Raw genomic sequence first — 128,800 nt, forward strand, 5'->3', positions numbered from 1 at the left:
GCATAAGAGCAGGCGACACGGTAATGACCACTTCAAATCTTCTTCGGCATTCTCACAGCGACCGCTGCGCCAGAATTGGAATGTATTTTCCTGGCTAAAGCAGAACCGATTCCCGCTCCTCGTACGGAAACCTAAAGTACCTACAGGGTGTAATATCTACCCACGTATATACGAGTAAATTGGAACCGGAGAGAGGGTGTAAGTACATACGTGTTGCACACGTGAACATGGCGATACCAAGCAAAGAACATCCGGTATTTCTTATTGTTAGTGATTGCCGAGAGGAGAACTCGGGCCATGCCTGGGAGGCACAAAGAATCTAGTAATATCCGCATTCGCGTATTAAATTCTTCGCAGTATCGGAATAATAATGGCAACATGACACAGGTCTAGAGTTACACCGCTAACTCTTGAACGAACCGGCTGTCATGCGTGAATATTCGAGCAGTGCTCAAAGTACAAATGAAACACTAGTAGAATTATAAATCTGGTCAAAGAGCGAACTCACCCACACGGAAGGTATCCCAGATCGATCACTTCGATTTGAATTCGTTAGCTTCCTGGTCTTCCTGGTGGTAATCACAATAAAGTTTTATGTGCACAGGTACGTTTTGTATTGTATATGCCTCGTGTATCGGCTGTAGAGGTGTACAAGGATACAAGTTCCGCGGCCCGCTCGAGCGGAATATTGCACAAGTTATTCAACTTGCCGAAATATTAGCATCCGACATCGCAGCCATAGACGTAAAATAGCGCGAGTTGTGACTGCAGCAGCCATTCGGCGGCTATGAGGGAGCTTGCGAAATTATGGAGTGTCGCGATAAAATCTCACGGCGTGCTAAATTGCCCAAGACAATATTCTCCGAGTGGTTGTCAGCCAGACGGCGTAAACAACAACAGCGGCCGGGAATGAAGACGGGGCGGTTTGCAACCCCGCAACCGGAAACGGAACCGGAAACTGAACTCGAGGGAGGAAGGTTCGAATCAAAGGTGCGGAGAGAAAAGAAAGCGCAACTTGACGCCGGCTGTTAGCCCCGACGCACTCTCGCCGATTGTGAGTGACTCCATTCCTTATTATTATTGTTGACCGAACTCAACATTGGGCAAGCAAAACTTCAAATTTTAGCGAAGAATTCCGCTAATGGTATTTAAACGATAATATAGCGGCAAGTTTCGAGACAATATCGAATTTATGATCGCGCTTGCGTGTACACTGAGAAAATTTCATGTAATTAATACGGAATGTATTAAAAATTGAGATCACGTCGAACCCAATATGAAGTGTACATTTTTTTTTATTACTCGGTCATTTTGTATTGCCAATTGTAAAAGAATTGATAAATAATGTTCTTGAAAATGAATATTTTTCGTACTTCTTCTATTTTCTTATGGACTGTCTCGTGTCGAACCCCAAACGTAATCTCCCATCATGCTCTTATTGTACTGTCCGTGTTAACGTTAATAACAATAAACTCCATCACATCTTGGTGAAAACGTTTTCCTTACTCTTCTGAATATGCACCCATATCAACTATCGACCAAAAACTTTGAATCTTATTTATCGACGTAAAAAAAAAACCAAAAAGAAACTTTATAAATAATAAATAAGCGTTTTGATTATTATTCGACACAGAAAGTCTAAATTTATTTAACTCAATGAAAATTTAAAAAAAAAAAATGTTCTTTTGTCGACTCGTGCAATAAAAGAATACAAGAGTTTGTTGTAAAAAGGCGAATTACAAGTTCAAGGATAAGAACTTGGGAAGGAAATAGTTGAGCTGTGCCCAACCGTACCCATTAGAATGATCTACGCCTTACGGTGACTCGACGGTTGTTTTTCTTCGCGAAAGACTGCGGGATGAACGGGTAACCGGAGGGTGAAAGTCGAGGAGGATTTACCCTCGGTGGGTTTAGATAGATATACCAGAGGGACAGAGTGTTCCCAACTTTCAATAGCGGTAGTCCCGTAGCCAAGGATCCGTTGTACGAGTTAATTATCAGAGTTGGGGGGGGGGGGAGGGGGGGGGGCAGAAAAGGAGATCCGAGCCTCTGCGCAAGGGTTTGGAACCCGAAATTCCGGAAGGGGAACGGCAAAGGAAAAAAAGTAAGACGCTCGTTCCTGGCTTTTTCTCCACACAGGATGACAACTTCACTATCCTACCGTGAAGGACGTAAGCGTGTAGAAATATTTTTTACCGCACGTTAGCAATACGATTTTTGTTGTATTTATATTCAGCGGAGGGAAAATAACAAACGGCGAAACCTTCCCCTATTATCCCCTGTTTCTCTGCGTGCCAGCGAACAACGATATGTTGCAGCTATTTGTCGCACGGGATGTCAAGCGGAAGATAAAGTACAGCTTTTCTACAATGATCGATAAGCGGATCAGGCTCAACGTCCCTTCCTCGGAATTATATCGAATATATCAACGTGAAGGTGCGGACTAAAATTGAATTCACTCGTACTCGCGTTTGCTGCACAGGCGGGAAGGAAAATACACGCGATTCGTTTATTGTAATAAAATCCGACCCAACAATTGCGACGATAATTGAAGCCGTGATGGATTTTGATTCATTTTTTTCCCGTCAGATATCTAACAACGTCACGAATATATTCAATTCTATCAACGAGTATTCATATTCACGTGTTCATCTAATACGTGGCTCTTTTTTTTTTTTTTTTTTTTTAACAAATAGAATACGCTTCATCTTCGCAGAGCCAATACAAAGCAGCTAATTTGCTGAAAAATTTTACACGAAGTTCCAAACTACCGCCAATAATAATATTGTATTTTATGTCCACTGAAATACTGCGGCAACTCGCGGCAGTCGACCTCAAAATTGCCAGTGCCCACGTAACATCGATATGCCTGCGTAATTGCGGATGCTCGAATATTTTTAAAATCATTTATCAATGTTGCCGTACGCGAACATGTTTGAACTGTACATTCGTATCAAAGTTTCTCTGATTCAACTAAAATTCCATTCCATGGACGAAATATTAGTGCATATTTACGATCAGCGAAATTCCTCGCTGGTTTACTCAGATTTAACAGGGAGTTAAAGGTTATCGAATATCTGGTAAAAATGAATTTCACCTTTTCAAAAATGTCTTTTATTTCCGAAATATCGTAGGAACAGTATTATCGATTTCAGCGAAAGAATCCGTGCAGGTACAGTAGTTGCGTAATTCGCATTATAGTTAGGGCCCGGAAAAATATGTATTTAAAATTACAAAATGTGTACGTATAATATAGAGTTAAAAAACTCAAATATGGAAAATATAAACTGCGTTTTCTAGCTCCAGACATCATACTGTATGTATAGAAAATGATTTGAACAAAAAATATGCATTTACATACTAATCCGGGCCGTAATTGTAAACCATGAAGTTGAAGTTGATTACTTTGTTTTGATCTGAACCAGACGTAGCTAAAGATACTAAGACCGTTTCTTATTAGGTCGTATTTGTAATAATTCTGGAGGAACTTGAACCTTCTTGCAAAAATGCAAACGTCAGTATCGAGATTAGGATCAAGAGAGAGGATGCTCCGAAGGGCGAAGGGGATTTCTCGAGTTCCTGCAGGTGATGGGGCTGCGGTCGCAGCCCCAGGGCACGAGTTCCCCTTACAGAGAACCACGCCGCCAACCCCCAGTGCAGGATTTCATCGTCCGTCCCTTGGCGATCCCTCTGGGACCGTATAATGGTCAACGACGCTGGTACCACGCCTAGATGTACCCGGAGCAACGTGCCCTGAACCCGTCCCCGGGGCACGAGGAACATTCCTCGCTCCACCGACCTTCGAGAGTGGTTCCCGAATCGAATTCCGCCGCAGCAACTTGGCTTACATCTGTGATCCGGTTTAGATATATGCGGGTATTCCCAAGGAGAAGGACACCCACGATTAGTTTCAACAAATAATGCTGGGTTTCTTGAATCACAAGGATGCGCGGTACGCGCAATCAGGTTAAAATGTGATTACGACGAAAGTTTGATAACACAGATCTATGAAAAAAAAAAATTTTCAGCCACATGGAATATTTTTGGTAAACATGAAGATTTCAAATGCGACGAATCCAAAAATGAATTCCATTACCCCCATTACGTACAGTATTTTTGCAAACTACAAGGTGTTTGCATAAAAGAAAGCATAACAGTAATAAAAACAACACCCTTTTATTACAATTAATTGAACAATATTTCTTATAAAATTAAACAAACAATTTCTGTACGAAATGTATTTAACATTCCGTGTTCATTCTTTTCGCCTATGAAACCTTTTCTTCTTCTCTTTGATACTTCTCCGAACACGCTTCTGCTTTCCATTTTTTGTTTCGCTGTTAGCATTGATTCTAGAGTTTCACTGTAATGCGTATTAAATGGAAGTAAGAAATCATTTTTCCATAGGATTTTCAGAATCAAGAATTGGATACCAGATTTCGAATCAAACGGGAGTTTCACTCTAACAATAAGTGAAACTACAAACACGAGTAAATGAAAAACCTGACGTGATGGAACTTCTTGAGTATTTTTCCGGTCTCGGTGAGTAAAAATCTATAAGGCACAACTTAAAAAACCTGTGCAGTTTTTTGTTTGCAGACTTGTCTAATTAGTATCACTGAAGCTATCAGATACTTACTTCTAACTCAAGAATGCCCCCATGACATAGAAAAAAGTTTTAAAAAACTGAATATCTAACCGAACCGAACACCTAATTATATCAACACTATTTTATCGGTTTTTTCACTGAAAATTTCAGTGCATGAAACGACGATTTTCTGAATATATTCTATACAGATCACGAGTACTTCTTCAATTTCACTGAGCTTGACTAGCTTCGGTTAAACTTATAAGACCTTGTTTAGACAGGTTTTCGTTTCGACAAATTTTTGCCCCAACCGTACGTCTTACAAATCCTTCCATAAAAATTTGACATACTCACGGATGAAGAATAGCATATACATGGCGATAAAATATGGCGAACGACCAATTACGATGCAAATAAAGTCACCCGCACTATTTCAATGCGTTATACGAAAAACGTACGACAGGGATTCCCAACCGATCAGGGCTTATGTCACTTTACTGCGCCTACGTTCCACGGTATAATTAATTACAATTCTGTATAATACACGCGGCAACTCGAAGCTAATTAATTTAAGAGCGTGAGGTGATTACCTGCTAACTACGCGCAACCCGGCGCTATTATTCAGGTCGTTAATCAAGCAACAATGCGCCTGCCCCAGGCGTGCTCTATTGGAGGCGGTGTTTCCTTTTTTTATAACATCATACAATATATATATGCATTATGATAAGTTGCTCGAAAGCAAAGTGCTTCGTGGGCTTCCACCCCGCGATGCCCGGAGCCGTTCAGACTAAACGATTGATCGGAACAAACCTCATCCCCGGTGGAAGAAGCCCGAGGGTCCTCTGATGGGACCGACGTGACACGCGCAAACCGAGGTCAAATTGCTGAAATCTCAAGTTCCCTTTAACAACGGTAGTATCATCTTTCCTGAGCCACTTGAAGTGCCAAGGAACTGGACAACGGTTATATGTGATTAACTAATATGTTTTCTTTTGTAGCGAAGTCTGGAGTTCGGGTTATTTCTGGCTTTTATTGCTAATTGAAAGAAGATGAGCATTCGACGGCATCGACGTTCTATTGAGCTAACCGCTCGTTTAGGGAAATGGGGGCTGAAACAGATCGACGAGAAATGGAAGTCACGCGATTGCGAAAAAATCCGCTTTCCCATCTAGCGTCTGTCTGTAACGACGAGAAAAGCATTGCAAAGTGGCGCTCGTTTTAGGAGGATTTTGACGGTCCTTCCGAGAAAGACCGACCATATACTATCTTCAGGTTGATCCATCCCGTCCCACGCGTTAGGGTCTCAACGAAGAATGATTATCTGGTACTTTCGTTATTACGCTCTGCCTAGCTATACAAATGTCCGAATAATCACGGCGCAACTATTGGGCTCCAAACCTAGTTTGACCCTTCGAATCGTAGTGGTAAGTAAAAGCATAGAACGCTATGTTGTTATAAAGGTTGACGCGGCACAATAATGTGTGACTCTAGGGGTTGAGCAAAATTACACCGAAGAATAATACCTAATCACCTCATAGATTTCGGTAAGTTACACGAATATCAGTCCTCTTGGCCTTGCCTTCGGTTCCAAAAATTTTAAAAGATTCTGTGGGAAGTCTTTTTACAGAGTCAATACAGGATCTTCCCTGATGGCGAGTTTTTGCCACTTGACACAGACTAATGCAAGACTTATTTCGCAAAATGCAGATTCTGATGTCAGACCCGCAGTCAAATGTAGAACTAGACACTTCGTGTCTTCAGTGGCATGCAGCCTGTAGGCAGACTCACCTCAGAACGCTACTAGGGAGGGTGCAGAGAACTTTCTGCAAACTGTTGGACTATTAATTTTTTTGGACCTTGGTCGGGTAGAATGGAAATTTACCGAGCAACGCGTAAAATCTTGGACTTTTGCGCCATTTCGTTTAGTGGAAAGTTGGAACTCGGTTTCGTCAGCGTCGCATTTGTCACTCGGTGAACCATGCGGGAATTTACGTGCCGATTTCTACCACCCTCATTCAGGGTAGTCCAGGGTCCTCGTAACGCTGCAGCGTATGCGGAATTCGAGGGTAGAAATTCGTTAATTTCCTGAAACTGCAGGAACGTAATTATCTCCGTGGTCCACCGCGCTAATTATAACAACGCGAGTCGAGACACATCGTTATGCGGCTGAAACGGATTCGTCCGCATAGCTGCCCTTCTGCAGGATCATCCTACCAAGCTAAACGCTAAAAAACACTCGTCCTCCCTGAGGATGAATTTCTGCTGAGAGGTTTTGAGTGAGTTTCGTCCAAACATCAGTTGTAGGAACTTTGTGAATGAGTAGAATCACAACAATGTTAGTTTGTGGGGCATTGCAAAAGCTGAGGATAAGTTCGCTAATGGATGGTGAAATGAAGAAATAGAAAAAAAAATTTTGCAGGGTAACCAAGTAAATTTCACCGTTGTCATCATAAGAAAACATAACCCGGGGGATGAAAACTTTCAAGCATAACAATATTCTTCCTAACTACTAAGAAGCGTGGCGATAAAAGAAACTAGTGAAGTAAGTATTAAGGATCCGTAACGCGAGTGCCTTTAGTGACTCAAACCAGATGTATCTGACCATGAAGTTCTTGTCTAGCCAGTTACCTTCGTGTTCTCGAATGAAGAGTTCGTCTGCGTTCAACTGTGAACCGACAGCGAGGCCGATAGAAATGAGCCCGGTTAAGGTAAGTGTACCAGTTATTGACCCTGTCCCAATTATTGACCTTTTTTGGTTGTGTCGGTTTGATCCTTAGTTCTAAAATTGCCAAAAAATAAATTTGTAGAATTTAACCCTCCAGCAATTGGTTTTAGTCATCGAGAACTTCACAATTTGTGACGTCAATTTATAATTTGGGAAGTAAAAGAGTCAATAAGTGGGCCTAAATGTCAATAACTGGTACACTTACCTTATATCAATTTATTAACTATTCACGCTAATTATTAATCTTTCGGTTAATGTGAATTATTAACTCATCATGTTACTCAACAGCCAATAAACTCTGTGCTTTATTAATTTTAACAAAACGACTAACGTTAATCGCAGTTATTTACAAAGTACAATATAGATGAATATATGTATGCCGGCGCATTAAAAATCGTCCTTGCTTCCTTAAAATCTCGATATAAACGGAAACGCGCAAATACCATATATACTGTAACGTGGCGTTTCAGAGTCGCCCGTCACAAGGGCACACAACCGTTATTATTTCTAGTTTACGCAGTAAAGTTCTCTCGTTTCTAATTGACAGAATAATAATTTTCGTAGCGTCATTTGCAACTTGGGTAAGATCACGTCGCCCAGTGACGTGTAGTTTAAGTAAATTCTTGTATTATATCGCTTCTCCCGACCTACGTTCATTTTTCTCTGTTAACTACCGTCTCTCGTTTCAAAGCTACCGTTTAATTTTAATCTACCGAGATCTTTGTGAACAACGATTGCTTATTTTATTAACTACCGCTGTCGATACCATTTCATTTGCCTGTCTCAACCATGTAACTTTCCCGACAATATGATCGATTGACCTGTTCATTTTTCCTGACTTGAGTTTATTCTTTATTTCAGTATTTTCTTTAATTCTGTAATTATTGTTAGCTGCCTTGAATACCGCCACTCTACCAGTTCGTGTGAGTACCTGAGCCTAGCCAGCCATACAACGGGTTCTCTATTTATTTTTCGTACGGTTTCGTGTTATTTTTATTGATTCGTATTATTGTTTGAAAATCGACGCTAACGCGTCTGGCGCCCAACATAATTGATTTTGTTATAGTTTAATATTCTGAATAAGTGGAGAATCGCGCCAAAGTGTCAACGGTAAGTCCTCCCCCGCGGGTAACAGAATTTAGCGTTACAGTACATTTACAAAATTGTCCCGCGGTAAGGCTAATTTCATTTAGATTATCACCAATTATCAGTAACCGAATTGCCACCATAGAAAGAAGGCGAGTAGGTTGCAGTTCACGACCAGGATTTAGACAGATTCTTGGACCTTTCGGTACTCGTAAACGCTTCCACGTTCGACAAACTTTTCCGTCGCAGTCTTCTTGGCGCCATTTAAAAACTCGTTGGAACTTGGCGCGCCGTAGCCTCCGCCGCCTGGTGTTTCCAGGGTGAAGATATCCTTTAAAATGAGAAAAAACATTGTAACAAACAATTGCAGATGGGATATGTCAGAGTGACTCACCCCAGGGCAAACGGGAACTGCCGTCTTCGGCCCGAGGTTAATGCCGCGACCGTCAGCCTTCTTCAAAGTGTTCTTTCCACGGGCACCGGGTAGTCCACCCTCAAGACCCGGTGGATTGTGAACCCGCCGCTCCGTCAGTACTGACAACGTCATCGGAGCCCTAAAGAGAATCTCTCGAATTACTCCGTCACCACCCCTGTGAGCTCCGGACCCCCCCGTGCCCTCGCGCAAAGTGAATTTCTTCAGGATAAGCGGGTACCGCTGCTCCAAAATCTCCGGGTCTGTGATTCGCGTGTTCGTCATGTGCGAGTGAACTCCGCCTCGGCCATCCCAAGTCGGCCCCTTTGATAAGGAGAAAAACGAAGAAGACAAATCAGAACAAATGTGAGGAAAACAGTCGAGGTTCACATACCGGCAAATTGACTGTAACCGATAGGCTGAAATGTGGCAATACATTTTTATAAAGAATTGCGAAGGCGGAAAAAACAACCGCAACGAATGATTACACCCACCGCTCCACTGCCGCCAGCTACGGTTTCGTAATAGCCCCATTTCTTGGTCCCAAGTGTGACGTTGTTCATGCAACCCTGAGAGGCAGCGCAGGCCTTAAAGGCGGCGAGTACAACGTCGACAACGCGTTGGGATGTCAGGACGTTCCCACCAACTACCGCCGCGTCCTCGGAAGGATCGAGCAAGGACCCCTTGGGGATGATAACTCGTACCGGTTTCAGACAGCCCTGAAATCAACCGACAACCACCGACAACGTCGTCGCTTATTCTGAATAACGCAAGTTTCCATGGCTGACGTCACCGTTGCTCTTATCGTGCTTAGAGTCTAACTTACCTGATTCAGCGGCATGTCTCGTCCAACGATACTCCGCAAACAGTATATCAACGCTGAGAGAGTGATAGCTCGTGGAGCGTTGCAGTTTCCCCATACTTCGTAACCCGTTCCACTATCAACAAAGGCGTGCCGGGTTCATGGATAGTCTTGATTCGTGGTGAGAAAGATATACATATTGTGAGGGTAAAAAACAAAACTCACGTGAAATCGAAGAGCGCCTCGCCACGCTCCACATCTATATCAACGTGGAGTCGTATCTCGCTACCGTCGTCGAGATAGTCATGGGCGAAGAGCGTCGTGGCTCCTGTTTGCTGTAGTGTCCTCAGTCCGACCTCCTTCAACATTTCCCGAACCGCGACTTCGGCGTAGTTCTGAATGTGCCCCATGTACGCCTGGACCACGTCTAGCCCATAAATGTCAATGAGTTCGTTTACGAGAAGCGTACCCTGAGAAATAGAGCAAAAAGAAAAACTCGGATCAAACAGTGACACGTACTGTTAGTAGCTGTTTGGACATTATACTGGGGATAGATAACAAACCTTGTGATTGGCTGCAATCTGTGCCCTCAGATCACTGAGATTGTCAGCCAAGTTCCGAGTTCCTGAACTGCCTGGAATCTTTCCAGGCTCCATCAGTTTCTCAGTCAACTCCTTTTCTCTGAAGATCCCCTTGTGAACTAGCAAGAAACTTTTAAAGGTCGCACCTTCCTGCGGAGAGGCACGAAGGAACGTGAGATGAAGAGTCGGGCAAAGCGAGAATTAGAGATGCGGAAGAACCGCCGGAAGGAAATAGAGCTTACCTGAAGAAGAGTAGTAGAATTTGGTGGCATCGAACCGGGCGTTATTCCTCCGATGTCAGCGTGATGACCCCGACTTGCTACAAAAAATACTGGATTCTCTGAGCCGCTAAAAAAGGATATGTAGCTGAAATTCTTTAGTTTGCATAGTAATTTGCACGTTATTAATCGAGAATAAATTTACTCACGCGTGAAAGACAGGCGTGATGACTGTGAGATCTGGAAGATGAGAACCACCGGCGGATGGATGATTGGCCAGGATCACGTCACCGGGAGTGAAGCGACCCTCGAACGCCTTTATCTGAAAACAGGAACAGCTTGAATGTAGCTTCTTTTATGAAGAAGATAACTTGAAGATCAAGCATTTACCTGATATTGAACAGTCTCTTGCATAGCACCAAGATGCACTGGAATGTGAGGAGCGTTGGAGACGAGACCACCATCCGGACCGAATACCGCACAAGAAAAATCGAGACGTTCCTTGATGTTCGTCGATATCGCAGTTCTCTGAAGTATCCTGAAACGAAACATAGCGTATCTCACCGATAGCTAAAACCTTTATTAGCCCGGTTCAACTCGGCTATACATATAATCAGTTCTGGATGAAAATACTAACCTTCCCATTTGCTCAGCGATGCTCATAAAACGGTGGGAGAAAATACTCAACTGAATCGCATCTAGCTCTGGTGTAACTTCGCTGCGACGAGCAGCTCCAATCTTGATCATCGTGTCTCCGCGCGACGTAATGACCGCCGAGCAATTCGGTTCGATCAGTAGAGTACCAAGGCCATCCATGATAATGGCGGGACCAAAAAGAGTGTGTCCGGGTGCCAGAGCGTGCAGCTGATAGACGTTGGTGTCTTGATACCCACCCTCGAAGTACACTCGGGTAGTCTATTTAAGTAATCAGACAACATGAAAGCAAGATAGTCGTATAATTATCATACGAAAATCTTTCCTTTTCACCGTTTCGTATTTACCTTTTCCGGCGTAGGAATTCCAGACGAATCCGGTAGGGCTGACTCTTCGGAAACAACTGTTTTGCCCACTCCACGGACTCTAATATCATCGACGAACACCTTTCGACCAGGCATCGTAAAACCGAACTCTGTCTGATACCTCAAAAAATATATTTACATAAAATTTAAGTGTTATTGAGTTTGTTTTCAAAAAGCCGCATCGGCCAAACGATGTACTAAAAATGAATCAGCTGTGGACTGACCTCTCAAGAAATGTAGCTAGAAAATCACCCTGAGCTGTTCCCGATTTCCCAGTCTTCGGGGTGCACATGAGGGCACAATCTGTGCCTTCGTACCGTAGGTGTAGGAAGGGCTCGGTGAAAATGGAAGTCTCCGGGAATCCTTGGTCTCTTAGTCGTGCTCGTACCTTCTTCGTCATAGCTTCGAATCGCTCGTCCAATCGATTGAAGGCCTCCCCTGAAACAATTTAATAATTCTTAGAACTTTGCTATTTCTAGGAATGTTCTGCTGCATTCACATTGCACCCAAATGTACACGACCTTCCTCATACGCCTCAACGCTGGGTTCTTGGACCTCCTCGACCACATCAGCCAGCGCCATTCCGTAGGCGGATAAAATCCCAGCGTACTTGTGAACAAAAACGGTTCCCATACCGAGGGAACGTGCTATGGCACAAGCATGCTGTCCTCCAGCACCTCCGAAACAGGCAAGAACGTGCCGCGATGTATCGTAGCCTTTGGCCTGGGTGAGGGCCCGAATGGGACGACACATCGCTTCGTTTGCCACCCTCACAAACCCCATCGCCACCTCCTCAACACTCATAACCTCAGTTTTGGTCCCGGAACAGGCTTGCCTTGCCAGGAATGTGTTGATCTGCGGAATTTGTGAGATTTCAGTGATGGAAAAACGGTTATTTACACAAGCTTCGAAGGTAGAATAACTTACGTCGTCAGTGAGGGCTTTGAATGCCTTCACCGTGACAGCCTCGTCAAGAGGCTCGTTCTCTTTAGGCCCGAAGATCTTTGGGAAATACTCCGGCAGCAGGCGTCCCAGCGCCAAATTGGCATCGGTAACCGTGAGCGGACCGCCTTTCTTGTAGCAGGCAGGCCCGGGGTGAGCGCCAGCACTTTGTGGCCCGACTTCAAAGAGTCCCGATCTGAAAAACAACATCGAACCACCTCCAGCTGCCACTGTATTCACGTCTAGCTGCAGCATGGACGCGTCGACGGTAGTCCGGTTTGTTAGGCAATTATTACTTACTCGTCATTTTGATATACACAGATGTGACTGTTACCTGCGCTGCCTGGATCGTCACTCCCGCAGTGGTGCTCTCGTAGACGTGTTCGAAGGCCCCAGCGTATCGACTGACGTCGGTCGACGTCCCTCCCATGTCGAACCCGATCACTGGAAGGTCACTTATTTTTTGGTACGTCGTCATTGCGTATCCAACAACCCCGCCAGCTGGACCGGAAAGAATTGCTCGAGACCCGTTAAAGCTGCGAGAGAAAAGTCAAGAAAAACCTTTCGTTTAGAATCGGGAGCAAAGAAAAAAATCAGAATAAGTTTTGTGGGGTGATCACTGGAACCATCCACCTTGGCCTAATGAAAAATAATGATATGTAGGTAAAGGAAAGATCCAAAAGCTGAAAGCCGCTCATCTTGAGGATTCAGAACGAACACCAACCATATTTAAAATGAATCATGTGCATCGTGCCAAGCGCCAGAACCAAACAGAGAATAATTGGTAAGGATTGTACTTTGAATCCAAATACTCACGACGTCATCGGTGTCAGTCCACCGTCACTCTGCATAAAAAGGACGTTCACTCCTTCCAAATTATTTTTGAAGCCAGAAGCGAAACCCTAACAAATATGAATCAAAAGTTGCATTGTAATTTTAGAATCTATATGTTACGAGCAGCGTTTCGTTATGCATTGTACCTGCAAGTAAGTCTTTATGTGAGGAGTGAGGTAAGCATCGGCTGCGGCAGTGAATCCGCGGGGAACAATTCTGGCCATAGGCATCACAACGTGTGAAAGAGATATTTCAGTGAAACCTATTTCACTGGCAAGCTCACCGACGCGAATCTCATGCTCAGCGTATCTGTAAAATGAAATATTAATCCATAATTACTAACGAAATGCTTCATCTAAAAACCAGACAACAAATTTAAACTTACGAATAACTGTGCGCCAAGACCACAGCCAGACTTTCGATTCCCTTTTTTTTCAAACCTTCGAGGTCCTTCTTGAGCTTCTGCTCGTTAAGTTCTTTCGTTACCAGAAATTCTTCGCCTGTGGTACCCTTGACGCGTTTCCAACCTCTGGTCATGTCCCCCAATTGGCATTTTCCTGGCAGAGCCGGAACCACCCTACAACCCACCTCAACCACCTCGGAATAGAGAACCTCCGGCGTCACGACCTCCTACAATTCCACCCCTAATTCACGTTGATTCTGCAAGTAGCGGGGCATGTAGTAGTGCTGTATATATACCAGATCAAAAATGTTTGGCCGGGCCTGATTTCCGATGAAAAGTAGCTCCTTGAAGCCTTCGTTAACCAGAAGCGCCATCCTCGCGCCCTTTCTCTCCAATAGGGCGTTTGTGGCTACTGTCGTCCCCATCCGGATCCACGCGATCTTCGATGTGTCAACAGCGCCGTCCATCGGGACACCCGTTTCCTGCATATTGTACATACATTTAAATACTTGATTCGTGAAGGGTGTACCTTATCATTTCACAACTCCATAACTTTAGATGATATCAAACAACTTCTCACCAACGGTAGACCTGACAAGTCCCCTGAAACTTTTGCGGCATTTTTCGTTGCAAACGTCTAGACAATCGATTACTGTTCGTAATGTGCTACTATGATGTATTAAACGTATCATGATAACCATATGAAACAATCTCACGAACAGACTCGTGAAAGATATTACACATATCCTTGACATTTGTCTCCGTGACTTGTATTCAACTTTCACAATACTCTTAAATTATTGTGTGGATTCGAATTACAAGTAACACACTACATAGGTCCACATTTTATCCGCACTTGATGGGTACTTCATAAAAATCACAGAGAGTGTAAGCATGAATATTATTTTTCTGTAGAATCCACGCTCATTCCTATTCTCTCATACTAAATTTACATGAACTGGAAACTTTGCTGTTCGATTGCATAAGTAAGCATTTTGATGGAATAACTTCCCGAGCCATAGTATGCGTACATGCCAGTATACGAGTATTGTAACCTATCTTGTACTCTGGCACATTTTTACCAAAATAGTACAAGATCTCTACAAATACGTAAAAATCTGCCAGAGGATTGATCTATTAATAATGTAAAAGTGACATGTAAGTTGGATTTTTTAGCGATGAACCAACAATGGCATCGAATCGTTTTTGATTCCTTCTAATCTTATTTTGGTCGTTTACTGAATTTTGGTACTTTGGATATTGAAGGAAGGAAGTTAACGTTTCACTGGAATTTCTGTCGAACAGGAAAAAGAAAATATATGATCAAGACACATAGCCTAACAGATCAAACCATCAGGCACTTGTGCATAAACGAAAGAACTCCTGTTCAGGGTAAATTAACTTCTAGTTGAAGTTAGGCTTGGTTAAAACTTAACAAAATGGTAAATCAATGGAAGTGGATAATTATTGGAAATAAAAATCTGATCAAAAATTGATATTTTCCAAGTCCGGTTCGAAATACGAATAATCGTGCATAGTGTTCTCATATCCACATTCACACGCAATACGTAAATGAAGCCACAGTGTCCTTGACACCCGTTGGTCTGCCTAACCCCTACAGTCGGGATGGGACGTCATATCGATTTCCTCCGGGAGGTTTGTCGAAGGTACAGAGGTAAAGGGGAGGCATAAGGGAGCGTGGAGGAAGAGAAGCAGAATCAGGCAGTCGAGACGAAGACCTCGAAAGAGAGAGAATCCTATCGGCGTGTGAATGTGAAAGTATCGCTTGTTCGCCTGGGCAACGAACATGCAGCCTAATGCAGTAGCTGGGCTGAAACTTTCTGTAAAATTGGTCAGTTCAAAAGATCGAAAGATAAGAAGTTGAGCGGAAGGACATTGGTATTGCACAGCAAAAGTAGAGGTGTAGTGCATTGTGGTGTCGTAGTCAACAGTCTGGTTGTCAATAAATGCAAGCAAGGCCAAACACGAAAAAATCAAGCTTTACTAACTTTGTTCGTGCATTTACGGAACTCGGCAGTACTTAGAAATATGTCTGTGTTGATTCGTTTTCTATACTTGAGGCAATAACGCCACGTTTGATTTTTCTCTTTTCTATTCTCTGGAAGTAGAAGGATTATGACAGATTCTTAGAAGTTTCTTAAAACAGTGATATTCGTTTGAGACGACAAATACACTCAGTTTGTCTCGGTGCAATAACCACGGAAAAAAGAGAAAAAATATGAAATGAAATATCTGATAAATTAAAGAATTGGCACCTTTCTATTGAGATTGTGTAAAATATCTTGGTAGATTCTCAGATTTTCATGCAAGTTTCTCAATGTTATGTACGAAGAATAGTATCTTTTCGAATTTACTAATTAGGTCTCAAAGCGTTCCAAAAGGGGTATCATTATACTTTTGAAACAATACATATGAATCGTCAAAGAAACGTTGTGATCAAGGAAAAATTTCGAAACTTTAATTTTCAACGGGAAACAAAGAAACATGAAATTAAAAATAAATAGTAAAACAGAGAAGAAATTGAAAATGGTCATTTGCCAAATGGCTGCTCTACTGATTGATCATAGTATTGTACATTCTAAGATGATGTTGCGACATCAAAAATGATTAAAAACACTCTCAGAGAATCTTAAAGCCACCCAAAAGCCTAGCTTAGACTAGATTTACTCAGGTATTTACATGAGATTTCACTCCTTCTATTAGGTACGTTATGTAACAGACTCAGATATTTAATTAACACATCTTCGTAGGTAAAATTGAACTCGTCTTTTGTAGAAGTAGATGTAGAAGAATTGCAGATCATTACAAGAATTATAAGTATTTGCATTGGTGCTGAGAGGGGAAGAAAAAAATTAGGAACATAATTTCCAGCAAACGTTCCTAAGCATCAAAACTGACGAGACTGATTGTAAGAATCGCGGAGCTTCTAAAATTAGGAAATCATTACCAAATGACATTACGACGTAATCTGGGAAAAACCAAAACATTATCTCTATCACTCCGATCAGCGTACACTTATTGCCCCATTAAATCGTTACAACATGTGTAATTAAGCCTCCCATGCGTTCGTTCAATTCAATCATCCAATATCCCGATGACACCTGTACCAAGCATGGCGCTCAATGAATTCAAGTGCTACAAAAATAAATTCCCACAAAATGCGATCTGGCACCACTAACGAACGATAATAACTTGACAAAGTGTAAATTATTAATAGACTTGTAATAGCTGTACATGAATCGGCATCCTCTGCATCACAAGTTTGGGATTCAATCTCAACAGAATTGGTCACAGCCGTGAGACCAATGGATCCTGACCTGCTCGAGGATTCTGCGGATTCCCTCGCGGGGTGCGTCCTCATAGTTGCTGGGATCAACCGAGAGGAGCTTCATCACGCGAACCTTCCCGCCCGGACATTCCGCGTAGACGTCGGTGAAGGTACCGCCACGATCAATGGCGAACCCGAATTTATCCTCGACGACCATGATCCTGGTTCGACTGCTTTTCCTCCTCAATGCTCCCTGAGCTCCACAATAAGTATCTTGCAATACTGCACGACTACTCAACCTCAAGCCGCTATGTGGGGTAATAAATTAGGTAATATTAACGATCGTCAATGTTATTCATATTGCTAAATGGTACCGTTGAAAAAGCAATATGTTGTTTCGTTAGTTCAACAGTGTCGGCCAATAAAAGAGTTTCGGTAAAAACTTATGAAACGAATTGGCTCATGAATAACCATATTTACTCATACATATACGGATTTTCCTTTTTTCGGCTAAATAACATTCATCAAAACTATGACTAGAAATGTGTACTAAAAAATTATTCAAATTTGCAACTTGAAGACAAACCGTCGAAAAAAAATTAGATGATTAAAAAATCATAACTAGTAATTTATTCGCCGTTACATAATTCAATTGGAAAAAGTAGTGAACCAGCCAATCTGAATTGCATTATTGCATAGAAATTTTGTGCGGTAACAGAGGTCCCCCCCCCCCCCCCCACACCCTGATATTAGAATAGCATTGAATCAATTCTTGTATTGCAGTTGCATCAGCTGTGCATTGAAATCGATAAATTTTTACCAATCATCGCAAGGCTAATGCGTCAGATGCAAGTCATCGATTTCACTGAGTTACAACACTATAAAAGACTAGGTATTAGCTCAGCTGTATTGTGAATGACCGTGCATTTATCAGATAGTTGACAGACGTATGAAAACAATGTTACGTAACTATTATATTTACGCTTTATTCATTTATTTTGATTTACAACTGATATTGAAGACAATTCAACATTTCCTCCCGCGTTATCTATCGCAAATTGTTAAATATTTGAATAGCAGCACAGACTTGTGTCCTTGCAACTCTTCACGGGCTGGATAATGAGATGTACGGCACCACGAATAGTTGAAAATCGAATTCAGTTGAAATTTACAAAAAATTGATCTATATCGCAACTCGAAATTGATGCAGTCGATATATGACAAGTAACGAAAATATGAAAATGTAAAATAAAATATTGCTATGATACGGATACAAAATAATATAACTATATGTACCCAAAACATATATATGACATAATGATCTACGTGATGGGACGACCCATTTGTGATTGTGCCACTTGATTCTACAAGCTTAATATAGTAAATACGACTTCTTGACAGCAATTCCTTGAATCGTACAATGAGACGACTGATAGTGACACAAGATTAAAAAATTGATCAAGAGAGTGGACAACTGAGCGGTGAACCAAGGATGGTTCCTACATCCACGTGGGTGATGACATTCGTGTCTAGGCTCTACAGCACTATCAGAAATAGTCCTACAGCAAACGATAAAGCTCAACAGTGACGTAGATGTTACATTGAATTATATAATAATAATATATATCACATAAGACTGTATTGTTAAGTGACGCCTGTGCGTGAAACTAAAATCTTGACCTCACACCGAAGGTATAAGATAACGGATATAAATAAACCACACGTTTTTGATGTAAGTTGTTAATGATAAGCAAAAACTTACATCTGATCACACTACACAAAAGCGGCTCCTACGATGCGTGATATCAGCAAAATACTTGACGGTAAATAAATAAAGTTGGCAAGAGTTGGAAGTGTTGTGGACGACGCCTGAGTAGGTGCAGGGTGTTATCACTCAATCAGCCCTTTGTACCGTCCGAGTAAACATCTCTGTGTGGAAGACGGTAAACAGAGGACAGAGCGAACGACGGCCGTTTACCAGAAGAAGCGACTTGTGCGCAACGCCTTCATGTGGGTCACACGCGCTCGCTGGCTCGCTTGCTCGGTTACAACTGATACTGATTTCTTGCCGCGGTAGCATTCGTCTATCTATAATACGGTACCATGCGCGATTCGCGGCACCTCGATTCACCGAACTCGCCTATATTCGTGTTGGAAACTTGGAATGCGAGTCGGTTGGTACGCATGTTGTATCTTGTAACACGCAACCGACGAGAGCGAGAACAATCACTTTGCTGCGATAACCGTCGAGCTTTCACTCTAACGTGCCTTGATCTCTTACCTGGTCATGTGATGTCGACGTCGCACGACAACGTCGGTAAAATTAACTAATTATTAACCGGGTTCGTTCGATGTCAGTTACAGTAGAGTTAGAGTACAGTTGGAGTACAGTCTCGTTGGCGCTGCTGGTACGTGGTATCATCCTGTGTACAAACCATGTTTGACGTGACGTAGCTTCCCGCTGAAAAAAAAAAGAATTGGTTGTTCGCATGTCATCTTGTAACCTTCGATATAATTGTGTTATTCATTTCTTATCAAACATCGGTTGTTGTGAATATCCAAGAGAATGATCAGTACAGTGCAAATTGCGTCCAGCTACTTAACGTTAACAAATGTGTTAAATTAATCCTACAGTAACTTGCATTGAGCATCCCTAGAACATGTACATCAAATTGGTTGTCTTGTGGAACAATTTGTAAACAATTGATACTGACTGATGTGACGAATATCCAAAATATCTAATTTGGGTAGGACACGTGTTGTTCTATCCACACAACCCACGTTTTATGCACATTGAATTAGTCGTCATTCGATGGTACTTGTGAAACATTCGGATTAGTCAATTCTGCCACCAAGTTGCAATGTAACGGAAAAATAGCTGCATGTAATGGTTGATATTTGTACGTGTATAGTTTGTCAGTATAAATATCCAGTGTTTTTAAATGATTTATAATCGAGCCATGATAATTATTGAAGCATGAAGTAGCTGGTTGGCATGAACAGAAGAACATGTACCAATTCTAGGCGTACAAGTGGATTGGCAGTTGTGCCGTACGTACGATGGACACACACGCGTACCGCGTTTCTCTTCTGCGGTTTTTTCATATCATTGTGGTATATTACGCAAACCACACTTGGAGGCCGACACCAATGGTGCGTCCCGAAATGAGGACGCGTCAGAACTTATATAAGATGCACCTCCAAAGGAAAAATGCTCAAATCTAATAAGAATAACAAATAAACCAAATGGTCTCTAAAATACCAATACGCCGCGATATCATTCGTTCGCGGAACTCATTCTTATAATTATGCTAAAACATGATAAGCTTTCATGATTATATACCTAAAACTGATTTCCGACGGTTATTACAATGAATAACGGTGGAATGAATTATACGTATATTGAGACAAATGACCATTTTGCTTTCCATAATAAAAGGGTATTTCGTCAGACCCAACGCGAATTTGGCGGATTCAAATTCGCGATGCTCTGACCTCTAATAAAAAAGGGAACCCAATCTAACAATTTTGGCGGTCCTCCAGCTGAGGAATGTCCGCTTCCCGGTGCAAATTAAACCGTTGCTTTAATTTAATGTACTTACTTCCTCACGGGTGTATTAGCGAAAGTTTTTAACTAAAGTACAAGCTCGGCCAATTGAATATTCCTTCTTTACTCACAATCTCTTGTTCTGGCGGGCAACGTAAGGTCGATGACAATTTTCAGTTAGACTATTGAACAGCACACTTAATTTTATTAAACAGAATGTGTTACACTATCAGCTACTTTGAGGAATTTGTGCAATTAAAATTAATGAATAATACAATAACGAATTAATAATTTTAGAATAATACAAAGTGCTTATATGGCGAGTTAATCGCAGGCTTAGTGATAATGATAATGATCCCTCGTACCGACGCTTCATCATATATATATCCCGATCCCGTGTTGTCCAACGGGAGGTTCTAATCGTCGGTGACCGGCGATACCCGAGAGGTCATAAAGCATGGTTCCGCTGACCTATCGATTCTTATGGAGACTTGACCGATAGGTGAGTTGGGGGTCATTACGGCTGTTGATCATATGGGTTTTTTTTTGGGTAGTAGTTCGGAGGCTGGAAACGACTGGACAATTTGTATTGTCTCAATATGTTAAAGCATATTTGTTTACATTGTAATATGCGGATAGTGGTTACACCGCAGGATTTACGAATGACGATCTTTTGAAATTTCAAAACATTTTATTCACTACAAACAGAATGCAACATGAGATTTTAAACAATTATAGGAATAACTTAAATCTTTGCTTGTACAGATATACAACAGATGTATGTATACTATCATAATCTATATTACAATATAATTACATAGGTATATGGTACGGTATATAATCCAACAACGTGCGACAAGAATCAGACATATTGTTCTTTATTTTATACGTGTTTGTATAAAATTATTTCCAAGCAAGCTGACCAGGAGAAGTTATCAAAATGCGTGAATTAACAGTTCCTCCAGACTGGATAATGTTTCAGCCTGAATACTCTAACTACCTACGAATGATAGCTTTACTATAATAATTATGTTAGAGTAGAAGTCTACATACAAGATGATCTAAAAAGGAGCCCGCTACTCCCGAGAAAACTTGGCACCATCTTTACTGTAATGAAATAATCTGCGCTACCAGACAGAACGAAAGTCTAGCAGGAGAACGACAGAGCCAGTCAACAATCCGCAAGCTTGACAAAGACACAAGACGGCTAACACAACCGCCGAAGACGGAATGTGACCGAAGTTGAGTCTGTCCAAAGCCAACCTAACTTAGCATTACTTGACCTATCTAACCTACAAGAACGACAACGTAACGTGCGAGGTTTTATATTGAACACGTCAAATATATACATATAAAATAGAAAATACAAATGGAACGTGTAGCGTGACGTGAACGCCACAATGGTACTAATGTATTGTATACGCATACTGAGTAGTATGCAAAGTACGGACTAAATGATATGAAACAGTGTTGACGTAGGAAAATGGCTCGTGTACATTCTCAAGCTTCGTGCCAAATGCCACTCTTGGCTGAAGACATGAATTTGTTCGGTAAGGCCTTGAATCAAAAGAAATTCAATTTAATCCACTAGTACTCGATTCAAGAATTCCCTACTGAACACTATTTGGTTGCCACCAGGGGCAGGCGAGTGACACTATAATACCAGTACATAACAAAAACTCGAGAAAGTATAACTGGTAAGTTTTTACTTGTATTCATGCAGCGAAAAATGGCCGTTGACTGATATGTCCTTGATTGAAAGAGTCGAAGATATCCTACCTATAAAAACACCTTATATGTACAAGAAAGAATACCATCAAACTCTCAATTTTTGTTGCACCACTTCTTAGCGAATCAATCCAATCGGTATATCATTCAAATATCAAAGTTCTACTGTCTATAACATAATCGCAAGCATGAAATGAAGAAAACACGTCTCTAATTTGAAAAAAAAATGTATGACAGTCATTATTTTTTATTTCTCAGATCAAAGCACAGAAATTTTATACACACAGGTATTCGTTATATCGCTTGAAAACCTTGCATGGCTTACCTATAATCGAACTCTTTGCTCCACGATGTCGGTGTAAAGCTGCTCTGTGAGTCTAACGTAGAATCCAGTTTTGTCCAAAAAGTATACAGGATCGTTGATCTGTTGACCGACATACAGACATTGAAAATAATAAAGATCATTGACGTGATCGACGGGCAGCTAAAAGCAAGAAAAGAATTAATTAATTACCTTTTTAACATCGAAAGCCTCGAGCTGCAAGTCCCGCTTCTTTATCTTGAAAGTCCCTGCGGAGAGAGAGCGAGAGAGAGAGAGAACAGAAAAAGACGTTAATGACATTTAGTACAGGGGTTGGAGTACCGATGATAATGTTTCTTAATGTTCTAGTACGAACACGACACTTCTAGAAAAGAATAGCAAGAAAAGAAAACAAAATAACGATGAAGGAAAAGCAATAATTCACCCGAGCAAGTGGTAATAAATTATATAATTTAGAAGCTTTTCCAGCCTCTCTGTTACCCGTTATTGAAAACTCGGTTAGAATGCGGATGAAGAGGGGTCGTGCATAGGCTGGCAAGGCGTGTTTCACAGCTTCCGCAAACTTGTTAAGGTTCAGCGAGCGCTCGGGGTCATAGATAGCGGCCATTCCAGCTTTACCCTCGGTCCCAGGTACCTTAACAATATCCCGTTCATTTTAAATTCTATACATACGTACATTGACTGTTAACTAAAAAAATAGTATCATAGTTGGACAAATATTTACCTCGACTCCGTAGACGGCGGCGTCCCTAAGACCAACTACGTTACTGATGACGGCCTCGACCTCCGAAGTCGCGACGTTTTCTCCGCGCCATCTAAAAGTATCTCCAGTTCTGTCTTTGAAGTAGAAATACCCAAAGTCATCCATCACCAAAATATCACCTGAGGAAAAAACGGAATAAAGTTTCGTCTCTGTGAAAGAAGCAGGTTTGTTTTACTCCCGACGTTAGAGTTTAGACTCGCACAGAAAACCAACCAGAATTGAATACTCGATCACCCTTCTTAAATACATCAAGAATGATCTTCTTCTCGGAAGCTTTCTTGTCAACGTAACCACTGAAGTCATTCACCGCCTTCTTCGGGTTTATCTTACCGACGAAGACCCCAGCCTCGCCTATAATAGGAAGGAGACATGAAGACGTTAAAATCTCTCTTTCAAACTCCGTCGTGTTCCATTTTGTCTGTGGCAAACAGTAATGTTCTTTGTATAAACACACTTTTACTGCACTGGCTATGAGTCTGTATACGAGCGTATAAGGGGATGATATCAGACCATCTTCCGGCTTTATACGCCTTAAGTGAGTACAGAACGACGTGATTTACCTGGCTGACAGGGGATGCAGAAGCCGTCGGGACCGCGCAGAGGTTCGCCAGTTTCCTCATCCACTCGAAGCAACGCAACGGGATAAAGTGCTCCAGCGTACCTGGGCACGAAACCCACGGAACCGACGCGGCTGTCAATATTGACTGTGAAATAACGAAGCCTCGTCAATACGTATTTTACCCTAATCGTTTAACATTCATTTTAACATTAGGCGGCCAGAAAAAGAAAGTGCAGGTGTATTTCGACCTACCAAGATTCGAGTTTCCTTCTGTGGCGCCGTAAAACTCTCCTATCTGTTTGACGCGAAATCTCTCTACAAAGGGCCCCCATATTTGGGCCTTAAGTCCGTTGCCAAACATGAGCCGTACCGAATGGGAAGTATCCGTAGAACTCGGAGGAATGGCCAGAAGATAGCGGCATATTTCTCCTATATACTGTGCCACCTGTAGCGATAAAACCGCAACAAACATGAGCCAATCTCTTCGAGAACGCCGTGAAAAATCGTTAGTATTTTTATATCGAAGCTCAACCTAAGCGAAGAATGTTATAAAAATTTTACATTGAAATACATCAATAAATTAATTTCACTATGAATTTCGAGCCACTGTTAATCAATATCCTTAAAGCTCGTTGGAGAATAAAGACGACAATGATGAAGAGCAAAGTTGCATGGGAATTAAGTATCCGATATTCTGTTCTTCATATCGCCAAAATACCCTGACAAGATGTCTTACCGTGCACTCGTAGTGCACACAGTCAGGCCAGAATTTGGAAGCGCTGAAACGACGGCGAAGAACGACAGTGATTCCACGCAAAAGCGCCTGACCCGCACCGACAATACCACCAGCGGTATGGTAAAGTGGAAGCGCGTCGTAAATGCGATCAGTCGTCCGAAGTCCAAGCATCGAATGGACGCCACAGGACATCAACATGTACCTACGACAATAGCAGCGAAAGTGTAAGTCGAAGAGAATATTTATTCGACATCGGAATATGCTTTGCAGTTGAATGTAACGAGCGCGTCGAATAGATTTCATAATGTGTGATTAGTAATTTGTGTAACTTGAAACGAATTCTACTGGATACCTGAGGTTCGTGATAACAGCGGCTTTTGGCATTCCAGTTGTTCCCGAGGTGTAAATATATATCAGCTTGTCCCGGGGACTACATTTCACCTGCGTACCATCAGCGGAGAGCTTGTCGCCTGATATTTTAGAAAATTCGATACTAAGATCGATCGACGCCGGCAATGACGTCCGCACCGAAGTAGGAACATCAGGCCACCGATAAAGCGTCAGCCCGGAAATCCCATCCTTGACCTCATTGACGGCTGTAACGACGAGACCCAAATTGATCACCGTAATTTTCACCCCTCAGAGAAACTGGGCAAGCACATTGTGCTGAGCTCATTGGTGCATCTCACGAAGCATTGCCTCACCGTCCGCAAGCTCCGAGCCAAAGATCACTGCCTTACAGTCAGCTGCCCGGATGCTGTGGATAAGGACCTCGTGACGCAGATTCGTGTTGACGAGGGCAGCAACGAGGCCCACTTTGCTCAGTCCAAGCCAGAAACCTACGTACTCGGGTCGGCTGTCCATTATCAAAGCGATGCTATCACCACGGGCCAGTCCCTGTCTGGAACGGAAAAACCGCGCCACCCGGTTGCTGAACTCCTCGAGCTGAAACGTGGCAAAGGGATCCATCAAAGCAAAGGAAAGTCTGGTACTGTCCCTCAACGTGTAAGTTTCACTCGTACATAATGTAGAGAACTGCAGTGATTCACAGGATGCTAGGAAACCATAGTACCAATTTATTGTTCATGTAGGCTGTCAAAAATCAGCATGAAGCAGCGACGAGCTTGACACAAATCAATTATCAGAGTACGGTGAATGTCGTGAATGAATTCCCCGATGTTACCGTATACCTATCTTCTATACTCGTGTAAATCGTTTAACAGTTCATTACCTGTTGGTAAGTCCATTCCTTGTCTTCGAAAACGAATGCGGCGTGGTCAGGATGCGCGGCAGCGAGCCGCGCGAAAACCTCGGCGACGGTGAACCCCCGAGATTCCCACCACCAGAGCAGAATGTTAACCCGCAAAAACCTGAACGAACCTCTGAAACGGAATCTCAACATTGTCATCTATTTCGCAAGTACCACAAGGTTGTGTTATATGTTCTGGCACCCGTATACTTCTATTACTTTATCCAGGGTACTGAAAATTTATTTCGAATGTAGATAGCTTAATGCAATGTTTCGTAACCGCATATCCAAACCGAATGCTAAGCGCACAGAAAGTTGAATTGAATCATTGAATGTATCACGCTGATCAGTCCTCATTGTTTCCTCGTCAACTTGTTTCATTACATTGGACATGTTGAAACATTCCCGTCATCGAGACCTGCTTCCCTTTGATTTAATTTTCCCGTATGAGCTTGCAGCTAGAGTTCCGGAACTACTTCTCCGGTGTAGATCATTTGAATGGACTTTAAATTCCAACGCCCATTCAAATTACGATTGGGTAGATGCGTGGTAACTCTTACGAGAAAAATACTTTATGCGGGGGATAAGGTAGTGGATGCGGGCACACACGTATGTCGCGGATAAAACACATACAGCCGCGTCACACTTATCAATTATGTGCATACTAATATCACTGCGCGAGGCGTCCGTAACGACCCTTCTAACCGTGCCATATGTTGTACTGGATAATTCGCTATATAAAGACACGCTGCACACGTATGTGGGTAGGTATATATCCAAGTACCGTGTACATACGCTAGGTACTTCGTTTCGCTTCTCATTCATCGCTGTCGCCATCGCCGAAAGCCGCTGCAGCTCCTCAACTCTGCATTTATCATTAGAATTATCCAAGCGCGAATGAAGTATGAAACTATGTCAAGTCAAATGATGTTCCAGGCGAATAATGTGCCGGTACTAAATTTATTCGGCGAAAAGGAAACGCTGTGACTGACGCTTTTTATCTTCCCGCTGCTGAACACGTGTTACATTGTGGAACCCAAGTCGGGATCAAATTGTATTTTCTTCCTCTTCGCGGGACGAATGAGTCGCTATTAGGTAACTCGGCTTCATCCTCATGCAAGCCCCATTCTGGAGAGCAGCAGCAGCGCAGTCATTTGTGTCTAATTCAAGATGAAATATACTGGCGAACGGAAAAGCATAAGTTAATGCTACTCTGTTTGCTTGTCTTCTAAACGGATAGATTCGAATTGTCTGATTGTACTCCGAAGCACATCCTTATATTCATACTCTTCCAGCTTCTCCATCAATGCTTTTATTTTCTCTGATGTTTAAGCAATTTTCTACAATGGTCTAATGATAAAAATATAACTAGGCCGGTGCAAGATACGCGTGGGCTGCTTTACGGTTTCAAATTTTTTCAATTTCGGAACGTACGAACAGCTATTCGTTAGTTAAAGTAGACTGTAATAATTTACTATCGGTAACTGATATTCACCCAAGTTAGTACACTCACGTACCTATAATACCAAGGTTGCAACTCCGAGGCCCGTACACATTAAGAAAGCATAAAATTTCTGCATTGGAGTGTAATATAACATTATGCCCCACGGCTGCCACATGAAATTCCAGCGTCGCGGATGCGTCGAGGCGGGCGCATATAATAATACTACATATATATGTAGTATTATATATATATATATATATGGTATAGAGTACGCAAGAAGACTCGAGTGTCAAGAGGTTTGTGTTAACATTCATAAACTCACAGAATATCCCTTGGTAGAGTTTTGTAGAGTATATAAAGCATTCTTCGTCGATTTCCGGTGAATAGGAAACCTCCGAGTAGCACGGCCCCGACGGATAACAGAAGCTTATTAAGCTCCGTCATTGTGAAGGAGGTTCCGGTCGGCCCGGTCCCAGGGAAAAAACTCAAGATCGCACCTGCGTGGAGCGCAATTAATATTGAGAAAAAAATCGCGAGGTGGCGCGCGGGCCAAAATCACTCCCGCGGACGAAACAGAGGGAGACGAGTACTTTTCAAGGGAATAACGACGCGTCGGAAAGAACGGCACAATTGCGACTAAACGACGAATCACTACGCGAGCAGTCCTTTTGTCATTGAGCTACTCCGCTCCGCGACGACAACACGACGATAACTGATCGTAAGCTCCCTGCCTGCACGTATAGCCCCTCATTCAACCAGGAATTCGTGTGCACGTGACCACATACGTACACAAGCTGCCTGCACCAACGCTAAGAGCGAACGAACGAACGAACGCCAATTGCCGTTCATATGACAATTTTCTGCTGTCAAACGGAGCCGGGGTAACACGTACACCTCTCTTCATCCTTACACTCTGACGCGCTGCATGCACGCGGCACAAACACAGGGACTACTTTGTAAGTATGTGGGTACGTATAACTATGTATTACTTACTCCGCGGCCAATAACAAGCTGACATCGGATGTACAACCAGCGGATAATTTTACGCTGCCGAATTTGCAATCTTTCACGTTCATCCGAGGGTGGAAAAAAAATTCTTTTTAATTACAAATTCTTCTGCCTAATACCTAAGCGTTCTTCGGTTCTTTTCCTCGGTGTATATATAGTTATCCTCGTTTCGTTATCTGTTTATTCTATATTATATTCAGACAAATCGCGTAATTCTCAGGTCTTTTCAGGCTGAATCACTATCACGTATTTTAAATTTGAATCTTGATGATACGACAAAAACACCTCAACTATACCTCTTACGTTATATGTGTTATCGTAGCAAATTGGAAAAATAACTTTATTTTCCGAAATATTGTAATCAGGTTGTCGCAAATTTTCCAGTAATCAGTCGTCTAATAGCTCAATATTATTAGGTGCGGTTTCCATTGACATGAATTTCCCTCACTGAAATGCGACACGCCCATAAGCTCATTTGATTCTCCGTTGTATCATTGCATTCATTTGCTTTTTTCAAACTAGAGAGGCGTTCAGATTGCTAACTCTACTAGCACCATTGAACGTAAATTGAGTGAAATCATGGCGAGTGGAAAAGAAGTACAGATGATGAGGATACATGTCAACGTAGCCCATGACCGTCTAGACAAAGTATTTTTACAAAGGGAGTTTCTGACAATCGATGAAAAAAGTGGTCGATGAAATACTTGTGTATAATTTGAATTCCTGCAATAAAACTGCGTCAAAATAAACACACATAGTGGCCGCAACGGTTATAATGACGCACTGTATATGCCTCGCGATTTCTCTAACAGTATTGTGATTCAGCGATAATCACTATGCAGTGTTGGACAATAAATTCAGCGATACGAAAAAAAGGGATAACCCATTAAGACGCTCGAACGCGGCGGTAAAATGGTCTGTAACTTTGTCACCAGTTTGGCGCCACATTCTGGAATAATCGTCTAAAAGTTACAAAGTTACGATCTTACGGACAAATAATATGCTGGTCATGAATTGACAATCTTGCGTATATTCAATCAGTTTTTAGGTCAGAGAACGACCTACTCACTTCTTGCGTAGAATTATACCGTTGAATAATTGAGGGATTGTCAAAGCCTCTTGTAATTTTCAGAAGTAATTCACCCAAACGTCTTAAGCACTTAGGAATCAGTGATTAAGTTCGTAACCAGCGTTCGTAGATCCGTCAATTTCATATAGGTACGAAATCGGGGCTTAGCAGTGGTTTGAAGCTATTGATATATTATTAACATTGTAAGTAATTTAGGTGACAGTAAAGGCCTGTGGCCTTATTTGCGTGGTAGTCACATGTCCAGCGAGTTGAAGACGAAACGAATGGAACCAACACTTCCAATGCATGTAAATGAACGGTACAAAGCATACATGTGCCTTCGGCTAATTGACATATTCCTGGATCTACTCGTTCTACTTTCACTCGGAATTTCAATCATTTTTAAACATTATATTCCAAGTACGCGTACGATGCAAATTAATCCTGGAAAAAACGTTCTCATACATATTATACATGTACGCACGATTATGATAATCTGATCAAGGCAAAGTGGAAATTATACTCTACCAAATAAGCAAGAAACTGGACTTGTTAAACAGAAAATTTTTAATTCACGTTAGATTTTTCCAATGCGCCCGTTTGTCTGCTAATCAACTTTTGAACTTATATGAAAGACAGATTTATAGTCAAGTGTCGTGAATTATCGTATTCAGCGATTTTTAACAGATTCCTCGTTTTAAATAAAACAAGCAAATCGCCAATCAGAATTCATAATTACAGAAACTCATTTGGAGGAAATCGTTGAAGACAAAGTGTTTTGCAAATTTCACTGCCAGAGTGCATCATTTTTCGCGGTGCAATTTTAAATTCTATTCGCAAACATATCTTTACTTTAGCCCCCATGAAATTTGCTTGAAGGTAAAACGAAGAAACTTCGCAGAGAGTTTTGAAACAGGCTAAACTTTGAACGGACAAAATGAATTATTAAACAGCCCCATATAGTTGCTATTGGGTAGAAGAAGTATCAGACAAATAGGTAGGTAGGTTGGTAGCTCATGGAATTTCGAACATGATTATACGTATGTAGAGATACGTCGTTTATTTATACATAGTTACAAGAATAACATTTATTTTGGCTACATGCTAATTCACGGAGTAAAGTTCGTTATCACAAAATATATTACAATTATTTAAACTGAAATTATGATACGTATTGGAAGGCAGTCGCATGACGTCAGGAATACCATCTGATCAAAGTACCTGGAACACGAAAAATGATATCCTTTTTTTCGTCGTAAAGCGGTGGAGCGGTGTCTGGAATTTGAATTTTTTAAATTTATTCAATGAAATGAAAGCTCAATCAACGCACCTAGAAATATATTTTGTACCGAAGTGTACGGATAAATCCGGTACAAATTCAGTCTGCCAGCGTAAAGAAGAAAGGCGCATATAGGGTATAATTTGCTTCGCATTCATTATCACAAAATTTGATAACATGATCGAAATTTATTTTTTCTAAATGGTCGTAGTTACGTTAGAAATTTATATCCTTATGAATCGTATTTCAAGTAGAATGGCCAATCCCATCCTAGAATTATTACTTGCGTAATTCTTCTAAAAACTTGTAAAAACGCAGCGTGTTTAAATGATAATTTATGACCGCTAGACCTTCTCAACAATTTTTTGGCGACCATAAAATGTTGTAGTCTCTACCTCAATCAGATCAGTGGCTTTCCGTCTATAGCAATAATTGATATGTTGGACAACAAAATATCTACAGAAACAGGCACGAATGGTTTCAATGCCGCGTTGCGTGATTACGCTCCGTGGTATTGCAAGTGCAGTCGAGGTTTTTAACTCACGGAAATTGGATCTGGTAGCGTGATCTATATACAGTAGTGCAGGTATTATAATTACGTAATTTCACACCACTGGCGATAAGCGATAGAAATATTCAATATCTCAGATCTCAATACCTTGGTTCCTACACAGGCTGTTTCACCAGTCCAATTAACTATCTGATGACTAGGTAAAGCACCAAGATGTCCAGAACTGAAAATTATACAGGCCGAACCATCAGCGCGGCATTAGAGGCTAGTTCTCGTTAAATCAATGAAAAAAAGAAACGAAGAAAAAAACTCAAGCGCCTATATACGTATAAATCTTCGGTGAAAGATTTTGTCATCAGAAGTAGACCTGTGACAAGCTTTTCAATTAAGAATCAGTTACAATCGCATTGTAATTATCATAAATTAATTAACCATCGGTCAATATACATAAATGCGGAAGTTATAAACAGAATGAAAGTATATAGATATAGATTATCGATGGGTATCGTTAAAACGAAGTGGTAACGAGATATTTCTTTTAGAACAGTTTGAAATGCGAGGTCAAAGGAGATGTAGAAAACAGATTGAGGAACTGATGTGTGCTGACCGAGAGATTTTTTTTATAGATTAACTTTTCACCAGGAATATTGGTAATGCATGGAAATTTCATTAAATTTCATAAACGTGTACGCAATGCGTACAAGAAAGTAACGGACAAACAGCTAAAAGTATGAACATAATTGTCGATATCTTTTTCATAGAAGCCTTAGGTTTCCTTTCATACCATGTACAGAATCAATAAAGGTAAGAAATGCATCTTATCAGTTATTAAAATATTGTGACAGTGATTCCTGGAAAGATGAATATGTAAAAGTGGTGAAATATAAAATGTAAGAGAATGACAGTAATGGTGACTAAAAAAATTCTCAAATTATTAAATGCATAAATTTTGAAAACTTAGAATTGGAACATCTCTGCTGTTCAAATTGAAAAGTTAGACATCATTTGGCAGGAAAGTTGCTTACACGAAAAAATAATTCAATAAGCCACACCTGCTGAAGCTTGCAGCAAAAGCTGGTGACGCCGTGTTACCAAGGGTGAGTCAAAGCGAGTCGAGGTTTACTCACCAATAATACTCATAACTATTGTCAGAATAATGGTGCCGACAATGATTCTCATCTTCATGTTCTGCATCCAAGCCCTGCGGTGTGCCTTCTTTGCCGAGTCGTGAAACTCGTGTCCAGCCATAGTCAGCCGTTCGCTGGCCACTTCTAAGTCTTCCATTTTTTCTCCTCGTTCCATCACTTTTTGCACATTTTCACGCATCACGTCTGTTACTTCCTTTATCTGCATACGAACACTAAAATAAACAAATTATTAAAATTCATTGAATACAATTATACGCAGTAACTCTAATCTGGATTTCGGTATTATTCTGGATTATCGGAGAGCATATTTGCAATAGGCCAGAAACAAATCTAACTCTTCGATAACTAATTCTATCTCATTTTATTCCACGATTATTGTAATTTTAAAACAGTTCATTTGAAAAATCTGAGGTACAGAAAAATCATGATTGAATGAACACTACCTGTCCATTTTACGATCTCTGTATGGCTGACTGGTCGAAGTACTCGGGCGGCTGGAACGATAAACAAAAAAATTTCTCAGATGAATTGAAATTGAGTCTCATATTATGAACAGCGATAAAAAAGTAAGTTCACAATATGGATCATATGTCTATGGTATGGATAATTGATCGTTCAAGCATACTTGAAAAGCATCTCTTCATCTGGATCGCTGTCATGATCAAGGAGGGTCTCCTAAGGAAATAAACAAAAGAAGGATTAGATTCTGACATCATCTAATAATAATTCTGAGCTTTTTGACTGTCTTGAACCGTGTAAACATTAGACGGTTGCTGATGACTCACGGCTTAAGATTAATCATACAAAAAACAAACACACCTTCTCCACGTCGTCGGCTTTGGCAACGTCGTCACGCGGCACATTACGCTTGAACTTCGGAGGCATGTTTGATGGTATGTCACAGGATACTATTAAACTTGTCCCGGACGGCAAGTACTCCAGTCGTTCCTTAAACTGGATGTGGAGATACGGTTAAAAGAATAAAACTCAAGGAATTCCAAATACAACGTCCATCTTTATCTGTCATACCGTTGAAATCGCTCATGCAGCAGACGACAGACGGAGCGACAACAATAACAAACGGCGCTGAACAATTCATTAACAGCTGGTCATACGGAGCATTGAACGCCCCCATTTATTTACTTCAAAATGAACTGATCCATACCAGTTGCATTATTTCGTTTCTTGCAACAATAAGTAAAAATCATTAGAGACCCTCTGGTGAAAGACTTGGATGAAGGGTAACATTTTTAATGGTAGCGGCCATGTCGGCATATTTGATCACAATCACGGTCTTATAGACAGGTCTGGGCACTCCAAGCCCCTTCCTATATAACGCAGCGTGACCGTCTTGAAGCCTGTGCTTCTCAATTTGTGCACCAAAGACCGGAGCGCTGCAATCTCCGAGGCCAGTGTATGCGTACTGTAGGCCTCTCCCTCACTAGCGTTAACGGCGAAAATTCACAACATCGGCTTCATTTTCGAGCACGGTTTTACAGCTGGAGTGCCCAGACCTGTCTATAAGACCGTGATCACAATCAAAGAGGCAAAAATGTATCAAGCAATACTTCATTCGTGGTAAATCCAATTGTTGTACACAGTTGGTCACTTTGCATTTTGCAATGCCAATACGTTTAACTGACATAACCACGTAAATATCTTGTCTTCTTCCATTTCATGTGTTTAAAAAGAATAGAGAACCTTTCGACCAAATCCCAGGCGGCATGCTCGTAACCGTGCTCGTAAATTATTAGACTTACCGACTCACACTTTACCCACCTTACCCTCCGAGCGGACATGACATATCATTGAAGGCCTGCGCAGTATGCTTCTTTCTACAGAACGATTACCCAATGCTTCCGCTTTCGATTTACATGTTCGAAACTTCGACTAGAGGTAATAGTGAGAAGCGGGTCACAAACGGTTTATTTATTATTCATGTCTAACAGTAAGTTTAGATTTATTTCGATAACAATGGAAAAAACATACGTCACAGTGAGATATTAAGAATATACTGATCTAAGTAACTCGTACGGCAATTCTTCACGACTAGAAAAGTAATTGTGAGTGTAAATATTCACTAATTCATAGTATACGCTGGTCAAATGAGAGTGTCACAATTATGCACTCGTACGGATTGAACAGCAAGAGGTAGAAAATTTTGTTCGTCATCGCGTGTTACAAAAATATTGTGAGACACAGATGTTGAGGCTGGGCTGATTGTCACAATGCAGCATGAGTAAGTTGCATAACTTTTGAAAATACTGTTTATACCTTCCTTTCACTGCATCCGTTGTCTGAATACGTTTCCATGATCTAAAGCCATCGCAAATTTTGAAACATGGGAGACAGAAGCAGATGAATTTTCTCAAATAATTTATTCGAACTTCTCAGTGTACACAATATCTTGCTAGCTTTTGCAACTATTTAACAATAATGGCACATTATAAACTTATAATTCATAAATTTAATTGATGTCTTTAGAAATAAAATACACACAGAACTGGGAATTGTTTGATATGAACTAATGTTCTTGAACACATGTGTATCTTTCATTGTTGCCTTCTTAAAATGACTAATTTATGATATATTTCAACAGATATTTTACAACTATTAACAACAACAACAATAATAGTAATAATAATAATAATAATAATTTAAAAAAATTATATAGAACCCAGAAATTGGTAGAATTCGCTATTGCACCTACAATACAAGGCAATCTCGTACAGCAAACTTAGTCACTTAGGTCATGAAACAATGTTCAAGCTTTATGGTATATCAGAGTTAATTCTGTTCAAGTTGAAGGTATAGGATACAATTTACCAATATCGAGAAAAAAAAACGTCATCGTTCTACTCTGAATGTCGAATCTTTTCTCCTCAATCCTCCCAATTTACAAGTACACAGTATCATTACTGAGGTGCTCAAAATTTTATCGGTAAAGTCAGCTGGGTTTGAGTTTTGATTTATCATCTTCTAAAATTACACATTACAATGTGCGTATCGATTTAATCGTAATTAGATAAACTATTAAGCTCACTGTCTAGTCTTTGGTAATTTTAAGCTATATTTTAGTACGATATACCCAACTTATACACTTTTCTATGCCCTATTAATTATAAATAAATTCTAAATCCATACCAGTTCACTGGCACATAGATATATGTAACTGATGTAAAATCATCCAATCCAATTTTCGATTTCACCTAATATGGAAGGTTCACCGTCTAGGTGGAATTATTAATCTATAGATTTAATTTGTTCATTTAGATTTTATAGAACAGGCGTCTGGGCAAAATGGGGACGACACATTCTTATATCCATCCGGGTTTTTCTGCTGCCATCTCCATGTGTCCTTGCCTGTAATCAATGACATTTTTTATCAAAAGACACTCAGTAAAGTGTTTTAATTTAGAAAAGTCTAGTCTAACTTACACATGTCATCAATATTCCGTGTTGCGTGCCAGTCCAGTTCTGCATTAGCACGGCTTGCATCGGCATAACTTGTCGCAATATCGCCTGGTCTACGATCTACAATATCATAGGGTATGTCTTTGCCAGAAGCATCTTTGAACGCTCTGATTACTTCCAGAACAGAATACCCTCTTCCAGTGCCGAGATTATAAACCTGGAAGCCGGAGGGATGCTGGTGGGAAATCGCCTGCAAGTGGCCAACTGCCAGATCAATTACATGAATGTAATCGCGAACCCCTGTAAATGAAAAATTTTGCAGATCTCACACTTGTAGAAAGATAAAGCCTGGTAATATTCAAGCGACTATAGAATTTTTCACACAACAGAAGAGAACAAGAAGAAATTCCCCGTTGAAGAAAAGTAGAAAAAATCGAACGACATTATCTGGCTCGGACTTCATTATTACCAGTTCCGTCAGGGGTATTGTAATCACTTCCATAGACTGAGAGCTTTTCTCTTTTTCCAACAGCGACTTGGGCGATGTAGGGCATCAAGTTGTTCGGTATGCCGTTTGGATCCTCTCCAATATTTCCAGATGGATGAGCTCCCACAGGGTTAAAATATCTGAGGGATGTGATGGACCAAACCTAGATGAAGTCAGTGTGTGTTCAATGATTAGTTCTAGAATATTTTTCCAGGTGAATATGAAGTGATTACTAAAAGATTCTCGAATATTTCTTCTACCAAGCATAAAAGTATACCTTGTCCGAAACGCATAGGTCCTTCAGTATTTCCTCCACCATAAACTTAGACTTTCCATACGGATTGGTGCAATCCCCAGTTTTCATGTCTTCGGTTAATGGTAGTTTATCAGGAAGACCATAAACAGTGGCGCTGCTTGAATAAATCATTCGATAGACTCCGTGTTCTCGCATTACCTCGAGTAATACTATAGTACCGCTAACATTGACTCTATAATACTCAAGCGGCTTGGCAACAGACTCGCCAACGGCCTTCAAAGCGGCAAAATGTATCACATTGTCAAATTTATACTAGAAAATAAAATAACTTCATAGTTTGTTATAAACATCGTGGTAAATAATATGGCTAATAACTCGATACTCACCTGTTGAAATATGCTAGTCAATTCCTTTCTGTTTGTTATGTCTACAGAATGAAATGCTACGTGCTTCTGTGTCAGTTCCTCCACCCTCAGAAGACATTCTGGTTTCTTTTTATCCGAAGCTGCAGAATGAAGTGAAAAAATATATTAATATAGCGGTGTGCTAAATGAGCCATCTACAAACTCTTCAGCTGCTCAAACATATTGCGTAAGGCTATATACAAGTTCAGGCACTTGCAAAGGCAAAGATAAATAGGGTAGATTGTATCATATGTTATCGATAGGAACTGGATGATAAAATTTGTCAGCTGAGTGAAGCGATAATTGAGAAATTAAACTCATGATAAAACGATAAGGCTACTTTGAGGAGGATGCGTTGAGAGTATTCTTTCCGTAATGCTTGGAAATAACTTTCAGATATTGATTAATTCCCATCTTACCTTGGTAAGCATTAGTAAGATTGTCAATAACCACCACCTCGAAGTCGGCATTAAGTAGTTCCAAAACCGTGAATGCGCCAATGTACCCAGCACCACCCGTCACCAGTATAGTCTGCCCTTTCCTCGACATATCTTCCGTTTCTTCGTGTTGATTCTTACTTCCTAATTTTACCCCTCTAATTGTGCTAGTAAAGTGTTAGTACTAGTATATAATAAATTAAACCTTAAAACTACGGGTTAGATTTTGAAATACCGTCTTGTACATAGATGAAATTATATTGTAATATTATCGCACACAAAAGTGAAAGAAAACTTACTTATTGAATTTTAGATTATTTTCTTATATCTGACAGTTTAGCAGATATGACTGAAGTATCAATGAAACATTGGATATTCGTCTTACAAACAGAAAATTGAATCACATTTTTCCCTTTCTTATCTGCACTATAAGTTGAGATGTTAACAAACTCTATGTGAGAGACCATTTTGTCACTTTTAACAACGTTAAACTGTAAAAAAGAGAATGTTTCATAGTTTCTGACTTACGAATGAATGTAATTCAAAATACTACTTATTTGCCTAATTGGGAAATTAAACAAATTATCTCGGACAACACAGTACTTCAAAAATACCCTCTTTCAATATCCCATAATACCAAATATTATTAGAAACTTCAATATAGATATACAATTATGCAGAATAGCCTGACACTGCAAAAAACATGCTCAATATAACCAATACGTGACTGGAAAATGTAATGAATACGAAACGATAAAGATAACAAGAACTCAGTGCCGCAGGTATTTCAAGTACAACGTTACATAACTATTGTTATAAAGGAAGACTTGAGGTAGGCAGCGGATCTTAAATACACAACCAGCGCTATATACTCTCTTCAATAAATAACTGCGATTAGAGATATAACAAAGAAACAATTGAAAAACCGTAAGAGAAAACTGGATTGAGTAAATTCATGTTAATTGACAACAAATTGTGAAGACATTGTACTTTGACAAACTTTTTGTCATTTGACGTGTCAAAACACGTTTCGAAAGATAGATTCAAAAGGAGTTGAGAACATAGAAAATGTACACATTGTTGAGATTCCGCTCCGGGAATGATGTACGCAAGTATCGATTACGGTGACAGAGAAGACCGGAAACATACCTGATGCGGTGCGTGTGCCAAGACAACTAGTTCCACGACGAGAGAACCGTCAAGCGAAAAGCGCGATGTGACCTCGTGGCAAGACGGCTGGACGACCACGCGAAACTGCGCTACGTGCGCTCAAAGAGCGACGGAGTGAAAAAGAGTCGCGTTATCAGCGCGGAGGCGAAATGGAGAGTGTTACAATTTAGGCCCATGGTTACGGTTGCGGAAAAGTCGCTTCCAGTAGCGTCGATTGACCCATTGCATCGGCATCCGCGATGCGTCGGATGGGTTATGTCCTAGAATGATTTTCCTTACCGAACAACGTGTCTTTTGTCATTGTCTACCTTTGGCGGCTGATGAAGATTCAAAACATCGCGCGACTCCGCTCCACAATTTCAAGTTGAATAATCAACGTAACCCCCGGCAGGGACTCGTCGCAACGTCGCCTTTATGTAAACGATGTAAACACAGCTTTTTCTGTACCATGTTGGAACTGGTCAGAATTTGTCTTGTACGTAAGTTTCGATTCACGAAACTCGATACCTCGTTCGTCGCGACATATCGAAGGTATTTCGCCATTCAAACTCTACGGGAGAGTGGGTAACGAAATTGTTTTCTTAGAAATTAAACAACTTTGTATGTTTTAAAGTATTTTTTTCGATTATTCAAATTCAAGATGTATTGTAACCGATCAGACAACGGTGGCAGACCTTCGATCGTAGATGGTTTCCTTGAGTTGGAAACGATTAATAACCGTAAATCTTATCATCATTTTCGTATAAGTATAATCATGCACGTATTTTGCTATACTTAATTCACCCTAGAAATAATGAACTGCTTTCAAACTGCGCTCTTTAGCTAAGCATTGGCATTATCGCCTGCGGACCGTGACCATAATTCAGTTTCACTACAAACACTTCTTTTTGTCACGTTCTTATTGACTATTTTCGTATTTCCGTATTCCGCATTTTTTCCATTTTCGTATCCCGAAATGGATATATTCTTTCAACGGGAAGAAGGGATAGTAATGTTTTCCAACTAGTCTAATGTATCCTCTTCAAAATCGCGCTTGAAATTTGAAAATCGGTTTATTACATAGAAAGATACGAGATTTTGTTTAAAAATGTCGTTATTGCTGGTGTTTAGCACTTTTTGGTAGTTTGTTGAATTTTTCACTAACCAAATTTCAACGAAATTAGATTTGAACTTCAACATTCGTTTCCTTATTAAATAACGAAATGACTCATGAACGCGCGGGGTCGTTAATGACCCCACTCCTGCGTTAGAAGGTAGAATAAAAGATACATTTGTTCTAAGATTAACATATGTGTGCCAGAAATATGAGAGCGGATAAGATTGCAGGTCCAGGGCCACGAAACAATCACAATTTGATAACCTCCTATCCAGTGACATGGTGTACATCCGTTTCTGATAAATTCACGTAAAATAAATTGCGTCGCTGTCTGTTTAAATTATATAATAATTTACGAACGTCAATTATAAATATTCATTCGACTGTAGTTTACGTAGGAGTGTAATAATGCGAACAAATTACGCGATTGACAAAGCTGAACGTACAAACACGTGTTATACAAGAAAAAAAACTGCTTTATTTGTCTGTATAAAATGATTTCATTCGATATATGATTCAGGATAAATACCGCACATATTCGGAATTTCGTTAAAGCTGTGTAGAATGTATCTAGACCTATAATGGTGATATATTCAAGCAATCTTGGAGGTATATCGAGTATATAAAATTAAAAGTATATTGAATAAATAAATAAATAACCAGCTGTGAAGAGGAACTGAGAAGTCCTTTCGTCCATTACATGCGGTTTCCAGTCTTTTAATCGATCGAATATTTATTATATTTTTCTCATTATCGATGTTTTTCTTTTTTATTTTCAAACCAGACATCTCGGATGGGTTCTCGCAACGCTTGTACTTTGCAGACGCACGAATTGACCGTCGGTAATTCTTTCAATCACGGCTGTCGACTGCAGTATATGCATATTGTACTGCGGTCATCATCGATTCGGTGGTAGTTGGAGAATTTCTACGTGGAAATTGCAAAAACAACTCCTTCGGGAATAGAGCGCATAAGCAAAACGTAAAGACCTGTAACATAATCTGAAAAACAAATTCAAATATTTATAGAGTTATGCATATTAATGTATCACGCATAATCGACTAGAATTTTTCCTGCTGCAGTTGACAGTGAATTCAAGCTTCACTTACAATTAGACCCGTTTAAACTCTTTCTCGACACCTTAAATTATACCGTCATAGAAATAATTGGGTATCTGTATTTCGTATCAGAATTACTTAAGATGTCACAGACGAGCCAGTATTGGATAGGAATGAAAGAGTACGAAAAATTGCTCGCGGAGCTCGGACAACACTTCCCGCAATTTGAAGAACTCTGCTGCTCCAGCCTCTTTCCTGCGATTGGCGAGCCAGCCGCTCCCTCAAATCACTCAACTCTGACCTGAAATTTGTATACAATGGTTTATCACGACTGGGTAAATATACCAAGACTCAGCTGGATACAACCGTGGATTATAACTGTTGTATTGAACGACCCATCAACCTTTTTCAGGTATAGAATTCTGAATAGAAAGTCGGAGTGGCGAGGGCTCGCACACCTGCTCGACGTTCGTCTGCTTCCGGCTTTATATTCTTGGAAATATTTAGAATTAACTGTAACTTTGTGAACATATTCTTAGATAGTTTATCTATCGATTTAAGCAATAAAAAAAATACAACATTTTTTTGACAGTTTAATTCAGGACACCCCCTTGATATTCGTTCGATTCTCTGCGGCTGAACAATATCCGCGACAACGGGATAATGTATGATGAACACTTACAACTGAGAACTGTACGCGGACTCGAGACGCCGTAAAACGTCGTCGCGATTAGAGAGCTCATTCTCAAGATTAGTTGCTCGCAAGCTCAGCCTTTTTCCAGCCTCTCGGCTCTCCTGCAACTGCTTTTGCATTGTTACCATCTCGCTCGTCTTCACCTTGACTTCTCTGAAACGATTTCGTAATTATAATACAAACTTAACCCTATATAATTCTTTTTTTTCAGCTACTTTGCAGCCTTCCGATGCTGCTCGTGAGCGGAAGCAAGCATTGCCATTTGCCCATTTAACCGTCCCCGCAAATCTTCCGCTGCTGCCTCGGCAGTTTCAGCTCTTGCAAGGCGTTCCGTAGCCAGAGCTTCGCTGTTTGCTACCTGATGATTAATCCCGTTTTTTATTTCTACAATGTATTCTAATTAATAGAAGAGGACATCTGACGCCAAACATCATTTTTCTATTACTAATTGTCAATTGGAAAATAATTCCAGTTACACGATAAAGTACCTTATCAAGCAAAATTTTTTTATCCTCTCGGAGCTTGAGCAGCTTTTCGCGATCTCGAGATATCTGTCCATCAAGAGCTATCACCTGTGCCTGTACCGTGAACAATTCGTTCCGTAGGTTTTCCGTGGCCACGGACTTTTCTTCGGCAGCATTCCGCAACTTTTGAGCCTCTTCTAACGCTCTTTCCTTCTCCTGTATAATCGTCGTTCCGACGCACGGTATATAATTAACCGTAATCGTTTCTAAATCATTAAACAATTATTACATCCATACATACCGCTTTGAGAGAATCTCTGTCGCGAGCAATGTCATCAAACTGGACTCGAACACGCTGCATCTCAGCCATAAATCTTCCGACACGACCATTTTCGGCATCCAAAAGTCGTCGCAGCACGACGATCTGGATGTGAAGATGGTCGACCTGCTGGCTAAGCTGGCGAATCGTTTCATGCAGTTGCAAATTCTCCTCACGTCTACGACGCCAGGCGTTTACAACCAAAGCGCGACAGACGAGACCCGCTGCCTTGTTCGTATCCGGTGGAGCCGAGAGTCCGTTGACATCCAAATCTCCCGGCCATGATCCCATCCCTCTTTCACTCCCAGTTTCAGCCCCATCAACGCATGGTACCTCAGAGCTTGTCGAATCAGTTTCAGCTACTTTCCGTTGCAGACGTGACTGCAAAGAAGTGGCACTCCCAGACCTGACCAAAGTAAAAAATCACAATAAATTTATAGCGCCGTTTGAATGTTCAAATTTAGAAAATAATGAACATCGCGCAGAAATAATTTTTTTCAATACAGGCATTGTGGATTTCGATTTAAAGATTATTGCCCGAGTCAAACTTTCAACGTGATCACTTGAACTTCCAAATCTTGTGACGATTATTTCATAAACATTTTGACCAGGTCATTCTTTACCTTAGGTCAAGAACGTCCGGATTGATGGATGTGGGTGACAGATCGACCATAGAAAAGCTCTTCTCACAAGAAGACTTTGGGGTATTCGGTATGATGCATGCTGTCTTTGAGTTGTTTGAGCTAAAGACGGCAGTCTTCTTGGTAATGTTGCCTTGTAATGACACCGGGATGTTGCGGTAGGAATTAATGGGGTTTCTAATCGGTCTGGAAACGGGTCCCCGTCGGGGGCCTCTTACGTATGAGGGAGGCGGGGGATAATGAATGTTTCTTTGGCCTCTCAACGAGTACCCACCATACCTTTGGCGATTATTCGCCCATGACGATTGACTCAGCATCTTACCAAATTTCAAAGACAGTTACAATTATATTTGCTAAAACTGTTGCTGATTGTTTATTATTTATTATTTTGCCAAGGGGATGGATAAAAACAACTCACTACTTAACAAATGAAAGATACGTCCGAAAATATTTTCACACTCTTACTGGTTTCGGTATGATTCCCGCTTTCATATCTCGAACCTACACGTTTCCTTACCTCGCTACTATTTCCGGAATGTGAAATTTTTCGAGCCTGCCATCATTTGCAAACTCTTTAGCCGTTCGCTGGAGTATATAATTAGCTACGATCGCAGAGCGAACTAGATTCGGGATCGTGAAAAAATGTTAGTCTACTTTAAACGTGTGATTGTGGTATATTTTTCCATTTAGATAACAGTTTTCAAGATCATTTTTAAGAATAAACATAAAAAAAATTCAGGAAACTGAGTAGCAAACTTGACGGGCAAATACTTTGATACGTATGACACGAAAGATGTATTATTTCATACAAAATAAACGAAAATTGCGTCGAACAGAAATTCGAACGTTTGAATGAAACGGCGCGAGTCGGCCATGCTTGTCACGAGGCGCGCAGTATATCGAAGCATAAGCTGCGCGAGGTTAGTATGGTCACGTGACACGTTTCAGCCAATGGTGAGAAGTTCGATTCGCTTCCCCGAAAAATGTTGTCATCTTTGCCAAAAATAATTTTCCTTCGCTATTTGTGACGAAGGGGGTTGGTGTCGAGTGCTCGAGCGTGAAAGTTTACCTCCGGATAAACTCGGTACGGTGTTAGTACCCTGAAATAAGGTGGCAATGTGATATCTGAGCAGCGTGCTCTGTCAAGTGGTAATATTTTACACATAAAACCAGTTGTTCCCGGGTAAGGCCTTGACAGGAGTCAGTACGGAACAACTTTCCTCGTCGCGCACCATCTCCGTCGATCTCAGTACCATAACATGGGCCTCGAACAGGCGAGTATCACATTGTCCTACGATAGTTTAATTATAGCTGGGGAGACCTAGGCTCTCCAAAAATAATGATTCGATCAGCGTTGCGCCTCCCAAACTCCCGGAATCGCCCGGAATACAGTAACCAAGTCAGAACCACCTCGACAATCTTTTCACTATTCCAGAACTCCGTTTCTCATCCGTAAAAAATTTATAAACCAAAACTGTTTCTCTTTTTTTTTTTTTAACTTGAAGATTATTTTCGAACAGCTGTTCAATTACTAATTTCTCCCCATTGCAGTGTCATCCTTTACCTCGTTCCATTCCATCTCCAAGTCCTGCGACAACCTCCGCCACGCATTGTCTTAATCTCTCTACCTCGCTCTGTTTTTCCTTCTTGGTTTATCTCTGATGTGTGATAAACCATTCCTCTAGTTCACCTCAAGCTGCCGTACTCTTTCCTCATAGCCACGCTGCCAAGTTAGACACTCTTTCTAGATTTAGGCTAGTAGCATAGATTGGCTCGACTTGATATAAATCATAAAAACTCACTAGTGTAAAATTTTCATTGAAGTAGGACAAAGTAGCGCCATTTCATTCAGTTTTATTTCTCGTAGTAATATTACGTACAACATAGGCATTAGAATTTCTTTCACATACAATTTGACCGACACAAAAATATAGATTACTAGAAACGGTGCTGTTATTACCAGCATGAAGCGTGGCCTCGGTTCAAACCGGAATCGGTTCAATGAACCGAGAAATAAATATTTCCATTATAAATTTCGTAACTCTTATTATATATTTAGACTTCTTTGGTGGTTGGAGGATAAGATCCTCGATTCTGTTTATTATACTTAAACAATAATGGTAATAATCGATTTCCTTGTAAATCAAACTCGATCTGTTCCATCGCTCTTACAGCGTTATTTCCAGAGTTCAGGAAAGCAAACTATGATTACACACCTACATGAGATGTATTTTCTCTCGTTCTCATTCTTGCTTCTTCAATGAAACAACGATGGTGATCGGCATTTAAAATCATTTCGATCTCACAAAAATATAAAAAATACAGAAAAATGGTAATTTCTGCATCAACAGCTGCTAAATTTTGAAACAGTATCTCACATTGCGTTCACGCTTTAACAGTTCAATACTTTCTCCACACATCGCCCATTTATAATTCAACGTCTTTTTGGCATAAGCGCCTAGACGTCTGGGACATTCAGCACGAGACATATCCGTCACCTCTCGGATATCTTTGTAGAAAGTTTTGATAAATATTTCATTACTGTATCTTTATAAAGGCCAAGTCCGTGAAGAATTGTTCTCTCTCTTAACACAGGTGACAAAAGAATTGCAGTGTAAGAAAATAAAAATAGATCGTATGGAAACACTGAATTTTTAAAGTGTTCAGTTAAGAAGAATTAATTCTTCGGCATTTTTTAAAACATTGCCTGGGTAGTAAATAAAAATTCGAAAAAAGACTGACATATTTTGCGGAGTGTCTTGTCGAGGTGCCACTACTCTACCTTGAGTTTAAACGATACCACTTTGTACACACCATAAACTTAAAGATTTTTTTGTAAAGACGTGGCAAAACATTCAAATCGTTTCACATGCAGCACTACACTTGTAGTATATGCGTACAATTATATGTAATAAGAGTATATAAGAGCGGTAAATAAGGAGTGAGGTTCGACCCCGGCGCTCAGTATTAGCAGCAAGAATAAAGCCTTTGAACTCTAAATATGTTTCTAGTTGTTCTTCCCTCGATACATCACACATTAGGGACTATACATAATTTTCTTTTCAAAATTTTGACCATTCGAAGCAATTTTTGAAGAACCTTTGAGAAATTATTGGTAACAAAAGATTAAAAACAATTTGTCCAATATTTTATATTTTTTTAACACATCTGTATCTATTGCGACATCTATTGAATGAAAAAATTTTCATCTACCACAATCGATGATAGAGTAATGAATTTATCAATGAAATTATAGAAATATTTGATAGCAAATTACTCGACGATCCTTACATAATTACCTGTGAAACGTGTTTAGTACAAAAATGTAATTTTCTAAGGAATATCGACATACAAAGTTAAAGGAACATCCGTAAAGTGACTGATCTGTCTTGCATGGAATGAACGACACGCATGAAAAATTTTACCTCCTACTTTTATTCCATGAATTTGCTTCCTCCAATCTGTAACCAAACATTTTTTGTTGCTAATGAAGACGCAATTTATTCTTGTTTCAGATGCCAATAAAACTGACTATCAACTAGCTAAAGGTATGGAACAGACCCATGGAGTTTCGGATGGAAATATAAACATAAGTGATGTCAGTGAGTATAGATATGCTGTTTTCTTTGAAGTTAAACCATATAAGAGTAAAAAAATCTGCTTAGCATTGAGAATATAAATTTCAAAGACAGTTGAAAAGTAATAATGAGATTTACATGCCAGGGAATACAATATAGGTTTATTAGGCAAACCGGACTATTCCTTACTACATAGTTTTGATATTACAGTGATATTACTACAACTCAGTCTAGATCTACTCTCAGCTCCGTTGATGCTACACTGGCAAAGTTCAGTCTAAAAGCGAAGCATAATCAACTAGCTATATATTGATTATTTTTCAATAAAGAATAGGCAGCATGAAATACAGCTAGTGATCACAGAGTTGAATTTTACCGAAACATGTCCGAGGTCCATGTCCGCATTAAAATGACTATAACTGCTCGCTACAATTTTTATTGATAAAAGTTGTTATTTTACCAGAGAAATTCGTCTTTCAGCACAAATATACTTGTTCTAAATCCATATATCCCATAGAACAACCTACGTAAACCATATTTATACCATTCTACTTCTCCGTGCACTCAGTTGAAGTCATTCAAACGGATCCTGGGTTTGTGGACTGTCAAGGAGAAGAACAGAGCACATTTATGATGTACTCTGGAGGTGGTGTGGAGAATGTGGGGATGGGCTCAGCCGGTTCAGGAGGCAACCGTAGGCAGCCCTACGTAAATATCATTGAACAACCAGCGAGCAAAGCGCTTCGTTTTCGATATGAATGCGAAGGCAGATCCGCTGGTAGTATACCAGGGGTGAATAGCACACCTGAAAACAAGACCTTTCCTAAAATTCAAGTAAGATTTCAACTGCCATTAAATCATTGAAACAGCAATCTATCTATCGCCACTAATGTACATCTCTAACATGACTTTTACATTAATGTAGGTAGAAGGTCATACGGGTCGTGCAATCGTCGTAGTATCCTGTGTTACTAAAGACCCGCCATACAGGCCACATCCGCATAATTTGGTTGGTAAAGAATCATGCGACAAAGGTATTTGTACTCTGGAAATTCCTCCTGAAAGTATGACGGTGACATTTTCTAATCTTGGCATTCAATGTGTCAAAAAGAAGGACATTGAGGAGGCGTTGAAAGTGAGGGAAGAGATTCGTGTAGACCCCTTTCGGAGTAAGTCATACTATTTAAAGTAAATATTCCTAGTAAATCAAACATGATACACTTCAAAGAAATTTCCCACACCAGGCGACAGACATGTTTTTCGCTATATCAGATAGTTTTTATCTGAAGATACTAATCAAATAATGTTATGAATTTTATTATTGCAGCGGGGTTTGCGCACAGAACTCAGCCTACTGGCATTGATTTGAATGCAGTCAGGCTTTGTTTTCAAGTATTTTTGGAAAGTACGAAAAAGGGAAAATTTTCTGTCGCTCTACAGCCTGTCGTTTCAGATCCCATATATGACAAAAGTAAGAATTTTTTGTTATACTCACATGAAATTTTATGCATTATTAACTAAGATAATGAGAAGCGACATTTAAATTACATTTGCAAATATTAAATTGTTACAGAGGCAATGTCAGATTTGGTGATCTGTAAATTGAGTGACTGCTGTTGCACAGTAGCAGGTGGCAAAGAAATTATTCTATTATGTGAAAAGGTTGCCAAAGAAGATATTAAAGTTAGGTTTTTCGAAGAGCGTGATGGACAAGTACTTTGGGAAGGTTTTGCTGACTTCCAACCTATGAACGTTCACAAACAGGTATCGTTAATCACCATGTTCCATATTTTTGCTTATTTTAGAAATCGGGTTTCAAATCTATTCAAGTGAATGAAATGAATTCTTTGCATGTTAGAATTACATGGTGAGTCTTCATTTTATTGAAACAGGTAGCGATAACATTCAGAACTCCGCGATATCGAACTCTCGAAGTGGATCATCCTGTGAAAGTCTTCATCCAACTGCTCAGGCCTACAGACGGTGCGACGAGTGAACCACTTGCATTTGAATTCCTCCCTCTGGATTCAGGTAGGCCTGCATTCTGGTTATTGCGCAAGGCCTTTGCGAAGAAGAAGGCCGATTACAATACTTTTGACAAAATTTTAGCCACCGAGGCTGCACTGCTTTCAAACGCTAGCCCTAAAATATCACGAACAATCGATGAGTTCAACAACAATAATCTTGAGTTTGAAAAATCGCACGATAAACTTGCCGCTCTGAGAGCTCTAAACGATCTTTACAAAGTCAAAAGTAATCAGGAGTCGCGTAATAAAGCCGACTCACTTAATTACGATGAAAAATCAGGTTGCCACTCCGTGACCAACTGTATTACCGATAGTAATAATGTAACTGAAACAAAATTTGCTACAGATACTGTACACAATAATAATTGTAGTAACTCTGTGCTGAATGGTGAGCGTGTAGTTAAAAATAACGAGCTAGATTTTGGCCAACTGACCAGATGTGACGAAATAGGGTTCGAAGCTTTGCAAAAAAACTCCGTAACTGGCAAAAATGCTGAAGTATCGGATGTAGCTAGTCTCTCCAAAGATGGCAAGTCCGACTGGTTTGATTACACAGAGGTTGGTAAATGGGTGGACAAAACTCGAGAAGAAAAATTGAATGAGAATGTTAACGATAATGTAGGGAATGGAGAGGAAGGTAGTGAGTCCTTAAACGAGCTGCTTCTCTCTGCAGTGGCCGAAAGTGATCAAATCTATGCTGACAATCAGGTGAAGTTGTTGAACGATGCCCTTGAACAAAACCTTGGGGATCAGCCAATGGATGTAGATGTTTACGATAATCAAACCTATACCAGTCTTCAAATGGCAATGAAAAATCCGATTCAGTTACTAAATCCCCCGAGCGTTACCGTGGATCGAAAATATGAAGATGTTGCTTTACCTGCGCAAAGCCCTATCATATCTATATCCCCGCCACCTCTCGCCCCAAAGAGAGATGTGTCAAGAGACATGGACGAGAGACTTCCTCCGCTCCCACCCAAAAGAATTCGTAAAACTCCATCGATGCCTGTTTTACCTGTTGTCCCTACCTTGCCACGTCCCTCGTCAACCCATACTCTCAACGAATCCAGCTCCAGCCCTAAAGCACCTCATAAAAATTTACCCTCACCGCCTAGCACTCTGACAAAACAGTCCAAGCCTGGATTGTTTTCAAAACTTTTTGCCAAAAAGGCTAAAAAAGATAAGTCTGAAACCGTGACTACGGAAGCTACACCTGAAGCAGGCAGTCAATCAAATTTGATCATAGGCAGCAGCGCTTCCACTTTATACAAAGACAGCCTCAACAATTTATCTTCATCCAGTCTTCCACGACCAAGCATGACTAGCGTAACTAGTGTCAAATCACTTAGACTGGATGGTGACGAGTCCCCGCCTTACGGGATCGAGCTTACAGAAGCCGAACACTACGCTCTGTACACAACTATGGCTCCTCATGCCACTGCTTCTGAATTTGATGAAATGTCGTTTTATTACAGCCCTGTGGAGGGGGGAAAAATACTGTCAGACAAAATTGATTCCTAAAACATCATTTAGTACATTGTCGTAATTCGTTGAGCGATTGAGTTAGTTATGCATGGTCAAGAAGCAATTACACTACCCAATGTGTTTCCTGATTGTTGAGCATCTAAGAAATATTTAATAACTTCGATATACACGCTCTTACAAAGTCAGATTCGACGTCCATTTTTAGAGCCCATGGTGAGAAACAAAGCCAATAATCCTTCAAGAATTGACAAACATCATTCAATGTTTGGTGGATCCTAACAATGATTAATGGTTGCGTGGCTAATTTTACTCAAAAAGTGTGTGAATGCAGTGTATTATTTATTGTCACAGTCCAATATGCACTGCAATTGCATAATGTGCAATCTATTCTTATTCCCAAGTCATTTTCAGATATTACTATTACAGAGCAGATTAAACTGACTTTATGTATGAACGTTAATATAAGATACGTCATGTCAAATAAGTTTTTCAATTGCATTTTTCGTAGAAACTTTGATGATTCTTTCCATACTAAACATACCTTTAATGGTTCATTGGTCGTAAATCAAATGTTTGTCAACAATTGTTATTGTTGCTAGGTGTTTTTACAAAAAATCCCTTAAATTAAATTGTGCAAACTTTAAAATATGCAAAAATCAAGCAATAATTAGATTTTTGTCAGTAGTCAAATCCTAACTTATATGGGCCGATTTATCCATTTTTACATCGGAATTTGAGAGAAATTTGAGTACCGGAAAAATTTGGTGCTTCGCAAGTCGCTGCAAAATGTGATTATTTTAATAATATCTCGATTAGTATTAGAAATAATATATGCATTCATTGACTTTGCCCCATAAATGAGATTTCAGCTGGATTAGAAAACGATTAGAGTCTGATCAACCGAAATCGATAACTATCGACCGTTTTTAAATAAACAGTTCTGTTAGTTTACGCTTTTTTTTTTTTTAGTTCTTTGCCAGTAGAATTCATTTTCTATTCTGCAATGATCTAGTCAATATATGGTACTATTAATTATTAGTCAACTGTCGTTGTGTTGGTAGAAATATAATGGTTCATCAGCACTTTCCTTTTATAATGCAAACGAATTGTAAAAATTCATTCTCTGTTTTTACTGTTCAAAATTGATTATTGAAACATTTTAAGGATTTTATGCGAATTATGTATAAGTATACATACTGACTTCATTTAATATCTAGTACATACAGGAAATAGCGATTTATTACTGTTGATAAACAGTATGCAGCAACTGCAATGTTTAAGTTTAGGTTTAGATTTTTCAAACGAATTGAATATTGCTCCGCCTTCGGTTTCCTTGGTGCTATTTTTGCGTAAAATAATAAATAAATTTATAATATTCTGACAAAGCAGGTCTACAAAAATGTTTGGATTTATTCTGTCGGTATAAAGCAGATCGTTATTTGTACAACAAGAAAGTAAGCAAAATATTTGGACTGGGTGAGGATATTTTGAGATAAATTCCTTTGTTACCATGAGAAATATTTAACTGTCAAATATATATTGTTTTCTATTAATTCGCAGAGCGGAGAAACGTTATATTTGGTTGCTATCAGCAAATAAAATTTAAGTGATAGTTTATCTAAAATTATTTGTGCTAGCGCTGCAAACAATTTTAAACCACATTATGGTTGTTTCATATTAACATCCTAATCTTGTTCTCTATTCAAATGACTAATAGCACAGAATGAGAAGCAGTATTATTGATAAAAAGAGAAAGAGAAAAAAACAAGATGGAAAAACGTTTCAAAGTAAAAATTATTTTAGACATCTTCGATGCCCTACATCAGGCGAAAAGCGATATTTTTAAAAGTCTATTTGGAACAGAACAGGGTGCAAGGTGCTAGGTACTGAGTATTGTTGTAGGCCCCCAAAAACTGGAAATAAGCAACGTTACCTTTAAACTTTGAACTGTGTGGCCTTCTTTTATACCGAATATTATTATTAATATATCATGTGGCGTGCAATATTAAGTAATACATGACACTTCTGCGAGGCGGTAACAGCTTTCATATTGAAGAATAATATTGATTTGTTGGGCGATTTTTGATGCTTTTAATGCGAATCAAAGTGTCTTTTACACCTCAGAATAGTGTTTTCTAACGTGTGAATCATTTGTAGATACCACATTGAAACGAAAAAGAAAATATACTAACGAATCCAACGTCAATCTGTTGAGGCATTTTCAGGCAGAAGCCGAAAGACGTGAGTATAAGCAAATAATTAATCACTTTTTGCTATTGCCTGGGTGCCTTGAGCTAAATGGTGCTGGTATCATTCTAAGTGAAAGCCAATTATACATACCACAGTAAAAGAGTCACAGGATTCTGTATCTTTTGGCCTAAAACGTATATTTTTTCATTCAAAAGCAGTCAATTTTACCTTATCGCCAGAATACTTCAAATTTAATTCTGCGATATATTGTATCTTGTAAAGAGCTGTCTATTTTTTCAGCTAATTGTTCAATCACACAGATCCTTTGCCTCTTATTAATGATTTCCTACTCCACTAAAGTTATTCTTTATCAATATTTTGTATACATTTAAAGTACGAGAGTGCCGGTGATATATCTCACAGTTTGTCAGTGAATATCACCGATTCAGAAGCGGTCTTGTGATGTGGTCATTTTTCACATTGACTTGATAGAAAGTCACAACTTTGAGGCCTGTATTCAACCTATGAACCATTTCTATTGCTAGGCCGCTTGTGAATATATCAATGAATTTCGTTGAGCAGAATGGATATCGAGCGATAGAAATCAGTGTCTGTTCAAGCTATACCGATTGCCATGAATTAATCTGTGTACGTGTAAATCTCCTTGATATAATATATGTAATATCAAATTGCTTGAAAGGTTTGAAAGAAGTGCTTTCGAAGTGAAAAAATATTACTCGTATCCAGTCTGCTTTCAAAGCTCAATAATTGCACTCTGTTTCTTGATTAAGAACTGTAATATAAATCCTACTTGTTTCTTTCTATATAGCGTACTATTGGGCAGCTTTGTATATGATACTATGAATAATGGTTTTTCAGACTATCTTTGGGAGTAAAAAATATTTCTAAATCACTAATAGTTTCAGACAATTTTTCTTCTACCATTTTCGTATATTATCATATACGTATATGTATAACAAATAACTAAATCGTCGAACAAATCCTACCCATTTTGCACTCTAAAAGTTTACGTGAACACATAAATGCTCTTCAGAATTGGTTACAAGAATCTCCCTTATTTTCATTCTACAGTTTCGATCTTTTCATTCAATGAAAACAATTTACTATTTCTTCTTCCACTACTACCTGTGCATAGGTATAAGAACTTCAACAATTCTGGTGAAACATTAATTTCTTTGGACTAATACTTCTGCTCTCTTCTATATCGTTATGAGAAATCTTCAATAACTTTAATCTGTTCAAGTAAGCTTTAATAGTCGGAAGAGGGGGACATATTAACAAATAAGATGTATTCATGTAGTCAATATAAAAATGTCACACATATTTTCTCATGGTGATCCTGTATTTTGTACTTTTTTAAGAATGCATTTTATATGAATATATTAATAGGTATTTGTATCTTTTCAACTTGAGAGCAACCGGCATCTACTTACTAAAGATTTCACAATAATTGCAGTTAGTGTGCACGTCTATCCACACCGAAATAAAAATTTGAATATGAAAATTAAATTTTTTGCAGTTCTTAACAATCCGAAAGATCGATAATACTTTTTCGTGGTTCATTGATAATCGTCGTGGTAGGTGACCGGTGTCTCGATATTTGAAAAGTTTTTAAATAACAATGTGCTTTTAAACTATATTAAATACGTTATGAATGAAATAATGTTGTGCAATATTTGTACGAAAAATTTTTACAAACGAAAGCTTTCTGACAAAACGAAAAGAAAAGCACAGAAAAATTGAAAAAAAAAAGTATATATTTATTATCTGTATCGAATAATTATAGAATATATTATTATTTGCTGAGCCAACGAAATCACTGTTTTGCGCCTACACCCAGGTCACACATTTCAGATCAAACACACTGCTCCTGTTAAATTAAAAACAATCAGGTACGACCTCAACATGATAAATATATTTCTAGCATTTGGTTTTTACGTCGTAACAAAATAGTTCCTTGTATTTTAATTTTTGTTTTTGGAGTTTGTGTGATTCGTCAAAACAAATATTTAGCATGTATCCCTGATTAGCAGTGACGAATTTAGTTACTCTCATTTTCTTTGCCGATTATTTATTGAAATGTTATTTGTCAGTGTTTTTATATCTGATAATGCTCTGAGTGTTTGTGTGTGGTACTTTAGCATGCAAATATTATAACGCTTCACCTAACTATCACCCTAGCCTTCCAAACTATTCCGTTGTAATATTAGTACTAACAAATTCTGTTTTCGATTATACTTATATATCCATATTTTTCATTCCACATCGCATTACCCATCTCTTTTTAACGAAATGTAACTCATTGATCGCAGTTTTGATTAAATTTTGGATAAAATTTAATGAATAAGTTTTGCCACATTTTCAGTGCTTACAAAACGATGGCTTACGTAAGGCTTGCTCTTAATGCTGTTGTTCTAGGATTTCTATACTAATTCTGATAGTACTGCGGAATATTTACAGATGGTGCCGTACAGTACCAGGCTGTAGGCTGTGGTTTGAATAAAATAAAAATTGAACCAGCCGATCATGGTCTTTCACCATTTCCAGTAGAATCTGGGACTTCCAAACACCCATATCCCAAGGACGACAGAACACCTTTGCTACAACCTTCTACTTCAATGCTGACCTACAGGTGATCATTCCTTCACGATTTTTACCAAATTTACTAGCATCGATTTGAGCTTGCATTCGTTGCTCGCTTGCTGAATGACTAGAAATTGTTTTGAGTTCTTGAGTGAGGTTCTGACATAAATATCCGAAATTACCCTATTTAATGCTTTAAGTATTCCACAGGCAACCCATATCACCAGGCCGCACTCCATCGCCGATGATTTACCCACAGACAACTGGAGCCACTGGCTACAACATTCAACTTCCGCATATTCACCAGCAGCTGCAACAACAGCCATATGGCGAACCACCTATGTTCCAGCAGTTGTACATGCATCACCCGCAGGATAAGGTAGACCAAATGAATACGGAACACCCTGGATCAAATTTTCCCCAGCCTGGTATTTCTGGTGAGCACGCAAATTCAATCTTATGAATAATATCCTTGAGACGTTGTCTCGTAATACAGTGACGATAATAGTAGACAATAGTCTTCTTAAATCCTGTATGAATTATAAAGCGAATAATCGGTTTTTACGATATTAACCTGGGCTCGTACGAATAGGGAAAACCTGGAAAACGAGACAAAGTCAAAAAATGTCGTACAAACATGGAAACGTCACGAAATTTCGTAAATGAGACTGGAATTTCATCAATTTAAAAGAAATGAGCAGGATTTTATAGCTCGGCATGCACAGAGCTGTAATTATTATGTTAATTCTAAAAAAATATAATATTAATTCTTACCAACACTTTCTTTTTTATTTTATGAAAATTACAGCCTGTCGTTATTAAATAGATTTAAACAAATCATTTGTTGGACAATATTAGGAGTACAGTAATTTTTTTTAAATATATCGTTATTAAGCGATCATCAGGAGAAAACTCGTATGTTTCAGCTACAATGCCTGTAAAAGTCAGTAAAATTTCAGGTTCTAAAAAGCATACCAATCCTTTTTATATACTGTATCAATACAGCAATTTTATAGTCTTAGTTTTGGATAATTCATGAAAATACTTAATCAAAGACTTAAACCGACAGGAATTCAAAATCCAGTGGAGAATATCAGAGAAGGAATGGAGGCGAGCAATATATCAAACATGGATAGCCAACAGTCTGCCCCTCCTGTATGGAGCGAGCTTTCTGACCTGGACAACCTTTTCTCTGTCAATTTAGCACAAAATCTATCAAGTAACCTTCCGCTACCTCATAACTGGGACTCTCAGGTAATTATTTACAAGGATTTTACTCAGCAATGTATTACGTGTATCTTGTGTTCGGCATATTCTAAATCAGAACTTGATGAGAATTCACTTTCTTTTTTATCTCCTATATCTATTATACTTCTTTAAAGGCGCGTTCATTAATACTAGAAGTTTTTATAAAAGGAATGCTTTTAATTAAAATAGTAATTGCTCATATTAAGATGCAAAATACATTTTTTAGTTATTGCATGCTATTAATTGGCACCCAGAAGCCGGGTGTATACTTTGAACTCGTAGCTTCTTCGCAAAGGAAGAGTGTAATGTCATGCGCATTTAATTGAAGCCCACTATCCGTGTACAGAATTTGAATAAAACGTACTAAACTCCGCAGTTATCCAAAATCCAGCCATAAAATCACTATCCCAAATAAGAGATTGGGAAATAATAAATTATTTCATAGTAATGATAACCAGTGACAATGTATCTAATTACAAAGGTCGCGAATGAACGGATGGTAGAAACTGAGACAGCCACCTACAACGATGGAAACGAAAACAGTGTGATGAACAGCTTTGAAAGGTTGACTACAGCTACGACAATGCAAGGCATCCGCCAGCTCAATGAAATATTCAATCCTACCAGAGATAATAACGGATAACCATGCAGGCATGTGAAATGCTAGTCAAACGCATAAATATACAATGTGTAACAGACTACATCACTCTGTGGAATTTCCAGGGTAGCTTTGCACCCTTCTCAAAACAAAGTGTATTTTTCGAAAGTGCGCGTGCTGTTACCATCTGATGCAGCATGATGAACATTTACATAAAAATGAATTATGTAAGATTAATTTTCATCGGATTCATGATTTAAACACATGGGTTGTACTAATCGGGTACTAAGTATTGTTGTTAACTCGATGATTTTTTGATATATTTCTTCAATCTTTTTTGAAGATTTATGAGACCTTTGCACAAAAGTGGAGCATAGGTGAAAATATGAAAATCCAATAATATAATAACTAGATACCATATAATTATTGTAGTACTAGGAGTGCCTGGAATCTTATCAATTTTCATGATTCTTGTCAGTCGATACGCCGAAAAAACCCGAAAAATTGACAACAACTTATAGGCACGTGCAATAAAATGAGCGTCTCTAACGCCATCTTCACCTTATAAAGACTCAATTTTCGTGTACATATATGAATCAACAAGATGAATGTTGATCTGAGAGTCAGTTGTCAAGTTTTATCGTCGTGCATGAACAGAGCTGATCACTGTATTTCTAATTGACGTCTTTGCAACGAGTGAATTAGTTTCTACCGACATTTGTTTTTTTTTTTTATCGTTACAATTTTTTTTCATACACCATTCGTTGCATATGAATACATTTTTGTGATATTAATACTCTAATACGGAAAATGAACAAAAAAATATTAGCATAGACTTACATCCGACATGTTTATAAGATCAGATCGATAAATAGTGCCACAAACTCTCCGGAAAAAAGTATTTTGTCGAATATATTGTGTTTCATTATTTTCATTTTTGAACAGTCCAACAAATTTCGCACAATTTTTATACAATATATGTATTGTATGTTGCTTTTAACAAAATCGCTGTTCAAGACTTGTTGAAACTTTTTAAAACTTTATTTTGTAGTAGCATGTACCTTAATCATATGTATATGCATTGTACATACGTATGCATAGGTATACGTACTAAGTCCCTCAAAAGACTACGACCCTAATTTAGTAGGCGATAGTAAAACTGACATTCAATTTTAATTTTACTGATAAATTTTAATTATACGAACAGACTACCCGTCAATTTCAAATTTACATTTTTTTCGCGATTTCAACGATGTATTTGGAAAGTACGCACGTGTGGTGTTGCGTATGTGTAAATGTTTGAATGAGATGAGACTCACTTATTGTTAGAGTGGGTGAGAAAGGATGAATTTATGTAAATAAATTTTTTTTCACTGTTAAAATTATACATAAATATATAAATTTATATTAAAACGTACACTATTATTATTACTATTATTATTATTATTGTTGTTGTTGTTGTTGTCATTGTAAAACAAACTTAAACCCCATACTTTCCCGACGATTCATAGAGAAAAATTTATGTTATCTACCTATTGCAGGTTCCTTAGATCTTATTCTCCTGCTCAATAAACTGTATATTACCATGTCACTAGCAGCAAATATGCACTATCAATAAAATATTTACAAAATACAAAATCCGTTGGTCCTTTTGTTCCAGAGTCAGTACATTTGAGCCTCCAACTTACTGGAAATCTCATTTAAATTTAGGTGGGTAATTGTCGTTCCTATAAGTGCAGGAGGTTTTAGAGATGAAGCTGATCACTAAAATGGGGTAGAAAAATTCATTTCGTTTATTGAATACCAATAGTTTCTAATGCAATATTGATGTGCGGAAAGTTTGCAAATGACGCGTCTTCGTACGCTCAACTGCCCTAAGTCAGTTCAGAATTAAAGCGCCGCTGACCTGGCTTGTAAATATCCATTTCATTACGTCATAAACAACACTTGACGTTCAACAACGTTGAGCCAAGGCCGCTGATTTCATTAGCCAGTTCCGTTAGATCCGACGAATGAAATCACAAGTCGAGACATACTTCTTGTGGATCATGAGCGAGCTCCTGTCACCTGAATATTTCCTTGTTGAATCGTGACATGTTTACAAAAAGATTAATGATGGCATGGATTCTCTCAGGCTATGTGTGTGCTTTTATACGTCTGTATCTCCCTTTCGGAAGTGAAAGCAATTCTGAAATCGTAAAAGCGGTGAATATTCGACAAGTCGGTAATTCTAATCGGCCATGTTTGATGTGACGTCATTTTATTTATTTCATCAATTTTCATAATAAATATTATTAGCGATCTACGTTAGAAATGACTGAGATACGGACCTACACTTTTTATAAAGACGGATACCCCCGGGTAAATTTTTATGACCAGTTTTCGGCGGGCAAGTGGGCCCAGGTGGGCCTGGGAGCGTAAAAGGGGTTTGCTCAGTCGACTTTACCTAACGGGCTCGCACCGACATTCGTAGCAGCCACAGTAGTGTCGGTATGAAAGCTTGAGATTGAGTCGGTACAAAATGAGTACGTAAGACTACTTGTCGACTGCGACTTAGATATGTCGATCAGCTCGATCATCCCCGTGGGAAGACGCTTAACCGCGGCCAACCGCCTCCGACGACCATCGTCCTCCTCGACCACCTTGTCACCGTCCTTCTCCTCCTCCTCCACGCCATTCGTCGTCCTCGTCTTTCTCGACCGCCGCCGATCGCTTCCCAACCACCGCCAAACACTTCCTACCCGCTCCAACCACCGCCAAACGCCTCCTACCACCCCCTGCTGCCTCCTGCCACCTCCTACCAGCACCTACCACCTCTTACCATTTCCGAACAGCTCCAACCACCTCCGACCACCTCCGACCACCGCCGACCACCTTCATCCTTTTCGTCTCCCTGCTCCCCTATGTATTCTATAACATTAATTGAATTTTCGTAGGCATAGAATCGAAACGCTGTTTTAGCTAGTTGCAAGTGAAGTATCTACGTTGGGTAGAGAAGCAGAATTGTTTTTCGAGAAGTGTTCGTACGGAAATAAATTCAGAGTAACTAATACATCACACATGCGCTAATTTTGGTCGAGATGAAATGGATGCTTCGTATATGAGACAGTATTTAACACTGCGTAGTAATTTAAAGACCTAGAAAGGTGATAGGGAGAGAAAGAACGACGCTTCTCAACACTTCGAGTGTATTTTAACACACATTTGAAAGATACGAGCGAAATTTTTCATCATCCAACTGTCGCAGAACGGCAGCGTTATTAGCCGACCCGTTCACTGAAGAATACATCTTCAGTCAACGGCTGACCATCGAAGGGCCTGGCCGCTTGAGTCTGGAATCGGCAGGAGAGATAAAGTGTGTATTTCTTGTATGAAATGTGAAACCTAAACTCATTATACATCATATCGTATCATCATACATCATACATCATACATCATACATCATCGTACATAGTATTAAAGGTCGAAACCAAAGTTTGGATGTCGGATGTTCAGAAAGTGACGTCACCAATTCAAAATCAGCCAGCCGAATTGCTCAGTCGGGAAACAACCGCGCAGTAGAGCGGACGGATGAGAGTCGCGCTCCGCAAATTTCGAGTACCGGGTTCTCAACCTCCCGGATCCCGCGCTTCGGGTCCGCTACGTATTTTGAGTACGGGGTTCTCAACCTCCCGGATCCTCCGCTTCGGGTCCGCTACGCGGTGAAACTCGACTTCCAGGGTAAGCGCTCCGTGGTTCCTCGTTCATGTTTACAATAAATTATTTCAATTCGTTTTTCGCGCAAGCCCAAATTCAGTAGCTGTCAGTCCGCTGATAAAATTTCTCGACTTCCAGGATAAGCGCTCCGTGGTTCCCGGTTCATGTTTACAATCAATTATTTCAATTCGTTTTTCGCGCAATCCCAAATTCGGTAGCTGTCAGTCCGCTGATAAAATTTCTCGACTTCCAGGATAAGCGCTCCGTGGTTCCCGGTTCATGTTTACAATAAATTATTTCAATTCGTTTTTGCCGCAATCCCAAATTCGGTAGCTGTCAGTCCGCTGATAAAATTTCTCGACTTCCAGGATAAGCGCTCCGTGGTTCCCGGTTCATGTTTACAATAAATTATTTCAATTCGTTTTTCGCGCAATCCCAAATTCGGTAGCTGTCAGTCCGCTGATAAAATTTCTCGACTTCCAGGATAAGCGCTCCGTGGTTCCTCATTCATGTTTACAATAAATTATTTCAATTCGTTTTTCGCGCAATCCCAAATTCGGTAGCTGTCAGTCCGCTGATAAAATTTCTCGACTTCCAGGATAAGCGCTCCGTGGTTCCCGGTTCATGTTTACAATAAATTATTTCAATTCGTTTTTCGCGCAAGTCTAAATTCAGTAGCTGTCAGTGCGCTAATAAAATTTCTATAACTTTACAATCTTCTCATAATCTTCTTGGTAAAATATGTCGATAAAAAAATTATATCAAACCTTACACATTATTTTTGATTTGTTCTCACGCTGAAAATATTTATTAGTATTCGAGGTATAACTCGAGGTGGTTGGCGGTTTTCGTTGGAGGTAGTTAGGGGTGGTTGCGGGTAATCTCGGTGATTCAGGAGGAGTGGGACGAGGATTTGTGCTCGGTGAGTAAAACACTTTTATAATATTTCATGGCAATTGTAATTATATTTTATCTGAAGTATTTCAAACTTGTCATGTTTACATTAAATTATTTCAATTCATTTTTCGCGCAAGCACAAATTCAGTAGCTATGAATAAGCTTAGACAACTTATTATATTATTAATTAATTAATTAATATTCTTATAATATTTGATGGCAATTGTAATTATATTTCATCTGATATATTACAAACTTGTCACATTTACAATAAATTATTCTAATTCATTTCTCGTGCAATCACAAATTCAGTAGCTACGAATAAGCTTATACAATTTATTACATTATTAATTAATTATTTAATCAATGACTCAATTATATTAATCCTTACACAATATTTTCGATGTGTTCTTATACTGAAAATATTTATTACTATTCAAGGTATAACCTGAGGTGGTTGAAGGTGGTCGGAGGTGGACGAGGAGGAGGACGAGGAGGACGAGGATTTGTGCTGGGTGAGTAAAACACTTTTATAATATTTGATGGCAATTGTAATTATATTTCATCTGAAATATTACAAACTTGTCACGTTTACAATAAATTATTTCAATTCATTTTTTACAATAAATTATTTCAATTCATTTTTCGTGCAAGCACATATTCAGTAGCTATGGATAATCTCATACAATTTATTACATTATTAATCAATTGATTAATTACATTAATCCTTACACAATATTTTTGATGTGTTCCTATACTAAAAATATTCATTACTATTCCAGGTATTACCCGAGGTGGTCGGAGGTGGACGAGGAGGAGGACGAGCTGGACGGGGAGGAGGCGGGGTGGGTCGTGGGAGAGGACCTCTCCTCTCCTCAGAGGAGGGGAGAGGGAGGGGCAGGGAAGGGGGAGAGGTGGGCGGGGAGGGGGAAGGGATGGGAAGGATAGGGGCGGGGAGGGGAGGGTGGCGGGGTGGGGTGGGGTGGGCGGGGGTAGGGGGGAAGGCGGGCGGGTGAGAGGGAGGGAGGGCGCGGGAGGGGGGGGGGGGTGTACTGCTCTATTAACTCTAACGGGCTCGCATCGACATCCGTCCTCCACTCTCTCCATCCCTCCCGCCCGCCCTCCCTCCATCCCACCCTCCCTCCCTCCCTCCCTCCCTCCCTCCCGCCCGCTCACCCGCCCGCCCCCTCACCGCCCACCCCACCCCACCACCCGCCCCTCCCCGCCCCTTCCCTTCCCATCCCTCCCCCCTCCCCGCCCACCTCTCCCCCTTCCCTGCCCCTCCCCCTCCCCTCCTCTGAGGAGAGGAGAGGTCCTCTCCCACGACCCACCCCGCCTCCTCCCCGTCCAGCTCGTCCTCCTCCTCGTCCACCTCCGACCACCTCGGGTAATACCTGGAATAGTAATGAATATTTTTAGTATAGGAACACATCAAAAATATTGTGTAAGGATTAATGTAATTAATCAATTGATTAATAATGTAATAAATTGTATGAGATTATCCATAGCTACTGAATATGTGCTTGCACGAAAAATGAATTGAAATAATTTATTGTAAAAAATGAATTGAAATAATTTATTGTAAACGTGACAAGTTTGTAATATTTCAGATGAAATATAATTACAATTGCCATCAAATATTATAAAAGTGTTTTACTCACCCAGCACAAATCCTCGTCCTCCTCGTCCTCCTCCTCGTCCACCTCCGACCACCTTCAACCACCTCAGGTTATACCTTGAATAGTAATAAATATTTTCAGTATAAGAACACATCGAAAATATTGTGTAAGGATTAATATAATTGAGTCATTGATTAAATAATTAATTAATAATGTAATAAATTGTATAAGCTTATTCGTAGCTACTGAATTTGTGATTGCACGAGAAATGAATTAGAATAATTTATTGTAAATGTGACAAGTTTGTAATATATCAGATGAAATATAATTACAATTGCCATCAAATATTATAAGAATATTAATTAATTAATTAATAATATAATAAGTTGTCTAAGCTTATTCATAGCTACTGAATTTGTGCTTGCGCGAAAAATGAATTGAAATAATTTAATGTAAACATGACAAGTTTGAAATACTTCAGATAAAATATAATTACAATTGCCATGAAATATTATAAAAGTGTTTTACTCACCGAGCACAAATCCTCGTCCCACTCCTCCTGAATCACCGAGATTACCCGCAACCACCCCTAACTACCTCCAACGAAAACCGCCAACCACCTCGAGTTATACCTCGAATACTAATAAATATTTTCAGCGTGAGAACAAATCAAAAATAATGTGTAAGGTTTGATATAATTTTTTTATCGACATATTTTACCAAGAAGATTATGAGAAGATTGTAAAGTTATAGAAATTTTATTAGCGCACTGACAGCTACTGAATTTAGACTTGCGCGAAAAACGAATTGAAATAATTTATTGTAAACATGAACCGGGAACCACGGAGCGCTTATCCTGGAAGTCGAGAAATTTTATCAGCGGACTGACAGCTACCGAATTTGGGATTGCGCGAAAAACGAATTGAAATAATTTATTGTAAACATGAATGAGGAACCACGGAGCGCTTATCCTGGAAGTCGAGAAATTTTATCAGCGGACTGACAGCTACCGAATTTGGGATTGCGGCAAAAACGAATTGAAATAATTTATTGTAAACATGAATGAGGAACCACGGAGCGCTTATCCTGGAAGTCGAGAAATTTTATCAGCGGACTGACAGCTACCGAATTTGGGATTGCGCGAAAAACGAATTGAAATAATTGATTGTAAACATGAACCGGGAACCACGGAGCGCTTATCCTGGAAGTCGAGAAATTTTATCAGCGGACTGACAGCTACTGAATTTGGGCTTGCGCGAAAAACGAATTGAAATAATTTATTGTAAACATGAACCGGGAACCACGGAGCGCTTATCCTGGAAGTCGAGTTTCACCGCGTAGCGGACCCGAAGCGGAGGATCCGGGAGGTTGAGAACCCCGTACTCGAAATACGTAGCGGACCCGAAGCGCGGGATCCGGGAGGTTGAGAACCCGGTACTCGAAATTTGCGGAGCGCGACTCTCATCCGTCCGCTCTACTGCGCGGTTGTTTCCCGACTGAGCAATTCGGCTGGCTGATTTTGAATTGGTGACGTCACTTTCTGAACATCCGACATCCAAACTTTGGTTTCGACCTTTAATACTATGTACGATGATGTATGATGTATGATGTATGATGTATGATGTATGATGTATGATGATACGATATGATGTATAATGAGTTTAGGTTTCACATTTCATACAAGAAATACACACTTTATCTCTCCTGCCGATTCCAGACTCAAGCGGCCAGGCCCTTCGATGGTCAGCCGTTGACTGAAGATGTATTCTTCAGTGAACGGGTCGGCTAATAACGCTGCCGTTCTGCGACAGTTGGATGATGAAAAATTTCGCTCGTATCTTTCAAATGTGTGTTAAAATACACTCGAAGTGTTGAGAAGCGTCGTTCTTTCTCTCCCTATCACCTTTCTAGGTCTTTAAATTACTACGCAGTGTTAAATACTGTCTCATATACGAAGCATCCATTTCATCTCGTTCAGAATTAGCGCATCCGTTATGTGTTGCAGTTACTCTGAATTTTTTTCCATCCGAATACTTTTAGAAAAACAATTCCGCTCCTCCACCCAACGCAGATGCTTCACTTGCGACCAGCTAAAACAGCGTTTCGATTCTATGCCTATGAATATTCAAGATCGAGAGAGCAAATGAAAAGTTGTTGGAATAATTATGAATACTGATGTTATGGAATACATCGAGCGCGCGTCGAATAGAATCCCATTTCGAAATGAATAATTCTTCTATTTTCATATTATAGCCGATTATTGTAGAAAATCTAGTTTGTCTTCTGGAAAATTATAAAATTTAGAGTATGCATCACGCATCAATCGCAAATGGATCACATATATTAATATTGTACATGGACCGCAAATACGTTCATACTGTTTGGTCTCTGCATCATTATCTCATCTGATCTGTTATTATTCATGATCTATGCATACATTCTTCTCTCGGGTACCTATACTTTAATTAAATCACCGTTTTGCTATGAATTTTGGAAGAAATTGATTCTGATTATTAATTTCTTGTATCGCCGACAAGTCGGTAAGTACACGCAGGCTAAGTACTGGCTTGGGCTTACCGTTGCGAAGACTGTGTTAGTCGGAAGGTGAATGCAGCCAGCATCATGTCGAAATCGGTTACTCTCTGATGTTCTGCAATAAGTTCTCAACTCTACCGTTGGAACATCTCAGGGGGCGCAAGCGCACGACGACTTTCAGTTCTCAAACCAAAGCCCATTAGGGCAACTGTCTCTGTATTCTTCAGGCAACGTCACACGATACCACAAGGAAATTTCGCCACTTCTGACGTCACGGGGCCTTGGGAAATAGTGATTTTCGATACTAGTGCGCGAAGGTGGCAATGCCTATCTCGCGTGAATGCGCCATACTCGCCCTTCAACTCGTCTACGGTTCGTCTCCGGGCTCGTGCTGCGCCTTCACGCTTGTGCGGGCATTGCCACCTTCGCGCACTAGTATCGAAAAACACTGTTCCATCCACAGAATATTCATGTATTCTTTCTATATCATTGACAGCTTGCTTCCGCAATTGTGGCATACAAATTGCTTGTTCAAAGTAGAAAGAAAGAAGATATACATATGAATGTTATTACTTGAAACTAATAAAAAAAAACAAAAAAAATACAATTTGTGATTATTTCAAAAAATCACAAAGTAACGTCAAGATAAATAGCCTGGTTGTGAGACAAAACTTATATCTTTAACGAGCCGACACCGTGTCAATAGGAATCGGAAAGCAGATCTTGTCAGTCAGATTCGGAGATTCCCAGTATTTTGCGTAACGCATGCCGGAAAGCCCATGTACGCCACATCCGATATTTTATAAATCATTTTTTCTGGCCAACAGTGTTACAATTTAATACCTCTTCATTTGGCAGTAGCGATATTGCGACCAACTATCTGTAATCATGAAACTGGACCAAAATTCGAACACGAGTATTAAGAGTTTAGATGATGCGTGTGAGTATGAGTATATATTGTTTTATTTTGACTAACCTCGCTATCAGTGAAAACATCGGATTTTCCTGAGGAATATTCAACTGTAAAATAGATCACAATAGAATAGGCTTAAATGGGCTTGTAGATTAGTTTAGTTTATTTATTTCATCTATGGTTCACATTTCTTCGAGATTTTGCGTTTTGTGTGCATGTTGTGTGCGTGATGAGTCTTCTGATTCTGTTTTTCTGTTTTGCTGTCATCTCGGCCGTCAGTAAATTACGTCATACATTTTTCTGTAGTATATATTCATAATTATAATTACTTTGTTCATGAATGAACAGGTACTTAATTTCCATGATAAAACTGTAGTAGCTGAACACTGGGCATATTTTTTAAAGTAGTCAACAACCACGGACATTCACCTTATAAGTTTGATAGTTTAAAAGACCATACTATTTCTCAGTATCTAGTTTTGATATCACAATTAGTAAAATTTTACATTTCAGTATTTAATTATTTATTAGATATTAACGGCTTATACCGTTGTACATAGAAAAAGATGTAATATTATATATATAAATTATAATGCATTAAGTGACACAGTGGTATAGTATAATTGAGAGTATAATCTACAAAAGAAATAACTATTCATAATTTAATAAGGCTCTAGAAATGTTTTTTATAGTATTAAAATAAAAACTAGTGTTTTAAGGATCCATAATGATGAAAGATGGTCAATTATAGAGTAAGATTTGCTGTTCAGGTTTATGTAGAAATAGTAATTGTCGTGTCGTAAAGTCGTGTTTGGAAAAAAAACACAAAAAGTAGTTAGTAATTCGGGACAGTCTACCACATTGTTAAGAATTTTATAAGCAGAAATTATATCAATTCTGTACATTGCTGAACAAACTGAGGGTATTAGAGGAATTGAAGAAATATTGCAATAATCATGATCAGTAAAATTCATTGGATTACCAGTCTTAACAGCTACAAAACGAAAATATAAGTGATTGAATTTTTTGAGTTTGTATATGTATGAGGATTGCAAATAATGGAACACTAAGTTAAAATAGCATAAATAAATGGATAATAAAGTGTTCTAAAACTTTGTACATTACTAAGTCCTTTCAAAAAACGTTTAATATAGTTGATTTTTGTTATATCTTTTATATCGATATAATTAATATGTTTGTTAAAATTGAAATTACAATCAAAATAGACAACGAAACCTTTTGCCTCAGAAACTTGTTTAAGGAAAGATTACCTTATTTGTATGAACTAAACTCAGATTGTAGAACATGATTACCAAAAGTAATACACAAATATTTGTTTATATTGCATATTGAACCATCTTCAATAAACCAACTATAATAGCATCTAAATCTTTTTGGAATAGTATTTTACCATCAACAGAAAATATAAGAAACGACTAAATTTAATTACCAACTGAATGTCATTAAAAAAACTAGTAAGAAATAGTGGACCAAGGTGAGTACCTTGAGCAATGCGAGAAGTAACATGAATAGGTTTCGATATGGATTGGTTGATTTTAATAAATTGAACATGTCGTCTTAAGTGATGAATGACGATATCCACTGGGGCAGTTTACCATTCATGCCCTAAGCAGCTGCTGTACATAGAAATAAATCAAAATTAACAACATCAAAGGCGGTAGTCGAATCCGTACATGCAGAGTCAACAACAATGCCTTTGTTTAAATACTCCATTGAATACTTCAAATAAACACACAAATTCGATACAGTGGACCGGCCCCACAAAACTCCAAGGTTTAAGTGATTTGCAAATTAAATAGTCTAATAATTTAGCAAAAATGTTACACGTAGTGATAGGGTAGTGATTACTTACGTCAGCAACATCACCTCTTTTTAATAGTGATGTAATAAAACAATGTTTCCAAGAATTTGGAAAAATACCAATTGATAAAAATAACTTAAACAAATTTCTCAAAAGAGGTATAAAAAAAGATGAACATCGCTTAATGAGCAATGAATGGATGTTGTCAGGATTCAGTGATCAATAATTGCATAAATTAGAGATGGCTCTATCAATTTCGGTTTCACTGAATGATATGCTAGCAAAACTGTCTTTAATTAATATTTATGGACAGAGTATTAGTACTGTACAGAGTTAATTTAAAATCAAAGCATCCTTGATGTTTCGAGTCCAAATTATTTTTTGAGATCAAATAGGTGGTACGAACTATATAACCAATTATAGCGATGAACTTTTCCAAAGTGTATTTTAGATATACATGAAGCATAATAAATCGAGCATCATCTCTTTCATCAATTCTAGTTCCTGCCAATATAAATTATTATTTCACCAGAATTATCGCTCCTTCTGCAAAACTTTACATCGATTACATTCCTAAGTATTTATAACATATTCATACTATAATGTTTTGATTTTCTGTGGATTTAGTGGAAACCATTGATACAGTGGAGCATTGCAAAGAGGAAAATGACACAGGTACCATGCACCTGGGAAGTGATCGAGACACTTTGGGTACAGCCTCGGTTGAGTCAGAAAACATCCAAACAGCACCTAATATAAAAATCATCGAACAACCAGCAAGTAAAGCTGTTCAATTTCGGTATAGAAATGAAGACAGAGGCATTTCCATTATTCCTGGGGTGAATAGTACACGTGCAAAGAAAACTTACCCTAGTATACAAGTGAGATGCCACCTTCAATTCTAATCTTAAAATGACAATATACTGTCTAGAGTGTCCATTTTTAACACAATCGTTGCATTGATGCAGATAGAAGGCTACGAAGGTTCAGTAGCTGTCGTAGTATCTTGTGTTACTAAAGATTCACCATATAAACCGCATCCACATCAGTTAGTAGGTAATGACTTCTGTAAATACGGATGCTACAGAGTAAAAATTCCCCCCGAAAGTAGAAAGGTGATATTTGGTCATCTTGGAATTCAGCGTGTCAAGAGAAGCGAAATTGAAGAAGCCTTAGAAATGAAGGAAAAAAAGGGCGTTGACCCCTACAAGAGTAATTACTATTAGTTCAAACCGTGATGCAAACTGTGTTTTCTTCTAGTAACATGTCTTGCAATGTTCCAAGTTAGGTGTGACTGAAGATACAACTGAATAATGGAAATGAACATGCTACGTACTGCTTACCAGATTTTATTCTTTTAGCTGGGTTTTCGCACAAAGTTACACCGATTGATATCGATATGAATGTAGTTAGGCTCTGTTTCGAAGTCTATCGGGAAGGTACTACCAAAGGATTATTTGATGTCCCATTTCAACCTGTAGTTTCAGATCCCATTTATAATAAAAGTGAGATTTATTCCTGATATGTTTACTAGCATTAAAAAAGTATATGATCTACATGTTGAAATGAAAACAACTCTTCAAAGCAAGATGATTGCACTTGTAAATACTGCCTCACAATGTTCAAACGACAACAAGTACTACACAGCTGCAAACGGCGGCGATGCAGGGCAAACTTTTATCTTGTGAATGCTTTTTTATGCAGCTAGATGCACTTTATTGGTGCGATCGGCAGCGCACCGCGGTTAATTGGTATTATTTCCGGTAATAGCTACTGTTCGCAGCGCTGTGGTATGCATTGACCCTCATATAATAGAATCATAGTAATAATATTCTATTCTTACAGAGGCATTATCAAAATTAATTATCGTTGATCTCAGCTCCAACTATTGCAATGTAGAAGGCGGTAAGCAGATAATTCTGTTGTGTGATAAAGTTCCCAAAGAAGATGTTCAAGTTCGCTTTTTCGAGAAGCAAACTGGTTGGAAGTGTCAGGCAACCATCAAAAACATTCATCGTCAGGTTCGCATACAAGCATATTTCACCTCTCAGCCAATTCATACTTCAATTATTTGATGAAACCATGTTCTCACAACAGGTGGCGATATCATTTACAGCTCCACCGTATCACAATTTTGAAGTGAACGATTCTGTACCTGTCTTTGTGGAATTATTTAGGCCTTCAAACGGTGATATAAGCAATGCGTTTCCATTTGTATTTCACCCTAAAAAATCAGGTGGGCTTGCGTTTTGGTCATAATAATAAACGTTTAGATTGAAAAAGTGCAACAGTAACTCTCTTACCTATTATTGATTATGGGATTGTCGTTACAGGAACCAAGTTACGCAGAGAAAAAAAATATACTTACGACATCAGAGACAACAAAACTTATAAGGAAATTCAGACGGCATCAATTGAGTATGGTGAGCACATATCTAACAATAAATCCTAATAATTCAGATTCAAATTGAGTTGTCAGATAAGTTCGTTAAATTTTTACTTTGGTCTGCCTTATGCAGCTTAGCACCAAACTATTGTTTGCAAACTACTTGTTGCTTTCTATTTTTTGATATTGAAATCTCTACTTTGGTGATAGGAGTTTTACAAGAAAGTATCCAATGTCATGGCTTTGAATTAACGCCCATGGAAGTTAACCCAGAAGATCGAAGTCGTTCACTAAACAGAATAGTATCTACGAGTTACAAACAGTCTAGCGATACCCCAATCCCTTTACCAGAACCTTCCACAGTACCTCAAACTTTCAGGTAATTGCTTATCAATATTTTCTTTAAACAGATTGAATAATCTATTCATAGTATAGTTATATCTATATAGTTATAGTATAAGTATATTTATTCGTAGACAACCACCGCTGGTAGATAGTACTCATTTGCTGATAAATTACATACTTCGAAATTACGAAACTCACTTCAATGTTTCGCCTTTACATCTTAATTAGGTATATCCAGCCCCAAGAGCAACAGCAAAGAGGTCGAAAACAGCAATACAACCTTGTTTCACCTCTCCGGTCACAGCAGCCACCAGAGAGATGCCAAGAAGAACAATACAACATTCTTACACCACTCCAGCCACAGGAAAGATGTCAAGAAGAGCAATACAAAATCCTTCGGCCAGATCAGCAACAACGAAGGTGTCAACAAGAGCAATACGACGTTCGTAAACCTCTCCAACCACAGCAAAGATGGCAAGAATTGCAATACGACGTTCTTATACCTCTCCAGCCAGAGGAGCTACAACAAACATGTCAACAAGAACAATACGACGTTGTTATACCTCTTCAACCACAGCAAAGATGGCAAGAAGAGCAATACAACATTCCTACAGTTCTTCAACCACAGCAAAGATGTCAAGAAGAGCAAAGCAATGATTTTATGCCTCTATGCCAGTCTCTTGAACAACACGTGAATGAGTAGCAACTACAAATTGTGTTAGATACAGTGAATGCAGAGTAACCTAGGTCCGCGTTTCCTTTACTCATATGGAAACTCAGGTGAGTTCCACAATGCGATACCATGAATAATTGCAGTAAGGCAGTTGAATAATGGATCATTTAGGCGACGCCAGACATCATCATTGATCTTGAATATGTTGGATTAATCAAGGAGTGTTGCTTACATAGGTATGTATGCACAATGCGTGTGAGTACCTGTAGAAATTATGAGAAATTTATGTATGTAATAATGTGTTAGATTGCAAAGTCAACGAGTGCATGCACGTGAGTAAAATCTGGCTAATAGAAACACATTGATAAGTTGACGGAAAAGCTGAATTTTTTACACGTAGTGTCATGACTACTTAGACAAGCAGAAAGTTATTCTGTTCTCACATAGTGAATGACTATTTTAAATCACATATCGTCTCACATTAATGAAGAGACAAAAAATATATAGCCTAAGATTTTGTTGATTTTTAATTTTTTGTTTTTGATAATTTAATGGGGTGTCTTTTTTAAGTTGTGCAACATTCAATAGGCTATAATTTGGAAGTTGATGTCATTTTGAGGTTCCAAATTTTACTGCCATGTCTGGTGCAATTCACAGCTGTTTTTGCCAAAGTTCCAAGCTAATAACAGAAAGTTTATTATCACACAGATCAGAAACAAAAATTTCCAGTCATAGACTTGACTAAATTTACCTTCTGGAACAACGGTTGAAAGAATAATGTGGAAATTGGATGAAATTTTCGAATTTTATTATTTAGTAGTTTATGGAAAAATGTCTTGGGCATATATATTTTATTGTTTTTTTCATTTCAAGTATAGTTGAAGCAAATTCGATAGGTTGAAGACAGTTACTGTGTGACATTAATCAGGTTAAAGTATATCTATACGTATCGAAAACAGCGAAATTCAATTGCTTATAACTTTGAAAATGGAATAGAAATGAAAATATATAACCTGATTATTTTTATGTACTTTACGTTGTGCACTTTTGAAAAGTGGATTTTTTTCCAATGATACTTCCTTATTCCTCGTTGATGTTCATCATACCCGCGAATCGTAAATCTATACTATTACTCCGAGTAATGAAATATCAAATGAAAAAATATGTGTCCAGATAAATACATGTACACTCTGGTCATTTATTGACATTGTGAAATGAACACTTTATTGAATTAATTAAGTATGTACCTCAAATAAAAAATGCTCGATTATATTTTCAAAATGTATTTCCTTAATAATACAATGAAAGACTTTTTTTTCTCTTTTGTTGTCAAATCTGATGGAATGAGCAGAAATATAATATCTGTAGCATTGTTGGTTGAAAATGATGAAATGTTGATCCTATATAAACTCGCCTGGACAAGATACATACAAACACAAAAACCAAACTCTTACAATTAGCATAAGATCTTGTTATGTTAGGTAGCAACGTGCATAACTGTGAGCGGCAGGTCACGATTCTATAATATACCTATATCCATCGCCTACGTGCCCAACAAGTACATATATATCTACAATGTCATATGCACTTGTTTTTAAACGCATGCCCGCAATTCCGAGCCCTTTTAACGTAACCGCGATCCTTTCTTACCCTAACATGGGTCTATTTTCTAGTTTTTATTTTCTTCTGACAGAGGTGCTAGAGGTCGACATATTTAAATAAAATTCTGCTTCTATCTTTCGAGGAATTGCAAATACGGCGTTGTTAGCGATATACTTCCTACTTGCTCTGTGGTATTAATGGGGTCGTATTTGCAGAAGCACCATGGCATAGTGGAAATACGCTCATGTCAAGGAACATGTTGGCAAAGTTTACTATCATTCATAGACTGACGCTAGCGGTGTTTTCTGGCTTACCGAACATAATTTTCCACATCGTACGAGAGGTACAACGTACGACGTACTATAAATAAACAGTATAATACAGCACATCTGTACCTATACAACAATTTAATTTGATACCACTGATTTTTCCACCTAAGTAAGTGCTCGCGCTGCAGCACCTTCTCTGTGAAACCTCGTCAGTATCAATATTTTTAAACGTTTGTAATCTTTCTTTAACCGTCTACAGAATGGACGCTGTTGTATTATTAGTAAATATGGATATTGAAAATAGATCCATACTGTCACATACTACGTACGTACGACGAAAACCGCGTTAATCTTCTTCTTTTCCATCTTCGATCTGTGATTTATTTAACTACTTCCTCGAAAATATTTGTACATTAAAACGTGGGACATTGTCTCGCATTCAAATTATTATCATTATTTATTATTATTAATATTATGCAGCTATGGTACAATGGTATCGTAACCGCAATGTCTCATCACCTCATTTGCCTACCAGTCTCCCAGAATAAGTTATGACATTGAAAGATAGAACATCTTATTACTTGTATCTCAATCTTAGGGGTCATAATTTTCTTGTTAAATTATACCAATCAGGTGTTTACTCAATTCGATGGTGATGGTTATATTATTTAATAAAAATTTAAGGAAACCTAATACGTGAATCTATGTATCGCCAAATCAGTCATCCGTGTTGCCTCATACTACGATGTTTTTCGTATGACAATTTTTTAATTTTCTATTTTCTTTACTTTGTTCGGTGGCTGTTACAACAGCCTACAGTCGAAGTAATCGACCCGACTATTCGTTGGCATTATAGTAAAAAATGTGTATACATGGCCTGCGTGTGCATATCTTGAGGATCTCTCAAAGCGGCCTCCCCGCACACACAGCAGGGACAAACTGAGAGACGTTACCGGATATAAATTTGTCCGCTGCAAGAGATTCCCACTGCATACAAAACGATAATAATTTATTAGATGTGGAGCACATCCGAAATCATGAAACCTAACCACGGTGCGGTAATCTCAAATATTAAAAGAATTTTTGCCGTTCCACGCCGTGTAAGGCGCGTATATTCATGAATCCTTTCTGCAAGGGGAAAAAAAAACAAAAAAAAAAGGCGACCACACGTTCCTGCGTCTGCGTGTAGCATCAGCGCTATATTGCATATATACAGAAATTGGCGATATATTAAAATACAATGTACTATGCGTAAAACGATGATCAGGAGAAATGAATAAAAAAAAAAAAAATTGTCTTCAAATTAATTATACATGAATTTCGTACATGTAAATGTGAAAATGATGTCAACATAAGAACGCACTTGAACGGAAAGAGTATTTTCAAATAAATAAACAAGTTGTTGTAGTAATACTATTACTATTATCAAAATTACATTTGTTGTTATTTTACAAAGAGCGAGCACAGAAACGAAACCGCAACTTTATCGTTAAAAAAATGGGAAAGGGGGGAGTCTCAAAATTGCTTGGGTAGCTAATTATTTAAGCAGAGAGAAGAAACTGAATTTTTCTTCCTTGCTCGTAACTTATCTACATTAGACGCAATAGAGTTTCTTCAAAATTATATTGGAGCAAATATTGGAAAAGGGTTAACAATTTGTTCGTACATGACAATACTCTCTCTACTCAGAGCTCGTTGTATGCCGTGACGATCCCCCTACCCCCCCACGTGACGCTTTCATGTATAACGTTACGTAATATCATAATCGTCAGTATTAATAATAAAATGTTCCTTAGTTTATGACTTTATACATGCTATGTATGATAATTATAACGCAAAGTTAAAGACACACAATTACTCATCCACACTGCTTTTTCGGCGCATGCATAATTCGATACTTCCATGTCCCATATCGACTTTGAGGCAAAAGTGTGAAATTCTGTAAACATGATCGGCGCTGGAACTGTACTGTTCAACTGACGATTGCTATTTTACGGTGAATTATCGGATTTTCCCATGCATTTAAAAAAAAAAACAAGGCGTAAGTATGGACAATTATAATTCATATCTTTCGAAGCAATGCAACTTCTCAAATTCATCGATTATTCACGAATTTCACACTCGTGCTATTACAAACTCCCTATTATACGTTCGTTCGTCTATATGCATCAATAAGATACTCTTGTCACACGCGCTAGGTGAGAGACATTCGTAGAACTACGAACGTAAATTTCATTTCAAATGTAAAAAAAAATCATCACCCCATAAATGTCCATTTTACACTATTTAAATACAATAGAGCTTTTTTCTATCTTTACTTTTTTTTGTTTTGTTGGTTTTTTTTTCGTTTTCTCTTATATATATATATATCTTAAATAAGTTTTCATTATAAAACTGTCCCTTGAAAAAAGCCAGTTATCGGACAAATACAATTATTAGGTTGTTCAAACGAACTGCATATTACAGGTTAAACATTTTACGTGGAAGTATAGTTTTGAAAACAGTTTTGTTTTACAAGATCGTTTTGGATTTCAAGATTGAATTTTTCTAAATATAAAAAAATCACATCGTTATTGTTATTATTACTATCGGTTTTATGTGAAATTAATTTAGTTTAATCATGCTGAACAATCTAATAGCATTTGATGTTGGCTAACTGGGGGCCAGGATTGCGAAGGACCAAGACATTAGGGCTGCGGCGTCCGAGTGTCAGCCGGTCGCAACTCTGGCAAGGTGGCAGCCTTTTTAAATTGTATATCGCGGGAGCACCCCCTAAGAATTGGGCAGACACGCGCCAACACTTTAAATCAACTCCTCAATATGAGAGTGAATCTCCCGCTGTCTCGAACGATGATGGCGCCGTCCACCCGTTTTCCGTCTCCCGCCGCCTCCCGTTGTCTTTCTTGCGTACTTTTCTTACTTTCTTCATTATACGTCGTCGTCGTCGTCATCGCCGTCACCCTCTACTTCTCCTTCCGCATCGTCGTCTTCCTCATCTGAAAATGAAAATCATCCAGAGGATTTAGCGATTAGCAGACGCTGGAGCGAAAAGACGATCATTTCATTTCGCAAGAAACTTTGCGTTTGTGATGCAAATTTATTCAATGTAGAGAACAAAAAGTTTTGCACTAAAACGCACCTTCATCTTCTGCAAGATCATCCTCGCCTTCGGGGAGATCATCTTCGTCGTCATCGTCATCTCCATCCCCATCAACTTCCTCCTCATCAGCGTCAACTTCGTCATCAACGTCCTCCTCCTCAACATCGCCATCTCCGTTTTCTTCCTTTTTCTGTTTCTTCACTTCTTCGCTCTTATCCTGGAAAACAAAATAACCACCTCATCTTTATATCGTCTGATATCTCCTTCTCAAGATTTTTAATTAGTAATCGGGTTCCTACGAGCATCTGTTTATTAATAACGCGCGCGATTTCGTATATTTACTATGCTATGAGGCTCGGTTTACAACAGACGCATACGTTCCCATTCCCATAGAATAGAAGGCACTAGAAGCGTGCGACCAATGAAAATCTGAAGCCCTTACCCATTGAGTATTGGATGGGGGAGCGGCTGAACGTTTGTAAAAATCACAATATCACATATTCTACGACGAATCTGCTATGTACGTGTTCATCTGTAGACCTTAATATAGGTTTCGTACATTAAACTCTTTACGGAAGCGGGAACATATGCGTCTGGTGGAAACGGAGGTTAGATGACATCACTCAAGAGGCGCAGGTGCACACAATTCACCGGTAGCTGTTGCTTTGCGACATTGCCGCTCTCAACTCGTGTTACGTATGTATATGTACTCCTTTAAAAGTTCAAATGCAAAGAAGCGGAAATCACTAGCAGAGGAGTATAAGAAACGTGGAATGGGAGAAAGTTGAGCATAGGGCGTGTATACACGAGAATTGGTCAACGTCGGGACGACTGTTGCATAGAGGGGGCAGTTAATGGCGGAAGCGTAAAAGACGCAGAACAAAGAGACACAAGAGTGGGAAGGGCTGAAAGAGTCAAATAATTCGGAAGAGAAGAGATGATCGTAGATACACAACTCGGAGTTAGCTCTGTTAAATACGATGACAACAAATCTAGTGTTCTCTGGTAGAATTCGGTAAACTGACTCGCCGCTCTTTAATCTAATCTCGTTCAGCGATCTTAGAGATATGGTGTAGGACTAAAATTTATGATTCATTTCAATATTACTTAATCCAACGAGCTATGATTCTTGTCGTATTTCCGCGTGATTTTAACCGTTTTATATAATTCCATCATCTACGATTTACTAGCGCCATCTAGAAAGAGAAAACTAATTCGAACGGCGAGACCGGCAAGACTAACAGGACTGAGGGGAGGTGGTAGGTATATCTATAATCTCTGGACTGCCGCGAGTGCCGCCATTTCTGCACCCACCTATGTACAATGTTCTACACAACAGGACGCCTACACCAACAACCGCGCTGTTCGAAACTTGCGCGAAGGGGGTGGTGGCTGTTGGTGGTGGTAGTGAATCGAGGGGGGAACAAAAGCAAAGGGAAACTTTGCGCTACATCGTGACTGTAAGCTATCGGAGACTGGCTGTCGTAGCTCGGTTCGGTTCTGTTCGACTCGACTCGGCATGGCGTCCGAAGCGCTTCCACGCTATGCGGAATCCTTACGCCGATGGTGTCCCCCTCCCTTCCCGCCCCTTACCGGCTCACTCCGTTCATCGCAGCCCCTCTACTCGTCGCAACAACTCGGCCGTTATACAATACTGTCGAACTGTATGATCGAAGATGTAAAAATCATATAATAGGAAGAAAAATATGGAAAGTAGGTGTACGGACAAAACCGACCGACAAGGAGCTCAGAGACGAGTCGAGATTTTTATATACCGATTCGCTTTGTAATCTTGCGGTTTGTTTTATCGCGAAAAGTGTTGAAAATACTAATTATGGAAACATATTCGCAAAGTTATTAATACCGAGCTTCAAAAGTTGTTAAATATATTTAATAAGAGCTTAGGAGAGTTCACGACCTCAAAGTTGATTCGGTGACATAATTTCAGTGTCGTCGACGGTCGATTGCGAGCTTCTCTGTTCCCCCCACGCTTTTTTGCTTTAGTGCGAGATGGAGCAAAGGTTTACACAGCCCCGTTCCATAGGTATGGCTAGGCGGGAAAAGAATTTATGCTTTCATACTCTACTTCTTTATCGCAGGTTGCATGGATGAACTTCATTTGACGAGAGTTTTCCTCAATCATCATCGTCGAGTGTAAGGCGACACGTGGTTTTCTCGGTTGTATGCAAGTTCACATGTATTTTGTCGCGCGCCGGCGAGAGCGCCGCGATCTACGATGGTACAGATTACCTATGACCCCGCCTTCGTGTGTGTATGTCGTCGCGGTCTCTGCCGATAATCAGGGAAGAAGATGGAAGAAAGAGAAGACTCGTTTGATTCATACGGATTATTTCGCTTGCCTTCTTTTAGTTATAATTTAAATAAAATATTATCTGTTACAAAAAAAAATGTAGCACGATCAAAAAGGATTCCGACAGTTTCGTGTTGCCATTTCGTCTGACCTAATTCAACTTATGGAATATCTGATGAATCGATTAGTGTATGCATTGAGTGCTTTGCCAATAGTCCATAACTTTATCAGTGCAAAACAAAAATCATTCTGCTTACACATGAAGTGGTGAGAAACCAAAGGTCAGGATATTTTCGGCCCGAAATGTACGGAAATAAAAATTATTATCCCTTATTCATGTCTTAATATTTGTTATAATCTATATCTGGAAGCACTCGGCGACGTATGCATGTATAAACGTAATTCCGCCCTCACACGTACACCTATGCGCGATGTACTATACTTGGGATATCTAATTATTTATCCAAATAGCTCATTCACCGGTTACGTTACGTCGCCTTGACGAGATTATGATACGTTACATATGTAATGTAAGAGTATTAGGACGTCCAAATTCAGATAACAAGTTGCAATGATACGTAACTGTGCAAATAACGAACAAAGTTTATCGCTTGAGTGTAGCAGTGGCATAGGGGCAGCACATGCAAGAGGAACGATGCCACGCCACTCGGTTGGTAAGGAAGAATCCCCAACTTACCTGCCGCGTCGCTCCCGCCAACAATATCCTTTAGTGATTCTGGAATCGGAAGCCCACAACGTACGCAGACTTGCGTCCAACCCTATTGCCACACGTATCAAATGATGCATGCACCAAAATAAGAAAAAAAAAAAAACAAAAAAAAAAGAGAGAATATAAAAAAAAAGAAAGGCACATTCTACCAAATTATTTAAGAACTTTGAATAGAAAACCAAGTACGATAATCCAATCCATAGGTACACAGTAAATACCCAGCGTCATACCGCTCTAAATATACGGTATATGTTACGATTTATACGTGGATTCCTTCGTCAATTATTAGAGGGGGAATATTACGATATGTCTTCAGCATTGGTAGTAGTCCTTGCATATTGCTCAGTGTATTGAGGCAAGATCATGTTTCATGAACTTCGTTCTAACTCATTGCAAGCGTGGATAATGGATACCAAGGCACTGTACAAACGGAGCGCCGGTTTGATAATCACAGGTAGAGGATATTATATCTATGTATGCTGGCCGCCTCTCGACGTCGCCGTAACATATCCCCCTTGCCACGCCGCTAACCCTATCATCTACTTTCCAGCTTCTCGCAATGTAACGTAATTTACACTTTTCACTTTTCAACATCCAAGAGTTACGATATTAACATATCTACATCATTATAACCAAATATACACGAAGGAAATTCTTGTACTACACATCTCACATCTACCTACCCAAGTTAAATGGAGAAATGGTTTTGTAATGCAACGATATCGCGAATTATAAATTAGCTCTCAATGGAGTGGACGGACGGGGAGTAGAATTAATATGCAAAATAAAAAATGGAATTTACAATTTCAATAACCACGAATAGTCGGCAGTTCGGGAAGGATGAATTATTATAACAGGAAGTCAGGATGTCAGGAAGCTGTGATCAGCTTCTTTCCGTGGCAAAATGTTGTAATCAGTTGTTCACATAAGAGTGTACACAGTAATTGCTTACTACTATTGGGCGCCATAGCGTGGTTGAAGCATCAAGCGACACAAACGCGGCAAGCGCAGTAGCGGCGGCATCGGGTCGTGAGAAAAATGCGCGGGAGTCCCCAGTTTTCCAATAAAATGGTGATAATAATAATGATAGTAACGACAATACCGATGATGTTGATAGCAACAATAAAAATAAGTTTTCTTTAGCATCGACTGGCTGCCACGATCAACAACAGAAGCAATAATAACAGTAATACTCGAAACAGTAATGATAGTAATAATAATCATACGTATTAATGGCGTCATCGGAAGGCCGGAAAATTAACGAGCTATGTCTTGGGCCGGGTTAAGGCGAGAGCTCTATACGCTTTTATAATGCACAAATGTGAGAATTAATGTCTCGGTCAAGGGGGCGACAGCGTAGGTAAGGAAAAATAAAGATCGTTGCAACAGGAAGAGAGAAGCGAAGCGGACAGAGGAGGGAAAGAAGTCGAGTATGTGACGAGACGCGCCGGCCGGCATCTCTCACATGGCTATCGTCGTCATCAGCGCGTTGTAAACTACAATTTTACACAACTATTACTACTAATAGAAGCGTTATGTAGCTGGGTGAAATTTTTCATTACACACCAACAATGTGTGTGTAGCATCACGGGGTGACACGTATGTACACGCCGCTACGCGCATAGAGAGAGACGCTTAATACACACACGAGCGAGCGATACGCATATCGCACACAACGACGCGCGCGCGAAAGGTTCACCTACTTTTCGGAGCGAAATAGGTAGCTGCGTGTGTGCGCGCGTGCGTACGTATATGTGTGTTGTAGTGTACAAATGTCCTCGGTTTGGCGACATATTTGATCCACGCGCGTGTTCAATTGCATGCATCACGGCGGAGCTATAGTCACGCCGCGCAGGGAGATATGGAAAATATATGGAAAAATTACGGGATTGGCACGCGGTTGTGGCGGGGATAGCGGCAAACCCCGAGCCGAGATGAAGAATTGAGGGAAAAATTTTGCAATTACGGAGCGTCCGCGTCGAGAGCGTAGATTAATTGTTGTTATGATGCTTTCGAAGCTTCGCCGATCCACCGTACTAGCTCACATACATACATCTATATACTTATACGTTTAATACACAAACAGAGGGGCAGCACACAACTTACCTCGGCCGGCCTTTTCGTTCCCTTGATTTCGCATTTCGCGTCATCTGAGGTTTTTTCGTTATCAATCGCCTTCTCGACGGCAACGTCGTTATTCTCCTTGGTACTCATGACGACGGTGGTTTTTTTTTCTAATTTGGTAATTGTTGAAACGTAAGAAACTTGTGTGTCTTCGATGCCTCGATTTCGGCGTGGGACACGACACAACGACGGCGGCGTCGGTTTCCGGCGAGTGCACGAAACGCTTACGAAAGCGGAGGACTAGCGGACCTCGGAGCGGACTGAAGCGGACTACTTCACTCACTCGGCGTACCGTCCAACCTGGCTTTGTTCAAAAATGAAGATGGCGCGGGTTTGAAGCTCGATAAATCCCTGATTGGTCGATCTCTCTTCAGGCCTCGCCGCACCTGAAATGCACCGATTAATAAAGTGAATAAATTTTAACATTTCATGAGTAATTATTCAACCCTTATACCTTGCAATCAATATCTATATTGAATAAATAAAATTATTCACTTCCGCGGACGAGGGGTTTGAGAGTACGAAGCGTACTTTGGAGCCCTGGTTCGAGGCTTTGTCGCTTGATTCAAACTGGCTTTAGCGCTGCAATTCGCCGATCAAATTGTTACTCAAATTACGTCCAAAAAAGTTTTTTAACGGTATCTAAAATTCTATTTCGTAAAATAACTAAGCGGAAATAATTCAATCCTGTTAAACTTCCTGACGAGAAAAAGCCGGCTTACCTACCAAATATACGTGGGTATCGCAGCGGCACGTGATACTCTTACTCGACAGTGAATAACGTAGAAAAAAAGATTCCTATTTTATTCGTCATCGGTTCCTTGCTCGAGATATTGATCGAAAGAAGTATCGGAGGTTGAAGAGATCAGAAAACGGTGGAATATATTGGTATTAAACTCATGCGGACAAGTCTACGCAAGCGTACCGCGCAGCTAACAGGCATTTCCGGCCTGCCTCCGCTTCCTTTTTCTTCTAAACAACCAAGATGGTAGGTGAATCGTGTGTTTTATTTTGTGGAGTTTCATCCATCAGCATCGACTTGCAAAACGAATAGATTGATTTTCTTAATGGAATCATATCATAATCAAATCACCCGAGCACTATATTTCAATTGATATTTCTCTTCAATCGCCAGTTCGCGATCTCGTTCAAAGGGACGACATGACAGACGGTCAACATAACCTCGAAATCCCGTACTGATACTAATGAATCTTAATACGTTGTTAAAAAATCAGTTACCGACGAGGGGACTAGATAAGACGGACAATTCCAAAAATTTCATGTATTGCGCGAGGTTTTTATTGTACGTGAACATCTCATGGGGCTCTTCTGCCTGCATTTCACACAGATACCTGCATCCTGAGCTTAACAACTTTCGTTACAGGTGAACGTACCCAAACAGAGGCGCACGTTCTGCAAGAAGTGCAAGGTCCACAAGCCGCACAAAGTCACCCAATATAAGAAAAGCAAGGAAAGGCATGCGTCTCAGGGTCGAAGACGTTATGATCGTAAGCAACAAGGTTTCGGAGGTCAAACGAAGCCCATTTTCAGAAAGAAGGTACGTATTCTTATTCCATATTACTCGCTAACTTTAATAGCTCATTTGATATTTTACCACAGTTTTTTTTTTTTTCAAATTTAAGGTAGGTTAAAAATTCTAAAACTTTTCTAAAAAATTCTAATAAAAAAAGTGAGTAATTTTTTTTTTTTTTTAACTGATGGGAACATTGGTTTTTCATTCATTTCTGGAGTTGTCATGCTTGAAGCTTCTACAGAACTGGACTAACTGATCAGTATGTCATAACTCAGAGAGCATTTTATTGATTGACGTTATTTTCCTTGCAGGCTAAGACAACCAAGAAAATTGTGCTGAGGATGGAATGCACTGAGTGCAAGTACAGAAAGCAAATCCCACTTAAACGTTGCAAACATTTCGAGCTGGGAGGTGATAAGAAGAGGAAGGTGGGTTTTTCAAAACCTAGTGCATCTAGATCGTTTTATATTCGGTGCTGAAATGTGTGGAAATTGATTCGAAACAGTTCAAACTTGTTTAAGTCTTTGTGCCATTTAAATAATCTGAAACAAGTCTCGAAATTCCATATGGTGATATTTCAAAAGCGATTGAAACATTTATCGATATTAGTCTGATGAGAGTTTGAGATATTTGTCCCTAGGAATTTTACCCACAACTAACGCACTTAAACCGAATGGAAGTAACGCGCATAAAAATTAATTTAAACCAGTAACCAATTGCAGAATATTTTGTTTTCTGTTTACAGGGCCAGATGATCCAGTTCTAAACCTTGCGTTTAAGATTGTAACTATACAAACAAAAAAATAAAATAAATCGTTCAAGATTTGAAATGTGTTTATTTACTAAATGGTTATATCAAACAACAATGCATATATTACGTTTTCTTTTCTTTTCTATCAACTGGGTCTGTCAAAATTTTTCCAACATGACAAAAATTTTACTTCGTGAGCGCTGTAAATACTCTTTGTACCTTACTGTTTCATATGCATACTTCCTTTACTCTTCAGTTTATTATCAAGCATCATCCTCATCAGTAGTTGTATTTGTTTCAACTATTTCCGTTATTGGAACCAACTGATCAGGATTGCTGTTTGAACATCAAAGTGTGTTAAATTCTTTGTCACATATTCTGTGAATGTAGTCTTATATTCAGTATATCTTGAAACAAGACACATTTTCGAAATTGTATTCGCATCCGTAATACCTAATAAAACTATTCAAACAGGTAATTTGAAGTAATTTTGGAACGACTATGCCGATTCCAAAATATCTGCATTTATATTCTTGAAGAAGCATAAGAGATTACATGAAAGATCTTGAATAAATATTATATACTGACACAAACTGAAAAGAAGGCTACAGCGGGTCTATGAAGATTGTTTGACATTTTTGTAACAGCATTTCACCCTATCCCAGTACATAGCCCCTTTCAAATTTTATAACAAATTCATGTATAAATAGTGTAAATATTAAATGTTAGAAGAGTTATTTTCTGGAAATACTCACTCTAGCAAAAGTGGATCTAGACCCTCTTGTTTCATTTTCAGTTTGACAGCCTGCGCAGGTACGCCAAACTGAAGCATTTTAAAGAATTTTGCATATCGTGGATCTTTACTGATGGGTTGCGTGTTACTAATTTCACTTCTTTCATCAATCAACTCAGCTTTCACCGCTTCAATCTCATTTGTCTGGTCTTGTTCCACCGTTTTCTGTTTTTGATCACTTGATTCAGTGATTGGTGAAGACTCTGTCTTTGTTGGAAAGTCAATCTCTGGTATCGACGCGAGCTGATAAAAAAGCACAGCGTCTCATTTTAATTATTCACATACATATTAAATGAAGAAAAAGTGCAAAGTCGACTTAACACTTGCGAATAGTCCCTCTGCTGTAATGTGTGATGCTGAATAAGCATGTTAAGATAATTAGTAGTTTTGCTTACCCTAGATTCAAGGATTCCTAGCGACGCTTCAACTTTTTGCAATTTATTCTCAAACTCAAACAGTTTTTCCTCGCAGGATAGAGCGAACTTGTTCAAAAATGTTACCGTATGTACAATAAAATGATTAACGAACGTTATAGTTCTTTTTTGATGAATCGGCGGGACCTAAAAATAAATGTTATTCTATACGTTAGAGACTCAAAATCCAACTACACAAATTTTCGATTTCTGTTAATCTGTACAGGATGGACGCATTAAATGTTAATAATCTATTTACGTCAGCTAAAGCTTTTAGACCTTACAGGTCATATGAACTTTGTTTCTGATATTTACACCATATGTACCCAGATCAGTCCAGATCCAAGTAACTGGCAGACCCAAAATTTAGTTTCGTTGCGCTCATGACTACACAAAGAAAACTAATTCTAATTGGCTGCCGAGTAATTAATAGAAGTCGGACGAGCATAGAAAATGTTGGTAGGTATAGAATCAGAAACGCGATTATCGTAGATGATTTTACGATTAATATGTAAACTAATAAAAATTTTAACTGTAAATACGAAAATTGGTGACATGGGAACCGAGGGACGAACGATATCGTGTTGTACCTTGTACGAAGGACTAATTAGGATAAAATTAACTAACCTTAGTAAAGTCAACGGTAGGTTCGATCATCGGAATCCCATAATCGTTCATGATGCACAGTTTGCTAAGAAGAGAGTGAAATATTGTACAATGTAACCTAGAGTATCCTAAAGTGACGACTTCTGATGGTCAACTGATTTCTGACATTTCTCCATTTGACGTACGATTTGACGTTTCGTTCCGAGGGACCCTCTAGCAGACACTGACAGAGTCACCCACGCTTGATGACAAATTTACGCGCTGAATTTGAATAGAGTACATAACCAAGATTCACTCTTTGCGCGCTAACCGGCTAATAATGCAAGTTGACTGAAGAATATTCTTCAAAGTAATACATCAACCAACACATTGAATTCGTTTTTAACACACAACGGATGGAATTCGAAACGGCGGATTTTGTTATCATAACCACTTCCGCGGTGTCAGTCGAAAGAATACACCGCACAATTCCCACCGCACAAAACAAATACCCAAATACATCAACATATCTATGTACGACTATTTTTGCACATTTCCTAATTGACTATGACAAAGTTATAGTGTTTGAAGGTGCAGAAAGTGCAGTTCAACTTTTCTCTTCAATCGGCTCGACTCATTGTACCTTTATTGTTAAAAACGCTTCTGTACCACAAAATCTAATTGACAATTATCATCGATATTAATGCATTATACGTATAATATAGTTGTGTGTATAACTTATAAAACTACAATAGCTGGTTCTTAATCCCTATAAACTTCCGCATAAACTAAATTTGCATGCTTGAAATATCACAGACATATTATGATACACGTGCAGTGTTCTTTGATGCTCTTCTAACCGGATTTAATTATGCTCGTCAAATAATGTACACATAATTATACCTTCTACCCATAATTATGCATACGTTAATTGTGTTATTTTATTTTTCCGAATTCAAATTTCCCCTATCAATAATTGGTTCTCCCAATTAAAGAATAAAATATGACAACCTCACAGTTTATCACGTTAAGCATGCAATGGACCTGTCTGTGGTCGCACAAATTGTTATTTCACATATCTATACGTGCAATGTTTGAAATTCTTCATTTTCTCATAGACGATTGTTGAGGTACAGCGGCTTGGTAAGTCGTCCGATACACCCGTTTTCGCTGAGCATCCTTCCGTAGATGAACCAAATTGGAATCAACTTTAGCTTGAACGTGACTAAAGTCTGGCAAACGAGAAGACAGGCGACGGCGCTCAGAGTTCACGAGCTTCTTTTCAACGACCCCGGCGGACTCTATCGACGAATTTCTCGCAGTTTTCCTATACCACTTATACGCGATTAACGGGATTATATGTACATACACAAAGTCAGATGTCAATCAGGTCACCAATATACATACGATACAGTTTGACCGACGGCGTCCTTACGGACGTCGGAGGTGGTGGTGGGACCGGAGTCTTGGACCGTCTGTCCAGCGGATATTTCGGTTTCCGAAACTCTTCCCAAGTTGGAGTTGGCAGCCGTCGATGGTTTCGCGGATTCCCAAAATTTGTACTTGCTGTAGAGCGAGTCCTTCGCAGATTTCTCACTGCTAAGAGTTATTCTCGAGGACTTTCGCCCCGCAGCTACGCGAGTAAGCTCATCCTGCACTCCGGCAGCAATCAACCCCACAGAATTGTCCGCTCGCGAAATCTGTTCTGTATTGTTTGAATTTTCCCGATCTGGCGTTTCCTGTAAACAATTCTTAATTGCGGTGCAAGTTTCTGCTGCGATGAAATTTGGTGTTGGATGAAAAGATTTAATTTCATCTAGTCAGGATTATTTTTTATAAAGTATAGTATATGCAGGTCATCTCAAGAAATTACCTTACCATCATTTCCGTCCTCCACATTCTCATCATGTCAAGGACGTTCGAAGAGTGAGCTTCGAGTATCGAGTGAGTACCCTGCAGGACAAGTGAAGGAAATTTTTTTCAGGAAGAATTATATCACGATTGACTCGTAACGTTAAATTAAACGTTTGCGTATCGGTTGGTTGATGCTTACGGCTATCCAAGGGTGATTTTCAACCTCAGCTGCGGTCATGCGAAACGCCGGATTTTTCTGAAGCATTTTGCTTAACAAATGCTTTGCTCCTTCTGAGCAAGATAAACCTTCAGCCGAAAATTAATGGAAATATAAATTTCAGTGTAATTTATTATTATTTTTTTATACTTTAGTGTTATATTGTTCGACCTAAATATAACACGAGAGTCTTTAATTCGTTTGAAAGGTACCGTACACGGTACGTGAATTATATCTACGCACCGGAAAGATCAAGCTCTTGTGTTTTAACGAGCATATGGAGGTGCTGATCGTTCGTAGAATAAAATGGAAACTTCCCAACGAGCAGGACGTACATTATAATTCCCATGGACCAAACGTCACACTGCTGGCTATAAGATTTAGTGGAGATCATTTCTGGCGCTGTGCGAAGAAGACGTTGGTGATAAAAATCCGGTTTTAAACTAAATTAAATAAATTTAAACACCTATATTGTATTCAAATATCTTATATTGGAACCGATTGTAATTATAAGTGAATGAGTAATATTATATAATATTATATAAGACTTATATCTAAGTCTAATAATATTTTCGGTAGAATTTATTTACCCATGTAAGTAAGCGTGCCGCAACAATCATGCAGCATGGTTTCGTATCCCGTACCGCCCCGCACCGCACTAAGCCCAAAGTCCGTTACTTTTATATGTAAATCGTCGTCCGGATTTTGCGGGTTCGCAGCGATCAGAATATTTTCCAACTTCAGATCACGGTGAACGATGTCTGTACAGATATGTTTTCAAAATATAAGAGTACGATAAAAAATGTAATCGATCCTCAACGAATTAATGTATCATTTACCTATGACTACAGGCATGTTTCTCTGTGGTGATCAATTGCCATATTTGAATACTTAGTTAATTAGTTTCGAATCGACTCTAGCGTTGAAATGGAAGCATTCAAGAATTGGAACTGAAAGCTATTTGAGTGTTCCAGGAATTTATAGGAATAATGGTTTAAATTCACGTTGACAGCACGGTTTACAATTATAAGTGCTTTAAAGGATAATACTGTTATAAAGGGTGAAATATCGATGAGCCTATCTTGCAGTAATTTCACTGACCGTTTTTGTGTAGGTAGGAAAGGGCACCAGCCAAGCTACGAATAACAGTCAATGTTTCCTTTTCTTCGAAGCGTTTCTTCACTTTGAAAGTTTTTGCTAACGACCCCGTGCAAAGCTCAAATATTAAATAAATTGTCTATAAACAAAAAAACACATTCATTACTATATAATATCTAGTGAAAATGTTAGTAAAACTGTGTAAATATCACTGAACCGATTGTAACGTAAATTATAAAATTATTCTCACCTTCGGCGATTCAAAAACGCGGTCGAGGAGGATTATGTTCGGATGATCGACCAACTTGAGAATATGGATTTCCCGTTCGACGAGCATTATTCTGGAGGCACCAGCCTAATGAAAATAACTTAGTGCTCTGCATGAAACTTGACGCAACGATGATCCGTATTATGTAATAAATATTTAAACGTACTTGAGACTTATTGATAATTTTAACTGCCCAATTGAGCCCCGACCCTTTGTGACTCGCTTTAACGACAGTACCGAAGCTTCCTTTCCCTAAAATCTCACCAAACTCGTAGATTCTCTGCAATTCAGCGAGGTCCGTAATTCTTTTATGGATCAAATCTCGCTCTTTCAATTTAGTCGAGTGCGTCGATGAATGTTTTTGAAACATAAGTTTGATCTTTTTACCCCGTAACCTGTGCCTGTCATGTCAAAACTGAAAATGTGACAGCCTTCGCTAAATTAATAAATAAAAAATTACTGCCCTCATCCGATGATTAAACGTTTCGGTCGGCTCAACACGTCAATATGCGTGATCATTTCTAAGCATTTATATGAACCTTGTATCGTTATTAATAAGGAGTTATGCTGTGGATAATTTGACAACAGTGATTATAGTGTTCAATCTTTCTACCATACTTGGCGTAAGATGAATTTAAATTTACCGCGCGCTTGGTCGGTGAGAGAGAAATTTTTCCAACCGACTGGTAATTAGCCCCATCTGTAAATTGAAATAGAAAAGTTCACTGGCTCTGAAGGTTGTTGCGTGGTGCAGCATGTACCGGCACCGTTGCAGCAGACTCTTCGAAAAACAAGAAGTGAAGTCAGGACAGGCCGCGGATCATGACCGATATCGTCGTCCAACAACGCCTGTGAATTTGTTGTGACAGAGATTTTCTTATGTATGGAGATTATTTAAGGGAGAACTATTTTTTAAAGTATGGATTCATCGCCTTCCTTGGAAACTGTCTATCAGGCTGTGTATTCCCTTTACAACAACCCAAACTCAGCCGAGAAGGAAAAGGCCTCGGTATGGCTGGGGGAGCTACAGAGTTCCGTGAGTATTAACCTCAGTTTATTGAAAATCTTATACCTAACGAGCATTTTTTCGTTCCGGAAGGACTCCTCGGCCCTCATATTATATCTAATCTCACTACAGTCCCAATTTTCGATTCGGAACGTCAGAAAGTCGCGTGCACCATCACACGTCATAACCTGTAATTTTCTCGGACGTCGACCACTTTTTTGATCCTGGCACATGCCCTCCTTACAAAAACAAAGAGACAAAATTAATACTTGATTTGGAAGAAGCTGATAATTATGTTAAAGTTTAAATTGTATGTCAAACTTCGTCATACTAACAAAATGCCTAGATCTTGGTCTGATGTTTGGAAAACGAGAGGAAATTTATATGCAATTTCTTTATTAACCGATAAGTGGATTTAAAGTTATTTTTTTTTTTTAATTTCTGTCAAAATATGCAGTTTATTGCGACAAAAAATTAAATTTGAAAATTTGAGAGTGTTGGGAATTAGGGCTTTGAAAAAAAATTATATCCTTCCATTTCATATCTGTAGCTAAGAAGCATGTGGGAAAACTTGATATCTTGTTTCTACAGGTGTTCGCATGGAAAGTAGCAGACGAAATGTTACAGCAAAAACGAGATGTAGAATCTTGTTACTTTGCTGCGCAGACCATGCGTACAAAGATACAATTGTCATTTCACGAACTGCCTGCAGAGGCTCACAATTCATTGAGAGACTCTTTGATGGATCACATATCCCAAATAAACGAGCACACCAGCAACGTCATCGTTACACAGGTGCGCATCAGTTATACAATTGACACAGGAACATGAAATTTTAAATATTTTGCCTTAAATAATATCCAATTATTTTTAATTGGAAATTTGAATTTTTTTCCTTGGCTGTCTCGGTATTTTAAAACTTTCTTTACTTCTAGCTGTGCTTAGCACTTGCAGATCTCACTCTGCAAATGTGCTCATGGCAAAAGCCAGTCGTTGATCTAATCAACAGGTTTGGCGGAGCCACAGCTAGCTTATGGCCACTCTTAGAAGTCATGACAGTTTTACCAGAAGAAGTCAACTCCAGATCTCTCAAGTGAGTTGCTAATATTTAATACAATAAATTACATTGTATGTATTTTCCAAACTACCTTGAAAAGTGGGTGTTGAGATAACCCTAAGTAATTGAATACATTGTTTCAAACTTTAGATTAGGCGCTAACCGGCGTCAGCATATCATCATGGACCTTAATGCTAGTGCCGATACGGTTACAGAGTTCTTGGTGAGTATTTTCTTATTCTTTGTTATTTTACGGTTGTTTATTTATAGATCCAACATTTGGTAGTCAAGCAATGCCCAACTTTGGCTAGCACAACTTCAAAAAATTGCGCTTGAGATTGTGAATTTGAGATCTGTTTCTTGTATTTCGAAACAATTCATTGTAATTATGAAACTAAAGTCACTTCTGGTAGTGGGACATTTAATGAATTGATATTTTTCTTGGCAGAAAGTTTGCTTAGAAAACGGTGGTGACAATGCACAAATTCAGGTCAGGATCCTTCGATGCTTTACCAGCTGGGTAGCAGTTCATGCGATATCCCTTCAAGCTGTCGGAAGCAGCGATGTTGTGGCATACGCTTTCCAGGTAAGCTAAACTGTGTGGTCACTGAAAGGTGTGCAAAGTTCATTTTTATATTAACAACATATCAAATTACACTTGGAATGCTTATATTATTTCTCATTTGGTGACACAAACAGAAGGTAGAATAAAAAGTTTAGTTGAATTTTAAAGCTTTTCGTTTGTTGTAAATTTTGCTTGATCATTCGTGCAGGTACTCGGTAACCACATGACAGGATCACAGCTACATGAAGTAGCCACAGATTGCGTCTGTGTTTTACTGCAGTCATTGAAAGACGCAGGTTGCTTGAATCATAGCCAAAGTAACGGTGAAATAGAAATGCAACTGCAGCAGCTTCAACTGTGTGTCTTCACTAGCGTGATGAATCTTGAGCAGCCTTATCACTTATCCGTTGCCCATGAAGATATGGAGAAGTACTTCGAATTCTATTGTCTATTTCTTTTTTAAGAGATACCTATACGTACCATTTCTCCTTCAATTTATCGACCATAATGAACTGGTCATTTACTGATAGTTTTATGCATACTCTATTTTCAACAGATCCATGAATTACTGTCGTATCTTCACGGAACTTGCTGAGTCTTTTCTAGACACAATGGTTAGCGGTTGCCTAGGAGGCAAGCAACATTATTCAGTGAAGATACTCGATCTTGTGCTCACCTGTGTGGGGCATCACGACTACGAGGTAACATAATAAAAGGGTCGACTACGGACATTTCTAAGTTTCTTACCTGTTTCTACCACTTAATGAAATGTCTCAAAGCATATGCCGGATGAATAACGTTTCAGCTAAACGCTCATCTCTTCTAGGTCGCAGAGATCACTTTCAACTTGTGGTACAGACTGTCAGAAGATCTTTATCAACGAAATAGTGATGATCTTAACACCACTTTTAGACCCCACTTTGAACGACTTGTTGGAGCATTATGCAGGCATTGCCAAATGGAACCGGACCACGTGAGTAACGCTTTTTGTGCATGAACCGCAAAATTTCTTCGTGACTGTTGTGAATAACGAAAAAATTTCATCAGTTGGGCCTTGTCGAGGAAGGCGGTGGCGGTGAGGACTTTGCCGATTTCCGAGGCCGTGTGTCTGAACTGATCAAGGATGTAGTATTTGTTGTGGGCAGCTGTCACTGTTTTCGTCAAATGTTCACGGCTTTAACAGGTGCTGTCGGGCCGCAGGGCCAACAGCAAACTCCAACTTGGGACTCGAGTGAGGCAGCACTTTTTGTAATGCAAGCTGTTGCCAAGAATATTATACCGTAAGTCCCTTGAGTCAATATTATATAAATGGGAGAAATAAGAACGCGCGTGATACTGAAATCTTGGTGTGGATTGGCATCATAATATTGTGTACTACATCTACAACTGAGCATGATTACGTTTAATGCTGTAAGTTTTGATTCATGGAAAATAATTATTTCTATCATTATTTTCACAGAGAAGAAAATGACGTTGTGCCAAAAGTGGTTGAGGCAATTTTGAATCTACCTGAAAATACGCACATAGCTGTACGACACACTAGTATTTTGTTATTAGGAGAACTTTGTGAGTGGATAGAGAGGCACCCCCAGTCCTTGGGTAATAATAACCATCTCGTTGCTGTATCTCAACACCTCGTGCTCGTGAACAGTGAAATCCGATTGAACCCTCGTACCATTTTCGTACAGTTGTCCGAAATTTCTCCCGTTTAGTTGAAGTTGCGAATGTATCGCCTTTCTATATAATTGCGCTTACCGATTTCACTGTTGATGGCTTTCGGAGTAAGAAGAACGAGGAGAGACCAGCTATTCATAAAAATATCCCCTTTTTTGTTCAAAATGAAAAAAATTTATTCTGAATACTTGTTGATATTAGAGCCGGTGTTGAACTTCCTTTTGGCATGCCTTAGCCAAAGAGGTTTGGGAGGTGCTGCCTCTGGGGCATTGCAAAGCATTTGTGCCGCTTGTCCTAAGCACATGGCTGGACATTTTCCAGGGCTTCTACAGATTGCACGATCTCTAGACAGTTTTGCGATCACTAACGATGCTGCAATTGGGTTGCTAAAAGGTATGATATTTTGCTTTGGACAAATTTTTTCACTTATTAATCAGTAGTCTAATATTTTTCGAAGAACATTTTGGTACTGTAGTGTTCTTGTAAATCTGTGAAATGAAAAAAGTCAAGAAATTGTAACTGGAGAACAACAAATAGAAGTTACACGATCTGACTTCATTGCCGACAGGTGTTTCTATGATCCTGGCAACATTACCACGCGATGAAATTGGCCCGGCAATGAAAGAGCTGTGTTGGATTCAGGCTCGACCATTGTGTCATCTCATAGAATCGCGGGGAATTCCTATTGAGAGAGGAACAAAAGCAGACCCAGTTGTATGGTTGGATAGATTAGCAGCTATCTTTAGGCATACGAATCCTCGCATCGATAACCCAGCCGAACCTCATCCCTGTCAAAGTGTCATCACCGAGGTATTGAATCTTTACTTACAAGTTAATTTACGAGTACCGTATACATCAGTCAGGAAACAAGAAAGAAAACTGAATATCCTTGGCAAAATACAACACCTTGATTGCAGCTAAGAATGGCATTAGGTACAAATTGTTATTCATTTTACACTTCATAGATGTGGCCTGTACTATCAAACGCCTGTCATACGTATCAGCAAGATGCCAGACTGATGGAAAGGTGCTGCCGTTGCCTCAGATTTGCTGTAAGATGTGTTGGCAGGCATTCGTCTCACCTTCTAGAGCCTCTTGTCAAACAGGTATGTTATTGCAAGGAAGATGAAAACTTTATCTTGACTTCAGAATAATGTCACATTTCAGAAGAGCTCAAGACTGTTGACGTTGCATATACCTATATTGCCTAACAAGTAAGAAAAATATTTTTCCAGATCGTAGAACTGTACAGTAGTCATCAGCATAGTTGTTTCCTCTACCTTGGTTCAATTCTTGTTGACGAGTATGCGACTGATGCGGATTGTGTATCTGGGCTACTGCGTATGCTTGAAGCTTTTGTTGGTCCTGCCTTTGCAATCCTCCAGCGACCTGATGGATTGAAAAATCATCCAGACACTGTGGACGACTTGTTTCGCCTGTGTGCTAGGTAACACACGGATAATAACTCCAGATATTTGATTATCATCGAAATAAAATAGCGAATACTAAGAATAATAACAGCAAATTTCCAACGCTCTCATTGAATTTTTTCCAACAGGTTTCTGCAGAGAGCTCCGGTAGCTTTTCTACACCTTGCAGCTCTCGGAAATGTAGTTGAATGTGCTCTGTTAGCCTGCAGTCTCGATCATAGGGACGCCAACGCTTCTGTGATGAAGTTTTTCTACGACTTACTATATAGCGGTAGGAATCACGAGGTAAGTAATAAAAACAGAGCCTCCAGTTTACTTATATGCGAGAGAAAATGATAAATCGTTTGATAGATATTATGATTAATATATTACATAGTAACTAATTCTACAATATAATCCTCAGAACCGACCTGATTTTGAGATACGGAAACAACTGGTGCGAGGAATAGTTAATGAAAAGGGACAGACTTTGGTAGCTCGACTTATCCATGCTTCTGTCTTTTCTCTACACTCGTACATGCTGTCCGACGTTGCCGAGGTCATCATTGAGCTTGCCCTTGTTGACAGAGAGGTTTGTCCATGGTTTTTTTATTAATAGCACCGATAAGTGCCAATAGAGCATTGGGAATAACTTTCCTAGTAATGAGTAATTCATCAAGACTGTCTTGAGATTGGTTCAAATATATCTTCACAAGTTGCGACCATCTGTTGACCGCAATTTCCTTCGTTTAGTTGGTTTCAAGGTGGCTGGAGGAAGCAATAAAGGCAATGCCAACTCAAAATGCTGGTGGAAGTCCAACAACAACACCTGCTCAGCTTTTGGAATTTCACAACGCAGTAATGAGGTATTGCTACGAAATACATGCGTGTGTGTGTGACTAGCTGGGTTATAATTCATCGGGAAAATTCGTTTTCTCGGGTGTTGTTGAGAGGAATGTAAATGTTATTATGTTCAGGATCTTGCATGTGAAGCGATGACCTGCCAAATCAACAAAAATTAATTCTGAATGGAGTTTATTTGTGTTACAGGGCAGACACTCCAAAAGCGGTTGCACATGCTCTACGAAACTTTGCCCGGCTATTTCGTTGATATGGAGAGATGGAGAAAGAACGTTAATTCCACAATACAGTGGATAATGCAAGTCTGGTAAAACACTCTCCGTCTTGTTAAATGTCCGGGATTAACTGATTTGATACTGACATTGACAATTAATACACCAGAGAAACAACAAGACAGCGTTATATCTAGCTAATAAAAATCTTTTAGTGTCAGATGCCAATTTACCACGCGCCAATTGAAAAAGAGAGTATTTGTATAGGTACAGAAATACATTATAAGCAAACACATTAGTTTTTTTTTGTGGTTCTAGAAAGGTTAAACTTCAAGTTACTGGATACTGCCATCATTTGTTTGGAAAACCTTATGTCACAACTGAATTTCACGGCTTTGGAAGTATTTCAGTGGGTACTTTTATTTTACAGTCAAAATCGGATGTTGAAGAAAATTACCATGGCTATACATACACTGTCGATAATTGATTCATCAACAAGTATTGGCCGTAGTTAGATATTGATAAATAAGGTATAACATAGTAATGTACTATAATATGCTTATCAGTGTGTAACTGCTGGTGGTATGAGTTAGACTTAAAAACCTCAAAGTCTGAGGATTTTTTACGCTACCTATTACAGTTTAGGTATAATGCGTCTAGTCAAAAACAAGAAGTAAGGATTCGTGTCTACATGTGTGAATTGAATAATCCATACAAATGCATTTTTAAATTGATGCGTGGCAAATTTTAAGGGGTATATCCGAAATAAGTGTCACTCTGAGAGACAGCCGCCAATTTTCGATCAACGTTTTTCTAAACGGCTAGAATTAAATATACGTACAATACCTACATCAATTTTGTTTATCGGCATTGAGACAGCTGTGACTACATTTCTAGCGGAATTATCTCCTCACAAACACGTGGCACATTTTCTTAATCACGTTTGAAAATTGACGTTCTGAAATCTGATCGGTAATACACATTATATGTTTTCTAACATGAGTTCTGGAAGATATTTATCTGCCGCATCCGCTTTTCTGGCATTACTTCATTGAAATCAGTAATAGTTGTAAAACTATAAAATACGCTGATAACATAAAAATGTGCATTAAGCTCGCAAAGGGAATCGAAAATTTATAAATATATTAGTAAAGGGCCTGGAATTGATGAGATGATTTTTATCTCTCCCTTTTCGTTTTATTGATGAATGGCGCCAAATTGTGTATGTCCAGGTCATCTTCCATTGAAATGAATATAGATTTATGTACGTGAGAAAATATTGTGTACAAATGTAAGAGTATCTAGAAATAATTCTATTACGCGAGCTCAGGTTTGTTGAATCTATGTAAATAACACGTTTTACCATTTTATCAAGCCTATAACCAAGCATATACGACCAAGATATGGCTTTTCATTTTCGCATTCTGATTTTAATTTCATCAAATATTACTTTGCATGTTTTTAAAAGCATCCAATAACCCGCTTTCGCGCACACTTCAATGTTAATGATATATTCAATTTTGTCTGTTTCTGATAGCAGTTCTTGCTCGTTTTTCGTCATGTTGAACCAACGCAAAGGATTTTTTTTCTTTTGTTTCTCATCATTTTATTTTCTTGCATTTTGATGTAGCAATATTTTTGTTGATGCTAGTGGTACGGAGTAACATCTCACGCACAGAATGCGGACTTTCCATACAAGAAATTTTGTCGAACTGTGTACATGATTTCAAAATTTTTGTTTTTACGCAGTACACAGGGCAAATTACACCTTGAAATTTATCATATTTAACATATCTATAACGAAAGTATTTTTCGTCTCCTGCAACTTACTACATCTATCTATGTAGTAATGATGTGATTCGACGTACAAACCTATATGATTATACATATAAACATGTTTATGTACCGACATTGCCATCTCTGACCTGAAGGAAATTCATAGTTATTATGGCAAAAATCACCGTGATATAATTGATAGTAATTAATGAATATCTTCCAGAAACTATAGACATTTGGTTTTGCAATTCTATCTATACGATATACAAACTCCACTGTGTTTGTGGTAATGTGGCATCAATACTGCGTATACATATGTGTAATTTATGATAAATTAGACGAAGGTGCGCGTGAGGTTTTTTTTCTATGCGCAAATGTGATGTAGAAATCGAAAGAATAGAGAGTATGTGTGTTTGTGAATGTTTGGATGCGAATATTAGAGATGCGATTATGAAACATGACTCGTGTCACAGACGTATATTACATTTAAGGTATACTATTAGATAGTTTTAAGAAATCTATTCTAGTAACTAATATTGTTGACAAAATTGTGTAAAATTTTGAGCCCGTTTTTAACATTCATAAAATCATTTGATAATTGACTATGTGATCAATTTTACAAAATTTAACGAAACGTCTATCGTTATACGACTATATAGTCACACATTGTCATTTTTCGTTTACCTTTTTTTTTTTCTCCATGTTTTCATATAATTATTATTATTTTTTCGCAACTCGTAACTCTGTCCCGCGACGAAGAGTGCTTGACACCAAAGATTATCTAACTTCCACAATCCTACCTATCGTCGCACCTACTTTCACAATGGCATACAATTACAATTCTCAGTTTCGGCCATTCAATCATTTCGTGGATTTTATCATAACTATGAAAGCCCATGCAATCTTTCTTCCCACCTACTTATGACATTTGTTTTTTGCTTTGGTCTGCCGAGGAAGTGAAAAGACGTTTGATGAGCTTTTATATTTTTCTTTGTAATATCTGAATGGCTTACTTGAAGGAGTTGAGCGTACGCAAAAAATGATACTGTTCATAGTTCTTACTGTTAAAGCAATTAAACCACAGAAATTTGGAAAGTACAGGTAGGACCATGTTTGTAATTATCCACAAATTGATGAAACTAATGTCACTCGTCGTTGCACATATAATTGCTTCCAAACCTCTGAGCGTCTCTACACGAAATTTGACCTCTGAACAAAAATATAAGCACTTGAAACTCGTGGGTATAATAACGGCTTGGAAAGAAAAATTTGTTGCAATTGTAAGATTATTGTCATTAAATTAATTTACGCTGAAAGCATTGGTCTCGACGGATCACGCCTTGGCAGCCATGCTGCGAGCTGCTGCTAATAGTATTTTGTCATTTTGTTTTGTAACAACAAAAAAAAGAAGGAAAGAAAGAAAAAGAGATTATCAACAAAGTTCAAATAAAGTGATATTTTTTAACTAACATCTTGAATTTCACCTAATAATAAAGAAGAAAAAGGAACAAAAAGAAAATCAAATAATTCTTGCTCATCATTTGTGTTATTTTCATCTCGGCATGATCGCATACGTACACCTACATCAGTATGTATAATATATACATATGAATGAGATGAAATTCATGCACTTACGCGTGCGCAAAGCTTTCAATTTGTTCTCTGAATGCTATTTACATGAATTTTTGATAATCGCGCCAGACGGTGGAGAATGGTCGAGAATTCGAGGAATATGGGTAGGGATTGCGTGATTTTTTTTTTTTTTTTTTTTTTTTCCACTCAATTTTATAATTGAGTAACGGGCCTTGGCAACATTTTTCATTTAACAAATTGAATTATATTCCAGTTATAAACGAGACTCATATATACGCTAGTTGCGTATAACTGTCACGAGCAGTTAAACAGACTTGTGTCATTGTAACCAACCTCGTTCAACTGGTATCCAAGTTACTTGCGCCTTGAACTCACGCAAGACAGCGCTAATAGGCTATATACGTGGCCACCGCATGATCACACGCTGCGCTTAATACTAAATATCACGTTTGTATAGCTTATACGTTTACAAACAAAAGACTCGTGTAATTATATCAACGATAACAACGCGCCGCGTTTATTACTCACAATCAGCCTGAGGTCAAATGTTCTCTATGTATGGAAAGTGCGTTGCCCACAAAATCAGAGGTGACCGCAGGACAAATTCGTACGAAGATAATATTCCTGTCTGCCTACATCTACTTTCACTCAAGACTATATTCGCGAATTTATTATCGCGATTTCGTAAAATACGAGCCATTTCTTTGTTCTGCGTTAAATGAATACGTGTTGGAGTATTTTCGTTCATAACTGTGTATAGAATGGGGCTGTTTAAGACGTTTTTCGCGTGGACTTCGATATTTGGATATACGTACGACAGCGTTGAAATCGACCAGGGCACCTCCTTAATTAGAAAACAACTCCTGAGAGAGCTGAATTTATTCGGTTTAATACTTACAAACCGCATTGTTCTTTGTGTTCAAAGAGTCTGTCCGCTCTCGACGCGGATAATAATTCTCGTTGTCATTTTGCCAGTACAGAATTGTAGGCGGTAAATGTTTTGAAACGTCTAACAAGTAAATATTTTTCTCTTTTCTCCACTATGTCTGCAGACATGCAACTCGGAGTGGAAAAAAAGTGAAAAAATATTTCGTTCGTGAAAAGGTCAAAGTATTTCTGCACTCATTCGGTCGGTGTATTTTCGTATCCACGTACACGCTGTGCAGCGAGGCACACGCGCTGTGCGATTATATTATCTTGTTTAAGGTGGTCTTTAATTTCAATTGTAATCATAAGATTCAACGTCGATCATTTCGCTTTACCGGTAAAATCAAAAAGCTAGTCCGAAGCACGGACTGACAGGCATATGGGCGGATTGAAGATCGAACGAACGGTCGAAGCACAAAGTCCGCTCTTTGTCGCTACGTCCGTTCCTCTCTGACTCACGGTAAACAGCTTCGATGCTACACGTAGCAAGCATGCTCGCATATATGCGCTGTATAAGCTACCGTGGAACCTTCTACCGCACACGATTATATGTGCTCTCTCTCTGGCTGCATTAGTCAGACACAATCGGCGTGAATCACCTTTCGACATGGATGGAATGTGTCGACGCTGTATGTTCACGCGGTTCATGTGCGGCTACAATTCTTTCGGGTTTCGATTTACACGTCTTCACGTCTATGCGCATGCCTGTACCATTTGGGTGGTTGATTTTTAAACTTTTTTTATTTTTAAGGTGATACTCGAAAAATTGGTAACAATTGCTGAAAAAAAACTGCTGCAAAACCTGGAGGAGGTGGGAAAATATTTAGAGGTCGCTACCGATTATTGGAATATTTTTTATTTATTTTTATGCGTACACTTTACGGACTTGTATATATATATGTTGATTATTTTTTTCGTATCGTGGTCCGATTAATCATTGTTCATAAAAATCAGTACTGAAATAGAAATAGGAACATTAAGATGATGCGATACTCCTATTTCGATAACAAAAACTGTTATCCAAATTTCTCCGTGACGATTAATCTTGCGGATAAAAGGCGAGAACAGCCAACTGCGAAATTGTTAGGCGCAGTTTGCTGTTGACTAATTAGACCGTGATATAGAGGGAAAAAAAACTAATAAACACGATATAAGTTCGTAAGGTGTACGCGTAAATAATATAAATAGAAAATATTACAATAATTGGTAGCGACCTCTAAATATTTTCCTACCTTGTCTAGATTCTACGTCAATATTTATCCAGTATTGGTCGAAAATTGTTCGACTGGCAATTAAAAAAAAAAAAGTTAAAAAATGAAGCACCCTACTGTACCATATACCTCTGCTTCGTACCTGCGAATCACTACTTGACTTTCTGCTTTACTGTTAACGGCTACATCTCAAACATACAACGACTAACAACAAGACTGATTGTGAGTCTGTTGTGAGTTAAGTTTTTAAAACGCCTCGGCTTGGAAGGAGACGTACCTGGAGGGACATGCCAATATGGAAAGAGACTCAAGAGACTATCACCACATCCGGGTGTCAAGCAGGGTTGTGAAAATTGCATTGTTTTATTCATGCATTATCCATTTCATTACCCGTTAATTTTTCAATGATTAATGCGTTCCTTTTTCATTGTGCATTTTCTTGACAATTTATATTGGGACGCTGCATCATTCATCACACAATCAATGAATAATTCAATTTCTCCTCATTATGCATTATTTTGATAGTTGAAATAGTGATAAAATGTGGTATAATTTAAATAATTTATGAATTATAATTATTAATATAGCGATTATTTGAAAATGATTCAACTACAAGTACTCAGTACGATTTATTCGGGATTCTTTTCAGTCGTTACTCTAACCTCCCCAGACTTATATAATTGTTTTTGAAGGAAATATAGTGCATTGCCTAATAATAGGCAGAAAAAAATGAACTACATTTAATCATTGATGTTGTCTTTTGAAAGTTTCATTTTTCTTAATCCGTCAATACACTCAACTAAGCCATGATATTTTATACATTGTACGTATAAATAAATCCAATCGGTTCATTAGCAAACCACATATAATTTTTCAAATAAAATAACAGGCACTTTCGCCGTGTGGCCACAAAAGGCGATTTCGTTTGGAAATTTATGGTAAAAAAAAAAAAAACAGAGTAAAATAAAATGCATTTGCGGTAATAATGTACTTAGTAAATTATCTTGAAAAATGATACAAAAATTACATCTCCACCATTTACCCACACCCATGACTGCAGTCATAATTATTGCAATGAGAATCCATAAATGCATTGTTGCAATAATAATAGCCTATTAGTTTCGTAATAATTATTGCAATTTCAATCCATTACTCATTACCTTTGGTGATGATTAATGCAATCCGAATCCATTACTCGTTACTTTGGTAATGATTAATGTTATTTAAATCAATTACTCATTACTCTAGCAATGGTTAATTCAATTCGAACAATTAATCAATACTCTGGTAATTACCAATTGTGTTATCATTCCTGGTCAATTATTCAAGTAGTTACAAATCCTAGTTTCGATGCATTACCCAATATTTTAGTAATGAATAATGCATTATTTTTCGAATAATATTTTCGCAACCCTGGTGTCTATCATTTTCGTAGATGTTTACGGCACTGATGAATATCTGCAGAAGCGCGGCATAAGCGCGGATTATTTATCTCTTCGAAAGATTCTTACGATGCATCCTTTCTTCTTTCATTAAATTTTCTTACCCTACTCCTATACCATTTTCCTAATTTCCAATAGCAACTCGCTATTCGTTTGATACGATGACTTATTATTTGAGCTGTACACATGTCAGGCTAGGTAAAGTTATCCCATATCAAACTTCCTTTGTGCATTTAAAGCACGTGCAATCTTTAGCAAATTATATCATTCTCGGTGTATATAACGTACTTGAAACCTTAGATGAATATTCTTTGTTCGAACCGGGGTCTATAAATGCATGATGATGTACATTTAGTATCGGAGGCATGTTAGTCTGAGCATCGTATCTCAACCCCAATATACCTTTCCCGAGGAGAAACTAATGCGTCATTTCCACTTATATGTTCAATAACATCGCTACCGAGAAGTTCGAGGAACGCGTCGGGCGACTGCGGCCAGCCTACACTTTCCTTTTTTATTAATCCAGCCCATCTGAAAAGGGTAAGCCTGCGTGGTCTCACCTTCCTTCCGTTCTACCCGTTTTTTTTTTTTTTCTGACCGCCAGATCGGAATTATTCATACGCATTCAAGTGGCACATTATAGTATAGCTATACCACCTATACGCGTGTACGGTAACCGAGGCGTAACCGGAGGAGGTGAAGAAGCAGGAGGAGGAGGGAGGGAGGGAGGTGTTATTCGGAATGAACCGCGCCTTGTTGCAATCGATTTTGGTGCGACGTTGACGCGTAATGCCTACAATTTATACGCGGCAAATTTCCAAAATTGCATTCAAATCAGATATTTATATGCACGGTTTCAACACCGTTGAGTGATATCGAGTCCTGTACATGGATGCTGATTACCCGATCGAGTTACTTTCACAACCGTGGGGGGCAAGACAACATGCTCCAAAACAAACTGATTTTCTATGCTTGGAATTCGAACGGTTTCCGTTCCGTAGAATCTACGCACGCACGTATTATACGCGGTCGGTTCCTTTAACTCCCTCATCCGACATACCCAACGATACGTATACGGTTTTACGTCGATGCAGACGGGTACTTATGTATGTACCTACGTGCACCATTTGTACGCCGGTAAAACCAATGACTCATTGACAACGAACTTCCAAGGAAAAACATTATAATCGTTCAACGCCCTCATGCAGATTAGTTTCAACGTTCCGCACAATGCATTGGTACTTGCGAGTTTACACATGTGTAAGGTATACCTACGTATATGTATGCCGATACGAAATAGATAAAATCATCGCAAGTGACAAACATTGATAATTGCTGGAACCAGCTTATTGGTGCAGACGTGAAGAAGAAGCTTTTGCAACGGTCCAATTTACTCCGTATTCGAATTCCAGCTTTGCGGATCCAACTGTATGTCATACATTACTTTTTCCCACATGTTCGTAGGTATGTGCTGGGTATATGAATAGGGTGTGCGAGTGAAATATATCAAGAAAAGAGGCATTAAGCTGCCGTAGGAATAGGGTGGCTGACAAAGACGCGGTTTGCCTTTGTCAGCGAGATCTCGAACGTGGAACGATTCCTGCATCGAGCTGTGCTGCACAGTGACTCACGCGTATATCTTCTATAGGTGTACGAGTGACTCAGAGCCTGAGATCGCCAGCTATGTCCTGAAAGACCGGGACCAGCTTGGCCTCCAGCTTTCACAACCTTCTCCCTGAAGATCCAGACAAGCTTGAATTTCTTCAGCTCGCACATCCGACTGTCGAAATAACGCGCGGTCAAACAGAAACCTCACTGCAAGCCTCCCCCTGCGACAGGATTCGAGATTTCCTGCGGCATACTGTGTGCGTTATAAAAGATCGGAAAAATTAAAAACGCCTATGGCAAATCAATGATATCGCGCTGCCGGCTCGTTCTTGTACCTTTCTGTTGCCGCGTTAAAACTGTTGTCCACGTTGTCCTTGCCAGATTTCAAGGTGAACCACTAGATACTTATTCAAGTTTAAATAAAAAAAACTTTTATTTCCACCTTTATAACTGGCAAGCACAGCTAACCGAAGTGACACCGAGTCCTGCAGCTTCGCATTTTGTTGACAAGCCTTAAATTGACTCATAAGATCGGAATAAACTTTCGTAGAAAAAAAAATTATAAGTCGTATTAAATACGGAGTACAGAATATTAACGCGTGGTACAGAGATCATTTAACGTGACCAGCAATTTGTAAGAAAAATCGATGTAGGTCAACAAACTTAAAGACTCACAATCAGCAATGAAAAATCTAAAAACACGTGGTTATTGGTTATTTTTACTGACCAATCACATACTTATGTACACTTTCTGGAAAAGTTAATTGAAAGAGAGAAAGTATCAAGAAAAACAGAGCTATTGCCAGCTCAACCACGAAGTTAAAAGAGAGAGATCACTTTTTGTAGTGACGTATGTATGTACATACATAATGTACAATCCAGACTGTCCCTATGTATTAATTACCCAAACATGTCAGTTAACAAGTGAAATTCGATTAACAGACGCACAGGTCTCGTCAAGTGATGATCCTGCGGTGCATAAGTATAGCTATTCCCATGACGTACATAGCTATACAGTTAGAAACATTTTACCAAACATAACGTTCCAGCAGGTCCACTTTATATTTGTGCGTGAATATGACACAAATTCTTGTGATTTTACCATTTAAATTGTCACATCGAAATTTATTTTGTAGTTTTATGTGTTTTTTTTTTCTTTTCACTTAGTAATACATTAAAAAATGGTTAAATCAAGTCAAAAATTTTAGTCGACCTACCGGAACATATTTCTTTTCTAAACGTGTAAACCGAAATCTCTTCGAGCATTCTCAGTATAGTCAGAGAGTGTAGGAACATACCTGGGTATGCCCGGATAACCCCGATCTGGTCCGAGTCCCTGCAGAGGTTTGGGAAAAGGTCCCAAACTGCCTGGACCCTTTGGACCGCCGCTCGGCATCCCTACAATATACCTGGATTTAAAACCGACGCAGTGTGCAGACGTCTCGGGCCCGCCGGCTAATCTACCGACCGACGAACTTCTCAGACTATCTGCAGCCCGGGAGAGCACGGCATTCACACATTTACGCGCACGCACGTGTACGCGAACACGCATGTGTACGCACGTTTAACAGAGAACAAACACGTGAAATAATGACAAGTATTAATGTTACGGACGAACCGCCTCTTCCCTCGGGAGTTCGGTACTCGTTTATTCTACGCATACGTGCTGCATCGTAGGCACGTTTGTGTAGGTAAATACGTCTGCTTTAGTTAGTTATCCCAGGATAAAAACCGCAAGCCTTTATTCCAGACGAATGCGAGTGCGTATAGTGGTAACGTTTGAGTCTTTGAAGAAAACATACCATCTACAAGTCCTTGCGGAAAGTTTTTGCACTCACCAACTGGTAGTCATAGATCATCACCCGAATTTGATATATTTGGGCTGATATGTTATCTCATTTCATTCTCACATCCACCTCTGCAACTTACAATGTTTCTTATGCCAAGTCCTTCGGTATAGGAAGATGAATCGACTCTCTCCTATAGATGCAATATTCATTGTGAGTGGACTGAAAGAAAATCTACGCGACTGCATTTTACCGATAAAAAAACTAAGCTCATTGCAGTACAGATGGATTATGCATGTTGTGTAGAAAATGATATGCGACGAGGTCATAGCTGTAATTTGAATCAGACCAACAATCAAGTCGAGCATTCTGTTAAATCTTGAAAAATCGAAGAAATGAAATTTGGTACAAGTGCGTTGAATTATGATTGAATCACTGGAATTTTAGGAAATCCCCCCCCCCCCCCCCCCCCCCCCCAAAGTAATAAAAATAACTGTCAAAGTTGACACTTCGTCCCTCGAATTATACCTTCATGTACAGGGAGGGTATCTCGAAACAAGCCTTTCGCACTCATAATCACTCCGATTAAGTACGTATTCAGAGTCGTCGCCAATAGCTCCCCTGGAACATATCGTATTATTTCTTAAAAAATTGTAAGTATGCATATAGTTTTTCGTAAGGAACTGTTGATTTTCGTTAAAAATTTTAGTCGCTTGTAGTTTGACTAAAAAAAAAAAAAATACGAATTTTCCTGAAAATCGACAAGTTTTTACAAGAAACTGTGCATATTGAAAATTTTGTACGAATGCAATTCTTTGCAGAAAATTTTACGAAATGTCCCAATTCCCGGAAAGATTCGTTAAAAATCGTAGAAATCAATTTCACCAGGGTAGATAAGTCCAATTAAAAAATTCCTAAGGCGTAAACAGTAGCCGGCTGGGATCGTTTATTTTCAGTTGTAATTGGTGTGTAAGAATCGGTCTAAGCAACTAACGTCAATTTTCCCCAGGTCCTCGATCTTTCTTGATTTGAGCATTCGTTCGTCGCACGACTGCGACTCCGGCCATCGCCGCACCAGCCTCGTCTGGCTCGAGGTAGCCTTGCAACGTGGGCTTGGCGTGCAGCAACAAAGTGTCGGCTTGCTCGAATTGATCGGTCGGGCTCGGGTTCGTTCACACCCGTCACTAGGATGCACCCTCCACTCATCGACGGCAGGCAGCGACGGCGCGTTGCCCCGGTAACCAGACAGAAGGACAGCAGCAAGCAACGGCTGCGGCAGCAACGGCAGCGGCGGCGGCGGCGGCAACTGAACGGGTAGAACCGACACTGCACCGTCTGCCAATTTGCCGGGTGTGGGGGCGTCGGAGCGACGGATGGGGAGGGGGAGGGGCGCGAGTGAGACGTAGTGAACGCGGCGAGGTCAGTTCTCCGCCACGCCCGTGGCCGACGTCGTCGTCGCCGTCGCGGCGCGCCGCATTGCACTTTCAGCGCCACCGCATGCGTAGAGTCGATCCTGCCCGTCAAGCGTGACGAAATATAGATTTTCAAATCCATTGAACTTGATCTTACTGATTTTTGTGCAAGCTTATTTACAGATTCTACATGGTGTTCAGTGATCCTGGAAGTTCTTGAGGTCCTGGAAATTTTCTTGAATTTCAATTGTCCTTAAAAAGTCCTGGTAATGTCCTTGAATTTTTCTTGTCCCCTGGAAATATTTTATTTTCAAGGATTTGCTGCGAATGATATATCTATTTTTGTGCAGTTCCACTGACAATGAGTAACTGTTTAAAAAAAAAAGTGGATTCCCGCAACGAATCGAGTTTTTCATTTTTTTTTTCTAACTGGTTGTAGTAGAAAGAACGTATATTACGTACAGTGCCCTCTGCCCTCTGCATTCGTGTATTCTTATTTTTCTTGAAGGTCCTTGAATAACGAGAGAATGTCTTGGAAATGTCATTGAATTTTTATACGGATTTTTTTACCGGACACCATGTATCTATGGAACGAATAAACTAATCGAACCATTTTTTTTTATTTTTATCGTCTTTTGGCAGGTACACGGGGTTGAAGTTTGTCAAGAAAGAAAAGGAATCGGTAAACCGTTCTTTTTAAACGATCATATTTCATTAAGAATCAAACTCATGTAAAGGCTACAAATTGATTCTACATTTTGTACGCTTGGTTTATGGTTCCACGTCCTTGGAAGAATTCTTCACAGGAATGTTCATTATTATATTGTGCTGAATTTGTTGTGATATTTTAAAAAATCGGCCATTGCTAAATTTCAAGTCTTCTGCGTAATACGATCCAGGTACAACCCACCACCCATTGAGACACCTTTAATTTGTCCTAATGTCTGGTAGTTCCGAACAAAGGTCCCGTTCCTACCTGAACGTAAACATCCCCTCCGCGGCTTCTTTGTATTTGTTCTTCCGTGTCGTTAAAATACAATTCAGTATCGTTCTGTAACTTGTCGAAGCTACATTCGGTCTGTGCAATGGTTTCAGAAAGTCTCAACGCCAAGTCGAGCTCTACATGATCTTTCTCACTTCTGTGCATGACGCGATGCGCCAAATCTCGTATTATCTGCACGTGAGGTATCAGACAACCTTAAGTTTACTTTCTCCAAACTTGAGTTGCCAGCGCCATAGCACACGCTCGATATTAATGAAAAAACTTCCACATGTGTAGTAAAACTCTGGATAGCGATTAGAGGATAGTCCGAATTCTTCAAAGTCTCGAGATTTCTTTTGGTCTGATTTTGAAATACGATTACGTTCTACCAACGTTGAATATATACGACATGATACTTCTAAATCATACTAGGTAATCCTAAACATTCTTTTCGTTCACTTGGACTTCTATTGAATGAGTTTTTTAAGTTGTTTAGTCAGAATATTGAGCGCGTCGTAGCGCTACCGAGTCAATTTCCGAGAAAAGTAATGCATACTTGAGACACCTTCTTTTCCGATCGCGTTTCGAGACAGCATGTTGTGCCAGCTCTGCGACGTCGAATATTATCCTTGCTTTCCGTTTTCTGCAGTACGCAAAGCAAACTTTTAGTAGATACTAATGTTTTTTGCTTCGAGATCACCGAGGCTGCGCCAATGGGTTCTCCCACTGCTAATCGCATTCATTTTGATTGGAGCCACGACAATGCGATGGTCCGGGGATACCCGTAACGGTTCTTTTCTTCATCATACACTAGAAACAAAAAGTATGCATTCAGTTCACAACTGAAGCAATTCAATAATCGTCGCTTTTTCCAGCATTTACTGGTAATATATTACACGTACCTTATAATTTATACGCATACCTACATGTATGCGTAGAGATTGGCAAAAAGTTGGGTATTTGCGAGCCACGTGTGTAATCTGGATTACAGGTGCACTTGATACTCTATAGAATTCGAAAGGATCAATGAAAGCTTGTTACTCTGTAAATTGTCACAGTGCGACGAGCATAAGAGACCCACGCGATAAAAACTGGCTTATGTACATACAAGTATGTACGTATGAATGTATTTATGAACGCATGTACGCATGTGATACGTAAATGTATCTACGGTTAATTCATCTGAATAAGTATAAGGCACGCATGCACATAGCGTCATCGACCATACGTCTTATTCTGACGTCTATCGATTTATGCCTGCATGCTTTCATGCTCCACATCTTACACTGTCAAAATTAATTTTTCAGAAATGTCTTTTTTAGGCGTGTAATATTTGTACGCAGAATAGAGAAAATATGAATCTCTATTCGATTGGAGACTGCTGAGGAGCACACGGAGGAACAGGATTGAGAGTTAACCGGACTACACAGAACCCTACGAAATTATACCTATACCTACATACGTACATACGCATGTCGGTAAAATACAGTTCTGCGTCAACGAGAATCGTTGAATCAACGCGACGGTTAACCGGCCGGTGGTGGCGACGTGTCTAAGGATCCCACATAGATGTAATTTAACATACCTATAACTATGCGGCGGTTGCGTACCCTCTCAACCACACGGCCAATCTTGTACCATGGTGTACGTGTACATACATACGTTATAGATACATGCGTGCAAATATGCCGTGCTTGCATGCTTGTACGGACACCCAAGTTACGGTCCAGCTAACGCAAGGTGGCGCTGATGGTTCTGCACGTGTGCAGATTACACGCACATGGCCTAACAATCCGCACGTATTGTGCGGGCATCTTTATACCTACGTTACGCTACATTCACAATTCCAGCGTACCCATGTAGAAACTCACACACGCGCACACGCAAGGTATAGAATCGCTCCGCTCTTACAGAGCTCTGAAAAGTTGTTCGAATACATAAATGTAGCGCGAGGCAACGCGCAGCAGGGATCGAGGTCTCTTAGAGTCTTGGGACCATGGAGAGCGAGTACCGGCAAACGACCCTGAACCGTAGAGGAAATTCGAAGGACCAAAAGGGAAGAAGAAGTGCCGGAAGAAAGAGAAGAACGATGGGGTGAAAAGGGGGAAGGGGGGGGGGAGAACGATCTGGTCACAGGAATCGGGACGCTGCGGACCATGGAGACTAGAGTACAGGAGTCCAATCTCTGTATTGAAGATGTGTCCGCGAAATCATGAGAAATAAGGGTTCCGCTACAGCGGCGCTGTCGTCACTCTGGACCGATAGCTATATGTATATTAAATATAATAGTCTCCATGATGCCGCACATATTTACGTTTATTATAATTATTATAACTTTTGTCACTATATCACTGTATTACTATATTTATAGGATCAGAACGTCCGGAGCGACGCTGGTGATGAAACTGTGCACAACTAAATCTCGGAGTTTTGCGGACGCCTTTGCTGCCTCTCCGCCTTAGAGATTGGACCTCCCGTACTCTAGTCTCCATGCTGCGGACGATACTGTGCTATATGTATAATTACGTACAGATATGCATGCTATGGGCTTTCTATTCTTTCGAATACACACATTATATGGTGGTTCGTTTTTACCTTTTTTTTAAGGTACCACTCGAAAAATTTGAACCAATTATTGGAATATTTTTTATTTATTTTCATGTGTACACCTTATGAACTTATATTGTCTATATTAGTTTATTTTTTTTGTGCCGTGGTCATATTAATCGTTCATCAATCAACAGCAAACTGTGCCTAACAATTCCACAATTGGCTGTTCTCGTCTTTCATCCGAAAGATTATTCGTCTCGGAGAAATTTGGATAACAGTTTTTCGTACCGAAATAGGAGTATCGCATCACCTTATTGTCCCTATTTCCTTTTCAGTACTAATGTTTATGAACAATGATTAATCGGACCACGATTCAAAAGAAATAATCTAACACACACATATATATATATATATATATATATATATAAACATATAAGTCCGTAAGGTGTACTTGGTAGCGACCTCTAAATATTTTACTACCTTCTCCAGGCTTTACGACAATTTTTGCCAGTATTTGCCACAAAGTTTGGCGTGGCACCTTAAAAAGAAATAACAGTCAGAAAATGAACCACCCTGTAACATATACCTGCACAGACCTATGTAGTTAAGTTGATAGGCATATTTATACGTATGTAATAATACATATTTATTCGGTCGCTGGTACAAACACATGAGGTTGCCTTCGAGCGACGCCACTTCAAAGAACGAAAATAATTCTTCGACTACACGTGTATGCATTACATGTACACATATATCTTCCCGGAGGACAAAGTTTCGCACGCAGAGAACCCAGACGATCTTCGCCGCTCCCGGATCAGCAGTTGTGCCTCTCTCAGTTCGCTCCCCATGGTCTGGTTATACCGGGAATACCGGGAATACCGGGAATACTTGCGACGCTGGCATACGCGATCCTTTCTTGCCGGTTGAACGCGCTCGAATTATAATACCTACACGCGTGACTTGACACATGCCCCTGAGTATCTATACCCTGGTCATCGATTTCACCTAGTACAACGGCCAAAGTTTCGATTCACCGTGTACACAGCCACTTCATTGTCATTACGTTATATTATAATGTAATAATCATTTATGACGGTCTTGTAGCCAGCTTTACTTTTTATTATTACTTTGGCTCACCTACGCGACGTTTGAGTGATAATTGATTGGCTACTGTAACATATTTATCAACGTAGGGTAAATAAATGCAGAATAACGAAAAATTGGTAAAAAAAATGCAAATCGGGTTTACTCGGACAAGAATGGATATTTTAAAAATTGTTGCGGCGGTCGTACCTATTATTTCAACCAAAACTGTTCATAAATTTTTCCCCTCAAGATGACGTCGTAAAAGAGCGGTAAATACGAGCGTTAACATCTGACTATATGAACAGTAAAATCTGTGACTTCAGAGGAAAAGGGACCGATGTAGCTCAGGATCAGCCAACATGGAAAGCCCGAAACAACTCAAGACGCAGGATACGTATGTCATACCTGCGTTGGGTGAGTTTTTTTGCGGGTCGGTCAAACTCGAGAAAAACGTCGCAACAGGCGCGCGTGAAACATTGGCGACAGCTGATTGCTGGCACAAAGAACCGAGTACCGTGCATACCTACAGCAATAAATTTGCATACGTTGTACTGCAGTGCACGGTACGCGGGGTATAAAATCATAAAAATATTGATAAACATCCATTTCGACCTGCCGCCTCATATAGTACACATATACTACAGCTGCGGCAGAAAAGAATGACACGCTTGTGTGCAACAGAGTTGAGGAACCCCGCGACAGTCTAGACTTGGAAATGACAAAGTGTTGAAATCCTGTTGCGAACTCGACGTTGGCGGCTTATCTTCGAGTAACAATGATAATGAAAACTGCGGAATCTCGAGTGGCATGCAAACCGGGGTTACATAGGTATATCCAGCATGCATCCAACGTTTTCTGCTCGGTCAGTACGTGAATTCGCACTACGGAGGCCGGCTGCACAGATGCGCGTGTGCGTGAGTTGAACACGCGAGGTGGTACCACCACATCCGCCCATTTCCAACCATCCATTCGCCTCCGGTCTCCGTCCGTGCTTATATCCGTGAACTAAGCACAGGATGGTACAACGAACGCTCCGGCACACGAACCATGCACGCAGAGACCTGCAGGACGCCGTGCGTTAGTCCCCTCCCGCCGATCTATCTTCATCCCGGTCTTTCTCGCAAGCCTCGCAAGCAGACGTGCGTCGCTCCTCGCCCGGCAGAACCTTGCGGGAGCGATCCAAGTACCAACTGTAGGGTATAGTCCGCGGACTGCGGAGGCACGTTAAGGCTTGCTCTGATGCTCTTAGTCGTCGACTGGACGAAGCTCCTTCCCCTCCTGTATGTCCTTCGCGCCCATCGCCGTCGCCGTCTCAATTCGTCCGACGCGACGCTGGCAAGTCGCAACGGGCCATTCTTCGCTTCTCTCTTTCTCTCTCTCTCTCTCTCTCTTTCTGTTTCTCCTCATCGTCGTCAGACTCCCTTGGCAACGTTGGTGTTGGTGCAGTTATTGGTTACACGGCTAAGCTACGTTCTTCGCGTATGTAGTTTACAAGTTGAAAAGCGCAAGACGAAGCGACGGCCAGGCTGCCGGCTTGAACGAGCTGAGCGCGTGAGCCGAGCCACCGGCAGGCAAGCTCGGCCCAGAGCTCGGGTGAAGGACCCGCCGCACCGCCCCAGACGCGGCCAGCTCACTCCAAGAACCGGCGTAATACGCTCTTTATACCTATGCCTGTGTGTACACCGTCAATGTATAGGTGTACATGCGCCGATAAGCGGATGGGGGGGAATGCCGTTGAGCAATAATTTCACTATCGTTGTCAGTTATTTTCAACTCCTGATCCAACCTCGCTCGCATGCGGGAATCGTAGCTGTGACTACTGCGGGAGAATCGAACCGGAGAAATATCTCCCTGCAGTATCAAACTAGTCTCAATTATTCACATTCATCCCAACCCTGTATGTCAGTCTCAATTTATGAATCTAACTACAGTTGAGATTCACGAGAAAACACCGTGGCAATTGACATTCATGTATCTTACGTACTCTTTTTCCTCTTTCATTTTATTCGAATTTAACTCCAACTGCCATTGTTTATACCTATACGTAAGTAAATACACACATGTGTACGCTTTATGTTATGAGGAATAAAATTTCGGGAGCATAATGGGACGACTATCGAAAGGTTTATTAATTATGTCGTTATTATATAAATATATGCGTCTAGACGAATACTATACGGACGATTTTCCTTCTCTTACTTTTACGGTTCCAGGAATACGCATGATTTGAGCATGCAGTATACGTGACACATATATTAATCACTCCAAGCGAACAATAAATGAAAAAATCATCCTAACGCTGACGTATGAGCTATCAGGACAATGAATATGTGTTTGAATCCGTACACCGCGTCATACTTGAAATACTTAGTACGGTATATACATAATTATGATTACATCTAACGATGTGTCCAGATATTGAACATTGTTAGTCTCTGGCAGTTGGTAAAAAATATGGAATATAACGAAAATTTGTAGTGTCTAACAGACGTAAAAAATCGATAGGCGGTAAAATTCATACGTCTTCTTCCCCCCGTGACACATGACTTCGCGTCCGACATAGAATTACGTAATCTGTACTTTAGTTCCGTGATTACATATTGTGTACTATGTATGTTATTTATGCATGTACGTACGTACGTACGTTTGTGTATATGTAGAAGGTAAGTAGACGTGTAATTGATGCCTGAACTCCCGAATCAAAAACGCGGTACAGTCCGCGTCATGGCTTCTTATAATAAAACGCGCCTTACAATTAGCGCTGTACGCGTGTCACGAACGAAAAAAGTCCAGGAGCCGAGCGGGTTTAATCGAACTGGTAGAACAAGTGCGCGGTGGAGTTCGACTGATTGTCAGTCTTCCGCTTCTCTTCATTGTGACTGACCGAAGAAATGTGGCTACACGGTTTTGTTGTTGAATAAACGAAACGCTGACTACCCACGTATATGTGTACTTATACATATATGTACGTACAATCCGTCCGGTCAAGGCTGACGGAGGCCGCGAGCAGACTGCTCGAGCACTGAGTTTTTCTACACCTCTCGGCTAATTCTGCTACAGTGAAGAGGTTCATGCTTTACCATATTGATACACAATCTGTCTTCGCCAATTTTCATCGAGTAAATTCACTCGGGTCTTATTTTTCTTATCTCTCGCTAAGATTAGTGAAGAGGAAAAAATCAACTTGAATCACGGCTTGTGAACACAGCTTATACGTGTAGTAAATCAGCCGGCTGTAGAGCGACAAGTATCAATACGAGTCTCTGGTATATATAATATATCCGTATCGTTCCCTTTCTTTTTTTTTATACGGCTTACGGAAAAACAATTATACGCATTGAACGCATCATGCATGCAATTCAAATAATTCAAGATGATACATTTCTTCCACATTTCGTTTGACGGATACACATGTACTATGTACTTCATTGAGAACTTGTATTCTTAACCATCGCAAATAATAGATGCCGTTGCCACGCGATGCCTTGAAATACAGAGGCAGGTAGCGTGTCTCGTTGCGTACCGCATAATCAACCACGCGCGTGTCGTTTCGGCTTTTCGACATCAAGCAGGCTCGTTTAGTACGTGTAGATCATTCAAAAACGATTCTATTTTCCAAGAATTCGAAAGATAATTCATATAACGCATACACAATATACGGGTACATTACCTGTCTATTTACGTGTATTTAGTCATTTCCGCAGTCGACGACGTCGCTCACAATCGCTTCAATCATCTATGCAAGCATAGTTTGTGTCAGAATCATAATGAAAAATTATAAAATTAGCGTTTAACAACTGCATAACCGTGACTGAGCGGGTCTGGTGCGATTATAAAAATGCTGCGTGAAAAATGGCAAAATGATACTATGTTTTCAAAGCGTTGTCGAAATTGGTCAGCAACGGCGGAGCTTTTTAATTCGGCAGACGAGTTCAAGGTTCCAAATATTCTTTCTTCAACCCCCAGGTGCCATTGACTCAATCAAATGTAACTCGATCAGTTCCAAACACACCTACTTCGTGCCCGATCATTGTTTGATAATTTTTTTCCTCGAGATTATTTTGAAATTGGAGTAGAAGCGCATCTCTTCTCGTTAGTAGTAAATGGTTCGAGAGACGAGTGTTGAAAATTTTTGGAAATACCAATGAGCTGGGGGAAAATTTAGTCTCGCCGTTGCAACGCGACGATGGCGAATTCCGATTACATACCGTCTTTCCGGTGCGTCGCCTCGCGGAAGCTCGTTGGTCTTCGTGGAGGATCGGTCGGCCGTTGCGCCGTGATACGGTTAGTACCACGGTGGCGTAGACAGCGCCGTTTTGCGGCTGGTAGTTTGGCCAATCGGTCAGTTCGTCGCCGGCAGTCCGTGAGTTCGGCAGCTCTCCGGTCTGCCAAGTACGTTCCGCCTGTCCCTGGAAGAAAGCCGCATTAAAATCCGGTAGAAAGTGCGGTCGGAATGTTTTCGAAAAATTGGAACGCCGATAACGGTCAAGCTTTAAACCAAAATCCCACGAGTAATGATTGGTAGATATAAGATCAGTGTTGAATCATCTCCTACCCGAGGTGACGTGGTGAGGATGCGCCATTTTAACTCGCCCTTGAAAGAATTACTTACATTACTGCCGATCTAGAAGTTTGAGACCAATTTCTACACCCTAAACGACGAGGCTCAACGTACTGCCAATTCTGCATTCGCAACCGTCGCTCGACCAGGATGATCGTCGAAAGGAAATCTGCTTCGCCCACCGTTTCCGGCGAGACTGAATTCGACCGACTTCTCTTCCTTCCTCGGTGGTCTGTTAATGATAACGAAATTGAGCATTTAAAAACATGTCAAATATATATATATACATATATCAAACCCAGTCGCCTGATCGCCGTGCGGAGGCACTAAAATCCCGGAGGCGAATCTCTGAGTGCATAAACGGGAAAATCGGCGATGACAAGTTCCAGGTGTACACGTGCAGGTAAAACTGAAACTACGCTGATCCTTTCTCCGAATTTTTTATCGTTAGTTCGAATTGCGGGAATCGAATCGATTCGGAAAGAACAGGAAAAAGTGGATGAAAATTGAGGATCTCCGATATCTCTTGCCCGGTTTGGGGGAAAAGAAATTTAGATACTCAAGGGGCGAAATTTGAACGTTCTGCGATATCTCGAGCGTTTACGCTGTCCCGAACACACCGTTTTTCGATTTATCCCTTAGGATGATGAAACTTTCGACGTTTTCATCGATACAACGAAGTCTAGCCAGATCGTGTAACGAACGTGTCTTCGCACAGCCCGGAGACCCGAAAGATTGCTGACGATGGTATGGTACGAGGTCGAGAAAGTTGGGAACGTTGTCGTAACTAAACATTGGAAAGTAAAAAATCACTATTTTTAATACGAGTATGTTTTCTTTTACAACGGCTTACTGAATTTCAGCCAATTACAAAATGGCGAAACAACGGTTTTTCCTCAGCATGAATCGTTGCGATAACGTTACCAACTTCAATGCGACGATAAGATCGGTTTAGAAAACAATTACAGGGGTCACTGCGCAGATGTAGGGGTACGAATCTTCGTTTCCGTTTCCCCCATACGAAAACTTTCAATGTTTGGTTTTGGCAGCCCCTCCGAGATCCTGGGATGGGATGATGTTAGCCTCGCGGCAGGTGTCACGAGGTCCACGCCGTCGTTGCGTGTTACCATTGTTACGTGTGCGGCGCCGTTATAGCTACATCGAGTATGTTATACGTACGGTAGAGGACAGGCAACGATCTGGTCGGGTTACGTGCTAAGTAATTATAATTAGTCCGCTCTCCACTCACTCTACGGTCCGTCCGTTGGCGATAGTTCCCCGTTCGTTTGCCGGTGTGCACCAGCGTCTTTCTTGCCTCCGCCTCTCGTTGTTGTCAGGTGAAAAATCGTCCGCGCGTTCTGCCGGTTGCCGGGTTGCGCCATTTTGTGGTGACCGACGAAGGGGGCAGGCAGAGACGATCATCGGCAGATGTTTTTCCGCATCGCCGACCATCTCAGCAGCCTCGCCTCGACTTTCCCACGTCCGATCTCCTCTAAGATCCTTCTCGATTTTTCCGGACCGCTCGAAAAATCCATTCGTCGTCGGTTAGAAATAGCGTGGAGTGGTTCGAGTCTGAGTTACTCCGGTGTCTAAATCAATCGATGAATCATATTGAAGTTAGCAACCAGATTATCGTATCGATTTATGCTGAGGAAAAATCGTTATTTCGTCATTTTAGAATTGTCTAAAATTCAGCGAATCGCAATGAAAAAAAAAACAACAATGATACATAGAAATCTTGGTTCCTTCAAAATCGTTATGTAAAATTCTGAAAATAGTGATTTTATTCCTTCCCAATGTTTCGTTACGATAACGTTACCGACTTCAATCTCATATCGATGATGTGAGAACAGCCATTAGTCACATCGATGGATAGAGTCTGGCGGCCGCTGTCCATACGTATGGTACGACTTTTACTTAACCCTAACTTTGCTGCTGCAGAGCTCAGGGAAACAATTCAATATCCCGATCGAGGGACAGAAACTGCTTAACTGTGTCCAATGCGCGCAGCCTCGTTCAATCACGTGACTAATCGCTGATCCGGACAATCTTTGTTCAAGTATGAGTACGAAAAACGAGCTCACATTAAAATCCGACCATCATTATACTCATATAGGATAAATACACGTCTCATAGCTGGAAAAGAGAATTGTCATAAAGACAAGTTTCACTATTCCCTGATTATTCTTACGCACAATCAGTCATAGCGTAGATGAAGGTAGAAAAGATGGTCTCAATATCATCAAAGAAATTATGTAAATATTTGTTTATTATATATTCAAATCCAGATGCAAGGAGTTATGCCGGTTGACCGTATTATACATAAGTTTGCTTATTACAGTAAAGTTAACGGTGCGTGTACGAGTAGCGATGTAAAAATAGAACTTTACCAACCCAGCGCCAATCAGGACCGTAAAATTGGATCGAGTACTCATATTGCCTAAATTTTTATAAATTTCCTCGTAACTATTGTTTCCGCGACTCTTCCACGATGTACCATAAATTCGATTGGTAGAAGCTGTAGAATAATATTACGTATGTATAAATGTCCCTATTGGTTACTTAATAACATTTCTTGGTATTCGCACGCGTCATTATCCTGCACACCTACGTGTTACGTCAATAACATCCCGAAGTTTTCACCTTCGAATTACGTTGTTAACGGTCGAAAGCAGTAGTCGTCGTCGTCGCAAGGTGCCAAACCGAGGTATTTTTCAACGTTTTTTCAATCGCGTCTAGCCAGCCGAGTGGGCGGAGAGGTGGGTAAAGAAGCCGGTGGTAAGGCTTTCGACCTAGGCGACTGGCGGCGATTTCGCGACTGGTACACATAGTACATACACGGGCACGGCGAGAGTTGCTGGCTACGTGTGCCAGCCGCGCGTGCGTATCTTCTCTCTCTCTCTCTCTCTCTCTCTCTCTCTCTCACTCACTCTCTCTATCTCTTTCTCTGTCCCTCTATCCCTCTTTCTTTCGCTCCCTTTCTCGCCGTTATAGCTACACGTAGGAGGAATGAGTACATCACTCGAAGAATATTGTATACGTATATACATACGTATCTATATAACATATTTTCATTACGAAACTCGTACATAAGTTCCAACGTATACGCAGATTATAAGCTCTAAAGCGAATTTATTTATCAATGATTTTATATGGAAACCGAAAATTATTCCGCGAGTTACTTTCATACTCCAAACAATAAAACGAAATACGTATAATTCGAGAACAATTCAAAGCAATCCAAGTACGCGATTCTGGGTGCAGATCCGGTTCACCGCGGGTTTTTCAAAAGAAATCGGTGACTAATTCACTCCTTCCATCCGTTATCCGATTATTCGCGATCGCGAGGCGGTGACTAGACGGCGTTTCCCGTGGGAAGAGGTGGCGTCGTGATTCGTGCGAAATCAAACGACGGTCATCATCGTCACGAGCAAAGCCTGAAAGCCTGAAAGCCTGAAAAGCAGGCAGGCGAACCGCGCGCGCACACGGACAGGCGTAATTCTAAAACTCGCCGCCCTGCCCCGCCTGCGCAGGCACCCACCCACCCGCACACACACACGCGTAAACACACGCGATGTCAGTGGCGTATTCTCGCGGCGACAATTTCTACGGGTCAGGCAGGGTGTGTCTCACCGAGTCGAGTCGCTCGCTCAGCGCGTATGTAACATGTATAATGTACTGGTACTCGGTACATCGGAGAGATAAACTACAACTCCCCGAACGGACCGAGGTACGTACCGACTTTCTGCGAAAGCAATCATGCCGCCGACCCACGCGGCCACGGGGCTGCACAGCGATCGCGATATGGGTGTACTCGCGTTATAAATGCAAACAGTACACCCATATTACAGACGTTGAAGAAGTGAAGCAAACCCTGCATGCCCACTCTACGAGAGAGCCACGTAATTGATCAATTTTTATTTCCACGGTAAAACCGAGATCCCTCGTGAGAGGCTGAACGTTAGTAACGTTAACGTAACGAAGTATCAGGAAAATATCATTATTGCGTTAATTTGGAATGGTTTTGAAGGAGTTTGCTTTTCAAAGTAAGACTATATTTTGTTCATCATGGTTTTAACTGTATTTCGGACATTGCTAAAGGTGCGAAGTAACGAATTTTCCTAAACATGCCTCATAGCAACAGTAACCTTACTAACTTCATCGTTACGATCCCTTAGACAAAACGTCGGGCATCGTTTACTTTCGTCGCTGTCTCATTATTACTCGAAATCAAATGCCCGCCTTGAAAGGCGTGTTTCAATGACCGACACGTACGTCCTCTCGTCTGTCCCTCGTTATATGACGATTCGAATTCGAGCTAATCGCGTGGCTCTTGTTTACAAGTTTTCAGGGTTTCTACACGCATACGTATCCGCGCATCAGTGTACACATACGAAGTACAAAGTATACGTACAATTATTCCAATACTTCGGAAACTACGTCGACCAAGTTCGCTGTCGACGTTCGTTCTTTCGTTCGTTCGTTTTATCGTCGGCGCTTCGTCACAGTCAGTCTTTGCTTCTCGGCAATTTTTCACCAACTTTCTTTCCTTTTCATTTCTCGCAATTTCTCACTTCTTGCTTTTTATGTTTAAAAAAATCCCCGCCCTCCCCCCCTCAATCGGGTGTGCCACACGGCATGCTGTCTCTCTGCCTGTTGCTAGGCGCTCCCCGCTCGTTCTCCCGCCCCCTCCCCCTGCCCCTTCTTGCCTCGCAGGCAGGCGGCGGCTGCACACGCCGGCGAAGGCGGCAGCCTGCTTCCTCCCGAGTCGCCGGTTCTCCCCGGTTGTGCCCCTCCCACCCCTCCTTCACCTCCCGCAACCGTACGACGACCACTCTCTATCTCTTGGCTCGTCCATTTCGTCGTGCTGTACATGCCATATATATGTGCGTGTATGTGTGTGTGTGTGTATTATAGGGGCGTTGGGGGGGGGGGGGGGGGCTTACTATACCTATAACGACCATTAATGCAACACCCGGGATTGCCGGGATTTGAGCCAGCGCGTTCACTTATACATGCCTGCCTAACTTATTGTTAAGATCTACACCAATTCAGTTCATACAGGTACACGGCTTATCACACATTTTGCGGTGTTTATTATCATGCCTCAATTTATTTAACAGTGGGAGGGTAAATTATTGAACCCTGCAGGTGCATCTTGAACTGGTACATTTGTGTTATTATATGATCGCATACTGCAGTGGCCGTCTGCGGAGATTATTTTTCTTTAATACGCAGTTTTAACATATTCCATTCATGCGGGGAAAATTATTTGTAAGTTTCTTGATGTTGTTTCCGCACTGGCCTATGATAGTTTCACCCACTGCTCCGTCGGTCAATTAAATGTTACTTCGTTACTGTTACGAATACATTCTAACTCTTCTGAGACGTAAGACTGCGTGAATGAAATTTCGGTGGATCGAGGTTGATCGAAAATTATAGTAAGAAAATCTTGCACCTTTACCAACGGTTACGGATGTGGGTATTTCAGGAAAGAAAATCAGTCTTTCTTTTCTTTCATTCGAACATATTTTCATTCCGTACTTTTTCCTGCTTTTCGTTTATTTTTAAGATTCTCATTGCTGCTTCCGCTTCCGTTGTAGGGTACCACGTAACGATCATGTGAACAATATGTATATGTGGTGGATCTTGAGTAATTCTCGAAGTAATTACTGTAGCAATGAGTAATTATTATTTTTATTATACCCTCACATGAGTGACAGAGAGAATTAACAGACGAGTGATTATACATTTTTGTACTTTTTACCGCGCAGTGCAATTTAAGAAAATGTGAATCGACGCCGCGCCGACTTTGCACGTACCTACAGTCTATTGAAAAAGGTTCTGATACACTAAAAAGAAAAAGATGAAAGAGAGGTTCGGAATTTACAATTTAAGATATCTGAATTGAGTTCGATTGAATCGAAAATTTCAACTATATAATGATATCTAGAATAATTTTTTTTTATTCCAAATCGATTATATCTGTCGATCAAATTCTGACCCCGACGGCACGTTTTGTTCATGTAGATTTATCGCTTCGGATTTTAATCAAAAAACTATTACAAGTGAAAGATATTAACGTTACGTGCTCTATTGATAAGATTCACGAATGTCATCGTAAATCTATCTTCTCTAAAAAATTTGTACCAAGAACTCATTTATAAAAAACCGAACGAACTTTATTTAATTGGTATTTGATGGTTGAGAGTATATATAGCTTTGGCGCATTAAATTAGTTCTTCATAAATGTGCAAATTACTCCATATTCATTAGCAATAATTGCTTTATTCTTGATCAACTGCTGTCTACGACTTTACGTTGCTATTCGGTATAATTATTTCTTGGCTGTATGTACTTTTTAAGCTGACTGTACGACAGGATATATCCCTTGTAATTACAGACCGAAACTTTCTTATAGGCAATTATGCCAACTTCCGCTGTAACCGCTTCTTTTCAATATACCTCATGCAGTCTCAAACTATCGTCTGACGATCTTTCCAAGGTTTTTTCGTTTATATATGTATAATACATTCCTTTTTAATCTACGTAGAATCTGCGTCAAACTTCGTACAAAACTATTATAAATGACACCAATGCTCGTCGAATACTAATTTCTCTCCATATTTATTTAAAAATTTTACCTTTTTTCCGCTTGTCAGACTCTCCACGATATATATCTGCGATAACCATCGAAATTTCATCGCTTCTAATCGACAGTCACGTAGCAAGCGGGTAAAACCGACCTCTTGTACAGAGAATCGCACGTCTCTTTTCCTCTTCCGCAAGAGAACAAAGAGCAACCATAATTATAGCTCCTTTAACAGTGAGTGAACCGATCGAACGGAAAAAAAACATGCAGTCACTGACGTCGTCGGAATTTTTGGAATAATTTTTTTTCTTCCTTTCGTCGTATAATCATGATTTTACATTGAACACTCGAGGGAAGTCCGGGAGCGTTAAAACTCAACGTCAGAAGTAAAAATAAAAATGATTAATATGCTCTGAAATTCACTTTATCATTTTTATCATCAATTGACAATGACAGGACGTTGAGCGTCGGCAAATAAGAAAATTGTATCCTATCTATACCGCGCTGGTGCCCGTCCGGCAGTTAAGGAACGAGGAACAAGTATATGACTAAATGTAAATGAAAAATAAAAACAGTCCTCTATAATTACACTCTTCGAGTACTAGTCAAGTCAGATGACACGCGTGCCATTCGTATATTATTATTATGCATATTATTTTGAAGACGCGCGTATGGCTACTCAAACATTATGAACAATTCAGTTCCTTCATTCGACACATACACGCTTTATTAAACCTGGTAATATTTTTCTATTCGTTCAAGTTTCAATTTATTTTTCTTCTTTGTATAGTTGTTATATTTGATTCGCGGGCGGAAGAACTGAGAACTTTACTAACAAAATAAATACTCATTCAACACCTGTAAGTTTCTCGTCGCATATTCATCTTATGTTACGATATATTATACTTATCTACACACTCGTGGCTCGAGTCAGAATAGAACTGTATGGCTTGTTTACAGTTAGACGGGTATAAACGTCTTTTGATCGACCGATGGAATTAGCGGGAATTTTGAAAGAAAATATTATGCATGTAGCACGCGAGCAACTTTGAACCTTAAACTTGGCCGTTCCCATTCAGCCTTGAGGCCTCATAATCAGTCTACGGTGTGACCTTCCCCGTCTATTCTGCAGGCATACATATTAACATACATCCGTGTAGATTATTGTTGAGCTCACTTGAATCAGTCATTCACATTCTCTACTTTTCTTGTTATTTCAAAGGTCCGAGTTCCAAGCCCCAATTATTGATGACTATTGACTAATGTCTAACACTTTTGTCTGGCTAACAATAAGTATAATACGGAAACGCAGAAACACCTGTTAGATGCTGTTTCAAAAATACTATGAATATAATATAACAATATGTTACATGCAATAAGTATACGATATCTGTACAGGGTGTTTGTGAATTTCCAACGCATACTTCTTAACCCTGGAATCGATAGATAATAACGATAATACAGCGGGTGGATTATTTCAGATTTTTTGCTCTATTGGAAAGATTGCTGATATCGATTTCAAATTGGCAAAAAACATCTCATTTTTCGAATAAATAAGAAATGAGCTGTTCAGTTTAGTACACTTCAATTGGTTAGAAAAACAAGGAAAAATCGAGTATAACAAAAAAAAAATCAAAGAAAAAACACAAAGTATTTTAGCGAGAAAAATGTGTTTATTGGTGTTCTTATCACATTATAACGTTATAAACGAAATTAACGACCACCCTAAGGTATACACATTTTGTGTAAATTCAAAAATTTTACGCACGTCACCGTCATCAGTTCATTATCAACCATGCTTGCTGTATCTATCATATGTTTTAATGGAGGTTTAAAACGAATGACTGCACGCGCGCTTGAGCCGCCTGTTATTTTCATACATACCTATACCATGTATACAGCGATACGTCACTGCTTGGGTTTCTTCGCACACCATTCCCCTTGGTTATCCTTTTGAGGATATGCTGTATACGACGTTACAGACATTTTCTTTTCTTCCGCTCATAGTCGTCCCCCACCTACAAACCCATATATCGCGTAAGAGATTACTTCTTATCGGTCAGTTATTTTCTTGGTGCACAGGGTAGATAATTTCCGCTAAGAAAACAATGCACCGGTACTTTCTCGTATTCTCTGGTATAAAAGCCCACAGTCTTTAGACGTCTTTTTAGACACCGATTCTTAGTGCTACTTTGGAGGTGTTCTGAATTATTAAACTAATCATCATATTCCTTTGCTATGATGTATAATTCCACTCTTCTCTTGGGACTTGATATAATTTCCTAAATAAATTCAATCAGGGGCACTCAAAGAGTACCTAGGCCATAAAATTTTGCTTGCTTCAAACTCATGGAAAAGGCTTAAAATCATGTAACAACTCAAAATCGAACCCATAAACCCGACTGACTCTACCCATAAAGTAATTATTAGTTCAATAGCTGCTATTGACTTTACCTCGACTAAACTGGCAGTCCATTTGACTACTGTCAAATTAACGTCATTAAATTGATAGCAAATTGTGACACGCCTTTCTCATTATTAGAATTCTTTGAAGGGTCGAGAGTTTAAAAAATGACTTGTTAGATTCAAAGATACTAAATAAAAATTCTGATATCGAGTACACTCGAATGCGTGTTTGCGCAAATCAAAAAACCTCCACGTCTTATTCACCAAAGTGGGCGGAGACATGTCGTCAAGTACAATGACTCCCAACGAGCTGTTTGTTTCTCGAATGCTGGTTATATACTGTGCAGCGGTTTAAATATAGAACTAGTATAATCGTGGGGTTCTCTGTCTGTCGACGAGCAAGCAAGCGCCGACGATGTGCGGTTACAATCGCATGCAACGAACGCGGTATGCATAGCTATGCACGGTAGAAAGTTTTTCCGCCACATTCCCACAATTATTATTTGTCCAGTTGTCTTCTGTTGTCTGCATAAACGGTCCGCAGAGTAAGACAGTCATCGTATAAAATCCCCTCTTGTCGCACAACGCAGGAGAGTAAGGCATAGAGGTGCAGGAGAAGAGAAAATAATAAAGAGGAGAACCGCAGGAGCATAGAGGAGGAGTAAAAGAAGGCGGCGAAGGACGAGGTTCGCGAAGGCAGAAGGAGGAGAGAACGCGAGCGAGAGGGGGAGAGTGAGTGAGAGAGAGAGAGAGTCCCAGTCGTCGCCCCGGTGCAGGTTGAGACGTGTTCCTGCGGTCGTTGTTGGCGGTGGTGGTGGCTGGCGGCGGCCGGCAACCGGCGGCCGTCGGCCGTCGGCCGTAGAGCACCGCCGCAACCTTGCCCTCCTCTCACCCCCCGCCCCGTCCTCCCCCCTCCCCGCCGCCCCCGTTGCCCCGCGCCATGCTTTTTCCGCCCCTTGTCCGCCACGGGTTCGACCCGACGGTCGTCCTCCGGTGCCCTCATCCCCACTCCTAGCTTTGATTCATCGAAATATCCCACTCACTGCCGGCGGCGGCTGGTATATTCAGACCGCCGCCGTCGCCGCCGAACCTCCCCACCCTCTCCCCTCCCATGAACGTAGACGAGGAGAACGCGGGGAACGGCGCGGCGCCGACGAACTCCGAGAGTCTCAATGTCATGACGTGTCGACGCAAAGGCAAAGGCATCGCACCCCGATGCAAAACGCGCGTGTGTGTCCGCCGGCTAGAAAAACCTCCGACTCCGCAGGGTGCCAGAGTCCGCACTCTGCTCTCGGTCGTCGTTCGGTTAGCATCGCTGCTTCGCCTTCGTCTCGACGTCTTCGATCCTCCTTTCGAATTGAACTTGGTATCGGTACCTACCTACTTCGATATCCTCGTTTATCGCAACCGAGGTGTATATAAAGACTTTTCGGTAGACGTGGGTGTTCTTCGAGTAGTCCCCTTAGTGCGGGTTTAGTGATTAATTGTGGGTACTTTCCTTTGTCGAGGGATCCTCCTTCGTCTCTATCGCGCTCTCCGTGCTTCGAATTTTAATATTATATCCACGCATTCGGGGGAGAGGAGCCTGCCTTTGTTGTATACATTGCGTGTTGTTTGAGTTATTATCTTCTAGATTTCTTTTTCAATCTTCGTATTCCCGTGCGACGGAAAATCACAATGTGCACCGGTGTTTGTGCGCGTAGACGAGAAACGCTTGCGGAGGTTTCAACACATCCGTTAAATCCAGGAACCACCTGGGCTCGTGGTACGTAGGTATAAATACCGGTACACCATCGCCTACCCACCCACGTACAACTCTGCACGAGGCTCGCGCTTTGAGAATTACCAACTCAGAATTATTCGCCCACCGTCCGTAAAGGGGCCGTGCGGATGTGATTCCTTTGTGTTTGTGTCTCAGGCATGTGTGAGTTATACGTATGTGTATCAACATGTATCCAATATCTGCACGTGTACATCGGTGATAACGGATTCGGGGAGGAGATGGCGACGTGGTGGTTGCCCCGTCGTCAGTGACGTAAGTGTCGCATGCTTCAACGACGCTATCCTGCACGATGACGATGTTGGTGTTTTTTTGTTTAACCGATTATTCACTCTTGAATCTGGATCTTTCGCAGTTCTTATCATCGTCATCCTCATTGTCGTCGCTCCTCGGGAGGGGAGACACTCAAAGATTCTTGCGGAACAGGTAACAATTGCATCAGGATCAAGTTAATAAACGTTACTGTAACGATTTATATTTTGGAAAAATCGTTACTGCGCACCTTTAGTGACGTGTGAAATTTAGTAATCGATGATAAATAAAATATACATACTCGTATTTGGCAAAGCCAACTCCTTGAATGTGACTCTAAAATTGCGCAGTAATGATTTTTTCCCCGATATTTTCTTGTCTTAACGTTACTAACTTCAGCCTCACACAATTGCTGCGTACATAATTCGAAGAATCAATTATCTGATATAAGTGTGGAGGAACGTATGCATGGCATGACGAAATTTCCGAGGCAAAGTAGTGGGTACATGTAATAATGATAAAGCCAATTGCAACTTTGGGGCTGGCCTTGTTAACGAAACAACGCGAAAAACTCCACACTTGAGACTTATGTTCATTATGTATATACTCATGTAGGTATATACATGATACCTGGTAAAAATACTCTATACAGTTATTCCGGGACCAACCTGCTCGACTACGGCGACCTGCTGCGGACGGCGGTTATTGTTCGATGAAAAATTTAACGAATGACGATGAGGGGGAAAATCCCGGAGTGCAGCGAGGGTCGGTCGGTGGTGAAAGCAGTAAAGGAGCGCGAGAGAACGAGGGAGGAGCGAAGGAAGATTTGGAAATGCAGACGGCGAGGGAGGGGGAGGAGGGGGCGGAGGAGGAGGAAGAGAAGGAGGGAGGCAGGGAACTCTGCAGGAGAGAATCTTGCCAGACAACAAAGAACTTTTTGTCGAGTGTGACGCGGGGTACATTCATACACATGAAACGTTGCGATGGTTTTCCATCACCACACATAGATATTCCAGAATATCCCCCCCCCCCTTCCCCCCCAATCCAACCTATCCTTTCTTCACCGCTCTGCCCCAGCTTCGAG

At 39.8% G+C, this 128,800-nt stretch overlaps 12 protein-coding genes and 3 long non-coding RNA genes across 28 annotated transcripts; 6 read left to right on the plus strand and 9 right to left on the minus strand.

Moving 5' to 3' along the window:
- Positions 1 to 7,961: 7,961 nt before the first annotated feature.
- On the minus strand, positions 7,962 to 19,182 carry LOC124177277 (5-oxoprolinase). 4 transcript variants are annotated; one of them, XM_046559461.1, is made up of 21 exons: positions 18,662 to 19,162; positions 16,949 to 17,207; positions 13,907 to 14,092; positions 13,593 to 13,837; positions 13,354 to 13,516; positions 13,190 to 13,275; positions 12,708 to 12,909; positions 12,359 to 12,619; positions 11,953 to 12,286; positions 11,656 to 11,869; positions 11,414 to 11,552; positions 11,050 to 11,327; positions 10,803 to 10,950; positions 10,622 to 10,734; positions 10,437 to 10,542; positions 10,177 to 10,344; positions 9,839 to 10,083; positions 9,638 to 9,749; positions 9,306 to 9,530; positions 8,794 to 9,135; positions 7,962 to 8,730 (listed from the first exon to the last, which is right to left on the minus strand). In XM_046559461.1, the coding sequence occupies exons 2-21, from the start codon at positions 17,114 to 17,116 to the stop codon at positions 8,581 to 8,583; spliced, it is 3,885 nt and encodes a 1,294-aa protein (XP_046415417.1). In that variant the 5' UTR covers positions 17,117 to 17,207; positions 18,662 to 19,162; the 3' UTR covers positions 7,962 to 8,580. The 4 variants fall into 4 exon arrangements, with proteins under 4 accessions (XP_046415417.1, XP_046415418.1, XP_046415420.1 ...); XM_046559462.1 differs by lacking the exon at positions 18,662 to 19,162 and having other exon boundaries at positions 16,866 to 17,000; XM_046559464.1 differs by lacking the exon at positions 18,662 to 19,162 and having other exon boundaries at positions 13,593 to 13,851; positions 16,866 to 17,000.
- LOC124177279 lies at positions 15,337 to 18,066 on the plus strand. The gene is made up of 2 exons (XR_006869572.1): positions 15,337 to 15,462; positions 16,914 to 18,066. It is a non-coding gene; the product is annotated as an uncharacterized LOC124177279 (long non-coding RNA).
- Positions 19,183 to 19,290: 108 nt separating the features above from the next.
- LOC124177280 lies at positions 19,291 to 22,160 on the plus strand. Its single transcript, XR_006869573.1, has 2 exons — positions 19,291 to 19,799; positions 19,924 to 22,160. It is a non-coding gene; the product is annotated as an uncharacterized LOC124177280 (long non-coding RNA).
- On the minus strand, positions 21,118 to 28,003 carry LOC124177278 (long-chain fatty acid transport protein 4-like). 2 transcript variants are annotated; one of them, XM_046559466.1, is made up of 13 exons: positions 27,570 to 28,003; positions 25,786 to 25,936; positions 25,259 to 25,499; positions 24,907 to 25,150; positions 24,555 to 24,756; positions 24,071 to 24,350; positions 23,820 to 23,963; positions 23,473 to 23,610; positions 23,221 to 23,378; positions 22,977 to 23,130; positions 22,689 to 22,744; positions 22,500 to 22,598; positions 21,118 to 22,225 (listed from the first exon to the last, which is right to left on the minus strand). In XM_046559466.1, exons 1-12 carry the CDS (start codon positions 27,689 to 27,691, stop codon positions 22,500 to 22,502), a joined length of 1,989 nt encoding a protein of 662 aa, XP_046415422.1. In that variant the 5' UTR covers positions 27,692 to 28,003; the 3' UTR covers positions 21,118 to 22,225. The 2 variants fall into 2 exon arrangements, with proteins under 2 accessions (XP_046415422.1, XP_046415423.1); XM_046559467.1 differs by having other exon boundaries at positions 24,071 to 24,263; positions 27,570 to 27,969.
- Positions 28,004 to 30,346: 2,343 nt separating this feature from the next.
- Positions 30,347 to 34,042, minus strand: LOC124178528 (vesicle-associated membrane protein 4-like). The gene is made up of 6 exons (XM_046561959.1): positions 34,023 to 34,042; positions 33,082 to 33,216; positions 32,888 to 32,937; positions 32,706 to 32,756; positions 32,242 to 32,474; positions 30,347 to 30,599 (listed from the first exon to the last, which is right to left on the minus strand). Exons 2-6 carry the CDS (start codon positions 33,145 to 33,147, stop codon positions 30,520 to 30,522), a joined length of 480 nt encoding a protein of 159 aa, XP_046417915.1. The 5' UTR covers positions 33,148 to 33,216; positions 34,023 to 34,042; the 3' UTR covers positions 30,347 to 30,519.
- Positions 34,043 to 34,621: 579 nt separating this feature from the next.
- On the minus strand, positions 34,622 to 38,900 carry LOC124178526 (UDP-glucose 4-epimerase). 4 transcript variants are annotated; one of them, XM_046561953.1, is made up of 7 exons: positions 38,410 to 38,900; positions 37,243 to 37,418; positions 36,806 to 36,924; positions 36,441 to 36,731; positions 36,146 to 36,326; positions 35,701 to 35,976; positions 34,622 to 35,625 (listed from the first exon to the last, which is right to left on the minus strand). In XM_046561953.1, exons 2-7 carry the CDS (start codon positions 37,370 to 37,372, stop codon positions 35,528 to 35,530), a joined length of 1,095 nt encoding a protein of 364 aa, XP_046417909.1. In that variant the 5' UTR covers positions 37,373 to 37,418; positions 38,410 to 38,900; the 3' UTR covers positions 34,622 to 35,527. The 4 variants fall into 4 exon arrangements, with proteins under 4 accessions (XP_046417909.1, XP_046417910.1, XP_046417911.1 ...); XM_046561954.1 differs by having other exon boundaries at positions 37,243 to 37,427; XM_046561955.1 differs by lacking the exon at positions 38,410 to 38,900 and adding an exon at positions 38,261 to 38,403 and having other exon boundaries at positions 37,243 to 37,427.
- A 1,087-nt stretch (positions 38,901 to 39,987) lies between these two features.
- On the minus strand, positions 39,988 to 43,019 carry LOC124178333. Its single transcript, XM_046561573.1, has 7 exons — positions 42,685 to 43,019; positions 42,044 to 42,467; positions 41,767 to 41,958; positions 41,494 to 41,636; positions 41,267 to 41,431; positions 40,723 to 40,885; positions 39,988 to 40,527 (listed from the first exon to the last, which is right to left on the minus strand). The coding sequence occupies exons 1-6, from the start codon at positions 43,017 to 43,019 to the stop codon at positions 40,723 to 40,725; spliced, it is 1,422 nt and encodes a 473-aa protein (XP_046417529.1). The 3' UTR covers positions 39,988 to 40,527.
- A 632-nt stretch (positions 43,020 to 43,651) lies between these two features.
- Positions 43,652 to 58,065, plus strand: LOC124178524 (embryonic polarity protein dorsal-like). Of its 4 annotated transcripts, XM_046561948.1 has the most exons (12): positions 43,659 to 43,976; positions 46,218 to 46,304; positions 46,849 to 47,114; positions 47,206 to 47,449; positions 47,608 to 47,751; positions 47,854 to 48,044; positions 48,173 to 48,311; positions 51,950 to 52,033; positions 54,464 to 54,635; positions 54,797 to 55,023; positions 55,656 to 55,840; positions 56,316 to 58,065. In XM_046561948.1, the coding sequence occupies exons 2-12, from the start codon at positions 46,253 to 46,255 to the stop codon at positions 56,475 to 56,477; spliced, it is 1,866 nt and encodes a 621-aa protein (XP_046417904.1). In that variant the 5' UTR covers positions 43,659 to 43,976; positions 46,218 to 46,252; the 3' UTR covers positions 56,478 to 58,065. The 4 variants fall into 4 exon arrangements, 3 of the variants coding, with proteins under 3 accessions (XP_046417903.1, XP_046417904.1, XP_046417905.1); XM_046561949.1 differs by lacking the exon at positions 51,950 to 52,033; XR_006869829.1 differs by lacking the exons at positions 54,797 to 55,023; positions 55,656 to 55,840; positions 56,316 to 58,065 and having other exon boundaries at positions 43,652 to 43,976; positions 48,173 to 52,033; positions 54,464 to 54,528.
- A 413-nt stretch (positions 58,066 to 58,478) lies between these two features.
- LOC124178532 lies at positions 58,479 to 65,235 on the minus strand. The gene is made up of 3 exons (XR_006869830.1): positions 65,222 to 65,235; positions 58,763 to 59,342; positions 58,479 to 58,620 (listed from the first exon to the last, which is right to left on the minus strand). It is a non-coding gene; the product is annotated as an uncharacterized LOC124178532 (long non-coding RNA).
- Positions 65,236 to 65,611: 376 nt separating this feature from the next.
- LOC124178525 (embryonic polarity protein dorsal-like) lies at positions 65,612 to 75,431 on the plus strand. The gene is made up of 10 exons (XM_046561950.1): positions 65,612 to 65,960; positions 66,038 to 66,119; positions 68,542 to 68,795; positions 68,883 to 69,126; positions 69,276 to 69,419; positions 69,760 to 69,935; positions 70,012 to 70,150; positions 70,248 to 70,337; positions 70,511 to 70,679; positions 70,874 to 75,431. Exons 2-10 carry the CDS (start codon positions 66,068 to 66,070, stop codon positions 71,346 to 71,348), a joined length of 1,743 nt encoding a protein of 580 aa, XP_046417906.1. The 5' UTR covers positions 65,612 to 65,960; positions 66,038 to 66,067; the 3' UTR covers positions 71,349 to 75,431.
- LOC124178530 (bacchus) lies at positions 73,628 to 81,719 on the minus strand. Its single transcript, XM_046561960.1, has 3 exons — positions 81,437 to 81,719; positions 76,329 to 76,506; positions 73,628 to 76,185 (listed from the first exon to the last, which is right to left on the minus strand). The coding sequence occupies exons 1-3, from the start codon at positions 81,542 to 81,544 to the stop codon at positions 76,118 to 76,120; spliced, it is 354 nt and encodes a 117-aa protein (XP_046417916.1). The 5' UTR covers positions 81,545 to 81,719; the 3' UTR covers positions 73,628 to 76,117.
- Positions 78,508 to 83,818, plus strand: LOC124178531 (60S ribosomal protein L44). Of its 2 annotated transcripts, none has more exons than XM_046561962.1 (4): positions 78,508 to 78,528; positions 82,839 to 83,012; positions 83,300 to 83,416; positions 83,734 to 83,818. In XM_046561962.1, the coding sequence occupies exons 1-4, from the start codon at positions 78,526 to 78,528 to the stop codon at positions 83,752 to 83,754; spliced, it is 315 nt and encodes a 104-aa protein (XP_046417918.1). In that variant the 5' UTR covers positions 78,508 to 78,525; the 3' UTR covers positions 83,755 to 83,818. The 2 variants fall into 2 exon arrangements, with proteins under 2 accessions (XP_046417918.1, XP_046417917.1); XM_046561961.1 differs by lacking the exon at positions 78,508 to 78,528 and adding an exon at positions 82,306 to 82,442.
- On the minus strand, positions 81,470 to 85,781 carry LOC124178527 (WASH complex subunit 3). Of its 3 annotated transcripts, XM_046561958.1 has the most exons (6): positions 85,573 to 85,781; positions 84,928 to 85,092; positions 84,495 to 84,775; positions 84,328 to 84,414; positions 81,909 to 84,075; positions 81,470 to 81,840 (listed from the first exon to the last, which is right to left on the minus strand). In XM_046561958.1, the coding sequence occupies exons 1-4, from the start codon at positions 85,621 to 85,623 to the stop codon at positions 84,396 to 84,398; spliced, it is 516 nt and encodes a 171-aa protein (XP_046417914.1). In that variant the 5' UTR covers positions 85,624 to 85,781; the 3' UTR covers positions 81,470 to 81,840; positions 81,909 to 84,075; positions 84,328 to 84,395. The 3 variants fall into 3 exon arrangements, with proteins under 3 accessions (XP_046417914.1, XP_046417913.1, XP_046417912.1); XM_046561957.1 differs by lacking the exon at positions 84,328 to 84,414 and having other exon boundaries at positions 82,181 to 84,075; positions 85,573 to 85,779; XM_046561956.1 differs by lacking the exon at positions 84,328 to 84,414 and having other exon boundaries at positions 85,573 to 85,779.
- Positions 85,782 to 86,921: 1,140 nt separating this feature from the next.
- LOC124178334 (serine/threonine-protein kinase 33-like) lies at positions 86,922 to 89,425 on the minus strand. Its single transcript, XM_046561574.1, has 8 exons — positions 89,134 to 89,425; positions 88,950 to 89,054; positions 88,703 to 88,838; positions 88,192 to 88,362; positions 87,845 to 88,003; positions 87,584 to 87,690; positions 87,409 to 87,483; positions 86,922 to 87,269 (listed from the first exon to the last, which is right to left on the minus strand). The coding sequence occupies exons 1-8, from the start codon at positions 89,335 to 89,337 to the stop codon at positions 86,922 to 86,924; spliced, it is 1,305 nt and encodes a 434-aa protein (XP_046417530.1). The 5' UTR covers positions 89,338 to 89,425.
- A 345-nt stretch (positions 89,426 to 89,770) lies between these two features.
- LOC124177722 (transportin-3) lies at positions 89,771 to 98,950 on the plus strand. The gene is made up of 18 exons (XM_046560419.1): positions 89,771 to 90,003; positions 90,565 to 90,768; positions 90,909 to 91,066; positions 91,181 to 91,253; positions 91,479 to 91,616; positions 91,804 to 92,024; positions 92,152 to 92,296; positions 92,422 to 92,568; positions 92,643 to 92,875; positions 93,055 to 93,194; positions 93,471 to 93,662; positions 93,838 to 94,079; positions 94,235 to 94,375; positions 94,505 to 94,716; positions 94,828 to 94,984; positions 95,103 to 95,270; positions 95,432 to 95,544; positions 95,729 to 98,950. Exons 1-18 carry the CDS (start codon positions 89,887 to 89,889, stop codon positions 95,787 to 95,789), a joined length of 2,862 nt encoding a protein of 953 aa, XP_046416375.1. The 5' UTR covers positions 89,771 to 89,886; the 3' UTR covers positions 95,790 to 98,950.
- Positions 98,951 to 128,800: the final 29,850 nt, after the last annotated feature.

This window comes from Neodiprion fabricii, chromosome 3 (assembly GCF_021155785.1).
Source record: "Neodiprion fabricii isolate iyNeoFabr1 chromosome 3, iyNeoFabr1.1, whole genome shotgun sequence".
Lineage (NCBI taxonomy): Eukaryota > Metazoa > Arthropoda > Insecta > Hymenoptera > Diprionidae > Neodiprion > Neodiprion fabricii.

Excerpts from the sequence above, each read along its gene's own strand:
- LOC124178531 (XM_046561962.1), top strand. Across the intron at positions 83,013-83,299 it reads AGCCCATTTTCAGAAAGAAG|GCTAAGACAACCAAGAAAAT; the intron begins GTACGTATTCTT and ends TTTTCCTTGCAG. Across the intron at positions 83,417-83,733 it reads GAGGTGATAAGAAGAGGAAG|GGCCAGATGATCCAGTTCTA; the intron begins GTGGGTTTTTCA and ends TTCTGTTTACAG.
- LOC124177722 (XM_046560419.1), top strand. The coding sequence starts at position 89,887 with ATGGATTCATCGCCTTCCTTGGAAACTGTCTATCAGGCTGTGTATTCC. Across the intron at positions 94,717-94,827 it reads TTGTTTCGCCTGTGTGCTAG|GTTTCTGCAGAGAGCTCCGG; the intron begins GTAACACACGGA and ends TTTTTCCAACAG. Across the intron at positions 95,545-95,728 it reads TTTCACAACGCAGTAATGAG|GGCAGACACTCCAAAAGCGG; the intron begins GTATTGCTACGA and ends TTTGTGTTACAG.
- LOC124178527 (XM_046561957.1), bottom strand. The coding sequence starts at position 85,623 with ATGAACGATTATGGGATTCCGATGATCGAACCTACCGTTGACTTTACT. Across the intron at positions 85,093-85,572 it reads CTACCGTTGACTTTACTAAG|GTCCCGCCGATTCATCAAAA; the intron begins GTTAGTTAATTT and ends ATTTATTTTTAG. Across the intron at positions 84,776-84,927 it reads TAGGAATCCTTGAATCTAGG|CTCGCGTCGATACCAGAGAT; the intron begins GTAAGCAAAACT and ends CTTTTTTATCAG.
- LOC124178530 (XM_046561960.1), bottom strand. The coding sequence starts at position 81,544 with ATGAGTACCAAGGAGAATAACGACGTTGCCGTCGAGAAGGCGATTGAT. Across the intron at positions 76,507-81,436 it reads GAACGAAAAGGCCGGCCGAG|GATAAGAGCGAAGAAGTGAA; the intron begins GTAAGTTGTGTG and ends TTTGTTTTCCAG. Across the intron at positions 76,186-76,328 it reads TGATCTTGCAGAAGATGAAG|ATGAGGAAGACGACGATGCG; the intron begins GTGCGTTTTAGT and ends TTTCATTTTCAG.
- LOC124178524 (XM_046561947.1), top strand. The coding sequence starts at position 46,253 with ATGGAACAGACCCATGGAGTTTCGGATGGAAATATAAACATAAGTGAT. Across the intron at positions 46,305-46,848 it reads TATAAACATAAGTGATGTCA|TTGAAGTCATTCAAACGGAT; the intron begins GTGAGTATAGAT and ends CCGTGCACTCAG. Across the intron at positions 47,450-47,607 it reads TCGTGTAGACCCCTTTCGGA|CGGGGTTTGCGCACAGAACT; the intron begins GTAAGTCATACT and ends TTATTATTGCAG.
- LOC124178334 (XM_046561574.1), bottom strand. The coding sequence starts at position 89,337 with ATGTTTCAAAAACATTCATCGACGCACTCGACTAAATTGAAAGAGCGA. Across the intron at positions 88,839-88,949 it reads GCGTTTTTGAATCGCCGAAG|ACAATTTATTTAATATTTGA; the intron begins GTGAGAATAATT and ends TTTTGTTTATAG. Across the intron at positions 87,484-87,583 it reads AAAATCACCCTTGGATAGCC|GGTACTCACTCGATACTCGA; the intron begins GTAAGCATCAAC and ends CTTGTCCTGCAG.
- LOC124177277 (XM_046559461.1), bottom strand. The coding sequence starts at position 17,116 with ATGGTCGTCGAGGATAAATTCGGGTTCGCCATTGATCGTGGCGGTACC. Across the intron at positions 13,517-13,592 it reads GTCTTGGCGCACAGTTATTC|ATACGCTGAGCATGAGATTC; the intron begins GTAAGTTTAAAT and ends TTCATTTTACAG. Across the intron at positions 9,136-9,305 it reads TAGCTGGCGGCAGTGGAGCG|GGGCCGACTTGGGATGGCCG; the intron begins GTGGGTGTAATC and ends TCCTTATCAAAG.
- LOC124178528 (XM_046561959.1), bottom strand. The coding sequence starts at position 33,147 with ATGCCTCCGAAGTTCAAGCGTAATGTGCCGCGTGACGACGTTGCCAAA. Across the intron at positions 32,757-32,887 it reads GATGAAGAGATGCTTTTCAA|CCGCCCGAGTACTTCGACCA; the intron begins GTATGCTTGAAC and ends TTATCGTTCCAG. Across the intron at positions 30,600-32,241 it reads AATAGTTATGAGTATTATTG|ACACCGCTCCACCGCTTTAC; the intron begins GTGAGTAAACCT and ends TTCAAATTCCAG.
- LOC124178525 (XM_046561950.1), top strand. The coding sequence starts at position 66,068 with ATGAAACTGGACCAAAATTCGAACACGAGTATTAAGAGTTTAGATGAT. Across the intron at positions 66,120-68,541 it reads TAAGAGTTTAGATGATGCGT|TGGAAACCATTGATACAGTG; the intron begins GTGAGTATGAGT and ends CTGTGGATTTAG. Across the intron at positions 68,796-68,882 it reads AAACTTACCCTAGTATACAA|ATAGAAGGCTACGAAGGTTC; the intron begins GTGAGATGCCAC and ends GCATTGATGCAG.
- LOC124178526 (XM_046561953.1), bottom strand. The coding sequence starts at position 37,372 with ATGTCGAGGAAAGGGCAGACTATACTGGTGACGGGTGGTGCTGGGTAC. Across the intron at positions 36,732-36,805 it reads TGACTAGCATATTTCAACAG|TATAAATTTGACAATGTGAT; the intron begins GTGAGTATCGAG and ends TTTATTTTCTAG. Across the intron at positions 36,327-36,440 it reads ACCTATGCGTTTCGGACAAG|GTTTGGTCCATCACATCCCT; the intron begins GTATACTTTTAT and ends GACTTCATCTAG.
- LOC124177278 (XM_046559466.1), bottom strand. The coding sequence starts at position 27,691 with ATGACGGAGCTTAATAAGCTTCTGTTATCCGTCGGGGCCGTGCTACTC. Across the intron at positions 25,500-25,785 it reads AGGAATGGACTTACCAACAG|CTCGAGGAGTTCAGCAACCG; the intron begins GTAATGAACTGT and ends GCCACGTTTCAG. Across the intron at positions 22,745-22,976 it reads AACCGAGTTTTCAATAACGG|GGACTTTCAAGATAAAGAAG; the intron begins GTAACAGAGAGG and ends CTCTCTCCGCAG.
- LOC124178333 (XM_046561573.1), bottom strand. The coding sequence starts at position 43,019 with ATGCTGAGTCAATCGTCATGGGCGAATAATCGCCAAAGGTATGGTGGG. Across the intron at positions 41,959-42,043 it reads ACAGAGATTCTCTCAAAGCG|GAGAAGGAAAGAGCGTTAGA; the intron begins GTATGTATGGAT and ends ACGATTATACAG. Across the intron at positions 40,886-41,266 it reads TCCGCGTACAGTTCTCAGTT|GTCAGAGTTGAGTGATTTGA; the intron begins GTAAGTGTTCAT and ends TACAAATTTCAG.